The sequence below is a fragment of the Lates calcarifer genome, linkage group LG10 (genome assembly GCF_001640805.2).
Source record: "Lates calcarifer isolate ASB-BC8 linkage group LG10, TLL_Latcal_v3, whole genome shotgun sequence".
NCBI classification, from domain to species: domain Eukaryota; kingdom Metazoa; phylum Chordata; class Actinopteri; family Centropomidae; genus Lates; species Lates calcarifer.
This window is the reverse complement of record NC_066842.1, coordinates 3,165,312-3,309,490: the sequence shown is the minus strand read 5'-3', so window position 1 is coordinate 3,309,490 and position 144,179 is coordinate 3,165,312. Positions and strand designations below refer to the sequence as shown.

Sequence of the window (144,179 nt, the reverse complement as noted above, 5' to 3'; positions counted from 1 at the left end):
AGATCGATGGCCTGTGGCTAGCCTGGAAGTAAGGTTATACAGAGTGCACCGTGCTCACTGATGCAGGGTTTTCAGGGAACTTATGAAGGGAAATATTCAAATCCTACATCCCCTGACTTTTCTTTTTTTCTTACAGAGTGCAGCTTCCTGTGTGGCTAACCAGCCTGTAACCCCCAAGTCATTCCTAATTTAAAAACCACATAATCCCAGCCGTGGATAAAATATTCTGATCTTTCCACAATGGAAAAATATTGTCATTTAAGAGTAAGACATGACGGTAAACTGTATTTAAAGGACATGACCTGTTTTGTTCTCAAAACCAACAAGTATTCTTATGCAGCCAAAGCCTGATTTAGCTCATTTCTCTGAGCCATAGAGCTCAATTACCATTGAACACACACTCGTTTATTTTCAGTTAATCCAACATACACTGTGCTGCTGCAGGAAATACATCAAACAACTGTCACCTTCTGACTGGAGACCTGGTTGACAACAGGCCAAAAAAGAAACTTCTGTATTTCACTTACATAATCCGTAAATTGAGATGTTTTTGTTGGCTCAGATAAACGTAAAAACCTTTGACAAAGCTCTGTCAGGTCCCTGCCCATTCCTCGCACTCTGTAATTAACGTTATCCTGCTTTTCTCATTGGGTGGGGTGAGTTTGCAGGTGAGGAGCGACCTCAGCGACCTTTTTCCTTTCCCCTCCTTCTCATTTGGAAAGAATTTATTTTCGGTTCCTTATTTCCTTTTCATTGCCCCTTTATCCAACGGTCCCGCCCCCTCGATGCCCCCTCCTGGGGCAGTTAAAGTGCAGCTGTCGCTCTCAGCTCTCTATTATCCGGCCCGAGGGGTGAGCAGGGCAGAGGAGGAGTGGAAAAAGAAAAGAGAGGAAAGTATGGGATGATATTTTAGCATTTCTGGGAAGCTGTGGGTGTAGTCCTGGATTACTTGAACAGGTGTTACCCAGTTTCTTTTCTGCCCTGTCCACTGAAATATGTCAGAAAAGGGTCCTACACATGTAAACACGGGCGATCCAGGCATCAGTGTATCACTGTAGCTCCTCCATGAATTCATGAAAATGTTTTGCTGATGAAATGAAACTTTAACAACATCAGAATATCCTTGCACTGTTATTTGGTCAGATGGAAAAGGGATGACCTCGTGTTGCACAAGTGGATGTTACAAAGAAGTCAGAAACCAAAACAAAGAAACACACAATCCTCACTTCCTGCCTTATCAAAACACACTTTCTCTCCAAAGACTGATCCCTCATGGTTTAAAGAGAAATTACATCACACCATGGCAGTGATTTTAAAAAAGTATTTAAGATGTGATGTCTTGCTGTAACCCTCCTTCAAACTCAGAAACTCAGATCTCCTGATCTTATTTTGGCGAGGAAATATGGCTGGAACATACTGAGCATATGGTTTAACAGTGGAGACGTTGGTTATGTCTGCCAAGAAAACCTGCTGGTGACTTAATGAAGTCAACTGTGAAGAAATACATTTGCTAACTCTCCATCCACCTGTTAGATGGACTTCAGGTGGAGTGACTTCAAACAGCAGTTCACTTTCCAGTCTTTTATTTCCCCCCGTTATAAAACAAAGGTGGTGACAGCAGGCTAACGTGGCTGATATTAACTCCACTAACCAGCTACTTTACCTTGACCAGAAGAAAACCACCATGTAAACTGAACTCTGTTCGCCCGTCAGTCTGTCGGCCCGCCCGCCATCCTATCCATCTCACTCCTCAGGATCAATTTGGCCGAGTTGAACGCGGGGTCAAGGCAATCTAACACTCCTCCTGCATTGTAAAACAGGAGAGGAGGGGTCAGGGCCAGGCAGGTGGCGGTCAGTTTTGTGAGGGCTGTCTGCATTCCTGTGTGTGTGTGTGTGTGTGTGTGTTGACAGGAAGCAGAACACTGCCACTGGTGAATATCATCACGACATGCATTATTGTGTTTGGAGTCTGAGTGTGTGTGTGTCCTTGTGAGGACTGGTTTGAGTTAACAGCTGAGAGAGAGAGGACATTTTTTGACACTTTTTCAAAAACTTGTTTGAGGGTTGAATAATAATAATAATCTGATTTTTTCAGGGCCGATAGGGCTAATTCCTCTGTGCCACACAGCACAGTTAACTATTTAAGACAGTAGTTTATTTGAAGTTAATCCCTTACACAATCTCCTGCTACCATAAATACTCACAAGTGCATGAAACCATATATTTCAGGGCTGAATGCCACAGATGATGACGATAAATATATAAAACATATAATACACCAGTCTTATCCTGCGAGATTTAGATTTAAAGTTAGATTAAGTGTTAGAGTTGTGAGTGTGGAGGTAGAGAAAAGCTTCATGTCTCTGCTTTTAACTCCTGTCCATGTGGGTGTTCTGCTCAAATGAATGCAGGTTTAAAGGTGTACTCCCAGTGCGTGCATGCCTGTGTCTCTGTGATTATGTGTCCACGATTTGTGTGCGTCTAAGTGTGTGTGTGTGTGTTTGTAGTCAGTAAATGTTAGTCATTAGTGTTGGTCTCCAGGAACAGAGAAGGAAGGAAGTAATGCCGCAACCGGCCTTCTAGGGTTTCACAGTAATCACCAGTGCAATTATGAGCAAGTATGAACACACACATCTCCACGCATAACAAGCACCGAGCTGGATTATGGTTTATTTCATTGTCTGTTGTCATGACAGTGCCTTTCCTTCTGTGTTTGCAATCTTCCTCCCACAGTGTCAGTGGAGGATATAACTTCCTACAGAACCTACCTGTGTTGGGAGGGAGGGGGTTCACTTTCTCCCAATAAGGAGATTCAATCAGTGGCCATGAACGTTTCAGGCAAACACATGATGTCTCTTTCCTGGTGTAACAGATGGATCAACCCACTTACTTCCCTTTTACTGGATATTTATTATCGTGTCATATGGCTGCTGTGTGCCTGCTATGAAGTCTGACTCAGTATCCTCAGTTTGCTATTAACCAGATGTTTGTTAGATTGGATAGACAGATGGATGGAGTGAGCTCAATTAGCACTGCCTGGCTCCAGCAGAGTTAAAACATGAAGTTATGCTGAAGGAAAATATACTGCACAAGTGTGAGGAAAAGTTTATTAACTAACCAGCACTACTGCCGTGATGTTTTTTAGACTCTTGGGTCTAAAAATGATCATTAGGAATTTTAAGTTGACTTGAAATAAATAAAACTGATTGATTTACATTCATTTAATGATTAACGTTTACTGAATTTCACTAAATTCCAGTACATAAGTAAATGTTTTACAGTACATAAACCCAAGGGATTGGCAGCTTGCACGACCTAAAAATCATTCATAAAAGTTTAACATTTAAAAAAAACAGTTACAGCATCTCTGCTCTGTTAGGAGCAGTTTTATTTCCTTTAATGGTGAACCAAAAAGTAATGTGTGTTGATAAAATTATCCCAGGCCCTGCAGCAGCCTCCTTTCTTTTCCTTCCTGTAGTAATGAAGCAAGCTGATCTCCCTCTCAACTATAAATGCAAACTTAGCTATACTCCAGCTCAGGGACGCAGAAATTCACAACATTCATTTCCCTCAACGTGTTTCTTTGTGGTGTTTTTGAGCATGATATAGCAGCAGTCCGCCTAATCTGCTTAAATCTCTCTTTGCTTGGAGGTTTAACATGTCTGGATTCCGGCTGAAGAAGAGAGCCATCGACACAAAGAGGATATTGATTTCAGGACGTTTCCTCTTCTTACCTTTCACCTAAGTGTCAGTCCGACAGACAGAGGCCCACAGGCTCAGCGTCAGACTTCGCCCCAGTTACAAAGAAAAAAAAAAAAGCGGCAGGTCAGAGGTTGCAGAGTTTCTCCTCTGTTGAAACCTTGGAGCCAGCGTGTCTGGCTGATGCAGATTCAGTGCAGGAATTTCTTAAGTAAATGCAGGTCTGACAGGAGGTAATGCGTGGGTGAAATCTTAGTAAGTGGCTGAATTTCTTTATCTGATGTTGAGTTTGGAGTCACGTATCATATGGTTCCACAAAACATATTGTTCTACAATATGATATGTGCATCCGTCGTCACTGACTGAAATTCTCCATTCAGTATCAGCCAAAGTATTTGCTCTGTGAAGGTGTGTTATTTCCTCATCTAAGAATTCAGACCTCAGCCACATTCTGTAAAACTGCCAGTTCTTCTTCTATACTCCATTGTTTCAGAGACGGTGTGATTCTCGACAAATGTTCAACAGCAAATTTTGATGTCAAGTGAACTGAAGATATCTATGTAGGTATTTAATTTAAGGTCCACTGATGAGGTTTATCCTGTCGTCTTGCTGATGAATGGTGAAAAAAGTCTTTGTTTTACTTTCTCACTTCCATGGTTGTCCCTCTTTCTCATACTGCAGAGAAAAGATGAGGCCAAATCCAAGGAGGAAACGGAGGCAGGAGGACGCGAGTGAGGAGATCATCCTTCCAGCTGCAGTGAATATTAAGTCTGCTCTCTAGTGACTTCTAATGCTTTCATATTCTGTCCCGTGACTTAATTCCACCGTTTAAAAAAGGTCATGTATTTGTGAGGATGAACGCAAAATTTCTGGAGAGACTATAAAGCTACATTTGCTCTGTGAACAAAGTCACTGCTTCCCAAATACAACTGAACAATATTTAAATCAATAAACACATTCCAGAAATCCCCAGCAAAGTCCTCCCCCAAGGCAAAACAATCAGATTATTCAAAAGAAAAGGAAAAATATCCAAGATATGACTCTCCTTCACTTTAGAAACTAGAGGAGAGTTTCACCTCTTCGTGTTCCCAGGTTTTAAAAATCAGAAATGCTGGAATGAAACATTGCTGAACAAGATGAGGCACAAGAAAGTTACTATACTGCCACTGATGATTTGATTTCCTGCAAAGCTTTAACAGTCTGCTGCCGACCTTACATCACCACCTGGCACACTGCCATAACCACTCATGGGCTTAACTGTGTCTTGTGGGTACATACCATTAATTTCTGATTAGTAACACGGCCATCACTACAAAACACAGGATGTGTGGAGTAGAAATGCCACAAAGCACAATATTTACAGAGAGCTAAATAAAGAGACGTTATTCTTCAGCCCACTGCATTAAATGATATTTATCTGACGTTAAGCTGGGAGGGCACACAGTATGAGGGTGGAAGTTTCCTTTAAAGTCTCCTGTGATGATGATGATGAAGAACAACCACCCTGCTGACATGTACTTGATCCAGACACAGAACCTCTGACCAGCTACAGGGAGTCTATTGTGCATCTGACCCTGACCTCTGACCTCCCTCCTTCAGGAATCAATAATCAGACATTATGAAATGAGGCGAGGAGTAAAGCTGAGTGTTGAGGGCCTCTGGGGGAGGTGGAGGGGGGGCACAGCCAGGGAAAACATTACATTAGACACACTAAAATATTTACAAGCCTCTGTCGGCTCCTGAGCCTCCAGCCTTCATCAAGTGCCAGGGCTCTGCCATCCGGTGTGGCTCCTGCTGTTTGTTAATGGACTTCCTCCTGCTACTCTAACAGGAGGATGGCTGCTGTGTTTATGTGCCCAAGGCCTTTTCCAAGAGTGAGTACAGGAGGGGTTGGGAGGAGCACCACATTTAAAGGTGTTCTATTAGGAAAACAGAGTAAATGATTGGCTGTTTGATTCTTTAAATCACAGTTTTTCCTCTGTTCTGTGGACGCTGTGCAGAGTTGTTTACAATAACCGGAAGACAAATGTGCAGTGGAGGAATGAATGGTCTGCAGAAACAGATAAATACATGTAATAAGTATATAAATGGACATTTATTTATACAGTGTGAAGGAACTGTATCGACTAGCTCAATGCCATATAAGGGATTCATATCCTTGCCTTTTTATTTTTAGACATAAACAGAAGGAAGGAAACTCAGGAGCTGTTAAAACTCTCAAGTTTTGCTTTAGGTGTGAAGATCTCAGAAGCAACCAGTGATGTAGTTGTTCTTCTAAACAATTTAAGTTAATGAGAAAGATGCACAGTATGTGTACGTGGTACCTGTCAGATAATCTTATCCTTCTGAAAAACTATTCTCCCACTACACCAAGTCAAGTTGCTGCAGATTTATCCAACATGGTGAAAGAAAAACACCTGGGATCACGCAACAGGTGCAAAGTCCAGTTCAATTATCACTCAAAAATTCATCTCAATCATCTCATTGATGTTGAAGTTACTGATTACAGTTCAGTGTAACTCACCTCAAAATGTTTTGTTCTTGCGAGGGAACTTTGATTTGTTGGTAATGTTTACCACACAATAACCCATTTTAAAAATCCATTGATAAACCTGAACTAAACTTTGGATGGAAAAAATGGATGATGGCACCACTGTGATGAAGCCAGCGTGGCCAAAGATATTAGAGGGAACATCATCCTGTTTCTCATGTATTTTAATGGTCTTACAGAGGAGTAGTCAGCAGCTCAGTATAGAGCAATAAAAACCTGCACATCAGTTATTGGGAATAAGAGCTGACCTATATGCGACTCAAACTCTCTGAAAATGGCAAGCTACTAACAGCTTCCATTCACCTCACTCCTCCCTTCCACAGGCAGCAAGCGAGGGTTCATTCAGACCAAGGACAGGCTCTGTTTGTCTGTGCCCTGGTGTCTTTTTTTCCATTTTAAGCCTCTGCTGGCTAATGGTTGAATATGATGTGTATTTATTTATCTCGCCCACCGTTGGCCTGACAACAGAGACGCAAAATGATTCGAAGAGGACGGACAAAAAGAGAACACAAGAGCGTCTATATTTACCTCCTTTTCTCTGAATGTGGATAATATTATTGAGAAGGGGGGGGGGGTGCAAATAGAAACAAGGTTTGAAGTTCAAGAACAGGTGTGTCACTGGAAATGTGTCATTTCACAAACGAAGAGGTGTTCATGAGCAAGGCACGGATGAAGGCTTTTCCTGACAGCTAAGGCAAAAAAAACAAAGAATTGAAAGTGTTCATAAAAGCAGCCAGAAATTATTATGTGCACATTTTCTCTGTCCACCTGCTGTCTGCCCCGTGGTGTTTTCATTAACAGAACAGTCCGTGCAGACGCTATTTACACTCCATTAACAGGCTGTTACATCAGTCATCAGTCTGTGCCATTCAGGAGTCATCACTGATAAAGTGACAAAACCTGCTTTTTGTTGCTGCCTCTGTTCCTCAGCCAAGCTCCAAGAGTTTTTCTTCACATCCACTGAATGAACACATGGATTATATACAGTGTGTTTTTAGATTAGTTTTGTATCCAAAGTTCATCATCCATGAAAATAATGTTATTGCCAGTTATAGTGTAAATTAAAACATGGATTGATCTTCTTAAACAATGACCACACATAAAGACAGATCATTTGAACGGAGCAGCTTTTGTTGTTTTGCAGTCTCACACACAGACGCCACAGTCTGCACTTGTTAGCCTGCATTAAAAACATGACACTGACGAAGGAAAGACAAATGACAGCTGTCTAAATTATTTACTGTGAGGAATTACCTGTCTCAAGTAAGTTTCATAGTACGTGAACTGTGAATATGCAGAGTAAAAATTGGATCAGGAGGTCGGTCTGTGAGCTGTGCTCGATGTTTACACGACAGTTTGGATAATAATTTTCCTGTTTGCTTTCACTCGCTCTTCGATATAAACTTTTCCAGCCCAAAGTTTGTTTAAAACCTGTACTATCTTATTACTGCTTGTGCTTCGTGCCCCATCTGACATATTTTTAGCTATGCTGACTCATTTCCAAATTTCAGTGATTGCTTTGCTGAGTTACCAATGGAAACAATGGCTGAAACAACCAAAAATAACACCCAGTTGTGATAAACCAGAAAAATACAGTCCAGTTTCTGCAGTATTATGATAGGGGCACATACACGGTAGCATCATGTATGAGTTACATATCATGTCTATTTTGGTATATGTCAACAATCCTGTGAAGTATTCTGTTTACCACCCAATAGTTGGTGAAGTGTGCTGGGTGCTGAAGTGATGAAGTGCTATTTCCTCCCACTGTCTCCCTTATTAGCTCTCTTTCCCCTGTTCTGTCGCTGAAGTGGCACAGTTGTGTCAGCAGTATTACTCATACCTGGGCTGGATACACTGGGCAAGCAGGGCTGGATCTGCCTTAATCACCAACTTCCACTTCCTGTTCCTCGACGTGCCAACAACCTGCCCGTGGGTGGACACTGATGACGGGAAACAACACAGACCAACCAGTGAGAAACAGGAGGGAGTACTTGACTAGGATATTATTATAGTTTCACTAATAAAGGGGTAGAAGACAAGGGAGAAAGGGTGGATGTCTGAAATCACCATGCAAAAAGCTCACACATGCATGAAGGCAGGTTTGCTGTTTTCAAGAGTGGAGCATCTAAAAGGACAAGGAGACAAGAAACTATCCTGCACACTGTCCTTAGCTTTTTTCTTTAAAAAAATAAATAAATAAAAATGATGGTGATGTAATCTGTGGAAAACAACAATATATAGTTATGAGGGTTGTGTGCTGAATTATTTCTTGGCTGTGTGCAGTAATTTCCTTGAGTTCTGTTGTCACTGAGGTTGCCAAGAATCCACCAGGTACTCCAGGGAGTCATTGCTCCCAGCCAAAAAAAAAAAAAAACAGAAAAAAAAGAAGTACTGCTGCTGCTTGTTCCCCGTTTCCAGTCCATGTTTGAAGCCTTGCAAATCGGCCGCTAGCTGTAGCTACATATTTGTCATACAGACAAGAGAATGGTGATCACTTCTCCAGATGCTACTTTTATATTCACTAACTTGTTATCTTAACGTTCAGTCACAAAGGTTCAAATCATGTGTTTAAATAATGAGTGGAAGCACAAGTAAATAAGACTGATTATTCTTCATTTTAGAAAAATACATGCAAGTTTTTTTCTTTCAGTTTTTCCTCCTGATTTAAGATTAATGCCGCTTTCTTGCCTGTTATTTACATACAAAGCCAAAGGGCAATTAGCCTAGCTTAGCATAACAGCTGAAAGCAGGGGAAATGTTTTTCAGAGCAGAAATATAAACATGACTTCTTGACAACAACAGTTTAGTCTGGCAACCAAGCACACCTGTGCAGTGTTTCTGAGTATAGCGCTGGTTGCCTGGCAACCTCACTTTGGCAACAAGACTCCAGGAAGTCACTGCATCCACCTATCTTCATCAAGAAATGTTATAATCACATAACCCTTCGTTAAAACAACAGAAAGGAGTTTTGGATCTAGCTCTGTTTTTTCATCTACTGAAGTTAGCATGCTAACTAGCTAGTCCCGGTCCAACTGGCCCGTCTCATCACTTTCTGATAGCAACTCACTTTAATATCCAGACTGCCCTGAAGAAGCAGTGCTGCTCAGAGGGCATAAACCTCTTCTACTGTGAAAACAACAATGGCTGAAGCTCTTGTTAAGCAGCCATCACCATCACTCAGCTCCCAGCAAGAACCATGTGCAGTGGCAGAGAAAACTTACAGACAGCGCCTTTAATAAAACATTTCTTCCTTCATCCCACAGAAGACTATGCAATCTTTCATCTGGAGCTAAAACTATAAGAACATTCAAATTGGAAAAGAGGACGTATGAAAGTAGAGAACAAAAAAATCTTAAAATCTTATTTGTTGACATATTCATGAGTCACTCTCAGACTGACACCAGACAGGTGTTGGACACAACTGACACTATGCTGAAAGTGTAAACGAGAAATGAAGACCAACAGACAACACTGTGGAAAAAAAAAAAAAAGATAAATCAGCATCAGTTAAGAGCGCCTGATAGCAGGTCTGTCTGTGTGGGCGGGACGTGATGTTTGCTCGCCTTGCTTCTCTGATTTTGTCATTTTTAAAACAGCTTTTAAATGATAATGACTATTTATACTCCTCTTGAGTTGGCTGCGTGGGCTCGATGGAGACAGCGCCGATGATTCACAGCCGTTAGAGATCGCCTTTTGTCAACCACCGCTTCTCTTTCCTGTGGCTCTCTCCCCCTCTCTCTCTCTCGTTATATCTCACTCCCTCCATCTCTTTTCTCCTACATAGCAATAATAGAAAGATCACTGTAGTCACTTCAGGTAGAGGCTGTGTGGGCGGAAGGACACATTGACTCAAGGTTTATGAAAGAGCCAAAGATAGTTTTTGAAGGAAAGGTTTCATAAGTCTCCAGTCTGACTCACGATGAATTTAAAGGAAACAGGTTAAGTTGCAGCGTTGGCGTTTTCATCCAGATAGAAGGTCCTTGGCCCGACCAATCAGATCACTGGGCTTCTTTGAATTCAGCTTTATGCCATAAAGTCTAATTAAGTAAAGTTAATGAAAGATTAAATATTATTTTACAGAAAATTGTATTTATAGTATAGTATTTAAAACCTACTTCTTGGCTAACATGGCTTCTCTATAAACTCCATAAACTACTATGTGTTTATTTTGTTAGACATCTGCAAAAGTGTTACTGCTAAATCAGTACTTTCAGGACGGTAACACTGAAGGCAATCTGTCTTGCTGAAAGTGGCATCGCTAACATTAGTTCAGCTTCTGTATCAGCGTTAATCCAACATAGATCTAACATGGCCTCATCAAATGCCAGACAATCTTTTCAACACAACTACAGCTCCCATGAGGCTTTGACCATGCATCAATAGCTAAGACCAAACAGCCATCGACATCCAGAGACACATCATTGGTCATTGTATGTAAGTATCAGTATGCACTCTTGCCTTAGGTCTGTGTTGGTTTGAGAGATTTGGTGTAATAACACCAAAATAATGAGTTAAAACTTTTTATATGATGGAAAAACAAATTACCTAATAGAAGTCACATTTCTCTGTATAAAAATATACTATGTATGTGTGCGTGAGTATGTGGTTACTGCTTTCCATGTCCTTATTGTTTGATGTGTAGCATAGCTGTATCTACATGCCTGCTGGGCTGTTTCACTCTGAAGATCAACTTGATTATTCGCTAAATGACTGTGGTTGGTCTTCTTGGTCCAAACGTGACAAATGCATTCAACACATCAGGCAATGAGAGCTTGTGTCTTCTGGATTCACAGAACTCGAACCAACAGTTTTCCAATCAAACGCCCGCTCCTCCAACCATCCAGGCTGGTTCTGCCCGGGCGCCTATAATGGTAAAAGCCTATTATAGTATAAACCATGAAAATCGGATGTTTTCCCCATCGCTTTGCCTGTATCTGGGACAGCTCGCAGTGGCACGTGCGGCGCTTGACAGCCAGCTATATCAGCACCCTGCAAATCCATCTGATTCGCACATGGATCACAGTGGGAGATGGGTGACGAGGGGGGCTGCGGGGACTTGAAGGTGGGTGTTAAGAAGACATGCAAACCTATCCACCAACTTATAAAAAGGCAATTCCAGTAATGTGAACGGCTGAACTATTTTTGTCACTGGCAGCAAAAGTCAGTGTTACTGGGTAGCAGTGGGGATCTGAGAAAATTGAGGGCACATCTGCAATGCTGTTAGAAAAAAAGACGACAAACCCAGTAATTTGATATATTTGCCATAACTATTTTTGTCACAAGTGTCACAGCTTGTCAGGAGAAGGTTTCAATTCCACCTATTGTTGACTTTGGCAGCAGCTGCCAAGTCTTCACACCTGGGTTAAATTGGAAAATTTCCACCTCAAGAACCATTTGTAGTTAAATTTGCTTTTGCTTTCTCTTCTCCATGCAGGTCAGTCGACTCCTAACTACTAATACTCGCTGTCATGAGCAACATTAATGTCCACATTCCTGTTGATCATGTTTTCATTATTAAAATAATGAGTAAAGCTGCATTCATTCTATAGACGGGCATGTGTCTTAAGTTGTTTCATCCGACATTTATTCAAGTTGACTTTTCATTATTGGATAAAATTACAATTAAATATTTCATCTTCTCCTCCTCACCATGTGCTACCACTGATTATTTTTACTTCTCCTCAGGATTGGTCTGATCATCCAAAAAAGTGTTTTTATACTGCAAACAAACCCAACAATGGTTCCGGTGCTGCATGTATTTGTACAAAATTTGCAGTCAAAGGCTCCTGTGTTCAGGGGCGCTGTGGTAGGGACAGGGGGGTGTGTGGTTCAGTTTCTGTGGTGGGAAGGACCGGAGAGTCTTTGTGGATAAAAGTCCCAATAACATGTCTCAGAATTACGGCTTTTTTTAATTCAAAAAAAGGAAAGATTAGTGTTAGAATTAAACTTAGATCATGCTAAAAGGTTAAATATTACCCTAAAAATGTCAGACAGTTCCAGAGGAAAGTCTTGGTGTGGTTCACACCAGAAAAAAATAAAATAAAAAACAGCCTCTCTGTGGAAATTGCGTGGGCTGAATGGCTGTGATAGAGAACACTGTATTATACTGTACACACACACACACACACACACACAGGAAGAGCAAAACACTGAGTCCCAAAACAAGGCTCTTCATTCTGACTTTCCCCCCACTCCAGACATTCTTTCCCAGCATTCCAGAGGGCGTGGGTGGGGTCAAAGGTCCCAGCGACACAAGTGATGATTTTAACAGTGGGGAAGTATGTTAATGAAACCCACACACATGTTCGTACTCTCATACTTGTGAGCATCCTCAGTGACGAAAAGCATTCCCTGACTCTAACCCAACCGATACGTAAAACAGGATGGCACAGGATAGAAACGTGGCTGCGATGTCTGCTCATAAATCAAACCTTGTGTGTTCAGTTTCACACATTGAAACAAGTCAATCAAAGTCAGTTTTTACTGAGTTTCAAATCAAAGTTTAAACTTCTTCTCGTTCGTGACACGTCCAGATATTTGAATAAGTGAGCAGTTTACAGACACAGCGCAGGACACAGGAAGGGAGGACATTGGCTGTCAGTGATTGGTGTGTTCGGCTGCAGAGGATATGTCCATGTGGGAGGTTTGGAGTAAAGGAGAGGTGATGATAGCGGAGTGTGACAGCAGTCCTGCCTGAGAGGCCATGATGTAGCAACAGGCTGGACTTGATGACGCTATGAGAGGAAGCGTGCGTCTGTACGAGTGCTGAGACTATAAAGACGACAAATGTGTCTCCTGCTATCTCATGGTTGACCTGTGGACCTCCATCTGGTGTGAAGCGTCATTAAACAGACAGAAAGCTCCAGTGAGCGCACAGATATCTGCTCAGAGAAACATGCTCAACATATACGTGTGATTTCGCCTCATGTCACGTGTGGTTTTAGTAGTTTTAACAGTTTCAGGTGACTAGGAACACAAGACTGGATCTAGTGAAATATTAGCACAGTATGTGGCACGCAGAAGTTCGGTCAAAAAACAGGCCTGCTGTCAGGAATTATTACATATGGGTAAAGTGTTATATACACATTGGTAAGAGGTAAACAAGAGAGGATGGACTGAGGTCTTACATACTGAGTGGGTTGACTGGCAAATGAAGAACAGGTGACGGGCTGTTTGATTGATTAGATCATGAGCAGGAACTATCTGAACTAGTGTCATGTATCATTCAGACATTTGTTCTATCTTTCTAGGTCGTATTTATTTGGCCATATTTCAAGCCTCAGTTTGGTTTTACAGTGGTAAGAATCTGCTTTCAAAACAAGGTGATTTTATTTGACTGAACAGGTGGTTTCACTTGTTTTAAGCCCATTTAGTATCTTATGTACTGTACATCTGATTATGCACCATGATGTTGTACTTGAGAAACATAATGTATTTCTTTTACTGTTCCTGACAGCTATTAGTTTTCCACTGACATTTTAAAGCATCAATACATTTTATTTTCAGTTCAATTTTCTATCGTGAATCGAATGCAAACAAATACAAACCTGCTATGTTTGAATGGTTGTGAGATTGCACTCGTGAAAACGCCATCTCATCTTACAAACATAAAACCAAAAAAAATGACCATGTTTCTTTGAGGCGTTTGTTTCACACACAAACACACCTTTGAACACACAAACAGGATCACTGTCAAGGTTAACTACATTTGGGTGGAGGCCAAAACCCATTATCCTAACCATTCATGAGACGTGTTATGGGCTGATAGGTTTGTTTGTGTGTGTGTGCGTTTGTGTTTGCATGCATGTGTACAAATCCGCAGACAGGAAGTGTTTAGGGGGTTTTTCGTTGTTTTTTTTTTTGTGAGCTGGACCATCTGTTGCTTCCGATGAGGTTTTGGTCACAGCCTGTTCCCTGAGCTGGATTAATAATCTGGTGAGAGAGAGATCGAGAGAGAGAGAGAGAGAGGGAGAGAGTAGGAAAGTGTGATGGTGTAAGCGGTGAGATTGTGAGGATTGGCAGTGGAAATGATAGCATGGCTGGCATGCAAGAGGGAGTGTGTGTGTGTGTATTAGTGTATGAGAGAGTGCTTGCTCCATGTTATGTCTACGCGTTTTGAGAATGAGCTCGTAGGCAGTGTGTGTGTGTAAGTGTGTGTCTGCCTTTGCAATTTTGGAACTTGTAACACGATCTGTGAGGGCAACAGGAAATTACTGGAGTGGATGAGAGGGAAGCAGTGTGACATGAGACAGGTGGGTGGGGGTGGAGTGGGGGGGGTACCGGGGGAGCTGATGGAGGGATGGATGGAGGAGGGAGAGATGAAGGGGGTGGAGGCTGCTGTCAACACGCTGTCGCTTGAGGGTAAGAGGGACAGGAACCGTTAGCAGAGGATTAGCAGGCGCGCCAAGTTTAGCCCCTCAACCTCTTGCCTTTATTTTCATGGCCAAAAAGCCAGTGGGAACTGGGGCAGCGGCGCGCCACACTGAGCCCACAGCCGGATGTCATGTCCATATCCAATCATAAAAAGGATGTGACATTCTCAACACTTCAGGATGTTACTTTGGAATATGTGTAAGAAGAAATATGCGTGAGATTTGATGCTTCGCAGCAGAAAACAGCAGCTGATAGATTGGTTCTGTGCCAGCAACTCAACAATTACTTCTCCAGGTGCTGATTTCTGATTTCAGACTTTCAAAAGTTACTTTTTGGCCCAGGCTTTGTTTTGGAGCAAAACCTCCCCACGCACTGGCAACGTCGCTGCTCCAACTGGAGGATGGCGTTATTAGCAAGCACCTGGAGTCGTGAGCCATTTCTGCTACGAAAACTGAAAAATCTCACTCTCCAGCCAAAATAGCAGTTGGCCTGTTATTACTCCAGCGTTCAGCATGGTGATATCAGGCTCTCATCGGTAACTGGATATTTTATTCTATTCTACGACAACAAAACAAAAATCTGTGTGTAGGTTGAAAAAAGTTTCATGAGTTGCCACAGCTCGGGTCAAAGTTGAATTTACTGTGATGATGTAGTACGGTGTTATCAGCATGAGAATTACTACTCAGAGAGGTAATGCATCACTTATTAATCATGCTTTGCGTGACTTTTCTATCTGTCAGGTCAAGACAGCCCAACAGGACTAACACACGCAGCCATCTGTGACTTCAGTTTTTCCCTATACATCAGCCACACTGTTAGATAGATATATTAATGACATCCAGCTAACTAAGCACACTTCACAGATGTATGAGCTTTCTTACATTTCCTTCAGTTTCCCACTCACAGGTGATCTACCCTCTCCAGCAGCCTGTATCACCTGTTCTCTATTATGAGTCCACACAGATCACCTATGTTGCATCTGTGCTTCCACCTATCGATGCTCAGCTAAATTAATTAATGAATGAATAAAACTCAGCATTAGCATTTACTTTAATGAGACCATAGTTCCAACAAAAAATGATCAAAAGAATCATCCAGCAGAAATGCTGAACCTAGTCCACAACATGGCCGATAACATGTGAAACGTGGTAGATTATCTTATGACCTGAATGATGTATTTCTATTGTTTAACTCACTATAATCACAAAGGAGGATAAAATGACTCATCGTATCACCTGTACTTGCAGCAAAACATCAGACTAGTGCAGACCCTTGTGTCTTTTTAATGCGGTGCTATTTCTAGTCTGAGCGCCTGTTTACTCTCTTCACTACTGTACATTTAACTCCAGGCATATCAGTCATCTGACCACATGTCCGCATGCCGGGCCCCCCCTGACAGCCCTCGCCATGACCCAGCCATACGTGTTTCCAGATCCCTGTATGGCCTGCACTGTCGCAGCAGCCGTGCCGTAGTGATGAAGGTGCTGATGGGGTCTGCCAAGCCCATCTACATGCCTGTCTAAAATTAGCACTGGTAGTTTCCTGTGCCCTTTAATCCTTGGCTTTAAAGCCACGAAAGGCCAAGCCGCAGACAGGAAGAACAGCCATGAGAGCCCCCCCGGGGCGCTCGACGTGCCACACATACCCCCGGCCCTATCTGTCAATCACAGTCCTGCCATGACATCACATCAGCCCATTCTAAGAATAAGAGCTTCCCAGGCTCTGCTATAGTTGGGTTTGGGTTTGATGGACGATATCCGGGTGGCTGTAGAGACCTGTCCCCTCACCCGCTGGCTCACAGGTTTGATCCCCTGCAGAGTCCATATCTGTCACAGTGTCCTTGAGCAAGACATTGAATTTCATGCTACTCTGAGGGCACCAATCCTGTCTGAGCACATGTGCTTTTACCTCTCAAATAGCCCTAAATATACTATGTTGTTCATGTGGGCCCTACAACACTTAGAGGTAAAGTCTTAAGTCTTCTTCTTCAGTTTAGATGGACTGGATATTTTTCACCAAGATCAGTGATAAGTGGGAATGTTATCACTCGTTGCCTGTACAGTATATCTGCATTCATCCTGTGTTTGCTTTGCTGTTACAGTTGGACCGTAGGAGTCGTATTATTATGAAATGATTACCCAGGAAATGGAAAAGTATCACCTGAACTGGAAAGTGGGCAAAGGGGGACAGTGCTGGCACCTACTGAAATGCAGGAGTCTTTTTATAAATCATTTACGTCAGGACATGAGTGTGCAGGTTTAGCCCTTTGTTACAAGGCAAATGATTCACTCGCTTTGTTCAGCTCCATTACAGATTGTATTTCCAGTCTAAACCTAAAAAAAAGTATGAAAGAGATCTGTAGCTTCCTTTACTTAAACTTGCATAACTGCTTATCTCAGCGGCGGGCCCTGCATTTCACACCTGGGTCCTACCTGCATTAATCTTTATACGGTCATTATGATGTCACAGCGATAGAGACCATCAACAATATACAGAAACACAGTATAACAGACGGCTTGAATCACAGACAGGCATGTCATGTAGCCAGAATAAATACCTTTGCTAAAGCAATGCTATAAAAACCCAATTAGCACAATTCAACAGGTCTCCAAACACAAACAAAGCCACAGCTGCGCCACACACATCATCTCCAGCAGAGGCATCAATGTTAACTGATAAAATGACAGAGACGAAAACAATAAAATACAGGTCAAATGCATTTTACTCACCGAAACTGTTGATTATTTGAAGACAAAAAGCTGCTTCCGTCGAGCGGACACTCTCAGTCCTGAAGCGAATCCGAGAAATCCGACTGACTGACGCGACTTTCAGCGTTAGCCTCCGTGACGATAGAAAAGGACTTAATGTTGGAACTGAGACGCACAGATAAACCTCTACAACAGACTCACTGAACTCTTCCTCCTCCTTCAGCCGTTGCGGGTTGAGAAAACAGCTATTAAATCTATGCTAACATGTTTTAGCTTGCGCTAGTAGCTACAGACGCGGTTTGCTAGCTCTGACCGGTACGTACGATCTCTGAGCATCCAATCAAATGTCACGGAAATGTCGACGTCATGGTTGGCCTCGCCAACTCGAAATCTGATTGGTTAAAGGATCCACGCGGCAACCGTTTCATCGCCATTGATTTTAAATGACTGGAGCGCGCACTGTCGATTCTGTAGGGCTCAAGGCAGGTTTCTGTTACCTTGGCAACACGGGGCTGAAATCTGATTGCATATAAGGTCTAACATAAACACATAGTATCGGAAGTAGCAGGGAAAAAGGGAAAAGACTATTGGGAACAATTTCATACATACATTATATTACAATACAAACATATTATTGATAATTATTCAATATAATTGTTATTTTGCTCTGAGACATTTTTGGACAAGGCTTCAACTTCATATAATTTCCTTTCCAGCTATGTAGACTTTTTCATACTGTGTGTATTCTGATATGCATATAAAGTTAAACTATTTTTTAAAAAGTGCTGTGCACTTATATTTTACATTACACAAACTTCACAAGTTGTAGTGTTTATGCTGCCTACACTGGACTTGACAGTTAAAGCAACTTTTAGACACTAATCTCAGTGAAGCTGTTTGTGTTGTCTTACACAGTTAGTTTCCGTTTGAGGGCTTTACTCCATGGCAAGCACATGCATGCTGCACACGTCAAAGGCTTAGCAGACAAAAAGAGCTGAATGTGATTCAGTCTTTGAAAATCCCTTATTATAACCAACTGGCATCCTGTGTCTACTACCTTTGATGCACAGACATCAGTGCTTTGCCTGGTCTTTTCCCCCACACTCCAGAGAATTAACACACTTAAGTCACACATACAGTCTGCTTTTGCTGTAAATCAGCATGTGTGTGAATGTTGGTGCACAGCAGTGCATCTCTGCTGAGCTGTGAAGCGAGTTGTGTGCTTGCGTGAGAACACAACACTCCTCCTCGCTCACCTGCGCCGTGAGGATCATCTTCTCCCGAGCCTCCAGGTCTGAACAGGTACACAGTGTTATGCTCACTATCAAGTAACACTGCATCCAGGTACTTTCTGCTCCCTTTGATGGGCGAGTACAGAGGCTCCACCCTCAGGAAGTGCCCGAAGGTTGTGTTGTGTTGTGTGAACCCAAAGCCCTCGCCACAGAGCAGCACCTGGAAAAACCAGTCGGGCTGTTAGCGTGACTGGAATCACTTTGTACCTGTTGAGTAGCATTTTGCAGCTCGTGAATGATTGTCACAGAGGACAGTGTGTGCACGATGCTTTGTTACACAAGCATCATGTGACAGGACGTGCTGATTCTGAACTGGAAAGTAAAGTGGGAGATGTGTCGAGTGCTGTAGTTAACGAATAGCGAGAGCTTTGTGAAGAGCCTCATGATTCATGGCGGCTGTTCTTTGTTGTCGTGACTTGGCCTGCTGGTTAACACTCAACTATACTGCGGGTGAGGAGACACTTACATAAACGTGTTGCTGTGGACACAGACAATACACCAACAACTGTGTGTTAATGGAAAAACAGGCATGAGAAGCGGAAAGTGTAGACAAAATAGCAATTTATTAATAACTTATCTTTTCTTTACATTCGTAAGAGAGGAGTGTGGAGGGGAGGGCGGGGGGGCGGCAGAGGTCACCAAGATGGCTTCCTCCAGAAAGAGGCCTTCTCTTTGGAGGGGGCAACACAACCCTCCGAAGCTCTGGATTCTTTTTCTCTCATCTTGACAAATAAAAACTGCATTTCACAGAGTTTTCCCTGAAGAAGCGAGGCAAGCAAAGCCTCCTGCTTTGTCCACATGTCAGAGACTTTTAACCCTTGTGCACAGATCAGGATTACTCACATTAACCTTCAGAGATCCAGACAACACCGTTGGCCATTCTGACTACTTCAGTTAGTTTCATATGGTGCCAGATTAAAAAAAAAAAATCCAGTTGCCATTTAAACTATTTAATTTTGGGGTGAATTTGTAAAAAAAAAAAAAAATCTGGGTTGTTGTAGATTTGAGAAAGTTGGTGAATTTCTCTGAAGGCTAATGCACTAAAAACCTTCTGAGCGCAAAAGTAAGGCAAACAACCATGGTGAGTTTGATTTGTGAGAGGGCGGGTGCAAAAACAAGGCCGGTCGGCTGAATTCACACATAAAGCGATTATCAAATATATTACACATGTACACATTTTTCCACAATTCTTGGAAAGCCTACTTGATTTTTGGCATAATAAACTTTAAACATACTGATCAATATGCAGTTTGTTTGCTTACATAAAAGTAGAATATGAAACAAAAAGAATCTTCAGTACCCACTTGTTGCAAAGGGTATATACTAGAGCAAGGCTTTTACTGTATTGTCTTTTATATTAAGATATATACACAATGTATAAATGTTTGAAAAGACTCCACAAATGTAAAATCGAGTCCAGTATATAGTGTGCCATCTAAAGCTGGGGTGCTTCAGCCCCACACAGGCAAGTCTTCACAGAAGACGAAGGAGACAACGCACCCTGAAGTCTTGAGGGAACCAGTGCTAGACCCCAAAACAAACATAAAAAAGATTTTCATTTTCAGATCTGTCCAGTTTGAACAATCATGTATCTTTGGCACACCAGCCTAGGAACTTTGAAGCATTACGTACAGCTGTCCGACAAACCACTTTAAGTTTCCTCAGACACAATGACAAAAGAGATGAAAGACCTCAGGAGTCCAACAGCGATATAGGATTGTAGAAAGTATCTGCACTCTTTAAATGACTCTCTTCCTCTTTTCTGTCTCTGTCTCTTTTACTGTCTCTCCTCATTTAGTCAACAGCAGCTGCATCTTGGCCAGACAGCTTTGGCCCTCCAGTAACCACGCTCAGCAGCTGTCGCCTCAAACCAGCTGTATCAATAACGTCAAGAGCCCAGTCGCACGGCAGACGACGGAAAAAAGAGAAACTTTTTGCAGCTTTTCCAACAGGAGGCCCGCAAAACCTCCCGGCAAGGAGAGGGGTGGTGACAGCGGACCTCACGTGGACTGCAGGGGGTCCAGCTTGAAGACGTTGTGGTTGGTCGGGGTGGTGAAGTAGAGCTGCTGGCTCGGCGCAGCCATGCGGTTGTCGCACGGGCTTTTCAGGCCCAGCGTGCGCTCAAAGTCCAGGAGCTGGCCCATGAAGTTGAAGTTGGGGGAGATGTTGGACTTTTTCATCTTGACGATGTCGTAGGCGTCGTTCATGGACAGGTTGAGTTTCTGCATCAGGTAGGCCACCGTCACAGTCACTGAGCGGCTGATGCCGGCCAGGCAGTGGACCAGGACGCCACATTTCTGCCCTCGAGCTTCATCTGGAGGAAAGAGAAAAAAAGATGGACACGTTATATGATGCAGAGCAACTCATGGTTTTGAAAAAATACCTTACAACTAATCAATTGATCACTAAAAAATACCAGAAAAGCCTCTGTCTGCTTCTGTTAGCCAACAAATCAACATTTAACGCCTTAAAAATACATACACTTCATTTTCTGAACTGCTCAGGAGGCGTTATTTACACCTTCAGACCTGCATGTCATGCTCCTTTTCGCAGAGACAGAACAAAACTTGTGATAAACATCTGTGACATTTAAGTCAAGCTGTGTTGGAAGTTGGAGCGGGTCCAGGGAGGGAGAGCAGCGGAAATTATTATCCTGACCATCTCCCAGGCGTGTCAGTCAACAAACAGGGGCTGCAGCAGTAGCACACATAAACAGAGCCGACATTCTTTAGTTTTTGGCCTAGAGTAGCCGGCTGGGAAATTGACTATTACGGTCTATTAAACCATTCTTCCGCTCGCTAGGGTTACTCCGACAATGGTGCCATTTGGGCGTGTAAACGTAGGAGTCATGAGGGCACCCTGTCAAGGCGAACAGGATGTCAACAGGGCCTGTAAATGGCTCCTTTTGTAATGTGGAGGGAGGAAAAGGGGGGGTAGTGCCATGTCCTAGATTACTTTCAATGCCACTTCCTTCCTGTTGCGCTCGAATTACTGCCCTCCCCTCGTTCACTCTCCCCATTCTCCTGTTTCAACGTCGCCCTTTGTGCTGCAATTACACAAGCCCCGGGACAAGAGATAGGCCAGGATGTCTTCCATTGAAGTCAAATCATTTGTACACAGTGCATTTTAGCCTGTGCGCCATTAGAGGCAGACTTGTATTCCTCTGCCTCAACACAATGGCCTTAATCTGCCCGCTCTGTGTGTCCCTGCCTGATTGACTGATAAGACCACAGCCAGGGACACCTCATCTAATCTCAACTGCACAATAAGAACCTAAGAACTTCCTGGCATTGATAACACATATCAAATTAATGAGACTATGTCCCCAGCTATCTGCTTCTGCTCCTTCACTTTGTCACTAAATAGTGAGGAATTAGGAGTGAATGGTGCTGGAATGATTAGCTGAATAATCAGCTGGTTCCTGCTGCATGCAACGCTTCATCATGAATGAACATAATACGTATTTGCAGCTGTAAAAGTGAATGAGCGTGTTTGCAGCCAGAGACGCTGCGGTGTGTTTTCAGCTCTGCGGGATTACTTACCGATGAAGCTGATGGCCTCGGGGAAGAACTGAGACAGATTCTGGCTCCAGTGATCCGAGATTGGGATCTGCTTGTACTTAAACTCCCCTGCGTTCTCGAAGAGGTTGGGCAGGTTGGGAGTAACGTTGAGGATGTACTTGATGCCGTACTCCTCCAGCACGTCCAGGTTGGTGGAGTCCTTGGCGCAGCCCAGGTAGAGGTGCGGCAGGATCTCCACCGGGAAGGAGGGCTGCGGGTTGGACAGCGGGCTGCCGTCGGAGTCCGTGGCGCTGCTCGGGTCCCGGTCTATGTCGGACTCGATGTCAGAAGAATCGGAGCTGATCCGCAGCCCACCGAGGCCCAGCACCTGGGCGGTGGGGGAGCTGCTGTTGGAGGAGCCGTCCAGGTTGGTTTCGCACAGAGCGGGATACTCAGCCTGGAATTTACTGAAGCCACCTGGAAAATACAACAGAAATCCAATGAATTCCAGGCCGCTACAAACAAATCATCACAACTTGGAACTCAGATTCATTTAGCTGCAAGATTCTTTCTTTCTTTCCTGAAAATACCTGCAGTTTACTCCGACTGCAGGTTTTTCATGGCAACAAAATTCATTCTCATTCAAAGCTTCTGAGCTTCCATGTACAGATCAGATGATTTCACATGAAACCAGCTGAAGCGCCTCCCTGCGTCTCTGCGCAAAAATCTGTCGGTGTGAATGAACAGCAGCGGCCGCGGGGCCCTTAAATGTGAATGAACCGCACTCACCCTCCAGATAATAGGCCTTGTAGCCTTCGTCCTTCATCCTCCTCAGCAGTAAACCCAGCACCGAGCCCCCGTCCACATTCTCGTTCCACTCCCGGCTGTACTCGTCGTACAGCACGATGGTGTCCGTCTTGCAGCGCCGCACGAACCGCTCCCGGTCCTCTCCGTCCGAGAGCAGGGCCCGCACGGGCAGGTTGCCCTTCTTGAGCCGGCGGAGCATGAGGCTCGGTATGGCCACGTTGATGGCCGTCTCGACGTGCGACGACTCGTAGAGCTCCTGGGCCCGGCAGTCCATCACCAGCAGCCCGTCCCTGCGCGTCTCCAGCTGCTCCCGGAGCCAGCCCACCGTCTTGCTGATCGCCATTACCGAGTCGAGCTGGACGACGGGCTTGAGCTTGTCAAGCATTTATAAGCAGGAGTCAAAAAGATGTTTTTGAGAAAGCGGGGAGCTTCCCGGCTGCAGCGGCGAGGAGTGGGGTTTGTTTCTCAGTCCGCTCCGCTGCTTGGAGGGCCCTCGGCAACACGAGCAACCGAGGGCAAAGGTGTGAAAAAGAAAAAAAAGGGTGAAGTCAAAATGCAAAATCAGACGAATAGATTCTCTCTCCGGGTGGCTGTCGGTGTCCCGTGCGCTTTGGAACGAGGCGGATCAATAAAAGCACCAGTCCCCTTCACAGATTTCCCGACTGCCGGTTGCCTACACTGGCGCTCATTCATGCATCTGTTCGGAAAGAGCCCGTGTTATTTATCAATGAGTCACACCGGCCCTGCGACGAGGCTGACGCTTCCTCTGCTCTTATATAAGTCCACGGCTCCGAGCGCAACTGCTCCTCCACCTCTCGCTTCCTTCTCGGGGATTCAGAGTAGAAGTGGGGGTCTATCGGTTTGAACCATGCGGGTTATGTCCGACTACTTGTGCCTGCGGATGCCGCCTGTTCCCCCTCAGTCTGCGGTGTGAATCGACGCTCTGCAGGCTCTGGCTCAAAGCGCTCTCTGCGGCGCCAGGCTGCTGAATGGCTACAAACAGGAGGCGTTTCATTGGATACATTATGTTGGCCGGCCAATCAGAGCGGCTCCAGCGGCGGTCGCCTTGGAAACGGGGGCCGGATAGAACGGCCCGTGTTGATGAATTGTTAATGAGTTTGTCATTCACAAAAACGGAGAGGAATTTCCGCTCCGGATCAAGTGAGTGCAAACAAACAGAAGAACTGCAGGGAGAAGGAAGGAAGAGAGGGAGGGAGGGAGAGGGGGGAGAGGGGTTAGTATCAAATAAGAGTGCTAGGAGTATTAATAACACAAGTACATAATAGTGTGCTTTACTAAAATTTAACTTTCACAAAGTTAAAGTTGAGGCTTCAGTAAAAAACAAAAAAACATATTTTCACACAGACATGAAAATAACAACATTTCTATGTTAGTATATGTGAGTCTTTATATAGAAAGTTAATGACATGACTTTAGGTTTATTTATCTGCAGACACGTTATGATGGAGAGTGTCTCTTCTGTCTGACCTCAGAGGTCAGAGGTCAACCAAACAACAACTGCTGCAAGATCTGTGCCTCACAGAGAGAGAGCTAGAAAAAAAGCTGCATGTCAGTGAGACAATAAACTAACTGTGGTTTACCAGCAGCTCCTGTGTTCTGCTCTGTAAAATGACTGCTTTTGTCAGTGGAGTCTGGTATTGATTTATAGCAACAGGTTAAACAAAAAGCATCTTACTTTGTTGAGCGGTTCCAGGTACACTGCTCCTGCTCACTTACACTTTACAGCTGATAAAGAACTGGTCCTACACCTCAGGTATTTTCCAGGTAGATGCTGTATCCAAACACTCACACAGACTCTGCACAGAGCAAACTTTCAGGTGTTTCTCTGTAGCTTTAGAAATAAACGCAGCGCTGCTCTGTGACATTGTGAGCACACAGCAGCTCTGGAGCTATTTCTGTCTGTGCAGCCTTCACCAGACTGAAGAGGCTCGTTTATGTGGGTGGTGGTGCATCAATATGTCAGCGTCTCTTTCTCACTAACGAGACTCACTGGACTGATCACAGTCACTCTGCTATTCTCAGAATAATAAAGAAAATAACGTTTTCTCTTTAACATTTGCAGTCCAGGCCTCGCTAACTGGAACGTGCTGTTGCTATAATATAACAGGAAAGCACCCGCACATTAACACACTCAGTGGGATTATTTTACATCAATCAGCCGGATCTCCAGCATCACCACGTCCTTCACGCCTTTTTAACAGGGACAGACGCGGAGCTTCGGTCCATACTGGGTCAATCAGAGGCGCTGATTGCCTCCCATCGGCTCGTTAATGGCCTCCACACCCAAAACTAAACGCAAACAAAAGGCGCATTTCCACCGGTTGTGTTTTTATCGCCATCTGCGCCTCGCACTCGCAGTCGACTGTAAACACACACAAAGGCCTGTAATTGGTGACCGGTTGATTTAATATCACTCGTCCAGACTCGGCTGCTCTGATTGACTTCACAGTGTAAGATTAACCAAACACCTTCATCAGATTAGAGGAGATTCCTGTGGAGTTACAGCTGTAACAGCATACATCACCCAACAAACTGTGATTACTAACTCATTCCAGTTCATTAAAGCTCATTATTTTGAAAGCAAAATCTGTGTCAACATATATGTATTTATTTTTAGTTCAGTGCTTGAAATTAAGATGTAAATGTAATAACACTTGAAGTATAATCTTCCAGAAACAAAGCACAAGGTGCTCAAGTTTTATTTTTTACTTTATGTTCTTCTTTGAGAATATAAAATAGAGAGGTTTAGTTAAAGGAAGTGAATTAAAATATACAATTACATGCAAATATCTTCATTTATTTCTTCTCTTAAGGAGTCGTGTGCAGGTTGTGTAAGAAGGCTGTAAACAGACCCTTCACTGACAGTAAAGTTTAATTTCATCTAGTCTTCCTGTAAACAATCTTCATGCATCCTGTCTCAAACCAGCAGCTCTATGAGATAGCATCTGTGTGCAGGAGGAGTTTATCAAACCACCAACAACATCCTCTGAAACACGCTGTGCAGATTCATCATCACAGGCTCTTACTCTTACTTCACTGCAAAGCCCACAATGATCCCTCCAGCTGTTTGGGGACACGAGTAGGTGACTGGTTTAATGTCACTCTGCGCTGGTTGGATGACGGACAAAAAAAGAATCCATCAGGAGGGTTACATTCAAGAAAACTCACAATATCTCTTACCATGTTGCAAGTTAAGTCTTAATCTACAGACCCTTCATTCAGGGTCTGACAGTGCAGCTCCTCCATCAGCCACATCCTCACTATTGATCTCTGTAGTATTATAGGTCAGTTACCCAGAGCAGAGCACGTTAAAATAGATTTTCAGTGTCTGTTAACACTCCTTCACAAACGGACACGTCTGCTGCTCATTGATATGCAGCATCTTCAAACATTAGGGAAGGATTAAGTTACGTGTCCACAACAGATTCAGTTTTCTTTCATTTCCAAGTCGGAAAATATAAGCCAAAGTTTCAGTGGAATGAAACGTGTGGGTGTGTTTTGATCCATGGGGTCAAATGTGTCTAATTTCTTTCAATAAATACACTTAGATTTCTTTCCGTCTCTCTTTTAAACACACACACTGCAGGCAGACGACTCCCTCTTTCAGCCCCTCTTTTCACCCAGTCCGTGCATGTCTGCATGTGTGTGTGTCTCTGCAGTGTGTTAGCATATGAAGTGTGTGGCGGCCCCGGCGTTAACATTGGCCCTTTGGCCCCTGCAGCACGCCCCCGTCCCCAGCCTCCCCCCAGCGTGACAGAAGTCCTTCTGAAAGGAGCCAAGCTGTTTCTATTCACCTTCAAATGAATTCTGCTCTCTTTCACCAGCAAACACCCGCCTCCCCCCACCGCCTCCTCCTCCCTGCTGCTCGCCCTATTCTTCTGCTCCTGCCTCTTTTTTTTTTGCCCTTGGCCCCCTTTCCTGTTTCATCCCTCTTTTCTTTGTCGCTGTCATAAAATCTACAATCAGCCTCTGTACATGCATCAGCACTGAATATACGCTTCACTTATTCTGACCAGATTCGTGGAAATGCTGTATGTCTCTACTTTGTTTGAGGTTCCTGTCCAGACTGAGATCTTTATCCTTCAAGAAAAGACCAGACAGATAATTCAATCACTACTTTTCATATGATAAAATATGCACATACTGGTCAAAATGAGCAATTATGCAGAGAGTTGAGGGTTACAGAAATAAGGATTCTTTAATGTTGATTTTTTCTTTTTCTATATAAATATATACAGATATATAGAGCTCAGTTTTGGGTAGGAAAATCAGGGTAGGTGTCCAAGTTTCCAGTCAGAAACGTCAACTGGAGCACCCACATTTCTGCTTCGGAAAGTGGGACGCACCTCATCAACCCACGCCTCAAAATCCAAGATGGCTGCCCTGTGCATCAATCAGAACTGAAAGTACACGCATGTTGCTACAGTGTTTGTATGCATAAAATACTGCGTGATGCGTTGTTACAAAACTGGTATCGGTAACAATAACAACAACGAGTAATTACAAATGTCTGACTTCTTGTTCTGGAACGCGGTCAACGTGGGAGTAACATCATTCCCAGCTACGACACCTGACTTCTGACGTAAGTGGAAAGCAGCAGAGCTGCGTCATCGGCTGTGCTAACACAACACACGAATGATCACAGACGGGGTCAGGGGTGACAGTGCTTCTATGTGAAAACCTGATTGTGAGAACAGTGACTAATAAGTGTGACTCACTGGTCGGCCTCAGACACCGATGATTTCACAGATTTAGCTGAAAATGAAAAACTTCATCGATTAAACAATTTAATTTTTGCGAATATCAGAACTTGGGATGTAGTGTAACCTGTCAGCAGGTGATGTTAGTTTGGACAAAAATAGGTCAACAGATCATTTGCTAATTTTCCCAAACAATAAATAATCTGCTGACAAGTTAACCATTGTATTCCACCCGTGGAAAACCCCTGATTCTTTTTCTCTCTTCGCTCATTTCCTCCTCCTGAGTGTGTTTCATGTCCAGTTTGTTGTGTTGCTGGTCTTTTCAGTGGAATGAGCTTCAATTACCAGACGACCAAAAGCAGAGAGTTGAAAGGTCAGTGATACTTCTCCTCCGTTACCTCTGGTTAATACCTGATTAACAGATTCCAGTCTGCAGCTGTGGCTTCACTGTACAAATAAATTGGAGGTCTGTTTCAGTTCTTGTGTGTTCTCTGCTCTTTTAAACTACATGGACAGTCAGCTTTAAATGAACAGAAACACCTGTTCACTGAAGGCGACAGTGTCCAACTTGAAGATCACAAAGCGAGGTCAGCGCAGTCTCATTCTCTCTACCTCCATCTTTTCCCATCTGCCCCCCCCCCCGCCCACCCAACCTAACCCTCCGTCCCCACCCGCTCTTCTCATTCAGCAGCTAATCTCGTCCTCCTCCTTGTTTCTTTGCCACCGGCTGCTCGTCTCAGACAGGGAAATCCTTTGTCCCCAAACAAAGACTAACCACATGCACTAATCAGGTCTGGAGCTAGACCTGTCTGCATGTATGTATGTGTGTGTGTGTGTGTGTGTGTGAAGATGTACGCCTATGACACATACTGAGGAAGTGAGTATGGCTTATCATGGAATTTCTTGTGTGAGAACGACGGAGAGACAGACAGAGGCAGACAGTGAGAGAGTGTCTGTTGCAAAATACTAAAGTTAGCACATGATGCAAAGGAAGTCTGTTTGTGTTTGTGCTTGAAAGAGGAACTGGGTATTTAACATGAAGAGTGATGCACACAAATGAAAACCAAAAGCAAACAATAAAAACTGAGAACTCAACAACTGAGAATCTGACTGTGAGGATCTTTTGTGTCACATTCACACCTGTGATCTCTGTCTGTCTGTGCAGGATTAGAGCAAAGTAGAGCCAAAACAATCCAACTGATTCCCTCGACCAAAAAATGCACCACGTTTGTTAAAAAGTCACCATGATGTGGGCAGATAAGAGGTAACAATCACACTTCTGATTACCAGGTTATATCACTATCTACTGTAGATAATGCATCCCTACTCATACCTGCGTAGATCCCCACTGGTACGTTAGCATGGAGGATATTACTGACTGATTTTAGCCAATCAAAGACAGATCATTATCAGCATATATGCTGGTCAACAAGCTGCCAAAGATGTGTTTGAGATAGTCTCCACTGAAGGCCTCAAATATCAACCAATCAGCACTGATGGAAACACAACCCCAGGCAGCTAATTTTCGCCCCTTTTTCCCCCTATATCCACAACAGCTAACATGGAGGTTGCCCCTCGGTCAGTAACATCAGTGAGGGTATAACACTCAGATTTCTCTGGGTCAGTACCCTTTGTTTTCAGTGCAGAAAACAGCGAGTCATCCTTGTGTTTTCAGTGAAGTGTGCAAGTGTGAAAGTGTGCGTCAGCAATCGAGACTTGCACCACTGCAAATGTTGATCTCCAGAGGTGTTCACTGGTGTGTGACACAACACGACGCAAACGTGACGCAAAACGCACCGCAGCGCGAAGGCAAGAGAACGCAGCGTTAGAGCCAAAGAACACCAAGTCAAACCACAGCGAGGCCACGCAGCCGGGAGACAGGGACACGTTAATGATGATGAAGAGGGCTTCTTTCGAAGGCTCAGCTGAAGTTGAGATTAGCAGAGATGACTCAGGTGGAGCTGCCAGGCTCCTGCTCACAGATAACAACCACATGCTTCCTTCTCTTATCGCACTGATTGTATCTTGCGCGGGGGCAGCACACACAGGTGAACAGCACGCGATGACTACGACTACTCACTCTGTACATGCTGTTCTCTTAAAGAAACTCAGTGCTGCAGGATCGCTGGCTGCCTGACACGCTTTGAGGAAGCTGCTTTTAAACAGACTTTTTATACTGATGAACACTGTCACATCCACATCAGTGTGGACACGAGGTGAAAGTTTGAGGAGCAGCTTTTTGTGCACATGGGATGTAAAGAAGAAGTTTTTTCAGCCCAGCAGTGAGATCTTGTCTCTGCGGGTCGGTCAGCTGCCGTCTCCACCACCCATTCACACACTATTCACATTCAAAACAAAGAGCATCACAGTTACACCTACAGCACCTGGGGGGCTGAGGAGCTCACAGAGTGACACACACACACACACACACACACACTGAGACACAGACAAGTAGGTGCACATGCTTCCTGTGTTGCACAAACCTGTCTAGGTCTTACACACTCATGCATGCACACACAATTTTTCCTCTATAGCAGTCTGCTTTATCACCACACACACACACACACACACACACACACACACACACACACACACACACAGATGACTCTACGTTTTGAGTGATAGTGTGTGTTTATCCAAAATCAACTTTCTTCTTTTGACATTAGTTATAATTTTATGAATTGCTTTATCAGAGATGTATAGAAACGGACAAGCACACACACACACACACACACACACACACACACACACTTTGATTTCCAGAGAGTTTCCCTCCAGCTGTTTCGTGACAGCCCCAGACACACACACGGACACACACCCTGGTCTGAGCTCTGTGAAGACAATGGCGGCTCCAGCGTTATCAACAGCTCCATCACTCTGTCTCTGCTCTGCATCGCCTCACTGCTGTCCTGCACTCTCTGCATGTGTGTGTGTGTGTGTGTGTGACAACAGACGTGAGGGGCTGGGGATTGTGTAGAGGGCTTGGTCAGCTTCAATAAAGTATTGCACTCACATGCTGCCTGTGTGTGTGAGAGACCCACAGAGAGGATTTCCCCTTCACTGGGTGTCCACTTCCCTCTGCCTTTGGCCCGTTTCTGTCTGTCACTCTGCATTCACTCGTACAGATGCAAAGCAGACGCTCGTTCTAACTCTGAAGCTTTCTGACATGTTTAGCACTTCGCATGTCATTTACATCTCAGCTCAGATTAGAAACTTGTTTTCTGAAGTTGTCTCGGAGGAAGTGACAGTCGGCCTATCGTATCACTGATCAGTATTTCAGCAGCTTTATACGTTTAGTAGAGGATGTTATTTTGCAATATCTTATCTTTATCTTTTGGAACCTGAACTAGTTGGAAACAAGTCAACAACAGTGGCAGCGCACTTTGACTATTAGCTGATCTTTGTTCCACAGTCAGGAACGACTAAATGGACGTGCTAAGAAACAAAGGAACAGAACCACAGAAAGAATAAACATACTTACAAAGAACAAGCAGTGTAGAATACACTTCTGAGTATTTATTTTTACTGTCAGTTCTAATGTTTATAGAACATCTATCAGACATGAAATTCAAAATTTAATAAAACAAGCATCCAAACAACAATCTGTAACACTATACTGCACATATCCCAGGTTAATTTCATCCCAGAACTTTGGCTGTTGTCCAAACGTAAACAAATTGATCTTATTTTGGTGACACGAGTGTATCTACTGTTGCGGTCAGTGACTTTTATTGTAAAATAGCAAAGGAAAAAAGGTGTTTATCATGTCAATAATGATCTTTCTGTATGTTTGTAACCTTTGAGGAGTGAACCTGACACAACCTTTTCACTCTGTGTTAGTATGTAAATGTTGGGAGGGACCTGACAGTTCACAAAGACAGTGTAAAGTCAAATTAGAAGGCGACATGTCCAAAAAATAAATATTAAAACACATTTTAAAAACCATCCCAGATCAGATTTGCATGTTGTGTTGGGACTTTCTTTTCCACAGCACCCAATAATCACGATTATTAATCTCTGTCTCTTTGCACTGCCACCATCACTTGATGCTTTGCCATGTTTGCCATGAACAGCTGATGGAAAGTTTAGGGTGTTCTGTTGTGGCTTTAAGTGGACAGAAAGTCCTGTTTACCTGTACTTTTGACTTCTGTGGTCTAGTGAAAACAGGAAGCGTCGGGCTGAAGGGCGTCCTTCGAGAGCAGGTCCGCAAACAAACAAACCCGCTGGAAACAGACAAGTACAAGCATGAGGAAAACAGGAAACACAGATGGAGGGTGGCGGAGAGAGTTTCACACTGTTGAGCTGTGAAAGTGTGTGTGTCTTGTACTGTATGTGTGTGGCAGTGGTGGTATTTCTATTCACTTCTATTCGCTCTATTTCAAGAGGAAACAAGAGTGAGAAAGAAAGAGCAGAGACAGAGGAACAGGCAGGAAAAGATCAGGAGTGAGCGACAAGAAGAGAGACTATTGTATGGAATTCAGAAACAATTTGTCCAAAAAAGGTCATCTCTCCTGCATGGATCCACTTTGTTTCTCTTAGCAAAACATCGCTGACATTCCTCGTCAGGCCACTGGGAAGGGAGAGGGCGTGCGTCAATTTCTAAGCAGCGGTACAGACGTATGTAGACGTCAGCCACTGGTCTCAATGTACAAACAAGAGCCATTGGACATGTACACACACTGGCCAGTTCTGGTTTTACTTCACATATAGAGCTCAGCATTATTTATATTAAAGAGGCTTTTATTTTTGAAAGAAGCCTCCCTGTTTTCCATTTAATTCAGACGAGGTACATCTTCCTGCTGACAAATTCAGAATAATTCACATTCCCACAACTTAATTTATCAGTGTAAAATGATCTTACTTGAAATGCAGTCTTTGCTCACAAATGAATTGCTGCTGGTTCCACATGAAAAACCTTCCAGCAGTTTCACAGAGCGTAATGCCTTCCTTTCCTCTGTGGCTTTTAATGTGAAACATGTGCAGGAAGTGTTTGGTCTCATTGAGCGTATATCCCACCAAATTCATTTGTTTCTGCCAGTGGTATTTGGACTTGACTGTTATCTGTAGACCAGCATTTAACTGATAATCTATGTTAAAGGGAGCAGAACTGGAGAAGATTTCACCCTCTACTTACAGCATAGTATCTTGCTTCTGCTAACTTTCATCTAAAACCTTCTCCACCCTGATCAAGACGTGCAGACCAACTGCTGCTGCTGAAACAATAACCACTGGAAATCTGCAGATTCGGATGCGTTACAGCCAGACAACGGGGGTGTGTCCACTCTTAAGTACTCCACGAACACAAAGGGTCATTGTGTCACAGTAATCCAAACAGCAGCATAAACAAGGCAGACGGCTCAACACTCAGCATCATCAGACCTCAGCGACAATGTGATGTAATTGAATTAGTCTCATCCCTTCCTGAAAAACAACCAGGAAAAAATTATACACAAGAGCACGGCAGTTAAGTGGCACGTTGCCCAAATCCCACAGGCACCGAGACATCCTCCCAGTGTTGTTTTGAATTATTGTACATCGTTGTGTTTGAGTGTTTTTATGACTTCCTGTTTGTGTATTAGCAGCAAGCCAAATCAGTAGTTCAACTACACCCTCGTTTGAAATAGTTTTTTGTATGAACTTGCACTTTCTCTTCAAACTTAAGCCTTGTAAGTTCTGGACAGATGAGAGAAACTGCCCACGACAAAACGATATATTAAAGAGTGAGAACCAGCGGAAAAGAAGCTAACGTAGCTGAACATTTACACCGACTACATTTTAAAAGAGCAGTTGTTTAGTAACTAACTATCCTACTGGGACAAATAGGTGTTTGAACTGAGTCAGAGCAAAAGAAAACAAACTGCGTGATAGCAGATGATGAGGTCTGAGCTTGTTGCATTCCGGCGCCTCGTGGCCTCCATATAATATCCCAGTCATCTGTCCTCAAAAAAACAACACGCCAGGAAATGAGTCGAGACGTACAAGTTCAGGCAAGACCTCTCACTCCCCGACAGCTGTTTCACACACACAGGTATCCTCGCATTGGTCTGGAGCTTCCCATGCAAGTAAGACTCAAGTATGGGAAGAATGTGGTAAACACTGGGAAAGGAAGGAGGCTCTGAAGCGGCGTGGGTAATGACCCCCCCAGAGCAGGGGATGATGGGACGGCAAGCAGGATGAGGGCCATTATGTGGTTGTTTGTTGCTGATTTGCTGGTTGTCGTGTGACCTCAAGTTGAGGCAGCCCCTTTAATTAGGTCGCTGCTGGAGTTATTGCTATGTGCATCTGGTTGGGACAAACCCGAGGAGGAAAAACTGCACGAGGACCGAGGGCAGTTTGGAGTGGATGTGTGCATATATGGATTTGGAGTCAGTTCCTCCAGTTGCAACCATGTAGTTTTATGCTGCCCCCAATTGGAATTATTTGCAAATAATATATGTAGACTCACACGGCGATCAGGGATATCCCAGTAGCTCCATTTAAGAGAAATCTCTACGCCATTTTAAACATCAGGGTGCATTCAACTTCAAAATTCAAGAAACGGTTGTCCGAGTTTGGTGTGGAAAGTCTTATCACCCATCATTAGTGTTAGGCCTCTTAAATGCCCTTGTGACTGAGGCAAATCCCTGCAGCCAGGTTCCAAAAGCTGACAGACGTCCTGAAACTACAAGAGTGGTGAAATGCATCGTGTGTAGAATGTGGAAAAAATGGGTCACTGTTTTTAGCTAGTCTGCTAGCCTTAAGCTAATGCCACTGCTGCTCGGTTCAAAGCTTCTCGTCTGACAGATTTATTGTCAGCTTACATGTGTATGTGACAGTGTTGGTTGCTGATTTTGAGTAAATATGAGTCTGGTGTTTCCATCAAGTCTGTTTATCCTGTTGGAGAAACCAGTACTGGAAACATAAAGTACCCGATCCAGGGTGGGAACAGCTAATGGCTCAAAAACACAGATAAAACAGAGGGAAACATGAACCCTGTGAAATACAACTAAAATAACTTCAAAAAATAAGTAAATAAAACAAATCTGCAGCAGTTTACCTTCTGCTCTTAACCTATCTGGAACATACCATCTGCTCAGGTAAGAACAGGGGTGAGCTACACAGATATTCGGCTTGCCTGGAGCAGCCTTTTCACAGTTATGGAGACCTATGACTGGGCTCAGTATTTAAATCAAAGACAGTTTTGACTTCATGAGAATCTCTGGTATGTACATTTGTGCAGTGTATATTTGGCCTACATAGAGTTCCTCTCTCATCTCCTAGCCTTGCGTGCCTTTCACATCTCATGTTCAGCAAACTCCAAGGTCCAACCCTGCGGTTCACCCTCGACACAGCTCTCTGGAGGGGTTTAGGTGCTCCGCAAATGTTAGCAAAAGGGTAGGGGGGTCTGTTCTATACAGCAAAACGAGGACCGACTCTGCTTGACTTGACCCTACTGCCCCCCCAACATCGTGTAGCCATGGACCACCCAGCCTGTCACTCACTCACACACACAGAGTGTATTGTTCAGATGTCTGGAGTCGGTCCAGGAGAACAGGCCTTGTTCCACTCCATCCCCTTTGGAACAATTAGCACAAGGGGTGACCTTTGACCGAGTGAGCAGCGGGGAAGAAATGAGCTTCGAGGAACTGCGGAGAAGACAAAGCCGGGAGTCTTACACACTCCTGAAGATAAACAATAACTAGGCTTTTGAAGAGAGTGGTTCATTTGCTTCAGCTAAGAGGATGTGGTCTCTGTTAAACGGCTCCAACGTTGAGATCAAAGACTCAAAGGTAATCCAACATTTTCAGTCGGAGCCGCTGAGCTTTGGAAAAACCTGCACGAGCACGTGTCTCCATAACCTTTTCTTTAGTGTTTATTAGTTTTGCCATTGTAGTGTTGTTACTTTGTTCGTTGGGAGTTTGTTAACTGCCTTTAACTTTTACTGTTGTAATTTCAGTAAGTTACAAAACAAAACTGCTCTTGTTGATATATTCATTATTTCAAAAATTTTCAGTGCCGTAGAATAAAGTAACACTGCACTTCAAGAGGAAGATTCAGGCTAAATCTTTGGCTGTAAAAGTGTTTCACCTGACGTTTTCCAGCCAGTGTAAACACGGTGGATTTGCTAAAATGGGATTGCTGGGATTATTTTTGCAGCAGGAGGCCTTCTGGCTACAGACACAGTGGTGAGAACTGTCAGTGCCATCCTGGGGGGTCAGTTTGCTGATACTGGTGTAGGTAAAGTGCAGAAACATTTTATTGTTAGACTTTATGTTCAGGTGTGTGTTTCAGTTTGTTTCCAAACACTCTTGCATGCTCAGAATATTCTACATTAATCTAAACTGCACTTAACAAACACAGAACTATGTCAAACTGCAATTAAGTGCACTCAGTTACAGCCTCGAGTCACCTAACCCTGCTTGGTGTCACTGTTATCGCCTGAGACCCACAGTGCACGTTACCCAGTGCAGACATGACGAAGTTTAAATCCACTGACAGCAGGTTTTCTTTCAGCTGTGACAGTGACACACAGCGACAGTGAGCAGACGGCCGCTTTACGCTAAGAGCTGACAGCCGTTAGCCAAATGCCCGAGATGCAGCGATTACCACCGCCACTGCTTTGCAACCTGGGCCACCAGCTGTCACCACACTGAGTCACACCGCACGTGGGAGCACGTACAGCGCAGACACACACACACACACACACACACATGCTCCTTTAAAATAAAACACCCATCACTGTCATGACAGAGATCTAGCTCATGGTGCACTCGAGCATTCCTTCCACTCCATTAACAGTCCTCTTTATAGTAATTCATACGTCATATTCATCAATCCAAGGACACACGTGCAATCCCCTCCCTCCACACATCGCCGTTCCCAAAGCCAAACACCCCTAATCCTTGGCAGGAGTGCACCACGTCTACCCTCTCCCCTGCACTGGTGATATCGGGGATTTGAACCAAGCCAAACTTGGCAGTGCTGGAACACCACGTCTTACCAGCCTCACCTCCTCGCTTCACTCTCCCCTTCCCATATCCCCGTCTGACCTCACTCCCCCGGCATAGCCAGCACTCCCTGGCTCCTTCAATCCCATCAGCCCTGCGTAGGGCCAGCTGCCCACAGGTCTCGTGCGTGGCTGCGGCGTCTTAAAGGATCTTCCAGCCGCTAATGCCACCTAAGCACAAAGCGCTTCAGCCGAGGAAGGCTCAGCGCTGACGGTGCCTCCCTGAAGATCAAACGTCACCGTCCCACGGCCGGCTGCTCGCTGGCTGGCCTTTTGCCCACTCAGCATACTACAGCAAGCTGCCAGGACAGTAGGGGTGGGGGGTTACTGTACCACAGCCAGAGATGACAGTATGGGGTATAGGAGGCTGCCAGGAGAAGAGAAAGCCGAGCAAAACTGGAGGCTGTGACGCTGAGGAGATCAGGAGTCCAGCTGCCTGTGTTTTTACAAACTTATTCCAGCCTTCTGATTTAAGGTCGAAGCAATGAAATGTTAATGGTGTAATTACTGTACCTTAACATCCGTACCTTTTAGAGTGCAGGAACTTGTCAGGGATAACAGGGCAGAGCGAGGAACTGGTGTGTTTGTGTGTGTGCATGAGTGACGTAACTTTCAAGATAACGTTCTGGGCTCGGCTGGGTACTCACAGTGCCTACGGCCCATCCAGACCAGACCGTCGTGTGGTCACAGCTACATGCTTATCATTATTATTTTATCTGTTTGTGTGTTTCATGTGAACAAACAGTTCTGCCACTTGCTTCAAAAGTGCTGAATCTGTAATGTTTATGTGAAAAAAATTTCACTTCCTGCCTTCCTGGCGCCCGATCATGACTTAGCCACAACACAGGCCTCTTTCCCCACTCGCCCCTCCTCCCCCAGCTCTGTTCAGGAAGACCGGCTGTGAGGTCATGAGGTCACAGCCTGTTTAGCAAAGAGGGACAGTCCACGGTGCGACGTGGCGCTGCCGGTGTGACAGGACCGGAGGCTCCTGAGAGAACATGACAAATAGTTCTGAGGTTTGTCATTAGATCAAAGACAAGGAGGAAACTGGGTGTGTACGCTTTGTTCACCGAACCACACACTGACATTTTACCTGGAGACACAACAACAGGCTTTAAGTTTCATGTTTTCGCTTGTATACTGACACTGGATGGAGCGAATCTCAACACATTAATGACAAGTACGCCCACAGAGCTAACGGAGACAAAGCATGTTTCTAGAAAACCAGGAAGAATTTGGAAACATCAGCGAGATGACGAAGGATGGAAGAGCCAGATAAGAAATAAGATAAATGCTAATAAAACCTGTGGATCCCTGTGAAAGTTAAAGGAGCTCTTGGGAATCACAGAGGAAGAGAACTAATCAAATCAATCAATTCACCAGAGAGGGATTCCCCTCCTTTAGTCACGGTATTGATGGCTTTCCAAATGGGTGGAATCCGCTTTGCGGTATCAGTCGCTGATTGATCTCTGGTCCGCTGGGACCTCTTTGATGTAAAGAACAAAGGGTTCCTATTGGGTTACACAGGTCAGGATTGATGATGCGTGAAATCAAGGCCTCAGAGGGGGAAAACAGGGGGAAGACACTCTGCTTCCCATGGGAAGATCGTTACTTCTCCAAAACATGCCTTCATGTAAAAGCTCTTTGGAAAACTGTCCACAAAGTCTGGCGAACCATCAGATGAACAGTGAACTTCAAAGCAGGACTCACGGTTCAGGGTCTTCTGCTACTGGCAAAGCAAGAGCCAAAGTGGACGGGTGCTTTCTTGCATATAAGTCACCTGAAATAAGGAGTTCACATCTTCAGTGAATAAACGTCACATTTATCTCTACAGGAAGCAGATAGGAGCCATTTCTGACAGCTCAGGCTGTCTGATCTGAAGCCCTTGGTCGTTCCTCTCGCTTTCTCTTGTCTGTCATCTCCTTCCTCTCTTCCCTCCCCTCCCTTTCTCCAGTCTGGGGGGAGAGACGCGCTGACAGATGGACCTAGTACATCCGGACACAGGAGCGGGGAGAGTACAGAAAGGAGGGTGGACCTAGAGGGCAGGAAGCCAGGACAGAGAGCAACAACAGCGGTTGCCAGATACAAAGTGTTTCTCCTCGCGGGCAAAGAAGAGATGTCTGATTCCAGGAATGGAGGAATGATTAAGGGGTGGAGGGAGGGGTGGACTGCGAGGGTGGAGGGGGCCTGAGTTCGCCAACACCTGGTGGGGATTAGAGGGAGGAGGAGGATGGGTGGTAGTTGGGGGAACTCTGTTGTGTTCTGGAGGAAAGATGTTTTTGTTCTCTCTCTCTCTCCTGGAGTGTTGCTAGATTAGAGGCTTGGAGTGGAGGATGAGGAAGACGGGCTTCTCCTCAAAACAGCCGCGGTGAAATGTTATTGTTTAAGGGATTTAAATGTAAGTTGTCATTAAAGTACAAGGCAGATATTTTTCTATATTTTCCGTGTCAACAAATCTCATGAAAAGACCAAAAACCAGAGTGTATAAGCCTATACAGATGTTAAATGTTGAATGTAAATGTTAAATTTATGTGTCTAATTTTAGCACAATCAGAGACTCTGACAGGAACTTGATGTGGGGAGAAGGTGAGGTTATTTAGGTGGGAGAAGAGAGCTTTGACTCTGCTGTCCTGACATTCAGCGGAAAGGTCAACAAACCGTCGGGGAGACGGGAAGGAAGCAAGCTGCGGCGGTGACACCAAAGCCTCGCTTATTAAAATTTTTCCCTTGAGCACGAAACTCTGTCATTTTGCATCGAGCTGAAGCAGACAGAAGAGAGATGTAGGTGAGCTGTACAGCTGTGTTTGAGACTCGGCAGCTTTGTTTTTGTGTCAGAAAAAGTGGTATTTTCCTGAAGCAGACCGGGCGTGTTCTTCCATGTGTTGGGGAGGAGCGGCCTAGAGGTGGAGTACCACTGACAATCCAAGATTTGGTGCACCATGCAAGTCCAAGTCGACTTGGTCCAAGCAGGCAGGCTGTGGAGAGCGTGAAACACGTGTTTTGTGCTCTTTTTATCACTTTAATTGGAGGATTCACACCCACATAGACGCCAGAAAACACATCTAATTGCACAGGGAAGCGACAGTGATGTACATCCTGCTAAGTTTAAGCAAACTGACATTAAAGAGGCCAATGTTTTCTCAATCTTCCCAACTATGTCTTTATAACGGTCATTTCTACCTTATATTTCCAGAACCACATCAGTATAATTAAAAAAGGAGGAGGATAATAATAGACGAAGTGAGCAGAGATAGAGAGGAGCGGAGAGAGCAGCAGGGATGGACGGTAGCGAGAGCAGTTTTACAATCCAATCAGTGAAGGTAAAGACGATGGGAGGATAAGAGAGGTGAAAGAAACGAGGGATTAGGGCAAGAGGCTCTGCCATCACGTGCTGGGAAGTGGGCTAAACCAAAGGTGCATTATGGGAGTTGACCCAGAGGAGCAACAGTGCTGAATAGAGGTCTAATGTGGTGCTGCACCATCCATTCAGAATTATCACAAACTGCAGACTGATAATGATGCTGGCCTGAATATTGAGTATACAATATATAATAACACTGTGGAAAAAAGTCATTATTTTGTGTCCAAAGGCCTCAAAGTTGCACTCACTTTATTATTATTTTTTTAAATAACAGAGGTCTGCATGAGGTCCTGTTTGATTTGTCTGATTCACAATAAAAGCACATAAATAACTACACATTATTTAACATTTCAAAATAAAATGTGGTCTAACCTGATGAAAGGTTTAACCTGCTTGTTTAAGTTGTTTTGATCTTAAGTTATTTTTTATCGTTCTAAATAGGATTTGCATCATATTTAGTGTCTCTTTAAAGTAACAAGTAGTGTAGTGCATCTCATTTTCTGCACATGTGCTGCACTTACTGATTAAAGTCATTCGATCCGTCATTATGTGGTAAAAGACAAGGAGACGAACTTGACCCGCTGTGACCGGGATGTGTGATCTCCTGCCATCCTCACCTCTGAAGGGAACCACTCAGCAACAGGCTGTGACAGGAGGCTTAGAGAAAAAACCATTAACCAGGAGACGATCCTCAGAGTCTGGAGCCAAACACATGACTGAACGAACACATGGAGGCCTGCCGAGAGAGAGAGAGAGGGAGAGGGAGAGGGAGAGGAAAGGACGGGAGAAAGCAAAGAGGAGACAGAAGGACAGAGATCATCCGAGTGACACAGTTACTCACATGAAGAGAGAGTGTCACGATTTCAGGATGTGTCAGTCCGTCTGTCAGACACACAGCTGAGGTCTGTCCTTGACTTCCAGCTTAGATTTAGAAGTGTCGGTCCGTTTCAGACTCAAAAAAGAAATCTGCTTTCTACTCCGAGCCTGGCGCAGTGCCTACATGTACCAGCATGCACTGCTGTTCCAGATTATCAATGGCAGGCTGGTGAGCATGTTTACCTGACTGGGTAAGCCTCTTATCACATCTGCCAAATGAAAGACTGTATTCCTGGAATTCTGTGAATCACTAGTTTAGAGCTGCATCTATTGATTGTTTTCATCGTTAGTTTACCTCTATGTTATTTTTAACAGCTCTGGACGTCCAAATCAACATAGACAGTCAACAATGTGATGGGTCTGGATGATCACTGTTGTAGCTCCGAAGAAAGAGAAGAGGAGAAAGGGGGAAAAAAGCAGCTTAATGCTTCATGTAGGCTCCTCTGCCAACCACTGACATCAGGTAAAGGAGCTACAGAAAACACTGGCAGATATTACAGACATGCCATCCCAATGACTAACAGAGAAACATCATTGAAAATAGATAAACTCTCCATTTATGGTAAATATGAATAAAGACTTTGCTGCTTTTAGGTTTACATCAGGTTTTGACACAACGACTCAGTCTGCATCAATCAGGACATTAAAGTATAATAAGTTGTACAGACTCTAAACTAAAGGAGACGGAGAGTGAAGGATTTTGTACATAAAGCAACAGTGATGAGTTTTACATTGAGTGTGTGTGGTGTGTGTGTGTGTGAAGGGTAAATAGGATACGCCAGTCAGAGATGCCACCCACAACCCAGATGGCACTTCCCTGTAAATCTGTGTTCCTTTGAATCCACTGGGGCCAAAACACACACACACACACACACACACACACACACACACACACACACACACACACACACACACACACACACACACACACTCTTTGGGGCAGCAGGTTGATGTTATGAGTTTGAAGTCTGAAGTTGCTCGAGCTGCAGTTCCACTAATGGCCACTAGATGCTACCTCCAAGAAAAGTTGGATTATATTACTGATGATATCTGAAGCAACATGAATGTAAATTTAATGAGAACACACAGGTAAAAATGGGCTGGGCTCTTGATAATTACATGGTCCTCGTCATAAAATAAATACACGCTGACTGAGTCCCACCCACTGCAGGTCGTGGACAGCCCGGCAGGAAGGATGTGTGAGCCACTAGAGTGACCTTTGACCCATATGGCCCTGGACCAATAGCACACCAGGGTGCCAGGAAGTCCACGGCTTCCTTATCTGAAGAACGGAGACGGCCTGTTCCCACGTTTTGTTCCTTCTTCCAGAGAAAAAGGAACCAGATAAAACAACTGAAAACGGAGCCCAGCAGCGTGTATGGGAAGGGAGTTGGAGGGATTTGAGCAAGTCTTTACAGGTAAAATCCAAGTCAGCCCATGTGTCAGGTCTCTGAATGATCCATTGTTTTATTGTTGCAGCATTTTGCAGGTGAAAACTTTTAAATTTAATGTTTTTCCGAGTAAAGTCTCAAGTAAATCAAGCCTCACATGCTCTTCTTAACGACTTAAGTCTGTTTTAAGTACCAGCCTCAAGTCTCAAATTGTTCAATTAAAGCCTCAAACACAGTGAGCAGTTATGCATGTTACTATACCATGATGCTACGTTGGCGTTTTGCATGTTGCTAGTTTTGAAAGTGAAAGCTGAAAACAAAACATTTCATGGTCAGTGGACATGTTATGTAAATATCTTAACCTGAGGTATGTAAGTAGGAAAAGACACACCATGCTTAACACAGTTCATTCGTTTTTCCTGGAAAATGGCCGTAGCAGCTTAAATACTCTGCAGTTGCCTTTTGTAGCTTATTGGACGGTAAGATGGTTCCGAACATTAGCTGGTTATAGGTCATGGAAGTGAAACTATTTAGGGTTTAGTACACAGGAATACAGGATACGGGAAGTTCGAGGAGAAACAAATAACATTTTATTGGCCCACAAAGGAAGGGAAAAGGGTGAACCTGTTATCAGAGGCCTTGTGTATATGCATCCCTCTGTTTCCTGCGAGTGAAAGAAAGGAACAGGAAGGACGAAAGAGTGAGACAGAGCGATAGAGAATCAACTCGGGGATCAAATGACAACAAACAGATCACGCAGGAGCGGAGGTCCCTTTGAACCTTCCCCGTGCGGAAGTCAGCTTTTTTTTCCTGTGCTCGCTCTTTCTTTCCCCTCACTTTTTTTTATTTTTTTATCCACTGCCTGCTCCCCCCCTTTCCACCGGAGATAAGCTTTCAACACACTAAGCTCTGTGAAAACAGGCCACGAGTGTTTCAAGCCGAGACCAGTCTGCAAAGATGTCCCAGCGTGCTTCGTTGTCACGAGTCCACAAAAATACTTCTATTTGTTGTTGGAGCAATAGGGTATACGTACAGCAGAAGTCCTGTATATTTATTATATATTCTAATCAATAATGTGAGATTACAACTATATTTCTCAGGTTCAGCTGATAAACTGATGCAGCTTTTATCTCGCACGTTCAGTACGATGTGCAGTATTCAAAACATTTCCTGCAAAACAATTCATAAACGCAAAGAAGTATAAATATCAGATAACATTAATAAGTAATGTTGATTTGATATTTGAGCGCTAATATCCAATATACAGATTTTATGTTCAGGTCAGTTGTATATTTCTCTGCAGGGATTTCCCGTCTTAGTTGCAATCTTTCCTACAAACTGTCCCGGATGATTTCATTAAGCTACAGTCAATGAAACTGGGCCTCAAATGCTTGACAACATAACACAGTTTCTAGTGTCTCCTGGTGGAAAAACGTGGGTTTAACTTTACCCTGATCAGCAGTAAGAACTTTAACTGCCAATCATGTAAAAAAAAAACAACAGTTTTTTCTTTTTTATTGTTTGTTTTTTATGAGCGAGGGAACAGAAGCAGGTTGTTAAACCCCTCTGGCAAACAGGCGGCGTTTTTCTGGACGAGGAAACGTCAAGCAGAGACATAAAAAGCAAACAGAGGAGCCAGTGGTTGGACAGCATGCAGGTTTCACTGTTTACCTGTCCCCTTCTGCACCTATTTGAACAGGTGTCACTGTGTCTATGTGTGTGAATAGGTGTGCACATTAGATAAACTACAATCAATTACTGTTGAGGCCAGAGTGCGACTCACTGTAACTCAATAGGCGTGGGTGCAGAGTCCTCCTCTCCTGCTGCCTGTCTTCCCTCTCTCCTCCTTTGTCCCCGGTCTCCGTTTATCGCCTCAGCCCCTGACGGGGGGTTAAGAGGGGAATTTCCAAAAAAGATAATCCTCCTGTTTTCCAGAGATAGGCGAGAAGCGGCAGAAAAGAGAGGAGAAGAAGGGGTCTGTCTATTCAGTTGGGAAGCTAGAGATAATGTTTACCTTCTGCCTCGTGCCGGGTATGACTTCACCTCATCATGTGGGGTAAAATGATAGTATACATAGAGAGGTTGCAGCGTATTATTAGCTTCTGAAAGCAGAGAGAAATGCTTTTGTTTGGAAATATTCAGAGCCCTGAATCATCTTCTTTCCAGGGAGAAAAACCCCCAGAGGGGACACGGACACTTTCCACTGAAACCAAGACGAATGAAAATCCTCTAGAATGACCAACTCTTTAAAAGCAAGGCTGACTCATTTGACCTGTTAAACTCCAGGGCAACTTTTAAACAGTTAAAGGGCGGGACCACCCATTCATTTAGTAATTTGGGTGAATAAACGGATAAATCTGGAAGAGATTAAAATGTCCCTGCTCTTTATTCATGAACATATCAGCAGCAAAGACCAGCAGACAACTGATAGCTGATAGAAGATCAATATCAGCTTGACAAATCAATATGTAGCACCAACAGATATCAGGACAAACCTATAAATACAAGCACACACACACACACACACAGTTCAGCAGTAAAGTGTGAGCATGCGTTCGCCCGGTGGCAAGTCAACAACCCCCGGCTGTAAGAGCTCCTTCCTCAATATCAACAGGAAACCCCTCCTCCAGGAAGCTATTAACAGGTTATGGGATCATGTTCACAACACAGTTAAGACACACACACACACACACACACACACACACACACAGATTTACACCACACTTGTGTGTGTGTGTGTGTGTGCACTGTAAAACAAGGCCTGTGTGCACTTAATGAGATCGAATTGGAAGTGAAGGTGGAAATTGGTCGTTAACTGTTTGCGTCTGACTCTCTCTCTCTCTCTCTCCTGCCTTTGTGCACAGAGGGTTTTGTTATTGGGTTTGTTTGTGTTTCCACTCACATAGAGACAGTAACGAGGGTTTGAGGCCTTCAGGGGGCATTTCTGCAGGAATCCTGAATCACAAGAATCAGGTTTAGTGTTACAAGACTAGAACCAAACGTACAGTAATCTTTACGGTGCTCAGTATCCACTTACCTGCTTGTTCAGGAGCTCTCCATCATTCTTGCTTGAGCTCAACAATTCACTCTTGACCTTGGAACTTTTAAACCATATAAATTAGGAGGAGATTCACACTCATAATTAAAGATGTCAAAACATTAAAAGACCTGTTCAATGTGAGGAGTAAGAAGACGTAGAAGAAGAACGTTGTAGAAATGGAAACAGGTGAATGTTTTTTTACTTCACCTATTTATGAATTTTGGCTTTTTAATGTTGCATGAAACCCCAGGTCTTCCACCAGTCCAACAGTTTTCTCTTTGCTCGGGATGGACTGGATTTGGTCCCCTCGATCCGCAGGCCGAACCACTTTATGTAACTGGAAGAGAGGAGAAGATGCAGGAGGAGGAAACCCAGTAAAAACCAGAGAGGAAGCGAAGGATGTGGTGGGGAGAGCAAACAGCAGCCAGTTTTACTGCTTCCTCCCGACCCGGCCGCATCGCTCGCCACATCTCCGCCGCTGGAAAAACATAAACAGCTAAAGTCTCCGAGCTTGAGCCAAAACATCTCACAGTCGCAGCACTGGGACACGTATCATGTGAAACCACCATCAGAATAAAAGTGACAGATGAAAGGTTGAGGATGATAAAATATAAAACTGAGGAAATTGAAAGTTACTAGATACAGTTAAAGAGAGATTATATTATGTCAAGTTAAAATATTTTGTGAGATACCAACTCCTGATATTACATAACTTATCTTTTACTTCTGACTTAATATCTCTTAAGATTTTAAGTATACTTACTGTTATACTATCTTTACAATAATGACAGGCACGATAGTAGAATATATTCTCAGAACTTTGAAGTCCTCCCACTTGTTTGACTTTAAAATTTTTATACATAATTTTCATTTATTAAATAAACAAACGTCCAGTTTGAAGTTTATTATTCCCAATGTTTCACATTGTTTTAGGTTTTCCTGGCAGCACTGGGACCTTTTTTTAAGTGATATGATCTATCAGAATAAAGATCTGTAACAGCAGTGATTTTCAAAAAACTAAAACATTTTCTGAGACCTACGAAAATAAGCTGCGAACTAAAAACGAAGGAGTCAAAAGAGTGAAATGTCCCAGCACTCAAAACCTTTAACGAGTCCAAGTTCAGGTTGGAGATATTTTTAGTTTTGTCTGGACAGAAATACAGACAATACTAATAACATTAGTGCAATATAGCATCATTTATTCATTTAAATTAGATGTATATGAGGAGGTGTGTTTGAGGCGATATGTAGCACAACCTGGTTTTAAAATCGCACACTACAATGAAAAATGTTACTGCAGAAGCAACAAACTGCTAAAATATGTGCTAATACACACACACACACACACACACACACACAGAGGTCATACAGCAGACAAGCACCGTCTGTTTTCATAGCTGCAGCTGTCCGAATTGGATGTAACATCCACGTCAACACACACACACAAAAGGAATGTCTGCTTGGCCATACAGCTGGATATTCTTAAGAGGTGAAGAAAGACATGGAGAGAATATGCACACACACACACACACACACACACACACACACACACACACACTTAACCCACTGACCCCTGAGAGAGACCACCATGGTGGACACTTAGTATCACGACACACACACCCACACACACCCATGTCCAGTCAGTGCTGTTCGGCCTGTGTTTAGAGAGGTGATCAGTCCGTCTCCTCGCTCTCCGTCCTCCACCTCCCTCCTCCTGATGCTCGCACGTCCTTGAGGACTTTGGACTGGTGGAGGAGACACTCCTTCAGCTTGTCCTCAGTCAGGGTGAGACGCTCCTCCAGCACTGAAACGGTCTGTGTGAAGCCAGGATGCGGGGCGGGAGGGTATAATAATTATAGAGCCGTCATAGATTAATTATAGAAGTAGAAAATCAGGAGTTGAAATCAATCCTAACATAAAAGCTAAAGAGAGACAGAAGAGGCTTTTTAACTCTGACATGTCACAGTGTTTTTCCGAGCAGCAACACTTTGGCCTTGATGCAGAGAGTCGCTCAGCTATCACGCTTCTGATTAGAGGACTGTACCACGGCGACACAGCCTGTTGAAATGAAATATTTCTAATGTCTAGATTGTTTGTCAGTTCATTAGGTTTCATTTTATCCCTCCTTTGAAAAATGGGAAGTAGAAAATCCAACAGATATCTTTTATGGAGGGTCATATTTTTCATTTGTGTGCATACATTTTAGACGCTGTTGTGTGAAATGTAAGAACATTCAGATGGAAATCAAATACAGGAATAATAAAAGTTGGACAAACTGGTTTAGCAGGTTAAATCATTAGCCTAGTGACACCTGTTCAAACAGGTGCAGAGGAGGACAGGTAAGCCATAAATCTACCTCTCGTGTCTGTTTGTTTTCTCGTGTAAAAATGCTGCATGTTCAACAGGGGATTAGTGACCTGCTCCCAGTAAAAACAGATCAGATTTCAGTCTGGATCTGATACAGAAGGCATGATCGGTGAAAGTGTCCTGAAGGATTCTCAACTTTCAAATCTGAACTCTTGAAACTGCTTCCCTCGTTTCGTATTCATCTCTCCATTTTTACCCAGCTTAATAACTGACCTGCGTGAGAATATCCAGCTGCTGAACAATGTGGCCCAGGGTAGAGTCCAGACTCGATGGATGACCGGAGAGGACTTCGAGTGGGTGCGTCTCCGCTCTCTCCTCCTCTTCCTCCTCCTCTCTCCTTCCTCTTCCTCCCCTGCTAGCCCCAGCATGGCTCAAACCTGCCCTACCGGCACTTTTGTCTCCCTTCCATCCTTCCACTTTCGAACTGGCGACATGACGCGGCGGCAAACCATTGGAGTGGCGGCTGCTGGCGGCGGCCTGCGTGGGCGTCAAGTGTGTCTGACCGTTTAAGAGCTGGAGATGAAAGCGAGAAAGAAAGAAAAGAAAAGCTGATTGATATCTTTGACATAAGTGCTGGGCTCAGGTCTTGCCGTGGATTTTACCCACACAGCAAATCAAATCACCTTTGTGATAACCCTGACAGCTAATTGAGGACATGCCACTGAAAACAATGGGCTCTCAAAATAAAACCCCATTAAAGGCGTCCAGCCTGCTTCAACAACCTGCTGGAGGAACAGGAAGAAGAAGAAGAAGAAGAAACTTCTTTTTAAAAGTATTCAACAACTGAGGTTAAAGTAAAAGTGCTACATAAACTGAACCCTAAATCTGTTTGAAATGTACAGGAACCAAAGTATTAATTAGACTGACTAATATGTAATAGTGACACATAACACCGGGCAGGGTTAGACAACATCCTTCCTGCCTCATTGTTCTGTCAGAGGAGGCCTTGAGCCTGCTGTAACTTGGCAGACTGAAGGAGGTGGATGACTCACGCTGCTGGATAACTGACTGACTGACTGACTGACTGACTGACTGACTGACTGACTTGCTGGCTAAAAACAAGTTCACAAGGTCGTTTGCACTCCAAGGCAGTGAGAGACACAGCCAGAGAGCAAAACAGAGAAAATGTATTCGTCTTTATTTGACCTTTACATTTACAGAGAGCGTTCTTGACAAAATGATATTCCTTTTCACGAGCGGAAGAAAAACACATGGCGAGAGAGACGGAGAAAAAATAAGAGAACACTGTGTTCTTTTTAACCAGGGACACATTTCCCTTGTTCATCATTTATCCAGACAGAGACGACAGAGCATGACTTCACATTTAAATACTTTCACACGTGCACAACAGTAGCTCTACAGTGGCTGCTGAGAAAGTGCTTTTGTTTTTCTCAACACAACCATCCATACCAACATTTGGAGTTTAGTATTACTGGCAAACTAGCAACTTAAAAGTCTCTAAACATTTCTTAAATTGAATGAAAGTGTTTTGATCTGAACAGTTCTGCTGAAAAGATCCATCTAAGCTCTTCACAAACACTTCCTGTTCATTCACTACAGCTGTTCCCAGATCAGTCTAGACTTTTAATAAACGGCAGCAAGTGAAGCTAAAACAACAGCAGCGGTTTGCGTGAAAGGTGGAGGTGCACGAAGAGGAACAGAAGGGGGAAAATAAATGAGGGATGTGTCGGGAGGACGGAGGAGGAAGGAAGAGAAGAGGGTGAAGAGGAGGAGGGTGTCACACATTCCTCGCCTAATGCATGGAGCAATCGATTCCAGCTCGCTTCCTGAGCACTGTCCTCACTTCAAAGAGAGCGTGGAGGGAGGCAGGAGAGGATGGAGGGATGGAGGGAGGAGTGTGTGTGAAGAAGGGAGGAGGGAGAGTTACTCTTAACTCCCGAGTGGAGGTGAACAAAGCTGTCAGTGTGTGGATGCTGAGTCTCTGATATCTCTGCTCATTTCTCTCTTTATTTTCTTCTCTCTTTATCCTCCTCCTCCTCCTCCTCCTCCTCGGCCACATCTGGCCGACATCTGCTCACCTCATTTACGCTCAGCAGATCCAGACCTCCATCCCTCTGAACCCCCTCCCTCCGCCAGGAAGTTTGGGTGCAATCAAACGTTTAACAGGCAGGGTGCCCCCGCTGGCCTGAGTGTCAATCAGTGCACACACACATCAGCATATGCAGGCTCATTCAAACACATGTTAAACCACGACCTTTGAGCAGAGAACCGGGCGTATACACCACATTCAAAGGAAGAGTAACATCATATTACAGCTAAATATTGAGAATTATGCAACAAATATGTCAAGACAGAAGCCCTGTAAGGACACCTGTGTAAAGGGAGATTAATTATGACCATTTCAAAGCACGCAGAGCCAAAGCATAACATCTACAACAAGAGCATCATAATCATAAAGGTCATTTCTGAGATTAAAATCATCTCGGCTAAGCTCTGTGGTATGTCAGGGGTCACGGCTCGCTGTAGCCACGGTCAGTAGTGGCAGGAATGTGGCGATGGCTCGCTGCCAGCTGGAGTTTTCTGTCCGATGGGAGATGAGTGGGTGGTTAGGCCGGGGTGGCAGCGCACACTGTGATAATAAGGGGCCAGTGGGAGTGACGTGACGGTGTCCCAGTGCTGATAGTGAGGCAACAATGTCCACCGTTGTCTCTATGTGGCACCAGGCGACGTAGCTTTGTCATTATATTGTGTGGGACACAGACGCTCAGCACAGAACGTTTTGTTAAAGGTTATCAGGTCGTACGGGTGACGGTGGAGCGAGGAAGGAAGAAACTGTTGTGTGTAGTAAGCCAAGTAAATGTTTCACAGTGTACGCTACATATAATTCATAATTCTTTGTTTTAAAGTGTTCTGATAATCAGATGTAAGGCAAGAGACGACACCATCTTCTGTCAAGCTGCCTTATTCGTTGCTAATATTGTTGACAGCACGTTACCTGCTCACATGACTGCAGAAGATTTACCTAATATAGTAATGTTATCAGAGGAGCTGCCCGTGTTAACATGTTAACAGCATCTAACAAAGGCATCCTCAAGGGGAAGATCAAAAATAGTCTCCCCTCCATTTCTAAATCAAATCACAGATGTCTGATCAAAAACATGATTACCATGAGCACCAGAATTAGCTGCGCTCTCTCTTTTGGCAGGAAACCTCAGACACTGTGACCCTCACATAAAAAAGCTCTTTGATCTTAATTGAGGGGCCTCTCTGATGTTGCACCGCCCCTCACCTTCCTGCTCTACCTGAAGCCACACACTCATCTTCAAAAGAAGAAAAAACAGCTTGATCTTTGTTGCTTAACATTGAAAATCCTCCTCATGACGCGACATGCAACTTCACTTTTTCCACTCATCAGTGTCATTTAAAATGGCGTGCATCTACACAATGACTTTATGGCACGCTAAACTAAATGTCAAAAATTTAAACTGCAGGGCGAGCGGGTCTCTGTCACACACTGATCAGAGCGTCGTGTCCACTGGAGAGGACACAGATGGGCTCTCAAGCTCTTGTGATGTTTAGTATTCACACTGAGCCGCCTGCCCTCATGATGCCGAGCACCGGCTGCGTTTACATGTTGACCACGGTGCAGCAAATATTAGATCTGCTTCTTAAGACGAGAGCGTGACTGCACAAATTCTATAAAATGACCCTTACGGTGTAATAATGCATGTGACACTTAGACTTTCTCTTCATAATAATAAATAAAATGACCTTTTGCAACAAGAGCTCACAGTCGAGCAAACACTCAGGAGGACTGAAAATCAAAACAGGGATCATCGTGACTGGGATAAATGGGATGAGAAATCAGTCATCAATCAGTCCTCAACATCAAAAACCATCAGGATACTCTAACTAAGGTTACTTTCTCTGGTCTTTACAGAATATATCCAAGCTACACAGACTCACACAGACACACCTCTGTTCAGGAATACACACAAACACACAGTCCAATTAGTAATATTTGTGAGCTCTTTTAGTGCAGGTGGCGTGAGTGCTTCAAACAATCAGCCAATCAAACAGGTCTGCGGGTGGTTCACTTTGTCGCTTGCTGAGGCGCACGCAGGAAACGGACTATTAGCGACTGTCAGGCTCCATCTGTAAGGAGTGTGGTAAACAAACCGCTGCTTTACTTCCTCCTGTGCCCTTTGTCCGGTCATGTCATGGTCATGATCTGAGAGGCTACGAGGGGGATGGGAATGAGCTGAAGTAAGAACGAGAGAGTGAGTGAATCAGTGAACGTACGCTGACCTGAGTGTGAGCACTATTTTTAATCAAAAATCTGGTTTTGGCCACTTTTTTTACCTTTTGACATGATGGATATGATTGATTTTGAACTGAATATAGCACAGCAATTTCATAAAATATAGTCTGACTCCAGCGTGTACCCTCTCCACTCCTTTGTGGTGGTGGGAAGGGAGCGTTTCCTGGTCACAGGATGCCATGTAATGCCGTTAATAAAGCAGGCTCCATGGAGGGAGGAAATCCTTGTTAAAAATCAAAGCGGGCATTAGCTGGCCCTGACCCTCCGCCCTGGTTTCACTTTCCTATTTTCGCAGACCAACGCACAACACACACGCAAGCAAACAGCAATGGTGGCACGTACACACACGTACTGTTTGGCTGCCCTATGTGCCAAATGACGGACACACACACACACACACACACACACAGTTATTCACTCAACAACTAGCACCACTAACACTCACACAGCTGGAGTCACTCTCCAGAATTCTTCCCTTGATTATTAACAGCAGTCAAGGCCCTAGTCTTCTCAGCACACAGTCACGGAGAGGCGACCCGCTTGGACTCGGTGAACTTAAGATCCAGTGAGACAATTAAATATGATGCAGGGTGACTTGTTTTGTTTTATTCTTTATTTCCCAGAGATCTCTGCATCGTTAAAAACAGTCCCAGAGCAGAGGCTGCCTATGAAGACGAACCCAACAGGTTTCCCTCAACCTGTTACACTCGCTACAGCTCCTTCCCCACAGAAGTGACACAACACATCCCCAGGAAGTCAGCTTTTGTAAGCAGGTGTCAATTTGCCAGACAGAAATTACGACAGTGGGCTGCAGTCAGGTTGTGTTTGCAGCAGCAGCAGTCTTTCGGATTTAGACTGAAATCAACCAACCAACTATTTTATCCTTCCTCGCAACACACACCTTAGAAAACACACGTTACAAGTGAAGAAATACAGACTTGAATGTGTGTAACTGACCGACACAGCAGGGTGAGTTATTAGTATGAGGCCAGTCCACTGACGCAGCAGGAGAGCCACTGCAGACGCAGTGTTCAGACAAACAAGTTCAATCCATCTCAGCCTGTCCTGCAGTGAAATGCAACTTTAACTCAGAAGTTGCTGTGTTGGCCAGTGAAATATCTGCAAGCACATGAAAGCTGTATTTGTATTGTTTACTTAATGACTGCTGCAAGAAAAGATGAAATGATTGCTGCCTTGATAACTTTACTGAGATGTAAAAATCTGCGATGTGTTGCTGTTACATGTGTAACACAATATCCTTTTCCCTTCCACCTTTGACCTTTAACCTTTAACAGGAAGTCAGGTGGCAGCTAAAGCTGGCGAGCCGCTGTTTTCTGTCAGTATTGCCAAGACACCACATCAGAGGATTCCTTTTCCATTCATCTCTGTCACACCTAATTGTCATGTACCCAGGTGCAGTGTCCACACCCGCACCGGGGCAAACAAAACGCACACACACACACACACACAGTGAAGGATGTTCACACCCACATTATGAACACACAAACTGACACACCAAAACATACGCACACGGGGGAACAGAGGCAAGTCACGTTACCAGACTTTAGCTGGAAACGCTGATATGATCAAACAGGATCTTTGTCAGAGGTGAGGTGTGGCGATGTTAATGTTTTTTAAAAGGCTGGAGCTGAAAGACGCACAGGAAGCCAAGGGGGGGGTTCATGTGGCTTTGAGGAAGTGGATACATCCTCTTTATTTCTCACCCTCCCTCCTTCTCTCTCCTCTATCTGTCTGTCTCTGACATCCGCACAGAAGCCACCCACACACTCAGACGAAAATATCCCGCGCGGCGGCGGATTGCCATTAAATACAGTGTGTTTTCTGACCGCATCAAACACACATGAATCGGGGCAGTAAACACCCCAACCATGGGCAATAAAAAATTTTTTAAAAACCCAGCACCATCCTGCTTTGGTTCAGTGGCAGCTGAGCCGGATATCTCTACCTCTGGTATACACACACACACGCATGCAAAGAAACTGCTTTAAACAATACGAACATTAAAAACAGAAAAAACACACACTAAACGAGCACATGCTGCATTTTCTCACTCATTTTAAAACAGTTGCGCTCACAACAACACACTGGAGCATGCAAACATGTGAGCCAAAACCAGCAGACACACAATAAGTCCTCCATAAATACAAATCCTGTTGAATGAATGCAGCGCCGCAGCCATTTATTCATAAGAAATGCTCTGAGGCTTTACGCAACAAGGGTCCTTGTTGGCTCTGCTGTTGCACCACAGTGTCAGCATTCATTTGATAATTTATGCATAAATGCCACAGGATGGAAGGTGTGGATTCAATCCTGATGGCAGGCAAGATGTATTCCTGAAAATGTGCGAGTATTGGCAGATGGAGACAGAAAAAGTGAGACAGAGTTTCTCTACATGAACGATGAACGGAAAATTATGTTTAACTCATATTCTAAAAGAAAATAATGTATTCTTAATTAATGGTGAGCAGGTATAATGTTAACCAAGTTCACTGTCTTTGTTTACACCAACACATATCACCATATTCATCACATTCAGGGTGTGTTGTTGCACAATAAACCTGAACAAGAAGTCTAATTACCTGTGTAAAGTAATGCAAACACATTTCTGGCCACTAGAGGAAGTTCTGTGGTTTTGCAGTGGCACATAACGTGTCTTCAAAAGTAATTCTGTGCTGGTGTTTTGCCCAAAATAAACATAATGTATTAGCTGGGGTTAGTGTGAGTCAAAAGCACTCGGTTGTCTGTGGGGATATAAGATACTGTGTCCAGAAAGAGACAGAGACAGAAGCAAAAACTATGTGAGTGAATCAGGAGACAGTCTGAAAGAGAAAGAGGAACAACGCAGTATATTAGTGTGAAGATGAACTCGGCACTCTGACCCACTTCTGCAGGATGAATGAGTGAGCATCTGTCGCCGAATCCCACCAAGAATGAAGATGACTCATCGCCCCGGCTCTGCTTAGCTCACAGAGAAAGAGAGAGAGGTAATAAAGAGACAGAGGTCCAACATCCCACCAATCAATCTTATCGCTCAAACCCAAGAGCGAGATAGTCATAATTTTATCAGAGGAAGTGATGAATGTGTGGGGAATTCTGAAAAATCAGAAAACACAAAACAGTGAAGAAAGCTCGGAATAATGAGACTTCACCTCCTATCTCAACAACACACATCTTATTCATGACTTAACACCTGCCAGTATGAACCAAAACTGCCTGGAGCAGAAAGAGAGCCAGATTTCCCTCAGGAGTTAGTGGAGACCCAAAGCAGAGCTGTGGATACTGGACTGACATTCATCATTCATTCTTTAGACATGACTCTGCATCTGTAAACGCGCTGCTCTTTGCAAACACGATCACTTTATCAGCTTTAAAAAGTCACATTGTTCTGTGAATTGTGTTTAAAGGGGCGAATTTAACCAGGATCAAAACCTTAAGAGGTAATTAAGGACAAAGAACAAAACTAATTAAGAACAAATTAACAAAAACAGCAGCATAGCAGCGAAAAAACTCCTGTACCAAATTTACCACTGATCAACAAAGACCATTCAAAAACAAGTCTTTGCTGGTCAATCATTATTTCAAACAGCCAAGACCTGAGCTCACCAGCTCAAATCTAATTACATTACTTATTATTAAGTTGTAGATGTTTCCAAAGTTGTAAATAATATATTCATGTGAGATATGTGGGTGTTTTCGGTCCTGCAGAACACAGCACTTACATTAACAGGGTCACAGGCTCCCACTCATGCTAAAAATGGAAGCTGTACTGACAATAGAGAGCTTCAGATGAAAGCATGCAGCAAAAAAGGTTGCCCAGTGTTCATCAAATATCGTCGAGCACTTGCAGCGTTGGTGTGGAAACAGGCTTTATTGGCCATGAAGTGGATTGTTTAGGGACCATGAGCCAGAAAGAGCTATCCCACCCTCTCTTCACATCCAGCTCATGGTCTGAAGACGCCTTCAATGAATCCCCTCTCCTTTAAGAGGAATGAGTCACACTGGAGCACAAGTCGTGATCTGGACCAGTGCCAGCTGAAAGGCCCTCATTATCACCAGTTGTCTGGTGTAAAAACAACAGACTAATGTCCATGATGAATGGACTACAAACCCTTGATTAGGTTGATTCAAGACACAATTTAAACAAAAGGTTCCAACAGCGGCAAACGTCCAAATAAGCAGAGTTTTGCAGCACAATATTTAAATCATAAACTCATGGGAGAAACAGGCGCAATGTAAAAATAACAACTGTTACTGTAAGCAGCATAGATTGCAGCTGAAATAAGATGAGAAGTGAGAGAGTGCATGTGCAGGTGGTGTAGTGAATTTCTAATCAGATCTCAGGTGTAAATGCAATTAGGGAAAAAAAGCATCTGCCCATTAACTGGTGTCCCTGTGCCCTGTTCTTAGAGGACGCTCCTCCTGTGTGTATAATAACATCATGTCAAAGATGAGTCATCATGATGGGACACACATCAGGAAGGGAAAGCTATACGGCATCACACTAATAGAGTGGGCATTTCTGGCTAAACTTCAGGTGCATGGATAAGGCAATGCCTCCCTGCTTAAAGGGTCAAAGTCTTAAAGACAAAACATGGGAGAGGATTGTGAGGCTTAACAATGCAGGTTTCAAAATATGCTTGCTTTTTAAATGTTGTATGGGGAGGAACATAAATTAATCAAGACTGCTCTGTGGTCAGAAATACTAAAAGAAATATTAAAAATGCAAGCACACAACTACAAAGTAGGTTTGCAAAATATAGTCTGGCTCATTTTATTCCACTTTATTTTTCACAAGCGATTGAGCAGTTTAGTGTAATCTTGACAATAATTACAGTGTGTTTCTGCGTGAGCATGTGTGCTTGTGTCTGGGTGTATTTCAGCGTTGAGAATCGGTCATCCATGTAACAGTGAGGTTAAGCAGGCAGGCTGTGGCGGAAATAAACAAGCATGTGTGGCAGTGTGGCTGTAATGCATGAGAGCAGGAAGCTATTAACATGGCATTACCAGACCAACAAGGGGCAGGAAATTAAATTTGACTGCCTCTGAGAAGGTTATGTCCCAGCCCTCCCTCGTGCAGGGATAATTGATTATTGTGTGCTTTCCACAGTTCCTGTGCTACTATACATTTTCCACTTGAACACTTCATGTTTCCTTTGAGTATGGGGCAGATTTTAATACAGCTACTGAGGCTAACAGAGGTTAATAAGTACTGAGTGTGCTGCTCACAATTAATAGTGCAAGAGTAGAATAATATAAAATAGAAGTGACCCATGTATTAACACTAAAAATGATGGTGATAACGGCGATAACGGCATCTCAGAAACTTCTTAAAGCCACAGTTACGTGGCTCCTGCAAAGGTCAGTTCTTCCTAAGTGACAGTGAACATTACCTTCCACAAACCTTGTTGATCATTAACGTCAAACGTCACAACTTTCTTTACACCAAGATAAGAGGACAAAGCAAACTCAGCTGGATTATGACAATGACAACAAAAGGGCGCTGAAAGTTTACACCAAACAAGGTGCTGATTTTACGTGAGATTAAATGCACAGAGTCAAGGTTATAACAAGAGAAATGCAACAGATGAGTGGTGGTTTTTGTGGGGAAAAAACAGAGAGACGTTAACTGAACCTTCACTACAAGTTAGTTAAGGCCCAGATAAAGAAAGACAAAGGAGGGAGAGAGACCAAAATAAGCACGCCATTAAACCCGAGTATGGCTGAGGTGGCAGGAACACGTCTTCCTGACTGGGCTGTAATTCACTCTGCAAACACCCACATAGCAAATACACTCAGTTGAAGTGAACATGCACTTTGGAGGCCTTCACCCCACTGGATACGGATACACACACACACATTCACACCTGGGACATCAGTGTACACACTCAGACACATCACACCCATGCAAATACACCCACACACAATTCTAGCCTTTGTCCTGATGTCGTTAATTGTGTTTACCATGTGGTACAGGGCCACTGTTTAATGTGTTGAACGTAAGCCAGGTTTTTTATTTGCATACTTCCCCCCCTCACCTGTTACACTGGGCTGTTGCCTCTACCTTCTGTAAGTCTTTATTTCACAGTCTGGAGTCCTGTTTAGCGTCTGGATGCTTTGCCAGTTTGTTGGTTGTAAATTTAGAGCCAGAGGAAGGGACTAAAGTTAGACCCTGAGGTTTCAGATCCTACAAAGGGGTTCTGTGGTGGGCCCACTGGTCTCTGACACAACACAAAAACTACATCAGATGCTCAACCACATCCATCATTGGCCTTAGTGCGTCAGGGCTTTCCCTTTTCTCTTACAAAGGCTCATTAAGTGAAGTAATGATAAAATATTCTCTTCTCTTTAGCTCTTTACTGTTGGAATACTCTGTATACACATACTTGTTTTTGGTTTTTTTTGTAAGTGATCCCCAGAGAGATCAGAGGTCAGGGTCTGCAGCAGAGCAGTACCCCCCAGAATAATCAGTGCTTTGCTCAAGGACACTTCTGCAGGATGTTTACTGTCATGGCGACTTGAACATGAAACGTGGCCCTCAAGGTTCACTTGTAAGTGGACAGGTTTAATTAATGTTGCACATGTGGATAAGATTTAAGAGTGTCCTTCCTGCCAAAATGTGAACTAACAACGTTACACAGAGCAAAGCAGGAGGCACACACATTCAACAAAACCAGGCGAAGACCAACAGCTCAGGTCGTCAACCCAGACACCGGAGAACATGCTCTTTTTCCCCACTTTCAGTTCCTTTCTTTCTTTGGCTCTTGTGCATCCTATGAGTCAGTCAGCAACTCTGGTTCCTCATGTTACATTGCTCCCTCATTTTTTCACCCTCTCTCTTCTACTATACTTCTTCTTTATACTTCCTCTTTTCTCTCTGTTACGTGCCAAATGGCAGTGGCTCTTAAGGTTATTTAATTCCCAGTGTCTACGGATACGCCCTACAACAACCGTTTGCTAATCATCCACGAATGATGCCTCTGACTAAACAGCGCAGACACAAAAAGGGGAAGGCGATGGTTGTGATCAATGTTTGGTTATTGCCATCGCAACAGAGTGAAACAATATTTAGAAGGTTGCAAAATCTCTGTTGTGATTCACTACGTTACAGTCTAAGTGTTGCCATCTTACGGCACTGCTAACATTTCTATGTGAGAGATGAGTTTTGTGGTGAGTGTCTTGATCTTTCAAAGGCACCACTAACTTTCAGATTCTGCTCATGAAAAAGGAAAACAAAGTCTGAGTATCCCATGAAAGGAAACCAGGATTACTCCAATGCCACACGAGGCATTAGCTTAAAGTAAAAGACAAACACAGAAAATCCCATGTTGTATTAAACCAATCTGAACAGTGTCAGTGTTGATAATTTGCGCCTATAGCTTAAGCATAGCATTCTTTTAAATGAGCTTTGAATGGATTGACATTACACAGCTGAGGTTCCCAAGAAAAGTCTCTTGTTAGGGAGGAAATGAGGCTTTCGCTGAGAAGTTCAGCAACTCATATCCCAACCAGAGGTTTTTCTTTGGTTTCGTTCCCACCAAAGTCTCAAGTGGAGACGAATCCTTTCACAGTGAGGAAGTGAATGAGCGTCATTGTGGCTTTGCATGGGATTAGCCCATTTTAAAGCCCCTTAGTAAGATTTACCCACATTATTCACATTTTAATGGACATTCCCACCCACACATACACATGCTGACTAAAATCAAAATTCGTGGCAATGAAATAAGGCGGCAGGGAGGCTCAATGCAAGAGAGGAAATTTCAAGGTTCACTGACCTCAGTCAAATGTAAGTATAGTGCGATAGAATGAGACTATTGAAATTATTTAAATGGGGAGAACACATATAAGTACTGTACCTGCTGGATGAACAAGTGTGGACATACAAAAAGCAGATACATGGAGTGAACCAGCCAAAACACAGAGGTGAGGTGAGCCATGTGCAGCAGCAGCTCTGCAGGGTAACACTGTTCGCCTTCAACAATAACACTCAGCATCCCAACATACATCTTCCCCATTAAAGCAGCGGTTATCCTCTTTAGTTTAAGAGAACTTGCCACACTCCATGATGAAATAAAGTAACTGAAATCCTTCTGAAACAATGAGCAGCCTGCTCCACTTCACTAAAGCAGAAGCAGCAGTAGATGAGAGTGTAATAGTTAATGTTGCAGTGGCAAGTGAAAGGTATCTTCATCTATCATGGCTGAAAATGACATTGGGCTTGCAAACTGAAATGTCAACAACGATCCACAGGCAACTCTAACACTCTCCAGCCCTGCTCCAAAATGCCAATACTGATAGCAGGTGGCTAAATGAATGACAAGAGAGGCCAGCTGATTGGGCCCCTCAAAGTGGAAGCAGCTAGCAGTGCAGAGCAGGGAGGGAGCACTTGGGCTGAGGTTGCTGGGCTGCTTGATTGGCAGCTGGAGCAGTGGGGGGGTCGGAGGTCGTGCTGTGCCTCTGCCCTTCACAGTACAGGCAGGAGGGAGCAGAGAGAGCTGCCCCAGGCCCTGGCAGCCACAGGTGGGCTTTGTGGTCTGTCATCATGGGTCCTGTAGCACCAAGATACCTCTCAGCCCCCGATCAGAGACACAAACAACATGTCCATGCGTGTCCATATATTTCCATGAGTAGGCCTATAAGTGCCTGTGTGCATCTTGTGCACAGCTGTGCTCCTATTAATATTATCCAGCTTTTGTTTTTGGTGCAAAGGTGAAGACAGTATGAAAAGCACGTGTATATGTTGCACTGTCCTCCGTGACTCGAGGCCCATCCATCCATCCATCCATTATCTATACCACTTATCTGTTAAGGTCCTTTAGAAACAGCTTCTTGGCTTTCACACAGATTCACACTCCATAATGTCTCACAAACACGTTTGGGTGTTTACTGCAACATGCCGCGGAGCTTGTGCGTCCAAAACTTCTAGATCAAATCTGAGCTCAGTTTTTTAAAGTAATTTGAAATTTGACAATTTGATACGAACAAAGAAAACGTTCCTGAAGCACTACCATGTCCTGTGTAGGTAGATTGCAAGAGCAACCCGAGAAATGTAACTTTCAACTTTGCATTCACAATTACAGCGTCTGAAAGTGAATCTGTGATAGTTTGTTCTTGTTTTGAGCCTCATCCTCTTGAACATCTGACTCTGGTAGCAGCACTGTGGGGTCAGATTAGACCCCGGCTGGAAGAGCTAAATTAGGCTGACATCCGCTGCTAAGACCTTACACATCAAACGATGGGATGCATGAGGACCACGATAGATTTTCTGAGAACAGGAGGTGTCACGTAGAAAAAGTGTGTGTTCACGGAAACAGTGCTGTTCTATAAATACACAGCTCACATACACATTTTGGTTTCTGTAAATTGTTTTCAAAGGAGTTATGTTAATATATGTGATGCAAAGGGAACTACATTTGTGAAAAATCAGACACGATGTGACCCACAATCAGTTCCCGCAAAACGAGCTGCAGCTCTGTTCGAATAAAGCTCCTCTTCTGAGATATTTAACAACACTTGATCCTGATTAATTAAAGTCCTGTCTGAAAACGGGTAAGCCTGCATACTATGTGCTTTAAAGGCTGCAGAAAACAAAGAGATTAGCAGTTTAGTGTTGTGTCCAAAGCTGATTTATCCAAATGGCAAAAGCCACGATCGGCCCATTTCTCTGAGCAGAACATTTCCACCACCCAGACCGGGACTCAGGGGAAGACAATACACTGGAAACTCACTCAAAACTTCCAACAACGTGAGCTCTGAGGTGAGCAGAGCTGGAAGTGGGTGGTGGAGGTGGGTGCTGCTGAGGAAGAAGAATCTACGTTTTGAATTTCTGGAGATGTGACGAGATTAGCTGGCAGAGGGGGTGAGTATTTGGTAACCCCCGTGACACTCCTGTGTTCAGCCGCCTCCTCTAACATCAAAGCCAGCTTTATATGTGGGCGTTCAGTCTAAATAGCACAAGGGATGGTTACATCAGATTCTGGGTGTACTGCTAAAAAAAATATCTTGTCCACTTTGTGCTTTCAAGGCCAGAACAAAAGGGTGTCCGGGTTCTCAGGGTTTGCCTGATCTTGCCTTGGCACAAAAAAATGACATTATATGGAAGTCTACATTGTCCTTTGAAGTGTGCAACTAGAATATATAGTAAAAAGTAATTTAACTATTAAAAAGTATATAAATGCCTGTCGTCATTATGAGCGGGGCTGACACTGCAGGACTACGACAGGATCACGTTATTGATTCTGGACTGACCCACTCAACCACACGGATACATGCAAACATCAGAGGGTGTGTGAATCTTCCCTGACTACATGCAGTACATAAATACATTTGCACGAATCACACACATATTACATACACTCATGTGTTTAAGTGTGACCCTAGTTCTGCATCACAAAGGTCAAGTTAAGCCAGGCGGGAAAACTTAACGAAGTGTGAAGATGTAAGAGGATAGTGTGCATCAGAACACTATTTCACACACAAAAGCAAGCATAGAGTAATCTATGATGTATTGTACTCATTTGTTATTTTAGGGAGGGAGAAATACATATTGTAGCTCTGAGGAAGATTTTGCAGGGGAGGGAGAAGACTACAGAGGCAGGAGAGGTCCTACTGGGCAAACTTCAGAGGAAACATTTGAGAGAGAAGGAAAACATTTCAAACAGTGGAGCCCTTCTTGTCATCTTCATTGTACCACCTCCACAAGGGCCAGGGGTTAACGTCAAACAAGCCAAACCTTCAAGCCCACTCTGTCCTGAAGCAGGTGGGTCAACAGACTGCGCAAGTGTTTCCTCCTGGGCTCTTCTAAACTCCGAGGCTATTGTGACAGGAACATAAGAAATGTGGTCTATTATAAAGCAAAGTCCCACTGCTTCAGGCCATAGACTGTATAAGAGAGGGATTGGGAGAGGAGAGGAACAAAGATGAAGACAGGGAACAAAGAACAATGTACAGTCGGAGCAGCAGCAGTCACTTGCTTCAGCTTTCAGGTGGTTCTGTCAGAGTAAATATAAACTGCTAATTTAATTTTAGGCGTAACATGCATTAATTTCTTGCGTATAGCCCCAAATTGTTCCCGAGCCGACCCAAGCTCTCAAAAGTTGCATTCAGACTGAACGTGAAATGAATTTAAGCACACAAATTTGACTACTCGACTGTCTTTGTGTTAGAGTGTGAAGAGAAGAACAAAGATAAAGGGAGAAGGGACAGGTTCATGATTCAGAGTCACACAGCTTCGCCATGTTCGCATGTTCTTCTCATGCTGAATGTTTGCATGGTGCGTACGTCTGTTGTGACTGCACCATCTGTAGAATCTGGGTTTTTTCCCAGTCTGAACGCGTCTTAAGACAACAACTCCTGCCAAAAAAAAAAACAGCAAATGAAAGCCTTTATGCTAATAATTTAACACAGCTGCACTAGGCAGTTTATGAAGTGTAAAAACTTGAATCAGCACACTAAACTAAATGTCAACCAGTTTCTACTCATCACAAACAATCTGCTGAAGCAGTCACCACAGGAACGTACAGCACATATACTGTATAACATGACAATTTTAAGCAACTGGATTCCTGATGCATACTTCAATCGATCCATGCCAAATCCTGGGACATCACTGTGTCACTTGTAGACCAGATTTCTTGTCAATTGCCCTCACATGAGCCATGCCAAACACAACAGCTCCTGTTGTGTGTCACAAGATCGCTGGATGTTTCTTGACTGTCAGTTCAGGCCAGTGCCTTTGAAGTGGTGCAACTGATTCATCAGAGCAGCGAAGGGACTTTCTAAGAATAACTAAGTGTAGAGAGGGAAATAAACGGGTGACTTCCTTTCATTATGCTCACTTAAGTGTTCAAATATAGCTGGTCACAAGGGGACTTGCAGCACAAAGGTGGCATGTGGTCATATTCTCGAAGAGGATAATAGTGGGTCAGAGTGAGGACATTTATGCTGATTTTGTTCCATTTTATACAGTTTATTTCTATATAATGGGCTCTTTTTAATACGTCACGGTTTATTCATAGTGTGATGTTAATGAAGGGAAACTGAAGGAATTAACTGAGTAAATCACAGATCCACCTCAAGAAGCACTGTTATCAAATACTCATCTTCTGCTTTATATTGCCGCCATGAAGATGATGAAAATAATTGCGTAATAGGAAATGTAATTATACTGGCTCAGATAATGCAATGTCAGAAATTATAAGTCTGAATTACTCTACTAGTATTTCTCTGATCGTCCTTACAAAGATTCCTGAATGCTCACTAAATTTTGTTCAGAAGAAATACTGAAAACCGAGTCACCAGAATATTCTCCATTTGTGTGAAATTAGGATAACAACATAAAAAATATCATCTCCTTCCACCATGCTGCAGGAAATGCTGTGTCGTGTGAGATGGACTTTAAAATATTTATGTGCAGAGATTAGATTTTGCTGCATCGCTAGCTTTACACCACAGGTCCATTTCTTAATGAGTCCTGGTTCTTCTTCTTCTAAATTTTGAATCAATATAATTTGCTCTCGCAGCACTTCGCCTTCTATTTAAGATTCAATACCATTCAAATGGGACAAAACAAAAGTGTAATCAACCTACACTGTCTGCAAACTGACAATCTGAGCACCTTTCATCGACGTATCCCATTTCCCCTGCAACATCACAATCACATTCACTCAAGCAATTCTGTAGTAACAAGCAGCCAGCTGTAACACTGGCCATTCACAGGCTGTACTGTTCTTCTGAATGGCAGTTACGTAATGCTGTGCAGCTAGACAGAGAGTTAATACTTAAACAGCTGTGTGTGACCAGGAACAATAAACAAGGATGGTAGAATGGGATGTAGAGGATACTGAGGTGCCACAAAGACGATGCATTTTTTGGGAATATTTTGTCTTTTCTTTGTGTTTTGTTGTATATTTAAAGCCTGCTTTCCCTCCTGTACTTTATTTACTTGGTCGTGTAACTAACAAGCTATCTAAAATGATTTGTATTCAAGAAAGAAATGTGTAGACATATGGACAGCTTAGATGTATGTAGGACAACAGTAGGTTAATCTTTCCATGTAATCTTGACACATATCCAAGCATGAGCATGACTCATATCCGTTTACCCCTGAGAAAGCCAACCTGGCGATTACTGGACACGTAAACAACTCAGAGGAAGAGAGACAGGAAAGGAATAACAGAGAGGATGGGCAGCAGACATCCTGGTTGAAAGTGTCACATTAAATCCAAACTTTGAAGTTCATCCACTGAAAATAACCACGAGAAAGGTGAAGCGTGAATTTATAAAAAGAGAGCGCAAAGACACCTCAGTGTCTCTGAAAATGCACCATAGAGCACTAAATGTAATGAAACCAGCAACACCTTCGCACAAAACTTAAACCTACAATTTCAAAGGCGGCGGTTCTCACAGGAAACTTCCAAAAGAGGCGGGTGTTCATACGAGAGATTGAACTGAGCTGCATTGCCACACAAATGCCTGCTAATCAGCTTTAGCACTTAAGCTAATACCAAAAGGACTGCAAAGCACCTGTGGGAAACTCATTTACCATTCAGAATAACCGCTGCTAACGGCTAATTGTCTCGTTGTAAGCTCCAGGCCGTGCAGCACTGATCCGTCCCCCCCCTCTTCTCAGACTGCGGTAGTGACCTAACCTTTCCCATGTCCCCACACATACCGGGCTCATGGCCACCGCAACACACTTAAGCGTCTTTACTAAGAGCCTTACATCTGAACCTTGACAAACAATTAAACAAAAAACAACAATAATGCAACAAAAAGCTTTAGCAATCTAATCTAACAATATGAAAATCATTTTGCATGGAGATTATAATCACAAGTTTTGGCATAAATACTCCATTTGTTGTCTGAGTCTACATCTGATTAAGTCAAGAAGATCAAAGTGACAGTAAAGTCTACCTTGCATGTATCTGACTGGATAAGACAGCGTGTAGCTTGATGTTTGTGATTTACAATATGAGACGCTGTAATAACATCCAGACCCTGGAAGACCTTTGGAAAAGAAGTTCAGGGGAGTTCTGAAGGTTTCACTCTAACTAGTGTGTTCCTTTTAATAGAACTTTAAAGTCAAATCATCCCACTAAAGACAGCAGTCAGAAAAATGGAAATATATATATGGGGAGGACTTAAGACTGTAGGAAAGGTTGCTTCCTGGCCTGCAGGTCAGAGACCATCATTTAACCAGAAACTAAGTCCCATTAAGGGCGGAAACAGAGCCGTGTCCCATTGTAATGCTGAACACGTGAAATGGAGATGGAAGATAAACACAAAAGAGAAAATGAGGTAAAAAGGTAACTCATGAGCAGATAGAGTAAAGAGATATAAAGAGAGCAGATTAGATTTTGAAAAGAAAGAGGAAGAGAGTGGATACATCAAACAATAAAAGCCCATTAAAGCCATCCATCAGTGAGGCTGTGGTCAGAGGTGGGGGATCCAGTTATCCCTCTCCGGGGAACAGAGAGATGAATGACTTCCTAACAGGTGGACTGTGAGCTTAACAGGAGGGGGGTAGCAGTGAGAGGAGGTGAGCTTTAACCTGGGACAGAGGCAGTGTTGGGTTACAGCTGCACCTCCGGAAACAAACCGTGACCCTGTGGCTTTCTCTGCTCATAGGAAATGGATTTGTTTTCCTCTCTCTTTCTCAGTAATCCTCCCTTCACAGATATACATATGGGTGTGTAGACACAAGTATGAGGATTCACACACACACACTGACGGAGGAGGACAGATGTGCAAATACTTTTAGAGGTAAACAGAGACTAAAATGCTCAAGCACATTATTCTTAGATATAAAATATAGATTTGGGGGGTTAGTATAACTAGCCTCCCTATAGGAGAACTGTTCCACAAACAGCTTGAACACAGATGAAGAGAAAAATGACCCACCCAGCTAAAAATGGCTTTAAAAATCAATTTCTAAATGCACTGAAAGTCCTGTCTTAGCTAACCTTTGCACCAATCACTCAAGGTCTGCAGGTAGATGCGTCTCAATGGGAGAAAAATGAGAAAACACATAAAAAAAAAAAAAAAAAATGTTCGGAAAAATCAATAATTTGTTTCTTTCTGCAAAGCTAGATGAGCTGTACAGAAATAAGCCGGGCCGGCAGCAGAGCCATGAGGCGTCTGATCTTCCTACGCGGTTCATCGGGCCACATCCTCTCTGCCTCCACTCAGGAAGAAAATAGCATCAGCGAGCAACACTGCCAGATATTAAGGTAGCCTGTTATTTCCACACACATGCACACGGTTAAACTGCAGCTGCCCACCACCATTAGACAAGCATAAAAACAGTGAATACAATTATTTGGCTTTAATATGCTAGCCAGTCCACCTTTAAAAACAACCACATTTTCAGCTGCAGATAATCTATAAATGTGCATTAGTCTTGGTACAAGTTTCCAAACAAACATCATTCCTAAATGGAGCACCTACTGGAACTGTCTTTTAGTCTAAAACTGACCTTCTTAATGGCAAATCCAAGAACATGACGCACGATGTTTTCTTTCCTGAAGGGATGGCAGTTAGCAAAAAAAAGGGGACTTTTATTTTAAGGTTTGTTTCAAACAGATGGTTATATTAATGTTGAGTCCACGTCATGGTTATTTCAGGGTTTATAAAGCAGCAAATTAATCTGACAATAAAAACACTTACTGTATTTTTTGTTTGCTGTTTTGTTTAAACAACCTACATACACACAGAAAGGAAAAGGCAAACAGAGGAGAAAGAGTCAAAGATTGAGTCTTTGCATGAGCTGGGAATCATTAAAAAACATGAGATGATCATAAGGGGCATGCAGGGTACCACAAATGCTCTTGGTTGTCTTTTTCTCCCCCTCTTCTTGCCAGGATCTAACAGGCATGATGACGACAACTAAATCAAATCTCGTGTCTGCTCCTCTTTATCTCATCCAAGTTCTATTTTTACCACCCCCCCCTCGTTTCCCCGGGCAGGGATAACGGCAAGCGGGGAAGAAAACACAACATGATTGCCTTTCAGGTGTCCCTGGTACCTGTAATAGACCTATCTAGCTATTTTTAGCCTCCTGCATGGCCCGGATGTCAGCACGTTCTGAGTAAAAGCCCCTGAGGATGCAAGCTGTACCCTTGAGACAGCACATTCAGAGAGGCGAGGGTAGGTCAGATGTAGAAGGATGGCTTTCCATCAGAGAGTCATGATATACAGACTCAAGTAAAGATGAAATTATGTTACAAATAATTTTGTCTATTACTGTATTTTAAAACCAAATCTCTTCACCTGAGTGCGACTGGATGGAAACGGACATTAGAGGTGACCGACCTAAATTTGTTCATTTCACTTTTAAAAACTGCAGCTCAAAAAAAAACACCACAACAGTCCTCCAGTCACACGTATCCAGGTGTCTCACCTTCGTTCTACATATCCATTCAGAACAAAGCAAAAGACTTCAGGGAATCTGGTGTCCTTGAATACTGTAAAATGCTGTTTTGGAGTAGGGCTACAACTGACTTTTTTATTGTTATCAGTAAATTTGTATGCCACCTTTTTCATAAATCATTTATTCTACAAAATGTATAAAACAACATCTTCAAATGATTTATTCTGTCTGTCCAAAATGCAAAGATATTCAATTTACAATTCAATAAAAAAAAATGCTCATATTAGAGGCTGGAACCAGCAAATGTTTGGCTTTTTTCTTCATCTAATGATTTAAACAATAAATAGATTGACAATTAATTAGTTGACAAACTAATCAACGAATCATTTCAGCACTATTTAGAACTTAGTTCTGGTTTGTTTGTGGTTTTCTAGCGATGAATACATAGTACTGTAAATACCAAAGGGGTGGTTTTGCAGCATATTTAACCTACAACACAGAGAGGAAACACTGCTTCTATACACAAACAATCCAATTCTCCTGAGGATCAGAGAAGCCAGAGCCCCGAGTAACCACCTGCTTCCCATAAGTGAGTGTTGCATAAGATTGAGATAAAGAGACAAGAGTTACAAGGGGAGAGAAAGGGGAGAGACAGGAAGGGTGAGAGAGGTGAGAGGAGGGGGGACGGATGGGAATCCGAAGAGAGAATCCTCCTGAATTAGTGATAAGGCTTGCCCTCTTGTATTTTTGATGAGGAAGATCAAGTTTTTGGACACTTGAACGCCAGCGCCAGAAACTGGAGCCGCCGCAGGGAGTCTCACAGCAAAACACGGCATTACAGGACATGTGTGGTGTTTCCGCTTTGACTCTGCTGTCATTGGGGCCGCAGGATGGTCAGGGAGGCGTCACGTAATATTCCAGTTACACAAGGTCCTATCATATACTCACAGCTGAATTAAGGGAATTCAAACTGACTTACTTCCTAACAGTCAGGAAACAGCAGACATGAGCATGAGCAAACGGAGCTGTGTCGAAAATGCACATTTAGCTCTGAGTTGGAAAACCTGTCTAGTTCGACATTCCTCCTCTCACTGTTCCACTTTGGTTCGTGCTGGGAAGGTGATGAAAACTTGGACCTATGTTGCAGAGAGCTCCAACGAGAACTGTGGGGTCAATAAGATCTGACGCAACTTTTGTTGGCCCAACTTTTGCCACAACACAATGCAATATCATCTGGCAACATACTGCACTGGGCAATCAAATACTTGCAAGTGCACACTGCTGGTAGGTTATTTTGGGGGAATATTCTGTCAACCATTTGCCAAAGGACGAAGCGACTGCTGGAGTGATACTTATACCATTATAATTGTCACATCAGGTGTGTTAATGTTCAGTATGCCAGCATGTTTCTCAGGATTAGGTGCATAAGTAAGACTGTGCTTCATACTCAGTGTGCATGAGAATGTTTGCCATGTATTTGTGTGCGGGCATGTGTGTGTGTGTGTGTGTTATGCAGCCTCTGGGAGCCCGTGTCCCGATGGAAAGTGAACCCCCCCTCCCTCCCTGGAGCTGTTACTATCTTTAGCTCGTTTCCGTCGTGTCTTGTCACTCATGTTCTCCTCTACAGCACTTAAATCTGGTATCTAAACCTCCAGGCCATCCAATATCCTGTACTTCCCCTGCACAGGAAGCTGGAGAGGGGTGGCGGCGGGGCCATCCGTGTAAATGTAGACACATACGCGCTGTGCAATTACACAAACTCGCATGGCCACACTTACTCACAGCTGAATAGAGACGTTTAAAATGATGACAGAGCGCGCTAAATTTACTGCACAAACTACAGGATTATACACTCATTCACACACACACACACAGACCTGTGACAGGAGGCTTGTTGGTAGAGGACACCTTGTCTGCTCAAACTGGCGTCACAGCTAACGTCTGCAGGGACACGAGAGATGGTGCAAGTAACCAAATCTAACCTTCTGCTATCTAATCACCTCATAAACACACACATGCACACACACACACATTTTCACTGCTAAAGCTTTGACGACCGTTTCTTTGCAGTATTATTAAAAACATCACTTTAATCTTTAACCTTCACATTTCATGATCTAACCTCGACTTTAAAGTCATAGTAGAAACTTAAATCAAACGTAACCTGCTCTCCTTGGGAGGACTTTTTTAAACTGACCTACGTAGACATTTCAGTCCCTATAAAGACAAGTACACTGTACACACACACACACACACATTATAACTCTGCTGTCTTTCTTGGCCTCATTTCACGCTTGCCATTCCTCATGTGTTTCACAGCTGACTTGATAGTGCAGTGGGTTTTAACACTCTCCGTGTCGTTGCCTTCTCTCAGCTGCCACTCAACCGGCAGACAGCAGACTGTATATTCTGAGACAACCATTCACACAATTCAGGCTACTATTTTTACCTTTTAGTTGTAAAAGACGTGCATAACAAGCTGGGTTTTTTGTAAGGACACATTTTCAACCCCTGTCTGAGAAAACAGCAATACGCAAGGAGGAAGAAACCACAACACGTAGACTCTGCATCTTAAAAACTAATTTAAAATTTATCTGTAAATTAAATAAATACATAAATAACATCAGTTTAATTGGCAGCTGGTGACAGGGGAGCCCTTTGATTAAAACAAACCTCATTTTGCTCCAACACAATGTGGAAACTCCTCAGTGAGCTCTTGAGCTCACGAAATGTAGTTTGTGTCACATTGCTGGCATTAAAAACAAAAAGAAAATCCTCATTTATGCTTGTACACTGTTGTGTTATCCAGAGTGGATTCCAAGGACAGGCCATGAAAGGGTTCAGTGTTTGAACGCACAGATAGCGGGACACTGTGGCTGCTGGCGTGGATGCAATACGTCACTTTACGGCCACTGGTGGTGTCTATCAAAGCTTTGTAATGTCAATGGAGAGTGAGGGCACCACCCTGGGCCTCTCTCTGCTCTACAATGACGTAGTGTTTGCTGATAACGCTCCATTCAGAAGCACTGAGCCCTGCGAGTGCCGCTAGCTCTCCGCAGAGCTTAATGGCTAATGCAGAAAGAGAGGCAGAGCGGGAGGAAAGAGGTCAAAGGACAGCTGATGCCACATCAGTGTCATCATGTCATTACTGACATCACCTCTCTGTCCATACAAACCTCCTGAACACAAGATGAAATAAAAAACATGCTGAATTACACTGTTAAAGTGCACAAATACGACAGTTTGCCAGTGAAACAACATGAGAAAACCCCACAGGCCTCAAGTGTAGTATTTGTTTTTATAGTAACCTCATGCATTGCTGCCCCAGGAGAGAAAGGAGGGAATATTTACTTTTGTTTGCTGTTTACATCATCATTATCATTAGCTGATTTCTTTCAGGAACATAATAGAAATTACAAAAGGCTCTTGGCAAACAAGCCACACCTCACACACAACACACTGTGAATAGACGCCAGTTTAGTGCCACTAAAGTCACAAGAAAAAGTTAAAATAATGTCTAAGTGATAAAAGGAAATAGCCTTAAATTAAGGACACAGAGGTCACCAATGGCAGCAGGAACTCTGAGTGCAGGAACCCCCCCTCCCATCGAGCCACCCACATCCCAACCTCCAGGCTATCTGCATCTCCCGTCCCTTCCCTCTCTCTCCATTTGTCTGTAAGTCTCTCTTACCCCCTTCTCTCTCCATTTCCGCCTACGCTTGGACCCATTAGGGCGATGGAGGGGAAACACAGGCGCGAGGCGGAAGGGAAACACGGACGACCCTGAGGACATCAACGGCGGCGGAAGGAGGAGGAAATGACCAGAAGGGAGGTAGACGTGAGGAAAGGCGGAAAAGAGGATGAAGAGAGAAGAGGAGAGGAAAAGAAAGGAGAGGAGAGTTTCCCTGGGATGGAAATCAGGTGATGAGAGCTGACAGGAGGAGTAGCACTGGGGGCTCCCTGCTTTGAACCGATCTAAACAGGAATGACCCTCGCACACACTGCCAATACCCAGTGACTCATGCACTCACACAAACACACCCCAACAACACACACACATGCATAAATTTGCATTTCCGCTGACTACGTTAACATTCACTCGCTGGCATTATACTTCTCTGTGCTGCGTGAACACGAACACACACAGTGCGCGTTCAGAAACATTCACTTCAACCAATCAGACTGCTTGAACACACACACAGGTCTGCAAAACGTGATGCTGAGATTTGAGAGGCTCTGCAGAGGCACGGAGGAATGGATGTCAGGAGCTGTGTGTGTGTGAGAAATTACATTTGAATACTTCTCACTTAAGCACATTATCTGACGCACTGACGGTGAGTAAGCACGTAAAGGACGAGCATTCATCTCGACATTCGTGGCAGGGATAAACGGATGTATATGTATTAAGTGTGTGTGACACCGGAGTGCAGTGAGTTAGTCAGGGAGTTAAACAGGCAGCCAGAACTCCAGCGAGTCTATTATTAGAGCTGCGGCTGCTGCTCCCTGGTCGGGGGCCCCCGGGGGGCCTGGGCACCGGCACGTGGATTCCTGCTCTCCCTCCCCATCTCTCTCTGATCTCTATTCCTTCCTTCTCATCCCTCTCTCTGATCGCTCAGGGGCCTTTCCATTCAGGCACGCTCAGGCGATTCATACAGAGAGCAAAGGCAAGCTCCTTCAGCAGCACAGAGAGGGAAGGGGAGGAAAAGGAGGAAGAAGCATCTTAATGTGATATATGAAAAGAGTTTTGCAGGCGAGCAGTTTCCATTTCCTGGTCATCTCAGCTTCTAATGTGTCTCCATCTTTGGTGCCAACTACTTCATCCTACAGCGCTTCTGCACTGCATCTCCCTGATCTGATATCAGCTGTTGTTAAAGCGATGTAAGGAACAGTGTGCCGTCGCTCTGTGAGGGACGTTTTGGTTTCTGTGGGTGGCGTTATTTTCTAAATCTGTTCGGCCACAGTGGGTCTCACTGCTCGTGCCAAGTAACTATTTATTCTCCTTTTTAGTAAGAGAGTGCAGGACATGTAATGTGTCACTTCCTGTATGTCAGACTCTGCTAGAGGAGAACTACTGAACACATTTGCATCTGATATTTATAGTCTACATATGTGTATTTACTTGACTGTCCTTTTTATGACTTTCCTACATTCGACAATTTACTGAGAAATGATCCATAATAGTAAACTCATCCATCTGATACTGGAGGTTAAAACTAGTGCCCTCCATTCATCTGCACAGCTCTGTGTTAACATCAAAACATTTCAAGTCATGAATGGCTTTTCTGTAGTCGTGTGTTTACTGGACTCTTGAACCAAAACCACTTATCTGACTTGGCCATCCTCACTCTAAATGACTTCCACTTGGCTTGGTCCATTCATGGCTTTCCTCCCACACAGCAGCCAACGGCAGGGAGGGAGACACTAAGAGAAGTAGGGTACCACACTACAGAAAAATTACTACCGGTCTGAGAGGAGCCATAATTCATACAGATTATGTTTCAGGGATTTAAAGGGATTAGGAGATCATTAAAAGCAAATACGCTTTGTCGTTCGATCTAAGTTTGAAGTCACTTTTTTTAACAATGAAAATCAAATAGAAACGTTCTCCCACATTAGTCTGTCAACTGTGCAGTGAACTCAACAGACCTTTACACAACTGCACTTTGAGTTAAGAGTCTCAGCCCTAAAGGAAAATAACGTGCACCATTTCACTTTGGAGAAAATATATCTCACATTCATCAGACAAACAAACATGGGCACACTCTCATGTGGGCATAAAATATAAATATTACTATGAATAAACAATTCCTTCATTATTCCATTTGAAATAATACACTGATTACAACACTGGTCACCTTGCTCATGCCTGACTAATTGTCCTTTATATCATTTACTGAGGAATTGCTTCATAATTTATTAACAGGATTGTTTCATTATGCATTGTATCAGTGAATGGAGGTTCAACACTTTTTGTGTGAACGATTGCTGGCTCAGTAATGCACATTAAGAGCTACATTACCACTGTTTATGTCTAAATATTTACATTTCAACTCACATTAATAATAAATGGATGGATAAAGCGCAGGAGCAGACCATACATACACATGAGTATGCCTTTTGTCTCCATGAAGCTCCACTCCATGAGCCTCAGACTTCTTCTTATTCCTGTTTACAACAGTAGGGGGCAGTAATTAGCTGTAACTTCTATGGGAAGCTAGAGACCACACTAAGAATCTATAGCCTGTGGTTCTAAGTTGATGTTGTAATAAAAGCATTTTAGAATCTAGGCAAAGGATTCAGAGGATTCAGGAGGAGACATTTTCTTAGATGTGAGGCTAGAAACAAACTTCTTGCCACTGAACTGTTCTAGTAGAAACACAGAACAAATTCTGGCATGATCTAGAACTCTGGTCTTTATTCCACCTTGCAACCTTACATCTAAACCCGTCATCGTCACCTCTGTGAGAGCATGCTGTTCTCCTAACACTCATTAAATCTGTACATTAAGATTAAGACCCAACGACATCAAGCTCATGTTTCTACCTCTTTATCCAGAATCAGCACTCGTGGAGTAAGCGGATAGCCTTAATTCACATCCAGGATTTTTACCTTGCAACATAATGCAAACTTGCCACAAGACCAGGTCACTGCCGTGGCGCCCCAGATGGGCCCTCAGCAACAATAAAAACCTACTGAGAGGGATGTGGCATTACAAGTGCTGGCCAGAAAAAAATACAACTACACAACTTAAAAAGTTGGAGAAAAGGGCCTGTAATGGGAAAGTGTCCTGAGGCGAGAGATAGATTCCCCTGCTGCTCTGACAGAGCTGCTCAATGACCAGCTGTGGTTGTTTCTGCCAATACTGATAAAAACCACAACTCACAGTGTGGACAGTGTTGATTTCTACTGACATCACAGAATCTAAATGGTTTGTTGTCCTCTGAAGCAGGTTTCAGTGCTGCAGTAACTTAAGACTGGTCAGCACTGCCACCTGGTGGTCATGTGATGCCAAAGCAACGGTCATCAGAGTGTAATTTTTAGAGGCACAACTTTTCATTTCAATGAGATTCCCTGATATGATGACCATCAGCTGGATACTGCTCCCCGCAATCAGCTCTTTAAATTACATAATCTATTAACTGCTGTATACCTATAATGAGTTTTCCTATTTCACTGTAAGCATATGGGCAGAGGAGAAATAAAATCAATGGAGCATACTCAAAACTTTTGTAAAAGCCTGTCCAGCCCCTAAGGATTAATGTTATTTACAGGACAGATGCTGACAGGAAACAGTTGTAGGAGTTGATGTAGACTCAACAGTCTATATGTTTCAGTGGCATCTCACTTTTAATGTGCATTTCCAGGAAATCCTAATATGTGTCTGGTTAACTTTTCACTGGGTTATGTTACATTATCTGTAAACTCTGTCTCCAAGTTATTGGTCCTCGTAGCACCTAGTTTTACCCCAAAGACACTGATTTCCTCTACGTAATCAAAAAACTGTGATTGTAACTGATTTATCCAAGTACCATAAATAAGTGATAAATCAGTGATAAGTGTGAGTTGAGATTTGGTTTTCTTTCTGTGGCTGTGTGACTGTCATCTTACCATGGTGCTGTGAACAGCTTGGCCCATCTCTATGACGTGCGGGTCAGATGACAGAGTGTCTGCCACTGCTGGACTGATCTGTGGAGATAAAGAAACATCACAGCTGCTCCTCCGTTAAACCTTCACAACACATCTCTTTGTAATGTAAGTCAAGCTGAACTAACCTGAATAGCTGTGGACTGAGGGCGATGAAGGTGAGGTCCTTTGGGGTGGATGTCAGCCAGGTGCGGTGGAGGATCAGGGGTGGACCTTCCGGCTGTGTTGCTGCAGGACATCCTGGTAGGATTTGGTGTCAAAGTTTGTCCTCCACAACAGCACCTATTGGAACCAAAGGACGAGCACAACATCTATGACACAAGTTACTCACATTTTCTACCACAGAAATCAAAAGGTTAACGTTGAGGTTACAAGATATTGAGAGTATGGAGAGCACAGGGTCGGTACTGAGTCATGAAACACAAACCTGACCATCAGCTCCCCCTGAGGCAAAGAGATCTCCAGGCCTGGAAAAGGCTACTGTGATTACAGCACCCTGAAAAACAATAAAAACAGTAAACAATGTTGGTGAATAACAAAACTCACCATCAAGGAACGATCCGAGGAAACAATGGAGCTGGAAAAATGCTAATAAATATGTCTCTGGTGTCTGTGGGTGAACTGAGCTGTCACCTTGTGTCCATGGAGGGTGTAGATGAGGCGGCCCTCCAGCAGGTCCAGGATCTTAACAGTGCTGTCACTTGAAGCGCTGATCAGGTAGTTGTTGGATGGGTGGAAGGAAAAGCTGTTGATTCCTGCACTGTGGACTGATCCAGAAAGGTACAACAATAAATAAACTCACTCCTTAGATCACAAACTGGAAATACAATTACAGATCTTCTACATTATGGAGATATTTGCATGATTTTCTTAGACAATTCCTTAATTTTCCAAGCTGTACACATATCAATATCATAGCTCTGACATTCTGACATACCCTGATAATGCTGAATCAATTTGTTGGTGCGTAGATCCCAGATTTTCAGTGAACTGTCAGCTCCTGAAGACGCGATACAGGTGCCGCTGGCGTTGAAATCAACAAACGTCGCTGATCTACAATAAAAACACTCAGTGGAGTCAGTGACCTGCAGCTCTACTGTGCAAATAATACACAGCAACGCCATCTATGGGAGAAACAGAGCAATGACTACACTGAATCAGTTAATGTAGCTTTTACATCAGTTTTGTGATCCCTTTTTTAAAATGTTAAAATTTTGTTCACTGTTGCCTTCGTCTTTTTTGTGTGTATTTGTGTGATTCTTCTGTTTGGAAGTGTACATAAAGGAAAAAACATGTTAAGAGACAAACAAAGAAAATTTGACTCATTTATCTAAACAAACAAAATTGTTGGAACAATCCTATAATAAAACTCCAGCAAAATTAAAGCAGAGTAGAATAACAGGACATTCCAGCAGGGTGTTTTTAGGACTTACCCTCCATAGTCAGTGAAACAGTTGATGCATTGTTTGGTGGATGTGTCCCAAAGCCGGACAGAGCGGTCGTCCCCACAGGAAGCTATGAGACGCCCATCTGGAGAAAACCTGGACCGAAAAAAGACAAAAAAAGGCAACAGCTGCACATACTTACACACTGCAGCCACACAACTGACACAGTTTATATGTACTCATCTTCGATGTTTGATAGATTCTGCACATGCACGAAAAGTGAATCGTCACTGTCTACATCAGTACAAATTATTCAAATAAAAGCCATGTTTGTTAAGGAGTCGTTCAGCAGGCAAGACAAAAATTATTTCAAAAAGTGACGAGGAATTAAGGCTATTTTGACCTTGGTTTCTAATATCTGACATAAACACACACTAATGCCGGTGCAGAGAGTCGTGCTGCACAGTACCTGGCACAGCGCACCCAGTTCGTGTGCTGGTTGAGGGAGTAGATGAAGCACTGTCGGTGAACGCTCCACACTTTGACCGACTTGTCGTCAGACGCCGTCACCAGTCTCTGGCCATCGTGGGAGAAAGCAACGCTTCGTATGGTGGCAGTGTGAGCTTTGAACACTGTTGACTCTCCTTTCCTATGACACCAAAAACACAACTAGTTTAAGACCTAGCCTATGTCAGGCTGCACCAAATGCGTGAGTATTTTCCAGTTTATTCACACACCAATCTGTGCACCAGAGTATTTTTTAGATTTTATATTACTGGAAATTTGCTGTACTTAGTGAAGAAAAAAGGCCTAAAGAGGTAAAAGTGAAAGCCTACATGGAAGGTGTCCACAGTCGGACTGTTCTGTCCTTGGAGGACGTTGCCACCAGGTTACCAAATGGGGAGAACTGCACCCCAGTGATGACATCTTCGTGGCCAACGAAGCGGAAGGCCCTTCCCTTGGGAGTGAGATTCCAGATCATCAGGCTCTTATCCACTGACCCCTGTGGCTGGAGAAAGACAAAAGAAAGATGGAATGGGCAGGAATCACAAAATAAAGTCAAATAATTAGCATAGCTTCATTATAATTAGTACAGTAACTACTGGTGCTGTAGGTTATTAAAGCAAATAAAATCAGCTTCCTTCCTGAAATTGGAGTCACAGATCAAACTTCTGCAACATCAATGAGTTCATCAGCAGCCCCACTTTGGCACAAGGTACATAGGTATTTTAGCTTGATATTTTAGTTGGATGTAAAAGTCAGAATGTTCAATGTTCATAAAGCCAGTCTGTGTGTGTCTGCTATGTACAGTGTGATGAACTGTTTCAGGGTATAGCAGTGATGTTAAGCCAATATTAGATTACTTTTAGGAACCAAAATCATGACGTATGATCTGCCAAATAACATCTGAATAACATCTGTAAATTTGTAAACGCTTATAGCAGGAGCAGGTATTACCCAGTTGTTTGCAGTTTGGACTGAAGTCTGCACAGGTGACAGCATCTTTATGGCCCTTGAAATTTCTGTCAAGGGTGGGATCCTCCTACAATGACAATGTTCACAGTCAGCCGGCAAAACTCTGCATTTCCTCCGCCTGTTTTATGATAAAACATTTTTGAGGATGGTGTGGAGGAGGTATCATGATATGTAAACATAAGAAATTTAGCAACATATTTCATGTTTATGAAAGAGCTGAGTAAAGACGGTGTGTTGCTATAAACAGGGGCTGGGCAGATATTCCCCTCTGGGACCCTGCCTACCGGACGAGACCAAGCACAGACAGCGTTAACGAGACAAAAACGTCAAGAACTGAAGCACTTCGTTTAAACAGCTATCAACAAACACGTCTATTATACTGTGACGACCTATCACAGAGTCCTCAGGGTGTTTTTGACAGCTCCAATCACAAATCCTCTTAGCAGAGATGCAGCTAGCAAACTCGCCGACTCAGCTACTAGTACCAGTGATAGTGGACGGTATCAAAGCACACAAGCTTTTCTGACAGTATTAAAACAAACATACATACCATAACAGACGCCATTGTGCGCATTTCCTGTGTTTACAGCGCTAATGTTGTCTGGGGGAAAGTTGCACTGCCTTCCATTACTGTCAAACTGTGCGCCTTGAACAACTGTGTCAGACCTGACCTGTCGAACCCAGATAATGCGGGTTTCTGTTCGGAAATCTTTCACTAATCCTGGCTGACTTTGAATTTTATGACTTCTAAATGAAAACTGACTTTTGTTTTTGCAGAAGCAGCCCAAAAACACACGCTATTTCAGCAGCTAAATGATTAGCCACCTGTAGCTTGGTCTTGTGGCATCGGAGAGAGTGATGCTGCGTTCAGGAAACATTATAAAATCGGGTGATACGAGAATCCGACATGAAAATTCCATACACAACTTGAAAATGTCGCTACGGCGTTGGTTGTACACAGAAACCGTAGAGAAATTGATAAAATATTAGTTTTGTGGTACTTCTATTGAATAAAAGTTCTGCATACGGACCCTAAAGCAGAAGCCAGCAGCCAAATGTGGTGAACATCGGCACAATTCGATTCAAATAAAACAAAATAAGAAAAAAAAGATAAATATCAAGTAATGGCATTTGCTAAGTCAGCGCAATCAACGGTAGAATATGGGAACACCTCCAAGAACGAGAACGAGACAGGATACTTCAGCAGTGTCATTAACTAAAATATTTACGATTATTTCTATATGACTTGAATGCAGCATGTCGTGAAGGTGGAGCGTCCTCCGCTGCTTAGCAACTAGCCAGTCATATCATATGAAACTGCTCTCGAGGGGGAAGCGGTGCAGTATCGTGCTCTCTGATTGGTTCGTGGGTACGCGCTGACGAATCAGCAGCGATATTGTTAAACTTGGAAATAGATGTTTGGTATTTCGGTTTGAAACGATGTCGCTTAATCGGGGCATCGGCAGTGTGGAGGTAACGTTAGTTAAACGGCAGCTTTAGTTATTTTATTTACCCGCTAACTGCCAGTGCTGGCATTGTCGATGATATCATGTACTGTGAATAAAGCGTGGGCCAACAAAACCAAATGTAGCTATCCTTGCTAGCTAGCTAGTTAGCTGTCATCAGTGTTAAGTTACCATATCAACAGTGCACCTGTAAGGATAACGCTAGCGATTTAGATTAGTTGCTCTTTCTAAAAGCTGCGGGCAGGCTACCTTTACTTTTGTTAAATTTTGTCAGCAAACCGTTGATCCTGTTTATACAGCTAACGAAAATCCACCATGTCTTTTTCCTTCCAGTACATGAAAAAAAGAATACCCCAAAACGCAAAGTATCAACATGTCAAAACACGGTTGGATACAGGTACCTTGTCCATGTACAGATGCACTATCCTTATTTTCATTTATGTGTAAGCCAGCGCCATCTCGATCTATTTAGCTAGAAATGATTTTATCCACTACTCTACTCTGTTGCTTATGCTCTGTTTCATTTCGCAGGATGCAGCCTTACGAAGTACATGGAAAGACTGGAGGAGATTAAAAAAAGTGAGTAACTTGTTTGAAGAGCAACCAGAAGTGACAAGGAATAAACTAATGTTTTTGTACCCGGGCTCTGAGCAAAGAATATTTCATTTCCATTGTGTTTTTCATAGTTGGAATAACAAAATAAATATTAGCTTCTAATATCTTCCTAGAGGACACTATATAAGGACTTATTTAGCAGCTTTGGGTCACAGTTTTGACCCAGTAAGTACACAATAGTGGTTCTGTCCACTGGGCTACTACACTGCTGCGTTAGAGTGTTGGACCAGTTACATTAGTTTAGCCCGTTGGCATCTTATGAACAGTTTTCACTCTGTGTAAAGGTGAACAGGTGGATCAAATTGCCAAGGCTGGCAGGATTGTGTAACACTCACACATATGATCCAGTCTGAACAAAATGATTCTTTTTCTTACACTAAAGAGGAGGAGAATTATATGTTGTACACTTGAGGAAAGATTTGCCAACTTGGCACCTAATTTTCCCAACGATCTTTGGGTTTCTCTTTACTGTCTGCCCATGTACTTCAGAGGTAAACCAAAGAAGTTCTAACCCACTGATATTTCTCCGTTAAATAAGTTCTTTGTGGACAGCGGTCATTTGGTGTGGACCTGTCCTTTGATTTCTCAGGGATAAGTGACAATGATTCCTTCTCTCTTCAATGGAGGATTGTACTGCTGTCCACAATTATCCCTCTGTGGGACTGGACGCAGACTGTGGGGACAGGCTGGTCAGGTGCCAGCAAGGGTCTCTGAGTGTGAGCTAGTGAGGTCACACTGTGGATAATACCAGTATCAACGGTGCTGATAAAACCAGGTCTGAGCAGACTGATTTGAGTGAAGGAGTGGCAGCTTTGTGTGGAAGGGAGCATGGGAACAGACTGGGTAGAGCTGAGGTTTAGTGAAGCATTAGAGGAGTGTGAGGAGAAGGAGGACCTGCAAGATCCAGGTGAGTTGTGTGCAGTGCAGATGCATGTGCAGATGCAGCGGTCATTCTCAATGTAAGATTTTAGACTGTCATCAGGCCTTCCTCCTGTAACCTTCCTGAGATTTGTGTGTTGTCTCAGATTACAGATATCGTAAAGATGAAATCTTCAAGCGGTTAAAGGTGACAACATTTGCACAATTGGTAAGAATCAGTGTTTATTTCATTGCAATACCTTAACATCCTGTTAGACTTATGTTGTAGTTAATGGAAAGTCCAGTCCACAGATATGTTTGTGACCTGTATTTTCAATGAATGCAGTGAGAAAACCTGAACTGTTACAGTGCTTAATAATTAAGAGACTACTTGAATAGCTCTGGACAGACATTTACAGACTCCTGGATACTGTTCTCTGCTCTTTTACATTCAATTTGTTAGCATTTTTTCCCACAATTATTGATCTCCAAACTTCTGTTTCTCACCAGATACTTCAGGTAGCCTCTGTGTCGGACCTGAATGAAAGTGAGAATGACAGTGAATTACATGGCCCTGAAGGTAACACACCTGGCAAAGTTATTATGTATTCACTTAACATTATTATCACTCCACATGGCTTAGTAACATTTTATCAGTTTAAGCTGTTTCCCATTCCTGTTCATTGGCAGACGGCCTGTCGGTAGTGTCTGATGCAGACCTGGAGTGTCTGTCTGAACACACCAACGGCTCCACACACGCGTCACCTCTTTCAGATCGGCAGGATGCAGGCGACACCAGGGAAATCTGCTACTCTGCCAGGTCAACACTGCTAAGGTACTGTACAGCTTAGAGTCTTTAACACCTGTACATATACTCTCATACACTCAGTCACACCCAGCAGCCAACAATCACGATCCCTAATCACAGGAGCACCAGTAATCCTACACCCACCACATCTGTGTCTGCACCCAACATACTGTACATCCACTTTTTGTCCCTTAACATCTACACACCCTCCTGTATACCACACAATAACCTCCCTCCCTGTCATTAGCGCCCCCTCCTCTCACCTGCATGTGTAACTCTATCTGCGGCCTCTCCAGGGGCTGCAGATGCAGAGCATTTAGGTCACCTTCACCTTGTGGGGAGGGCAGATGGAGAGAGAAAGTAGGGCAGCACAGGGGTAAACCTATCTGCACAAGGGGAAAGTGGTGTGCTTCTACAGGGTTGTTTGGCCGACTTCCACAAACAGATTTGTTGTAGTGAGTGTTGATCGTGTGGATTCTAGTTTCACATGACCTGGTCTGAATCCAACACCTTTAAACTCTACCATATGAAGTAGCTGCTCATTTTCTATCTCTTTTATACTGACGTTTATTTTGTCTAATCCTTTTCAGAAACAAAGAGCTGTCTATAGTCAAACTCAGACAAACAAATAACACAAGCCTTTAACCTTTGACCCCTCTCAGCGTTATCAGCGGTGTGGGGGAGCTGAACCTCGACAGGAACAGTCAGAGGAGGGAGAACGAGGTGTCCAGCCCCGAGCTGGCTGACAGGCCCTACCCCGACTGCCCCTACCTGCTGCTGGACGTACGGGACCGAGACCAGTACGACCGCTGTCACATTATCAGCGGTAGGTGGAAAGAAAAAGAAGCTCGGGCCAAACAGAGTATTTTTTATCATCCTTGTTGTTGTTGTAATCATTTGTCTTTCTTTACAGCACACAGTTTCCCCATTGCCACACTGTCTCGAACAATGAACCCCTACACCAAAGAAGTGCTGGAATATGTATCCTTCAACACAAACTAGAGACATTTCTCCCTGCAACAAAACAGAGTCAGGTCTGTTTGAAATGCAGTTACATCTGACGATCAGTTTGTCTGAACTTAACCCACACTCTGTGTAGAAAAACGCAGCGGGGAAGATCATCATTGTGTATGATGAGGATGAGAGAATAGCCAGCCAGGCAGCCACCACCATGTGTGAACGAGGATTTGAAAATCTGTTTATGCTGTCTGGAGGTGAGGCGTTATTTTGTGTTACCCTACCACCCTTTGTATCACTGCTGTGTGGTCGTAGCTGTGAGCTGTGCCGTCCTCTCCCAGGTCTCAAGGTAATAGCTCAGAAATTTCCAGAGGGGATGACGACGGGCTCCATTCCGACCTCGTGCCTGTCCTCTCCCACGTCGTCGAAGGGGAAGAAGAGCTCTGTGCAGCAGCAGCAGCAGTTGCAGGCAGCGGAGAGGAGGTGGCGGTTTACGTCAGACGAGCTGGCCAAGATCCAGGAGCAGCTGGAGGAGATACTCATCCCAAGTAACTCCAACAGTAAGCACACTGTCAGTTGAAAATTAAAGCAGTATTTTAGGTCTGTAATTTCCTGATAAAATTATATTTTCTAAGAAGGATTCTCAGAGAAAAACTATGTAATTTGGCACCAAGAAGTTAGAAATGAGAGATACATTTCTGAAACAGTCATTTGAGTTTAGTTCCTTGTATGAATTGTGTGTTTGCTTTTTCAGCTGACACGTCGTGCACAAGGACTCTCCAGGTTACACTAGCAGTTAATTAGATATAATTGCTTGACAAGTGTATCAGCTGTATACACTCAATTTTTTCCTGCGTCAGTGTGAAATCGCTTCCAGAAATCTTCCAAAGCTGAAGTTGCATATCATGTCCTTTCTAGGAAAGTGAAGTGTTTAAAGCAGGACAGTGATAGAGTAGATTAACCCCTCCCTCCTGTATTGTACCGTCACGCAGATTAAAATCATGAATCAAAACCAAAGAGCAGAAACTTCCTCTCTGTCGTTTGCTTGTGTTTTTACTGCAGGTCGCATGTCCAGCCGCATGTCAACCATCAGCTCGCAGTCTAAAGCGTCCAGCGCTCGAAGTCGACAGAGTTCCTCCACAGCCGGGAGGGATAGCGCCAGGGTTCAAAGCAGCAGACCCTGGAAATAACCCCACCCACCCTCGACCACACAGATACACACAATCAAACATACCTCCAACACAAAGTCCATCTATTTCAGGTTACACGCCCCCACCACCACTCCATCGCTGTAAAAGAAACACACCTCTGGTCCTGTCTGCAGAATAATCCTCCACCATACTGCTGTACTGTTCATCAACAGTGACCAAAATAAATTCTAATTCGGACTTAATTCACAAATTCACAAATAAATACCCCACCCTGCATCTTCACTGATGGATGTATATTATTATCCACTGACTACAGTTTCTTCTTTCTTAACATACTGAATAAATTGTGTATATTTAAATGTTTGTCATCTGTGAACCTGAAAACTGATAGATCTCATTGCACTCAAGTTAACATTTCATGTAACACTATTCTTCTTTTTTCACCAGGGTATGAATCTGTACAAATAATCACTTATTTCTATGGATGATTTGTTCAAATTCAGTTTGTTTTTTTCTGAGGTCATGTTTAGCTCATGTTTGTCAGCAAATACGTGGCATTCCTAAAAGACAGGCAGAGTAACTGAATGTTGACGTGACATGAAGGATATGCTGGGAATTTCTGTATTGAATGAGGTACAAATAATGTTACAGAGCTTTGCTGTATTTTTGTAATATGCTTCGTACTGTCATGACGTCTTATTGTGATTCCTTAACAGACGATGCACCAACAGCCTTCGTGTGCAAGCTTTGCATCCACTTACACACTAATGTCCTAATGTTACTGTGACTTTTATTCTTTTTTTTCCTGTGTGTGTGTGTGGGATCAAAGTACTGTATGTTGTGATCACACTGACTGATTCGTTGAGGCCTTCTGCAGTGTCATTCAAGGAAGGAAATGGGCATTTTGTCACGTATGTAACAAAGTTACAGCAGCACTTCACTTCCTATAGATGCATTTTAAAAAGCAGTATTTCTAATTTGTGGCCTTTTGTTTTGTTGGTGTGTTGGTGACTTGCTCCATTGTGCTTGGTTCCCTTCGTACACTCACACAGTCTCCTGTGAAGTGCTTTAATGAAAATATGGACTTATCCATTTTTGTGAATATTGTGTTTTCATCATCGGTCCTAACCGACTCTAACCAGCTGATCACATGGTTTTGTTGGTAAATTAATGTGTATGAATAAAGCATATGATTGTTTACCTTACAGGAGCTGTGACAGTCTGAATACTAAAATGAGAATAACACCTGGAAAACCTACTTTTTAGAGAGAAACTCTTAATTCAGAAAATTTTTAGGAAGGGTGAAAGGATGTTGAAAACCTCTTGGAAACTTTAAGGGTTTCTATGATAACACTTTTCATCATGTAACTTATGGGAGAACTGAACTGGGATAAAACAAGGCAGGAATAAAGTTTAGTTTAATGCAATGTATTCATATATTATTGGTTTAAGATAAATATCACAGACAGATCACAAAGACACAGAAACTGTATTTTGTGCTCGTTTATTCATCTGTTTGTGGCTCTCATAGTATCTAGTTATGAAGCATGACGGTGATATTAGTCATAACAATGACATTTTAAAGGTGACATTTGCCGACAGTGGCCTCTCCACACATTTTTAGTATGGGTTCCTGACGGTGTGATTCATGATGGCCATCAGAGCCAGCCAAGTCTCCTCGGCGGTGGGGATGATCTGATTGGCTGGCAGGACGAATCCATACCGACCTGTGTCCCTCAGCTCAAAGGTGTAGGAGTACTTGATGCCCTGGTTGTAGGTCCAGTCGATGGTGCCACCACTGGCTTGGTCTAAAATTGAAACAGATGTTGTTCAGAGGATTATTCTCCTGGCATAAAGCACATGGTTTTAATGGGGGGGGTCCTCTGCTCTTGGTCTTAATATCTCAGAGAGCCTTTTACAGTTGAAGTCATTTAACTTTAGAATATAAATTCAGGCAGACAGCAATGCAGGCTCTTTAGTCTGAGGACTTTCAAAGAGAATCCAGCATTTAGTTTGGACTGAGCAGATGAACCATTTGTTTAAATATGAGCTTAATTAACAGGCTGTGCACTCGTACTTAAACTCATCTCAGTGATCCTCTATATTATAAGCAGTGATACTGAAACTTACAGATGGTGTTGATGATGCTGCCGTATTTGTATCTAGTACCATACAGGGAAGCCAGGTCAGTGATAGCCTTCTTAGCCAGAGCATGCTGTGGGAAGAGATTATTATGATATCATATGAATATCCATTAACAGTCTCTCATACTGCTTTTGCATATTCTTACTTTTTTCTAGCATCACTGGAAAATCTTTCTAAACAACAGAGAGGAGATTTAATAACTACAACCAGTTTCCCAAGAGGTTTTTTTTTTTTTTTTTACCAGTTCATCTCTGTCCCTGACTGGAGTCCTGGTGTAGCCGTAAGGATACAGGAGCATCTGGGAGTAGGAATGGATGGAGATGAAGGCCTTGAAGTTGCCGTGGGACTTCACAAAGTCCACGATGGACTTGACCTCAGACTCGGAGTGAGCCTTGGGTCCACGGTAGGTCTCTGAGCAGGGGTTGCCGCTGGCACCAGGTCCTGCACAGGACAACAACAGAGTCAGAGACACTGTGAGGAAATGTCACTGCGGTTACTGTGAAGCACTACACCAGACCCAGGACGCTTCGTTTCGTGGCAAGAAAGTCTCAGAGGTCTCTCGAGCTCGTCCTGTTCAAAGCTGCTTTGGTCTGGATTTAGTGACACCTGGTGGCAGCATCAAGAATGACACCTGCATGCTGCACTAAAACACATCATCGTATCAACCATAACTAAACTGTAAAGTTTCCGGAGGTGATTATTCAAGTACAGTCATTTCCTCTAAGCTGTAAAGTACCAAACTAACAGATACATGTTGATGTTAGAGCTTTAAACATAATTAAAGCCGACGTTAGAAGACGTTACCTCCAAAACCAGCATCCCAGTTCCTGTTAGGATCAACTCCATCACATCTAGAGCCAGGGTTGGGCTTCCTGGTCTTGCGCCACATACGGTTCTAGAGACATCAGTGAAGTTAAAACTAATGTTGAATCTATTTGAACATACATCATTAAGACAGTTTTTAGCAACATGACAACTCTCATTGCTACAGTCATGGAAGTTTTGAGACGCAAAAAGATGTCATGAAAGTACGAATGAATATCTCATTGAAAAGCTGAATGTGGCAGGAAATGATTGTAAATTTTAGACACTTACGTTGTTGTGGGTGAAGTGGTAGCCATCAGGGTTGGTCACAATCTCCAGGAAGATGTCCATCTTGTCGAGGATGTTGGTCAGAGCAGGGTCACGACCGTAATCAGTCACAATCTGATGACAGACACGTGAAGGACATGATATTCAATGCAGCAGGTTAATGGTCAGAGACAGAGAAGAAAAATGTAAGAATCGTCCGATCACCTTCTTGGCGAACCAGGTGCCGCTGGCCTGAGTGACCCACTCTCTGGAGTGGATTCCAGTGTCGATCCAGATGGCAGGACGGCTGGTTCCACCAGTGCTGAACTAAGACAGAGGAAAGAAAAGGAACGGTCGACTTAGGGTCATTCGCTTCTTGTATGAGAGCAGGCGTCAGTCTTCTTTTACCAGACTCACACTGTTTGTTTTTACCTTGAGCACATTCAGGGAACGGCCCTCGTAGCTGTGACCAATCACAATCTTGCTGACCAGGTTGGGATTCTCAGCCACCAGCATGTCCTGGAAGCTGTAGATCTAAACCAGAGACAAAGAGACAAAGAGTCATCAGATAAATGTAAATGATGCTTTTACAGGAAAACAGAGTGAATGTTCACACTAACCTCGTCGATGGTGTGGTACCTGGAGAAGTCAAAGCTGTCGGTGCCTCTGGGCTGAGGGACACGAGCAGCAGCCTCCATCTCCTCCCGCTCCTCATCCAGCATCACCTGAGGACCAATGATATCGTTCATATTTAAGCTGGACATCAGAAAAACCAAAAGTCAGACTGAACTTGAGCTGGCTGTGGTGCGTTTAGTGAACTACTACTGCTCCTATTCAGGCCTTGAGTTGAGAAATCAGGTTGTTTGTACCTGCAGGTCTTCGATCATGATGGAGTACTCAATGTCCTGAGTCTCCAGGTAAATTTTGATAGACTGCAGGCTGTGGAAGGGAACTCTGACATCCACAGGAACGGCCACATCAGTCACACCCCTCCAGAAGTCCAGCTGAAAGAAGACACAGACACCATACAACAAACTAAGTCCAATTACGTCAAATTTATTCATTCATTATTCATATATTTTGATTTCATCTTTTTGTTTTTAATTATTGCTAGTGGATGATAGATGACCTCAAACTCGATTATGTCCTCCAGGGCCTTGATAACAGACAGCTGGATCTCATCCCTGGGAATAATGCGGAGAACCTGATGCCTGCAAAATGAGAACCACAAATTTTTACTCAACTCAAGACCAAGAGAGAAGTTAGCACACATGGGCTGCAAGAAGTAAGATTTCCCAAGGCTGTCTTGTTTAGCTCATACAGATGTTGTGTACAGATGTGAGGATTTATAGTGTTGATGTAAGAGCTGATGTTACAGTTGGTGGAGCAAAGCACTTCCCTGGGTTTGAATATCAGTAAAGTAATTATACATGCTAAATGATTACTTATTCAGATGAATTGTGTTAAAATGAACACAACAGGTTTACACACAGTGAGCTCTCTCTTTCTCTCTCAGCTGATGGCACATTTATTTGTCTTTTTAGGTCAAGTTTACCACCTGTGAAAATAACTGACATCAAAGATTAATTGGTTTTAACACCCCTAGTTTTTTTGGTTTTTTTTTAGTTATTCGGGATAAATTCATGGCATGCATCCAAACATTGTTCAAACCAAAAGAACTTTACATTCTATTGTCTAAAGATACCAAATCTGCTGGGACTTACCCATCAAATGTCTCCTTGCCGAGAACGGCCACAAACAGCGCAAAGAATGCGAGCAGCCCCTTCATCATGACCAACAGTGTGGAAGGTCCAAAAACAGGCTTTTATGGCCGAAGGTGCCGGGTCACGTGTCCAAACCACGACCTTGCTTAAGGAGACGGAGGTGTGTCAACAGCCGGTCCCTTTCCCACACCGGCCTGCAGATACCCAATCAAAAAGGTGCACATATTTTTGACATTCTGAGGTTTTGCTCAGTTTATAAAGAAAAGGGAAGGTTGTTTAAGGTCTGCTGGGGCTATGTGTACATATACATTACACATAATATTCATGCATGTACCTTTTAAGACTTGGTAGTGCACTGTCTATAGTCTCTGTAGGATTTCCATTGTGAGATATTACATGTTGGCTCATTTGGCATCTTCAGATTTCCTCAACCCAAAGTCTAAAACCCCAGATTTTCAATTTACAATAATAGAAACTTTTATATGGATTTCCTGTGAATGTAAATGTGACTCTTATCAACAGCATCAGAATCGAAAAGTCCATAAAAGAATTGATGAGTTGGCCTGAGGCACTGATCTGCTCTCAGCTTTTACAGCTGATGATGGAATCTCATTGCTCAACCAAAACATGGCCGTCCGCTGTGTGTTTCAGCTTCCTCTTAGTTTCAGACAGCAGGCAGCCTCAACGAGCTAAATTTAAACCAGCTGCAGGGATCCATGTTCTGTGAACTCTACATGTTAGCGGAGAAACACTTCCAGACATGAGACAACTGGAGATGTCAGGGTGCAAAAATTCACATCTGGTGTTTTAGCTGGGTTTCATTTCAAAATGAGATATCTTTCCCAAAAAATGTGATGCCTGCACCAACAAACAGAAAACCTTCACTGTTAACATTCGCATTTCAGTGGGTATATTCACAGAGCATGTTTGAATATCCAACAATAGACATCAGATAACAGGTTCAGCTATTTTGATCACTAAAATCCAATCATTTCCTCATTCAGACACCTTCATTATGTATCTGTATTGATCACATATTAGAACATATAATCATTTAAAGTCAGTTCACATGTTAGTAAAATAAAGATCCTCGACATTACTCACTAACACCACCTCTCTCCCATGTACATGTCCCAGAATCTGCGAGTTTGCCTTATGCAACACAGCTGATAAGGACATTGCAGAGGAAAAGTAAAGAGACAGAAGGCGACACAGAGCCCGGGATGGAAAACACCTGCTGGAGGGTTTCTGATTCACAGAGACTTACGGTAAAGTCCACATCCATGTTTCCTGCTGAGGCGTCCTTAAGCAAGACACAGCGCTCCTACCTGCTTGGTTTAGGCATCTCTGAAGGCAGCACCTATAAATGACTGAATCACAAGTGTGTCAAAGTTCTATTCAAGTCACTATGAAACAGCATTTTGAGAGTAAAGAACTTCCTGATTTTGAGGTATTCTTCTCCTCTAAAACTTAGTCAGGGGATGGTTGTTGCATGGGAGGGAAAGAATAGATATCAGGGAGTAAAAATAAAGACCTGAGCATTGATCTTGTCTGCATTTTTAATTTCTCCTTGCTTTTTGGGATTAGTAGGACCTGATTAGTACAAAGACTAAACCATGTCTTTGAACAGGAAGTAAACATGGCTGCTAACAGGCTACACTCTTTTTGTCCCTCATTGAAATTATGAATAAGCATCCAGAGAGCTGAAAAACCAAATATGAATGGTAATGTCCTGTTGTCAGATTTGCCGTCTTGTCAAATGTGTATACCATAACAAGTTTCAACCGTTAAATGTAAGTAGGTTTTGTTCCTCTTGTACTTCTGTCTTGATCTCGGCTGTATAAGGTGTTGACAGAGATTCCTGCCATCTTGTTTTTACACTGTTGAGTGCATTGCGGTTTTGTTTGGACTAAAGTGTCAGCTAACAAAGACAACAGGACTAAGTTTAACAAACGCTTCTGCAAAAACGATTGGAGAATACAATGATACATTTGGGAAAGTCTGTAAATGTGTGGGGAAAAAAACCAAACAAGGACATATTATCTGTCAAAGAGATGAGGTCAGAGAGTACAGACTCTGTGGACAAATACTTGGGCTGCCTGGCTACCATACAATGACCAAGGAGTTATTATAATGAGCACAAACACGTTGCCTCAGCATGACGTGGACACACTGGGGCACTGGCTTGGAATGCTTGAAAATGTCCTCGAACTCTCCTCCAAAATAGACTGTAATTGTGCTCCAACATGACTCCCTGCTGAGTTTTGTTGATCTACTGCTTCCCTCTGTACAACAAAAAACACCAGCACTACTTTCTAAAGTTGAAGCAATAGTAGGTGAAGCCCTGACCTCAGGAGATGAGGTGTGAACCCCCACTGATGCCTTCTAAACCTCATCATCTAACTTTCTGCTTTGCTGCAGCATATTTAATGTTTTTAAAGGTTGTTTGAAGCTGTTTGAATAAAAGACCACTGCTGTTTTTCTTCTGTTTTAGGAGGAACAAAATGTGGAGACCACACGATTCTTTACAGCAAACTAAATTAAATGCAGTTCATCAGTGATCAATGAGCCGCTCCCCAACAACAAGGACATAGGTCTTGACGACTAGAGGTCGTCACAGTGAGGAGGTGAAATTTCAGTTTTGACCAAGGGTGCCATCTACAGTCTAGAGCCAACACTGGGTAGCTGCTTTTCCCTGTGTTTTACCTCCATCATATGCAGAGAGATTAGAATAAGAATAGGTTCCTAATTTCTGTTTATGTGTACACTGAAACTGATTTTCATTGGCCAATAAAAATCCCTTCCTGATGCTTTTTCATTCTACGGAAAGTCCTTGTTTTTGTGCAAAGAAGTTGAACTGAAGAAGAACTTTTAAACTGTCTTTTAAAGTAGAATTCCCACTTTGTTTTTGCACAGACAGTACAGCGTTCAGTCGACTAACTCTCACTGATGAAGCTTATGTTGAAAGAAAGCCCTCTTTAATGTCCAGTATAAAGAGAAAGACTGATTACAGAAGGTAAAAACAGTTTGAGTGTTCATGTGAGAGCCTGACTGTTTCCAGTACACTCATACCATTGCAGCCACACCTTAAGAGCTGAGCTGATAAAGTGGGTTTATTTATAGGCATCACACCATTGTTGTTAATTATAGCTGATTTAAAACGCCTTTTGATTCATCCAGTTCATTTTCTATATCTGTGGCTAGGTGACAGTAAAGCCCATCTTGACATGATGATGAAGTTTCTGATACTGCAGAAGAAATGACAACATCTCTGGAAATGGGAGGGAAGCAGCTGTCTGAGAGTTTACAACCACTAAACCACCAAAGGGAAATTTTGTGTTGCAGATGTTCATACCAGAGAGAATAGATCAGACATGTGAGTGAGGCGGTGTTGCTGAAGAACAGCGCGCTCGCTCATCAAACCATGCTTTTTGACATGTAACACCATCTGACCCGTCAGGGTGTGACAGCCTTGTTTCTTTGAAAAGGCCAACAGCAGGTCACACAGGAAGCTGCTAACAACCACAGTTTCCTGTCACTGTGGCAACACTACAACTGTCTGACAGGCGTTTCATTAACCACGCAGTACATCACTAAACTAACCAGCTGTGGTGTGTGGATTGTGTCCATGTTGTGTCCTAGGATTTTCTTCCATATTGAAAATGAACGTTTCTCTGATACAAAGACAGTTACAACCACATTTATTGATGTATTAGTATTTTTTTTAACAACATGTCTTTAAATAATTATCAAATCATGTCGATGAGGACAAGAAAAAGTGAGTTCTTTGGAAGAAAAAACAGCTAATGGAATCAGTAGCTACTACAGCAGGTTCAATCTGTCAGAATACGATCGAATCCTTTGTTACGACAAGAACACGCCCCTGCTGCTCTCTGATTGGTCGTCCTGCGCTAAACGGTCCAAGTTCCTCTATTCCTATTGGCTGAGTTGCAGCTCCATCAAAGCAGAGGCGCTGCTCGAAACATCAATGAAAAGGAAACGGGACCTCCAGAGTGGGAAGCGGTGTGAAGCTGGAGAGGAGGCGTAAACGTTGTCCGGAAGTAAATAAATATTGTTTTCAAAATAAAAGGTAAGAAAACAATGCAACAATTGTGCTGTGTGTGTGTGTGTGTGTGTGTGTGTGTGTGTGTGTGTGTGTGTGTGTGTGTGTGTGTGCGTGCTGGTTATTGTTTTATGGGCAATTCTGATCCCTTAATCATTTTTCAAATTATTCAAAGTCAAGTTCGCTTATTTTCAGTCACAATGACTTGATTATGGATATTTACATGTTTTGTTCATTTAATATTTTATGAAAAACATTTTAAAATAAACATTTGTGGGCAGTTTGTCGTGACATTTTTGGGAATCGTAACATTTTGGACCTTTTATTCAACCACAAATTCTGTCTTTTCTTGTAATAATGCTTTTGTGTAAACCTATTTGTCAATTTTCCATTCACTTATTTAAAAAAAGTTTATTTAATTGTTTATTTTTTGATAATAAATAATTTTGTCTGTTAGTTATAGCGAAGGTTTTATTTTTTAAGCGCTGACCGGAAACCATCACGTTGATGCTGTCGAGCTTGACACCTGAGCGGAGCAGGACCTCCGGAGAGAAAGCGGAGAGTGGACCGGGGTCTTTTAATATTTCTCTGATCCGTTTTCTGTCCGATTTAGTTTTTTGACAGTCGTTTCAGGAGAAACTCTGCTGTTCGCTTCGTCGGGACCAAGAAAAGTTCGCGCTGAACAGACGTCGAAATGGAGATAGAGAAGGAAGTGAAGAAGGTAAGATTTCCCTCCCAGTGTTCTCCCTCGGTGTCTCGGACTGACCGGGGAACGCCCTGAAAAGGTGTGCCGAGCACCGGGCAGGTGAAGTCAGAGGAGAAGTCACAGTAGCACAGACTTTGCTGTTTGCTTCTCGCCTTTCATCTGCAAAGTGTTTCAGAGTCATAATCTCACGTTTTCATTAATAAAATGGGAAATAAATGATATTATTAATAATAAGAGCAAACAACAGCAAAAGCTGGTTGAGAGATTTTAACAAACGTTTGTGTTGTTTTGTTTTAACCGTGATCTTTCTTTGAAAAGTTACTTCCCTTTGAGTGTTACCATCTGAAACTCAACGACAAACTGCGTTTCAAATTCTGACTATACTGTGTTTCCCTGCGTATCAACAAAACTCATAACTTCTATAATCTGTTAGTTATTAATAAGTAAAGAGTATAAGTCTTTGCGGAATTCGGCATAGATATTGTGCACGAAACAGCTCTATATTTTACATTATTGATGATCTAGTTTTAGTGCGACTTGCTCTGTGCCGATAAAAATTCTAATTCTGAGGGCGAAATTCATCGTGACAGTAAAATGCAAACCAGTCGTAAAAGTGAATTAACCCAAGAGTAAATGTTGGTGTTTGAGTTAGACAGCTGCCGAATTGTTGTTTGCTATCCAGTTGTGCTTTTAAGATGGTAAATCATATATTATATTTTTTGCACTTCATCTTTTAATCGAGAGGATATAAAATTAAGGGAGTTGTTAATGGAACCTGGCCATACAAGAGAGGAAGTCAAGTTATCTAGATGCTATGTGTCTTAAAATGTTACGTGTGGCTTTTACTGGATCACATTCACAATACTGAATTTGTCCAGCTGACACATCATCGAGTTCATTTTCATTTTTTGCAGGACACATGTTGCATTCATTGGATTTGTGGATAGCCACAGTATAACTAATGTTTGGAAATTCACTTTCTCTCTGAATATATGAACAGAGGTTGCTTCTAGACCATGTTTATATTGCATCTGGCTGTTTGGCATACTAGCATCCTGCCCTGCTGAGTTTAGCAAATAACAGTGTTGGAATTGTTCTTTATAGGTAACAATGTCTTTATTAGTGCCATTTCCCCTGCAGGAGATGTTTGGTAATCCATGCTGTTAACACGCGTCCATGTCATGGTTCTTGCGTAGACTTGCAGATAGCTGGCAGCAGTGGGAGGGGGCAGTACAGGCTGCTGCAGGGATATGAAGTGGTTCGAGTGATGTGTGCAGCATCAGTCACTCAGTAAGCTGCAACTCTAATGTGTGATCTCCTTGGCTTCAGTCAACTGTGCAAGCAGGTTTAAAACACAGGTGAAAATAGGTCAGTGTCACTAACTGCAGCAGGGTTAACTAGCCATCGCATCTTTTTACAAGGTCTTATTTGGTTCTTGTTTTGTCAGTTGGGCTGTTTGAATGGAGCAGGATCTCCAGCAGATAGCTCTGTGTCTGCCAACGTGAAGGAATTTACTGTAACGGAGCGTGGCTGGTGCCATTTTCCCACCCTGTTTGCAGGTCCATTTGCTAGTCAGTGAGACCTGATGGTGGTAAGATAACAAAGCCGAGTTCATTTAAGCACAGGAAGCTCATTTATATATACACACAGTGAGCTGCTGCTGGAAAGTGGGTCTGAGCAGCTGGATGACCCAGACAGCCCCAGTCTGACATCTGCTTTTAATCCCTGGAGGAGATGCTGTAAGTGTGGCTGCTGAGAGCGCCTCAGTCAGCGAGAGGCTGCTGGAATTACTGTCAAACTGTAACTGCCTCTTTTTCAAGACAAGCAACCTGTGTGTTTAGGTCATATCATGCTCAATTAGTCTCCTACAGTTGTCCAAAAAGACATCTGAGGTAATAAGCTGTGACTATGAGCAGACTGTGTGCAGGCTGGGAAATCAGCATCACTGCCCTTCTGTTAAATTGAAGTTGTTCTCTAGAGGCTCTGACCTCACCGGGTCAAAACAACTGAAAGGGTACTGAAGCTGCTATACGCAAGATTTTATGGAAAAAAATCGTAACTGAGATGAATGAGCTAATGTCTCTGCTTCGTGGTGACAGATCAGATGAGACCTCCAAATGAAATCTCTGACAGGATTATATAAATAAATAGATTTCTTCATCCTCAGGCCTCACTCTCCTCAGAATAAGGAAGTTTTGGTCAGAGGAGTGTGTGTGTTTTACATAATATACAGTATTGTGAAATGAAACCAAACTTGCTTCTGACCACACTGAAGAATACTGTAGTCATATTCTAGCTAACTTTCTAAAAGTTTAAAATGTGGTTTGCAGAAGCAGGATGTCATGGTGTGAGACCAGGTGGCCAGCAGAAATTAAAATGGCTCCGTAGCCAGTGACTCCTTCAGTTCCAGCTGCCTCTGACCGGCCTGCAGCTCAGCCCTGCTGCAACACAATGACTCATGAACATGACTCATCAGGCCTGGACTGTATACTGTGTCTGAACGGCCTCTTTGCAGAGAGTTGTCACCAGAATGAATGACCCTGCAGGCTTAGTCATACAGAGTCACTTATGAACTTCAGCTGCTAGTGCAGAGTGTGTATCTGTGTTCCAGGGAAGGACACACACACACACACACACACCGACGTCAGCCATAAAAGGCCAGTTGTCCTTTCTGTGCCTGAGATAAAAGTTTAGAGTTTAACTGATGCTCTCCTGCAGAGTCTGAGACGCAACCAAATGTGTCTGTCCATAGAATTATTATTATGAGAGTTAAACTTTATCACAGAGTTCCTGATCTAAATAAACTTTGGCTTCTTTAGTTAGTGTTGAAACTCAGGTTTTGTGTTCGCACTAGTATCAGGGGAGAAAAATTCAGCCCTATCTAAGATAATAGTGAGATAAATTGTGAATCACCAGGAGAAACGTTAGAGGAAAAGCAAGAAAAACTGACCTGGATTTAAGAACTGATAAACTCTCATATTTCTAGAGTTCAGCTTCTTCTATAAACACAAAATAAATGAAAGCAAATGTGCTTTTTAACAGCTGCTTTTAGTAACGTAGAGTAAGGCAAGGAATGTTTATTTATAGTAAATGAAATACCACTGCAGTTCGTAATCTAAGTGTAAGTGTTTTGTAAGGTTCAGTGTCAGGGAAGTTAAAATGTTAACCTAGATTCATCCTGAATTTACTGTTTTTCTAGTAAAATAAACTGAGAGGAGCATCTGTTTGCTGCCTGCAAAAGTAAAAGCAGAAAACTGCATGTGCAGCTTCATTGTGATTCACTAATGTGTTTGCCGTTTTAATTACCGCCACAAATCATGTTGTTCGGCTTTGGCTCTTGTGTTGCTCAGTGGACTCCCGGGGGGGAGGAGAGTCTCACGCTGCTCTGGAAGCTGTGATGAAAGCTAAAATATTGGCATCAAGGTTCCATCATTAGTGAGGGTTTTTTGGGTCAGAAACGTCTCTCTGACAACAGAGGCTGGATCCCACGAGCCTTTAAGCATCACCGAATAGTTGACCATATAAGGTCATAAGCAGCGGTAATGGCTTAAGGTGGACTTGAGCGATGTTTGACACTGAAGACAGGGAAAAGCATGCAGTTAAGGAGACAAGAGCAACAGAGTCCCGAGCCAAATCTCCTGAAGAACGGCTGGAATTCTTTTTAATTGAGGCAGCGGGATTTTTTTGTGTTGCTGAAATAGTTCCAAAGGCAAAAAGAAATGATTTTGCGAGGAGGGTCATCACTTTTACTTCTGTATCAGCATAATTTCCCACTCTTATAAGTCTGTGTAGGAACCTCGAGTCCTACAGAATTCCCAGTTTGATTTGTGTCGTCTTCACTGCTCAGTACCACAACAGCTCGTTTCAGCTCCTCCAGGAGCAATTATGTCTTGAAATTAGAAATTAAATTTGCTGTACTCAGTATCAGTGTCATGATCTTCACTTATATCACTTGCAGTCATGTGCTCTGTTTCCAGATGACCCTGGGCCACGAGTTTGGTGCTGGAGCGGCCTGTTTGAAATGCAAGGACAAGTGTGAAGGCTTTGAGCTGCATTTCTGGAGGTTTGTACGCTTTCTCTCCACAGCACGGCTCCATCACAGAAATACATTTGGCACAGGATATCCAGTTTTAAACACTCGACTTCCTGTGTCTAGACATATGGGTAATTTAAGATTAACTCTTGAGCAAAGCGCTGGACCTCAGGCAAAGACACTCAGTGGACGACAGAGGAAAGTATAGGTCTGATTAATGCTTCACAGGAGGCTTCTGGTCTTAATTCAGCAAAATAACTGAGGGCGACCATTCAGCCCACGCCTCTGCATAGATGCTGGTGTGGACGGTGTGAGTTCAGTCCCGACAATTACCCACACTTGGCTGGTTTTCCTGAAGACAGCACCAGGTGCCCTGATGCCCACCACAGCACCGGCACAAAGGCCCACCATGGGTCTGTGGTGGCAGAGTCTTTAAATGTCTGATGTCCAGCCAGGAGTGTTGTGCTGTAATTTAAGCATCTTTCATTACCACCAGAATGAAAGAGAAGAGTGTGAGAATGAGTCTGTATCAGTTCAGTTTGTATGGAATCATCCCTTCAACTTTACTCTTCAGCAGTATCCCACAGGCACTTTGTGCACAGGCAAGTGTTTTTCCTCTGAAAGTCACGCACCGTTTCAAGTGATGGTATCACACAGTTTACATTTCAGTAATACAAATGCTGTCATCAACATTGCTCTTTGTTCCCAGCTATACAAATTAAACAGGGTTTACACAGCTCAGGGTATCATTCACCATCAAGCTTGAAATCTGTGGGCCTGGTCATGCTGAAGCATGCCGAGCAGCCGTAAATTGTGTCATGCAAATATGAAGCAAGTTGTGTTGTGGCATGTGAAAGGAGAAGGTGTTTGACAGAGCTTGAGCTTGTTGTATTGGTTTACTATTGTAGCAGAGTTGCAGTTGTTGTAATAAGACACGTGCGTGTTTTTCTGTCCTTCTCCTCTGCAGAAAAATCTGCCGAAACTGCAAATGTGGCCTCGCAGAGCACGATGTGGCGATGAACTCGGAGGAGAACAAGAAGGTGGGCAAGTTGTTCGAGGACACCAAATACACGGGGCTCATCGCCAAGCTGAAGACTGACGGCCTCCCCAGCTACAGGGGCAACATGATCACCATCTCCCTGCCCACCTCCTCCACTGCTTACATTGTACCGCCGAGTGCTTCTTCCACTGTTGTGCCCCCCTCTGCTGCAGCTGGTTCTGTACAGCCTGCTGGAGCCTCTGCTGGTACAGTACCCAGCAGCGCTCAGGCCCAGGCTCAGGCCCAGGCCCAGGCTCAGGCTCAGGCCTCAGGCCCAGGCCCAGGCCCAGGCCCAGGCCCAGGCCCAGGCCCAGGCTCAGGCTCAGGCCAGCAGCAGGAAGTGTCTCACCAGCCAAAGGCTAACAAAATGCCAGTCGCTGTCACTGCCACATCAGCTAGTGTGGTGCCAGTTCCCAAAGATGTGCCAATGAAGTCCTGTCACCTATGAGTGGGCACCACCAGTAGCCAATAAGTATCTGGTAAGAATTTAAAAAAAGAAATAGTGCTATTATGATTGGAACCAGCTTTTAAAATCTATATCTAATCAATCAACTCTGCTAACTAGTTTGATTCATGAAAGCCTTTGGCCACTAGAGGTCCCAATAACATTCATTTTAGTCCATGTATCTAACTTAAAGTTGTTAAGGTCACTCAGCAGGCATTTTTAAAAACACTGATGATTAAAAGGTGGATGTTTATTAGCAGCAGCTCCCACCGTCTCTCACTCTCCGCCTGGTGTTTAAAGGTCCTGTATCTGTCTTTGTTTAGTCTAGTACTGTATCTGTAGGACCCATGTTTTACATGTCTTATCACCGCAAGACAGGACAGTTTCCCCTTACCTTCTCTCTGATTGGTCCACGACGTCTCTCTCTGTCCTTCATACATCTTTCTTGTAACGGTTTCTTTTCATTTTCCCTTGGACTTCCAGGCAGTGCGATACATCGAGCTGCTCCCGCCAGAGAAACGGCCGGTGGCCGGTACGGAGGGAGCCGCTTACCGTCGGCAGCAGATGGCCCGCCAGCTGCCTGAGCATGACCAGGACCCATCGAAGTGCCATGAGCTGAGTCCTGCCGAGGTCAAGCAAATGGAGCAGTTCGTCCGCAAGTACAAGGACGAGGCCCTCGGGGTCGGAGACGTTCTGCTGCCTGAAGAAATGGCTCTGGTTCAGGCAGGAGGGCAGGGTGGAGCTGGTGGTGTGGGGGCTGGAAGGTGTACCTGGTGCTGGAGGGGCAGGGTTCGGGCCTGGTACGGGTACACCTGGAGCTGGTGTTGGTGCTGGGGCAGGTGGTGGAGGGGCTGGGTTTAGACCAGGAGTTGGAGTTGCAGGTACTGGAGCTGGAGGCTCTGGGCCAGGAGTTGCAGGCCCTGGTGTTGGTCCTATGGGTGGACCTGGAGTGGGTGCTGGCTTTGGACCTGGAGCAGGGGGTAGTGGAGTTGGAGCTGGTGGTTCTGGACCACTTGCAGGGCCTGGGACTGGACCATCTGGTGGCTATGCTCCAGCTGGTGGGGCCATGGGCACCGCTGCCACTGCTGGAGCCATGGGCATCCCTGGAGCTCAGCAAGCTGGACGACCACAACAGAACTTTGTAAGATGTTTCTATTTATCTATTGTCTGTTGGTCTGTCTGTCGTAGGGTAAACTGGTTGAAAATATTATTTTAATATTAAAATTTATAGTAGATTCTATCATCTCAATAAAATTGTGAGTTGATTTGGGGAAAAACAGATTTCTCTGGTGGCTCAAATCCACATTTGGTAATTGTGATTAACTCCTGTCATTACACTAGTTAATCATATAAAGTCAAATTCATGGGTATGTGACACACCATATGTATAACCTGAAGTACAGTAATGACCCCTGACAAAACCAGGACAGGACACTAGGTGGAGCCATGAGACCTGATCTGACTCAGCCTTGGCCTTTCAGGATGATGGATGGTGATTTATTCACATTGGGTCATGAGTCTCCCATTTTTAAAATATCTTATCATCTCCATGTGCAGTTAATTAATTCTTGCTGTGTGGAGTTGTATGATTTATTCCTGTTTATTAGTTTTACTGTGACTCACGTTAAGAGGGGTTTTGCTTTCGAAACAAGAAGCAGTGGTGGTTATGCAAGAGTAGCAGTGAGAGATCACTCAGCATCAACATCAGTTTTTTTCCTGTTTTTTCTTCTATCTTTTGCTCTCTTCTTCTCTCCGGGTTGAAAATTCCTTGTCTTTTTCTTGTTGCTCTGAGCTTTATCCTTTCTCTTAATTCACTTTAGTATCCATGACTTTGCAGTGTCAAGAACACACTCTTCTCTCTTGGCAGGACTGACTAAACAACTTTGTATTTACTTATCTCTGCCTTGACAGCCAAACTGGACCGGCAGTAATTTCATCATAATGAAAAACACCAGGGTCAGGTCACAGCGGCTGTGCCTCCTGTGTTATAAAGGGGAATTCCACCCATTTTTTCAGCAGTAGAATGTGTCACGCTCTATCCATTTAGGGAGTACTGAGATCTAACAGTTCAAATGTTCCCTTACAAAATGGCCTTTTTGTCAGATCAAAGGAGGCCACACTTGACTTTGAAATGAACTCAAAGAGAGGGATATTGCTCTTTGTGTAAACCTACTGAAAAGTTTTGGAAGTGCATAATAATTCTTTGTTATTACTGAAGGAGATGAAAGAAATCTTCTGGGGACAGGATGTAACTGACATTTCCAACACAAGTTTTTATCGTCTAAATGATCAATTGAAAAACAAGTAAGAAAACTGAACTGAACTCCACCACCATACCAACCATCTCCTCTTTTCTTTCCTTTTTCCAAGTCGTGCCATCACTGCCAGCAGCCGATGCGTCTGGGCGAGCCAGCCGTCTACGCTGAGCGCGCCGGCTACGATAAGCTGTGGCACCCAGCGTGCTTCGTGTGTTGTACCTGCAACGAACTACTGGTGGACATGATCTACTTCTGGAAGAAAGGCAAGCTGTATTGCGGACGCCACTATGGAGACAGTGAGAAGCCTCGCTGTGGAGGATGTGACGAGGTGAGTGAGCGTATCAGTAGTTTTTGGAACACACTATTGTGTGATGTGCATACATCAGTGTCTCTGCAGTTTTGAGGCTGGTAACACTGTTTAATCCACAATCTGCTGCATGTCCACCCACAGCTGATCTTCAGTAATGAGTACACTCAGGCTGAGGGCCAGAACTGGCATCTGAAGCACTTCTGCTGTTTCGACTGCGACTGCATCCTCGCCGGAGAGACGTATGTCATGGAGAATGAAAAGCCTGTCTGCAAGCCCTGCTACATGAAGAACTACGCTGTGGTGAGGCTGACCTTCTTCCTCTGGCTCTCTGTTTGTTTAGATAGCTGACATTGTTTCATTTGTTTGTTGGAGGCTGTTATTCAAATCACAGTTAAGATCCAAACTTCTTAGCTTGAGTGGCATGAGTGAGGGTCAAAACCCCAAGTCCAGTTCTGACCTATAAAAAAAGTGTGGAGTCTGCAGCAGAAATACATTATTTTGAACAATAAAAAAGATATTATTCTCTCACTTTGTGTGTGATATCACTTTGGTGGATATTTCAGTCAATATTTTTAAGTTAAACTGTAAAATTTAATCATAAAATTCAAGATAATCAGAAGAAAAATGCATTGATAGTGTAAGCGTCACAGTGCGTGTAATGCTGAGCTGTAACTCATCCTCCTGTTGTGCCTGCGTTGTGTTTAAAAAGTCTGACACAGGGTATCACAGGTCAGCAGTTTACTGTAAAAGCATCTCATGCAGGTTGAACCACAGACCTCCGTGTAAGACTGATGAAAGAGAACGATTGTAAATGAACGCTGGCCACCCAAAACCAAGAATGTGAAGCACCCTGCAGGTGTTTACATGATATATCCCCCATAATCCCCTGCAAAGCCGCTGTTTTTATGTCACGTCATCCTTGCCTTCACTTCTGACTGTGTCATTGTGAACGTTAAGAAGTAGGGATTCCACTGTGCTGCCACAGTTTCTAACAAATAAACACTTGACATTCAGCTCTGAATAATATCTTTGTAACGTGTACATGCTCGTCTCATGTTTGTACAGTTTGGCTGCAGTTTGAATTTGTTTCAGTAATGTGCTGAGAAAAGGCAAAATGACTAAAACCTAAATGGAAAGTTTGAATAACCAAATGAAAGATCTCAAAGTAGAAATATGACTATGTGACTTGACATCATTATATCCTCCTCCATCCCAGAAATGCTCAGCCTGCCAGAATGCGGTGGAGCCCGAGGCCCAGAGGGTTTCCTACGGCGAGCACCACTGGCACGCTGAGCCGGAGTGCTTCAAGTGCTCCGGCTGCTCCAAGTGCCTGATGGGCCAGCGCTTCATGGCCGTGCAGGGCTTCCTCTTCTGCTCCGTGGAGTGCAAGAAGAAAACCATGGCGTAGAGGGCCAAAACAGCCCCCTCCATCTTCTCCACAACCACTTGTGAAACCAGGACGGGATCAGCTAAAACTAGAACCAGCGCAGGGAAAACAAACACTGGTGCAGCTGCGGAAGGTCAGAGATGGACTGTGGTTGTGTTAACAATAAATAGAGTGCCTGGTACCTGTAATGTGGAGATGTGAGTCCATTTGCATTCCTGTGCTCTTCCTCTCTTTATGAAAGACCACAGTATTGATCAATCTGTCTCAACTAGGATGACACCTAAACTACTTCTTCGTTTTTTTCTGCTTTTCTTGCACTGTGTTTTCATACCGATGAGATTTTGTATTGGTCAGAGGTGGCAATTCAATTTTTTGTAATTATTATATATTTTTTTTAAAGGTTAAACCTGTGTCTGATTAGCATTGGCGCTGTTCTGCTCCTAAAGAACCTACTGTTGATTTAATGTGCCACCTTTCACTGCCTCTTTCATGCAACAAACCACTGGTGCTCACCCTCCTCTATGCAGCAATATAAAGAGCAATATGAGTGAGGTTTGGGGTGATTTGCTTCCAGTGCACTGTATTCTACATCAACGTGAAATCAAATAATCATAATAATGGCAAATCTTTATTCTCAGTCCAGTCATTGTGTAGCATATTTCAAGTGCTTTAACTGCACAAATCCAGTTCCTGAAGTTAAGTGAAAGAACTGGAGGTAAATAGCTCCAACTCTGACAGCAGTGTGTTTTGAGTCTCGAGCTGTAGTTGTTGTGTTGGGCAGCACTGTCCTGTGAGGCGTAGCAGTACTTTCATAGTTATCTTAAAGGAACAAAACAATGTGAAAACCTTCCAGTATACACCGCTGTTACACCTGTACAATCTCTAGCAACACAAACAATATGAGGTGGTATATAAACAGGTGTATGACAGGTGTGTTTTATAAAATGCAAGAACATCAGACTACATTAACTTTTATCTAATGAACTGGTAACACTGTAATGTAGTTCAATAGTTCAGTCCATTAGCTTCTGCAGTGTTCTCTAGTCTTTGATCCACATCTATTAAATAAATGGAGAAAATATGTCTTTTCTCTCTGCAATTACTCAGTGTTTTCATCCAGGTCTACTTGTATCACCCACTGGTCCCATGATATACAATATAAACACTGTAAACCACTTTAGTTTTGTTATTTTCGTGCCTTATCCTTTTGATTTCATGCTACTGCACTTTAAATGGTTTTTTTCCCCAAATAAATTGGGTAGTATTTGTAGCTAAATCCCTGAGATATGATGCAGTTGAGTGAGTTTTTTCACCACTGTCCACCCACACAGCTGTTTTCAGATATAGCACAAATACCAGAGATGTACCCGATAAATCAATGATAACCTGGTTTCCTTTAAATGACCCAGTGAACCAGGACACTAGCACAGGCTCACTTAAATGGAATGCAGCAGTGGTTAATGTTATTAATCACACCTGTGCTGTGACATGTCTTCAGTGAGAAGAGTCTCATGTAATTCCCATCATGGCTTCAACCTGAGCAGAGGTCTAATCTAGTATAACTGGAAACACCTGTGTGGATGTGCAGGGCCATTACTGCTAATTCAAATAAAAACAGTGGCATCACAAGTTAAATGCGACATACACACGTCCTGTTTAATAGTCTGCAGACTATGACCAGTGTATAATTCTGTTTTGTACAAGAGCAAGAAATGATTAACCTGCAACGCTCCTGCTAATTAAACATTACAAAGAGAAGCTAAATGTTTTCATCATGTCCTTTTTTTGTCTCTCACAAAGCAGACACCTCCCTGCTTTTTCTGCTCTGCAGGTAAAACCCCTTGTCATCAAAAACTTCAACTTTGGTTAGGAGTAAAGCGCACTGTGACTCCTGCAGCACCCATGTGACCCATGCTCTGACGTATCAGATGCCACACTCTGATGGGAACTCTGTAGCAGGCCGGCCGTGATGGAAAAACCACCTCTGAGGGTTTTGCGTTTTCATTCACTAAGTGGAAAATGTGCACAATTCAAGGAAGCTCCATCTCTGAGGAGCCCCATTGTCTTAAATGGCTGTCGGCCCAAAGCTGTGCTGCTATTTCCGCTCTTTCAACCACAACTCCACCAGACCTAATGTGACCGAATCGCCTGGCCAGCTCCAGGATCACCCAGTTGTAACCCCTCTCCGACATCCCTCCTGTAGCCTTTCTCTCATTTCTTGTTTCGGAAATTCCTTTCTTTTCCTGTTCTAACGTCACAGGAAGTCTGGACATTTTTGCCTTAACACTTGCAACATTTATCTAAGAATGAAAGCTTTTGTTTTCTGAAGATATATATGCTAAGAGCACTTGTTTTTCTTACCTAAGAAAGGAGTTCAGTGCACAGAGGGCAGCGTAGAGTGGGTGAGGTCTTCTTCCTGTCATAGTGTGTGCCTGTTGGAATTTGCATGTGATTTGTTTTATATTTGAATTTGCATTGTGCTGCAGTTTAACACAGGAATTTGCATTGTAATCCATTTCTCACTGGAATTTGCATCATGTTAAAAGTTTAGTGAAATCCTGCCTCAGCTCCATCACATATACCATCCTCCCACGCTTTCTTTTTCTCATGAAGTGGAACTTGTTTTTCTCTCCAGACCTGTTTTTGCTCATGGAGAAATGGAGCTGAGATGTTGAAGTGTTGAGTTGCCTGCGGTTTACCTAACCAACACTAAATGATGATAAATGTTTGTGGTTCTCCTGAGGGAGCTGGATGATATGGAGCAGAGCATTGAGAGGCGTGGATGACAGACGAGCGATGTCCTCTGCTTTCCATATATATCCTCCTGAGTCTTAAGAGTCTCTATTGACTCTGATGTTCGCTCACTCATATCTAGTTTGTAACTCTTTTGAACTCATGCCACTCTGCTGTTCCTGCAGCAAGTTTCACCTCCTCATCTACTGCATGTCAGTACAGTGGCATGGTGACAATTTACCAAGTTCATTGCTTTAAAAAAGTCACACTGCAGTCTCCAGGAATCATATTTGGTCACTGGGAGCAATTCTCTCCAAGTTGTGGATGTGGCCTGATCTTCATAAATTATACCCAGAGCTTGCACTCCGAAAATCCATGTCATAAATCAGAGTCATAAATGCATAAATGTAGAACAGCAGCGTCTACGCAAACTGTATCCAGCGTGTAGGCAGTGAGTCAGAGTCACATGAAGACAGATAAGAGATTAAATCAAGATGAGATTTTGTAAATTATTTGGTATTTGAGTTTTCTATTTCCACAGCCTTCAGATAAAGGACAGTGTGCAGACGCCACAAGAAACTGTTCACAACACAGCACAAGTCTGTTTCATGCAGTGGGTGGCTGTCAAACGTTGTCACAATCACTGAATTATGTTTTTATATATGTTTTTTTGCATTAATACTATGTGTATTCAATGATTCCCAATAGTCTTTTCTCTTTATCTTATAGTTTTCCTCTTTGTTGCACTGCTTCCGATACAATAATTTGTTTATGTTAAAGCTTTTATCCAATCAGATTTCAGCCCCGTGTTGCCAAGGTAACAGAAACCTGCCTTGAGCCCTTCAGAATCGACAGTGCGCGCTCCAGTCATTTAAAATCAATGGCGATTAAACTGTTGCCGCGTGGATCCTTTAACCAATCAGATTTCGGGTTGGCGAGCAGGCCAACCATGACGTCGACATTTCCGTGACATTTGATTGGATGCTCAGAGATCGTACGTACCGGTCAGAGCTAGCAAACCGCGTCTGTAGCTACTAGCGCAAGCTAAAACATGTTAGCATAGATTTAATAGCTGTTTTCTCAACCCGCAACGGCTGAAGGAGGAGGAAGAGTTCAGTGAGTCTGTTGTAGAGGTTTATCTGTGCGTCTCAGTTCCAACATTAAGTCCTTTTCTATCGTCACGGAGGCTAACGCTGAAAGTCGAGTGAGTCAGTCGGATTTCTCGGATTCGCTTCAGGACTGAGAGTGTCCGCTCGACGGAAGCAGCTTTTTGTCTTCAAATAATCAACAGTTTCGGTGAGTAAAATGCATTTGACCTGTATTTTATTGTTTGCGTCTTTGTCATTTTATCAGTTAACATTGATGCCTCTGCTGGAGATGATGTGTGTGGCGCAGCTGTGGCTTTGTTTGTGTTTGGAGACCTGTTGAATTGTGCTAATTGGGTTTTTATAAGCATTGCAGCAAAGGTATTTATTCTGGCTACATGACATGCCTGTCTGTGATTCAAGCCTCTGTTATACTGTGTTTCTGTATATTGTTGATGGTGACATCAAGGTATTAAGATAGCCTATTAAGAGGTAGGGTAGAGGTAGGACTCCAGTGAAGGCCTAGGTGTGAGATGCACGGCCCACTCATGGTTTTATACTTGAATTACAACACAGTAATCATTCATCATCAGCACTTAGCTGAGGCACAGACTTCATCAAAATCCAAAACATCTGTAACTTCCTCGTTTTAATTAGTCGTTATATTGTCTTTTTTTCAGCAGCAACAGGCTGCAGGGTGTGGATGATATGGTATCATATCTGAAGCTTATCACAGCTGTCAACTGTTGGTCTCTGAGTGGAAATTCAGATGATGTGGGTTGAGTTTTTTTTTTTCTTCTTTTGTTTGTTTCTGTGAAAAAGTACCTCAGTGTTTATTCAGTGGAGACAAAACATACCCATTCTACTCTGTTCTCCAGAGTTTCCCAGAACAGATTGGGAATTAAGATTAAAACCTGTGATCCTTTGAATCTTTTGATTACAAACCTTAAGTAGAAATGAAATGAAATAGACAGTAAATGTTGGACTCATATTCATCAGGTGGACTCAAACATGGCTCCAGATTAATATTAACAATGCTCTGTGTCTGCTTGATGTTTACATAAGCTATTGTGTTTGGTAACATGTTAGCCATATCAGCGTATTAAGTGTGTTGCATTGATCCCAGGTGACAAAAAATGACAATTTATGCAGCTTTAAAGAGAAGGGAGTAAAGCTACGGATTTAACCCAGCCTTTTGGGACTGTCTCATCTGCTGTGTGGGAAACTAGTTCAGGATGGTTTCCATAGAAAAGCTGAGGGAAGTGGCTGTGCTCTCTTTTTTTGGAGGTGGGGATGTCAACCAGATGGGCATCTGCAAAACCAAGTCTCCTGTAAAACAGAGAAATACAGTTTGAAATCACTTCAGATAAAGTTGTCCAGATACGTTTTCTAGCATGGTGTCCTCTTTGCCTCATTGGGTGCCAAACTGTAATGGGCTTATTGCTGCCTCCTGAGGCTGGAGGGAGGAAACACTACCCCACCTCCAATGTAGAACAGTGCACAGCCACTTCCCTCAGCTTTTCTGTGGGAACCATCCAGGGCTGTCTCCCGACAAGACTAGGTGTAGACACCTGAAGATCATCTCAACTCACATTCTTGAGTGAATTATTTCTTGCCTCGGCTGCAAAATCAAAACTAGTTATTATATTTAACTGCTGAATATGCAGTTATTATAAGCATCAGAGCACTCTGATAACATTCCTGTAACACTAGAAACATAATGTGAGAGCAGTCCAGGCATGCAGAGGAAAAAGTGGATAGGATTGTTATTTGATCATTATGATAAGAGCAGATCAGAGAAGTTGAAGAAGATATGGAAGGATGCGGGAATGAGAGCATAGAAAAGCAGCAATTCTTAGCTTTTAGAAAGAATGTAGTGCCCTCTGAAATTTACAGAATACTGCACTTACTGCAAATATTCATTATCTCAAAAGAAACATTTATTACCCAAAATGTCAACCATTTCTCAGTTTCCACAAATGGCATGTTAAGGTGATGGCTTCATATTTCTAAGTGAGCAGTGCATCCAGTTCTGGCTCATCAGGCTCCATCATCCTGGGTTAATCACGGATTTACTGTACAATGAATCTTAGACGTTTCCCTGACTGCAGACAAGCAGAAACACCAGCCACTGCAGGCATCTTAACACAGCTGGCATAAACGCCAGCTCTCTAAAACTCTGATAACTCACCACCCACATTCCTCCAGAGCGGGAGGAGACAGGGAGCAGGAGCGATTCATTTTTATGGAATGCCATTATAGAGAAGGTCTGGTATTACAGGCTGTGATCCAGCCAACAGGAGCAATCATGTTCAGTGATACAGTCAGACGAGCTGTATGCATGTGTGGCTCACTCTCGCTCTTCATCTCACTCAATATAACTGTTGTACTTTTCCAGTACCAGAGTGAATGTTTACCAGGCCTCTTTACGGGTTAAAGGGTCAGGTCACCCAAAAACCACTGGAACACTGATGCTGTTCTGGAGGCTTGTGTTGGCCCAATACTTAAAAGAGCAATTTGTAAGTTTCCTCTGCCACTGAACACAGCTTCTTGCTGGGAGCAGGTGGTGGTGGTGATGGCCACTTGCTAAGAGCTTCAGCCATTGTTGCGTTTACAATATAAGAGGTTGGAATACGCCCTCTGAGCAGTGCTACTTCTTCAGGGCACTCTGGACACTACAGCGAGTCGCTATCAAAAAGTGACAAGACAGGCCGTCACAAGAGTTAACACTGGTGTTGCTGTCCTCTGCTGAACTCAAAAGTAAATAGCTGTTGATGCTAACCATGGCTATGTAGCACTAGCAAAAACTTCCAAATAGCTCCTGTAACTAAGACACAACAGAATAACTGCCAATAATTGTCAGGTGAATTCTGTGTCTCACTGAGGAGGCAGCATTCCTTTTTCTTTTATGAATAAGTGCAGCCACAGTCCTTTATTTACATAAGTTATGACTTGAAGCAGGATGTTATTTTGCAGCACTGCATTGTTCAGCTGCCAGAAATGGTTTCGAGAGCTGCTACATAATGATTACTGAACTGCTGCATTAGCTCATTCCCCAGAGGTTTTCAGAGAGGAGTCAGCTCAGGTAACTGTGGAGGACTGTTGAGTCTGGTTCATTTGATGGTTTATTTGAACTTAGCTTGAAAACATATGAGCAGTTAGCAGTCTTTTGGAGTTTTTCATCCTCCTCCTCTCTACTTTCACAATTCTCCAGTTCTCTATCTCCATCCTCCCATCTTCTCTCTTCCCTCTTCTTTACGTCTAACGCTGTCCTCTTGTTTATTACAGTCGCTCTCTCTGATCATCCAACCTCCAAATCCACTTTAGCCTCTTCATCATCTTCCTATTTCCTCTGCATTGTGGTTTATCCTCCTCCATGTTAGAGATGCTCTCCTTAATCTTTATCTGCTATTCTATTCTCCCCTTTGAGATCCTTCATCATCCTCCCCCCTTCACCTTTTTGTCATCCTCCCTCTTCCAGCTTTTTTCCAGAACACTCACAGGAGTACTTTGGTGTGAGTTACACCTTCTAGTTTCACTTTGTTGTTTTTTTACCTCTCAGCACCACTCCCTCCTTTCTGAAATGATTTGTGTAACTTTCCTCTCTGCCTCCCTGACACTGATTCAGGTGCCAGATACCTGTTGATGTGTGGATCATATGGCACCCAGATTTTTACTTTCTTTTTCATGCTGAAATCATCCTGAGCAGAGGCAGCCAGAACATAGTGATCCCAGTTTTGATGTTATGATCTGTCTCTCACTGTGCCTGTTTATCAAGCTGGAGAAACACTGATACTACATAAAAGCAGTGCAAGTAGAGGTGAGGAGACATTTGGAAGAACTGGTTCTAGATTTTCTCCAATTTAAATGAGGAGTTTATGTCAAAGGCAGTTCTATAGTTCTTATGGAACATATTTTGATTGAACACTTTTAATTCCCATGATTTTATGAATACATTGAACTTGAAACCTTGAACTTACTCAAATTGTAAAAGTATGAAATGCAGCACACCTCAGACTGAATAATAATACCTAAACACATATCTCCTCCCATGGAACTTGTACAGAAAAAGCAGCAGAAAATGAGGGTTTATTTGGGCTCCATCACATAAAAAACACTGGGGAGTTTTTGATGTGTCCAGTAGGAGTCACTCTTCTCTACAGACATGTGATTTATAAATTAGGGCTTTAGTGCTGGACTAAATGGGCTTTTAATGTCTGTCGGAAGGCTTTGAGGGTTTGAACACTGCTGCCAGACAATGTGGAAGCACCTGTTGAGTAAAACGTCTGCAAAGAGCTTCATCTTTACAGCTTTGAACATAATCCTGCCTGTTCAGCCAACAAGAATTTTCCTTTAGGGACTGAGGGGGGGGGTTTCACTCTGTGTTTAATTTGAGAATAAGAAAAATATGTTCACACAAATATGGTCTTGCACTTGGCAGCAACATTTAGAACTTACAAATTAAGCACTTTGGATAACTGGCAGCCTCGGCTGTACCCTCAGTTGTTTTCACTTTGTCACACTGATGTCTCACTTCACAACAATGTATTCACTCCACTGAAAACCAGTACTAACGGCATCAGCATAGACACTCAGCCTTTGGAAAAAACTGTTCAGAATTTGTCAACATTCATCAATTAGTCAGCACCCTTGATTGAGGAATCCAAACTGTACTGGTTACCAGGAAGCTGATGTTGCCATAGCAGCTCAAACAGGCCCAGACATCTTGATTGTGTTTACTTGTGGAAGGGCAGATCTGTGGTAAGAGAACACTTAGTAACTAGGGGATCTTATTTTTGATCCGTGCAGCACCTAATGTCAAGTCAAGTCACGTTTATTTGTATATAACCCAATATCAAATACAGTCTTCTCTCGCATGTCTGCACATAATCTGACACACAACTAAAAATATTACTATTACCATAGTGTAAATCAAAAAGCTGCATGGTGTCCAAATCTTTTATTTAGCCTTTGCTGTATGTGTGAATGTGCGAGTAATTCCTCTACTAATACTACACTGTCCTGACCGCTAAGGTTGTGGCTACAGCCAAACTTCTCATTACAAGTTTCCCTTTCCTGCCATTGTCAACCACACTCTTCCTCTTTGATGCTGGAAGCTGGAAAAAGCTACAGCTGAACTCTCACAGAGGTAATCAGCGCTCCACTCAAGGTTACAGCACGAAATGATGACATGATGATGGTGATACACTGAATCTGGATTAGAGGGCACTCAACAAAATGATGATTTAAAAATGTTTAATTGTAGAGAATTATATATCTTTTATATATGCACTTGGGTTTGACTTTCATGTATGCACCCGTTTTGTCAGAGCAAATACTAAATGTCATTGTGGAATATTTAATTTGCTGTTGGATAACAACAGCAGCATTCCGAGAACAAAGGGGTAGTATCCGCTCCTGAATGCATCATTACTTTATGTGCATGACTCATTCCAACCATTTACACATCCTTTTTTCCCCTGAATTTTGTCTCAGTTCAAAGTAGAAGAAAATCTGTGACTTTTGTTTTTTTGCGTCTGTGTGAAATATCTTTGCAGGATCTTTCTTTCTTTCTTTCTTAAGTGTCTATAATTTTATATTTGTTGTGGAACCTAGATACCAGAGCAGTGACTGGAAGACATTTTACTTGTGCTCTGACTTGAGTAATTAAAGCAGCAGAACTTGAGGTCAGAACCTCAACTTTTTCCAACTATGCTCAGCAGACCCATAATGAACAAAGTCACATATGCTGGGTGCATCACAGCTGGACAGTTTAGTTCCTTCTGTTAATGCTTCAAGTATGCCATGTGATTACAATTCTCCCTTCCTGACTGTGTGAGAGAAAAACTATTTATCCCCACAAAATAAATGTCTTTTCTTTTTTTAATTTGATCATCCACCCAGGCCCTGATGTCACTAGAAGTTCATTCACTTCCCATGGAGCTAATGACCATGGAAAAACTTGGTCACAATTTCGGTCAGCAAGCTTGTCAGCTGAGAAAATCTGGCTGTTGCTTGACCATGCTGTGGTCATCAGCCCTCCAACATCCAATCAGATCTCCTGACTATTTATTGTAACAATAAAATTACACAAGTTGGGCTCTGCCTCATGTGATACTGCAATAGAAAACAACATTAAACATTATTTAATATTTGCTGGACACTTGGAGGCAGCGTAGCTCCACAAAATGTGACAAGCCTGCTCCTCTCTCATATTATCACCTTATAAAATTGCATTAAACATTGACAATTATTTAGAGATGTATGTCCACCACACAATGTAAGTGCAAAATTACTCTTAGGTTTGTTTTGATCTCCACCAATCCCTTGTAAAAATATCTGGTATTTTAGCTGCTAAATGTTCCATTAAGGTCACCAGCTTGTTTCTGTTGTCTGCCATTTTGTGTTAGCCAAGTAAAATATTGTGGGTTTATCAGAGTTTGCAGCAGGACAGCATGTTGATGAAAGACTGAGTCATACAGGTGAATATACTGTAACACTAGAACAATGATCTAAAAGAGGTTAAAAGGCTCCATAGCTGCAGGTAGCGGTGTAGCAGCAAGGGGAGGCCAAGCGCTGATGATGAGCTCTGACATTTAACTAAACAGTCTGCATACCCACACAGGTGGTTTGAGCTTTTCTGACTAATTAGACCTCTGCTCACGGCAGACCAGTGTTGGGTATTACACAGAAGTCAAACCAAAAACAATGAAAACGGAGAATGTTTTCATGCCTTTACAGGTGAAATAGGTTTTAATCAAACACAGTGTGCACAGACACACACAGTCCTGAGAAGAGGTCTGATTCACCAAATGAAAGTGAAAGCACCTGTGTGACTCCACACGAAAACATTTATCACTTATCAAGTACTAAACAGTTTACATTATATATCCACTGTTAAAGAAGCAAAAATACATGATGTTTCAGCTCAAATGTAGTTGAATGATCCATTATCGAAGCTGTGTTTCTATTACAAATATACAATTCTTTTGTAGTCATCAGTAAGAATGTTTGTGACTGTGTGTGCATGCATGGATTCATGTGAGTGTGTGTGTTTATTGTAGGTGCATAATTGCATGCCTACACACGTACATGCAAACATACGTGTCTGTATAAAAGCCTGTAGGACTTGTCTGTGTTTTACATCTGATTTTAATGAGGGAATTCCACCGCTGTGTCAGTCAGAGCAGAACTGAGCAGTGGAAAAACTCTTCCACACACACACACACACACACACAGAAGACACTGTTAACTCATGGCATGGAACAGTGCTCTGATGCTGCAGAGGCGTATGTGAGTGTTTGTAAAGGGTGCATGAGAGTTTACGCTGACATACCAATGTCTCTCACTAAACTAACATGGATTAACCTACTGACCCACACGCATGAAATCATGACCTCTTTGACATCATTAAAAAAGACACATCTCTGTTAAAGCCTACCGGTATGTGCTCTCTCTAAATTAAATCTATATCATATCAATATTTGCAAGATTTGCAACTATAAATCCAATATCAACACTTTTTATGTGTTCACTTTCAGTCTAAATCACCTTTTACGTCCAGAGAAATCATCCACTCCAAACACAAATTCTCATAGCACTTCCACCGTCTCTATAGATACATATCATCTACACATGCAGCATGTTTCCACTGAATCCAATCAGTCACTCAGAGTCAGTAGACCTTTAAGAGGAAACTTCTCATTCCAGACTTACACTCCCATACTTCTATTTTACCTAATTCTCTCTACACCCTTATTTATTCCCATTAACCTTTTACACACACACATCCCTCCTTCCACCACTCATGCTCCCACAACTCCTTCCATATATTAAAAAAAATAAATTAATGTCTCCTGTACTTGCTAGATAAGAATTCCTCCCCAGAGTTTTGGCAAGCACCAGGAACAGAGTTTAAGAGCCTGTAAATGTCTGAGGCAGGAATGCGAGGTTGCCTTGTATGGTCATAAAAATTGACTGCTGTTTCTTTTTTTATACTCGTGTCTTTTTTTGCCTGTGAGGATCAAGGCTGGTTTTGATACACTTTCACAGAGGGAGGGTAGAGGCAGGGAGGTAGGAGGTGAAGGTAAAGAGGGGGGAGGCTCTCTGGTCACTCCCATCAGGGCGTAGGGGTAGGGTTGATGGAAGGCAGGATATGGAGGATACATTTATTCTTCTTATCATCTTTATCGTGAAAATGCTAATTTGGTGATTAAATCTAGCTGGAGGATCACATTCCTTTTTCTTGACGGGGTTTGGCAAACCTTTATCTGGTAAATTTCCTCCAAGACACATATTAGATCAACTCTAAATATATAATATTTCACACTTGCAGCTTTGTCCAGAATTTTGGGGGGGTTGCCTAAAACAAAGAGCCAGTCTAAGGAGAATTTTATCTATAAACTGCTCTATAACAGGATGTAACATCAGGCATGAGACAGCAGTCAATGATACATGTATTATTACCTCCATTTGCACCACTGGCATAGAGTTACACTGTATACCTTATTATTCAGTTCCACGGTTCAAGAATGACCCACATACAGCACGTCAGATGCTACTCCCACATCTGGACACACACAGGAAATCTTCCTGGCTGTCAGCTAACACTGGAGGGATAACCTCCAGAATCAGGCCAGATGGCAAAGTGTATGGGCCAGACTTGGGCATGTACTGGGCTAGAAGCTTTCTTTTGCTATCTGAAATATTGTACGGTTAACAATCAAGCTAATTAACTTGCTAACTGGTAGTTTTACAACTGGTATCAAGATAGCTTAGAGAGGTTTTTTGGGCTAGCTTGCATGTTAGCGGTTAGCTACCAAAACAAAGAAACTAGTCAACTTCTTGTCCAACAAGTTGTCCTGTCAGAAAAACCTTGAGAGGATGAAATGATTTCTCTGTGACACTTTTAAGTAAGACCAGGCACTGACTGACTGAATTAGTAGCTTTTAGCATTTAGTGTCTCTCAGCTGACTGAAACAGCTCAGTCATAAACAGGATTAAAAGCAGAAAGACCACAGTTGCATTAGGAACAGGCATGACATTCAGCAGACGGTGGTTGCTGAATTAGAACCAATTAAACAGGCATAAAAATCATCAAGTGTTCATGATAGGACCACATCATTACTACATATATACTAGATTCCACTGTATTATTTTGGGAGAGGGTCACTCATACGTTCTTTGACATTCCCACTTCTTTCAGCCTTGCTCACCTGGCTCTGCTCACCTGTGCATGTTCATTTTGCTTGTATTTGAAAGAACAGGCACCATAACTGTGTCCTGGCAACAGTAGTAAACACCTGCACTTTGATACAGGAGCAAACACATCACAAATGGAGACAGGTAATAAACACATGTGAAAGCAAACCACAGGGATTAGAGGGATGGGTGAGAGTCTATCTATCTCAAACAAACACAGCATTAAAAACAAGGATAAAGACAAATGTAGGCCGACACACTTTCTGTCTTTTCTCTAAGATACACCCTCACATGCCTCATCAACCCTCCCACAGATCAGTGAGTAGCTGCCTCTGGTCCAAGGCCAAGCCTTTTAACCCAGGCTATGTGTGGCCTAGTGTGTGTGTATGTGTGTGTGCACATGTGCATGTGCAGCAGGCCGGATGTTAAGGAGGGTGTGATGTTTACAGATCTGTCCAAGATCATTTCTCCATAACTCTCCTCCTCTTTCTGCTCCTCTCTCCTTAACGCCTCCATGCACCACACACACACTACATGCATAATCTTAAACCTAAAACAACGTGTCAGAAGGTTGAGAATAAAATGTGCCATGAGACACAGTATAAGTAAGAATACACATGTTTATTGGCTTATGTCATCACATCCATATTCCTATGGATTATGGGGAACCTTGCAAACAAGTTTGGTGAAGCTTTTTATGAGGAGGAAATGTTAAGGAGAGAGAGTATTGAGCTATAATGAAGAGAGGAAGCATGTGGAAGCACTGGTGACACTCTCCTTGTTATCATTACTCACAGATACATTCAACCCTCTGATTAAGTCGTCTTCTGTCTGCAGAAAAAACAGAAGACGGACGGATGAAAGATGAACTTTCTCTCACCCTTCCACACACTCTCACAAATTCCACGAGTGAACGAAGGTTTGGTGTCAGCGCTGGCCCGGTTCTCACCTTGTGACCTTTAACCCTTGACCACACCCACTCTCTGAGCCGCTGGTGAGTGCCAAAATCCACACTTCTCTTGTTGGAGTGAGTGAACATTTCCATGCACAACCCATGCGCCACTACCTCCGATGGACAGGCTGCAGGAAACTCTCATACATATACCCTGAGTCAGAGAAAACAAATACACAGTAATTCATCCATTCATCAATGTCTTCTTGGCAGATGAAGAGAAATGTAGACACAGATAAGAAGACATAAATTAAACTCTATCTTACTCAACTCTTGAAGGAGACACTTAGCGCTGTAATTACTTCATATATCCCTGTGGGTCGGCTCGTTTCCTGGCACGTGTACAGGGTCTGAATTAATGTCTGTGTGAGAGATTTGTCTTTCATAATTACATGACTGTTCGCTGAGCGTCTCCTGGATGTAACCACATTAGCCCATCAAAATGATCGACTTGTTTCAACAGTGCTTATCTTCATGACTTCCCACAAACAACAGTGTCTGGCTCTGACTTGTTCTGTTTGTTTTTTAGTGAGCCGGTCTGTATTTGTTGAAACAGTGTGTTCACAGGAAGGTTGTTATTGCACACTTTGACCTTTCCTTTCATTACAAAATATCAGGAAAACAAAGACCTGAAACAAGAAAAATCAACCAGGATTTGTGAACTCTGCCACCTTAATAACCACTGTAGAACTGGATGTCATTGCTAATCTTTTCTTGACAGGAATCCATTTCTGTGTGGCTTTTAAATAAATACATTTTAAATGAGATTTCTGGTTATCAAACCTGCTTTTTGAGCTGACAGGTCTCTGAGGTACATCAAATCTCATCCAGGATGTTTTTAGATATTAGTTATTTCTTATTGGAAGCGAGGTGAGGGCGAGGGAAGTCCCTAACAACTAATTTCTCTGTTGACTGATATAAAAACATACATTTAGACTAGTCGACTATACAAGTACGAAAACAGGATCATAGAGTTTTGAATCTACATTATTTTCAACTTTGTTTTAGTTTGCATATTACAAACATTCACCTCTACCTGAGGAGGACCGATGGTTGAAGTGTTCTTGAATAAAACAACACACAGGAACAATAAAAGTGTAATTTTATAAAATCTCTTCATGTGGAATCAAAGAATGAAAAGTAAAAAACAGAATTTCATTTCATCTTCTCTTTAATGCCTCCATCAATTGTATGACTGCATGTTTCCTGGCACAGAGTTTTGGGCAGAATCCAGGAGCCCTAACTGTTTGTTAGAGCCATGTGATCTGAAAAGTTAGTGATAAGGTTTTGGGCAGAGTATTTAACAAGTAAAAAATAACACTTTATGAAGATAACAGTGCACTTATAGGAGTAAACATCACTGAAAATGTCATTGTCTTAAGCTACAAACGAGAGACAAACAATTCAAAATTAAACAATATAAAGTCAATTTAATTCAGTGTGCAGCAGTTGTTTTCTAACCCCCCATTCTCAGCATGCCTCTCATATTAACCGGATGTCTTGTATATCCATGTGATGAGCTCTGGCTGTCTGTGGATGTGGACCAACCTGCTCTGCATCATCTGTCAGCGCTGTGATGCCAAACAGTGACTTCTACATGCATAGCTTTCATACTCCAGAGATGAACAAAGTGTGTTAAGAGCTCAGTGGGGTGAAAACAGGGTTTGGGAGTCCATAGGGGTGCTGATGTAAGCTGAATTTGACCTTTGACCTCTCTGCCAAAGACGAGAAGAAAGTATATTTTATGTTCAGTACATGACACACAAATAACGCTGATGACGGAGAATGAAAGCTTTGGGCAAATCTCAGAGAAAAGCTGTGCTGATATGTGGATAACTTTGATCTTCCTGACAGTGTCTTGAGAGTTGTTATGTTTCTGATAAAGGTGAGACGTATCAAAAGCTTTCTCTTGGCACTGACTTTCATCCTACCTCTCGTTCTTTGTGAGTTAGGTAATCGTCAGGACACATTCAGGCTTGATGGGCAGAGCTGAGCTTGTCTCCTCTTTTCAGTTTTCTCTGCTGCATAATTTCCTCAAGGCACAGAGAGTACTGTACACACACAACAGCTTTAAGTGTTCATTCTGTAACAGTGCGGTGTATCAGTATATTCAGAGTTTTGTTGTAGCATAAAAGCAGCATCTGCTTAACATTTAAGCAGATGCTGCTTTTTGCATGATATAAGATAAATCTTATGTCTTCAGTTTGTTGTATTTCTGTTGATTATTGAGGAAAATACATATTTTTAAGAACAACTATTGCTACCATACCACTATTTATTATTACAGAGAGGAATTAAAGGGAAATCCTGCTGTTTAAACGACTTGTTTTTGTAGTTTTGCCCATTGTTATGGTTATGATAAAACATTACTAACAAGGTTAGGTGTGGAAGTACAGGGATAATCAAATATGTCTAAAATAATGTTTGAAGGAAGACAACACAAGCAGTCAGACAGGCTTTAATATGTTAGTTTTTGCTATCAATACATCCAGTGTTTCACTACATCCGTTTACTTATCAGTCTAGAAGAAATGTTCAGCATCAAACTTCATTTCTTTACTCACAAAAAGTCGTCCCCAGCAGTGGAAAGCAACACCAATTTTAACTCTTGTTTTACTTCTATTTCTATTATTTTTTCTTCTGATGTTAGCATGCTAACCAGCTTTTTAAGATAATTGGGCTTGAGTGGAAATGTACAGTCTGGGGTTTGAAGTTGATATGAAATAAAAATAAAGGCTAAAGCAACACAAATAAGATCAAAGTCCTAAAAAAACAGAATTTTCCATAATGCGTTTTCACTCATTTATATTTACGTCCTTGATTGCTCAAGCACTTTGCAAAAAAATGTTTCCTCTTCTAAATAGATCTCACTCAACTTGACAAATTGCCTCACATGTTGATCTGGAGCCCAGATCAGCGCTGAGGCGACCCCGGCAGACTCCTGCGCTGACTGGGTCATGTGTTTCCCAACCGGCTGTCCAGACAGACAGACAGACAGCGCTTTGAGGCTCATTATAACCCCCCGGTGTCCCTGAAAACAGGCGTCTATTGAGCCTGCCAACACTCTTTCCACAATGTCATGGGCTAATTCATGTCAAAGTGGGGCTCTCCCTCCATGATTGGACTCAATTAAAGTCGCTGAGGCATGAAAGCACAGCCCCAGGCGCATGGAAATCACACACGTATACCTATAGTAGTGTAATGTGTGCATTACACACCCATACGCACAAACACTGCCAAATGCAGCCATTGTAGCGTTTCCACCTCTTGCAGTGTGCTGGGTGAGTTACTGCTGTGCCTTGGCTCCATCCTCATGAGAAATTGTTTGGAAAAATCTCCTTCTCACATTGGCCTGGCAACTGGTGATTCAGAGATAACCAGCGTTTTGTGCTGGAACGTGCTGAATTAGTTGAACGCAGAGGTCACGTAGGAAAATTCCTCTGTAATCCCTCTAACTTTTTTTTAAATAAAAGGTATTCCCCCAGATGTACACATGCATTCACAACCATCCAAAACATAATCTAAACACACACAGAGTATCATCATTACTGAGGAATTTAAACCCCCACCCCACCACACACAAACACACCCTGCCACTGCTTTGCCCCCCTCCCTCCTCCTCCTGTCTCCAGGTGGTACAGTATTTTCCATGTCCAGGTTCAGGGATGGTCTGGGCAGATTAGGAATGTGCTAACATATCACTGTAAATGGACAGCTGTGATGATGACGAGATGCAGCTGTTGTTTGACAGAGCCGACTAATGAGCACATTGCTCTTGTACTTTTGGTGTAGGATGGATTTTCAGTGAAATAAGATGACGTCTTTTAGTTTTTAAAGTTGTACTTGTCTCTTTGTATGAACAATATTCTGCAGTGACAGTGTTTTGCCCTTAAGTACTGGTTGTGACTTCTTTACAATAATGCTGTGATTGATTAATCTAAATTAAGTATTGATGGTACCATAACTTTCCTCAGGAGTATGATCAATGTAGCCGGCCACGACAGTATTTAATGCCACGCATTTGTTCAAACATTTCAGTCAGAGGTTATTGGTGCAGCTGCAGAGAAAAGAGGAGGAAGTTTGTCTTTCAGAAAAGCCAACAATGAAAAAAGGCTGCTGTCCTCAAAGTTTGGTTTCCCTGTTAGTCTGAACACACCTGAAGACAATCACGCAAACACGCCGCTGACAAAATCTTATTTCAAAGCCCTGAAGATAGCAGAGTAACTGCAAACATGCACACAGTTGTTTTCATTTATTCTGCTTAGCTAGACTCTGCTCAAGTTGAAGATGGACAAAGCTGTACTGGGAAACAAAAGAGGTCATAAAACTTCCACTAAAAATCCATTTTTACAAGTGCAACAAAGCTACAACAGCAGGAGAATGAAGGACATGTTAATCAAGCACAGTCCTGAAGAGAGGCCTCATCAGGGAAGATGAGTGACACCTGTGTGGGTGCTCTAAGTCTGTAGATCCTGATATCATCACCCTCAAAATCACTACACACATTAAAAGTGAAATTAGGTGCAGTGGAGATGCATGCCCTAAAGAAAAGTCCACATTTTTGTATGGAGGGGGAAACATACTGAGTCCTACTGACATTTGAAGAAAAAAAATATTGCATCACAGCTCTCATGGCCATGGAAACAAAAACATTCATGTGGGGAAGTATAAACTTTCATTGTAAACAGCATAATAGGAAGAGTGTCTTTTTTAGAATAGGGGCAAAAACTGTGATATTTTGTGCACATAAATCTAGTGATTATTGCCTCTGTCTGATTCTCTTCAATGCCAAAAATGTACCAAACTAGTCACCACTCTCTGTCTGATGGTCCCTTACCCTGTGTTTTTCCCACGATGTATGCTTGTATATATGTGTGTGTGTGTGTGTGTGTGTGAGAGAGAGGAGAGAGAGATGGGATTGTTGTTAGCTCAACTGTAAAATCTCTACTATTTCTCCCCTAACAGGACACATGAACAGGAGCCTCAGTGTTTCTCTGTGGCTCTTGGAGAATACACTTGGCCCCTCTGGCTGTAATAAATCGTATCTGCTCACAATGTGCAGCACCATGGAGCTGTGGAAGGAATTAACGTTTGTAGCTCTTCCTGCGGTCACTGAGGCCACGTATGTCTCAGTTTGTGGTGCCCAGGCCGCTCAGACTGTGAACAATCTGCGTTAGTGTGTTGCATGCAAAGCTGGTAAAAAGGGCGTTTGCGTCTTTGTTCCTGTTTATGCATCCTGAATGTGTGAATGAATATGTGCCATGTGTGCTTGTGTGTGTAAATGCTTTACACCTATTGTGTGTGCGGGTTTGTGTTTGTGCCACACCCGGCACACCAACCTTTCCAGATGAACCCAGCAGGTTGAAGCTGGTAATCGTGTCTTCCATGATATTATCTCCACTCTATTGTGTCGGCTGTTTACTTTCGCCTGTTGAGGGCATTCCCCTGCATTCCAGCACACGAGGTCTAATGTCAGGTACATTTGCTCATCCAACATTGAAGGTTTATACTGTCTGACAGCTACTCCGCTTCCCCACCAGTTAACCTGAGGGGGGGCCTCCTTGCATGTGTATAATAGTGCCAAAACATATCATAGATGAATGATAAAGATCATTAACAGGATGGATAGTATTTTTGGTAGGAGGCTGGGATTTTTTTTTTGAAGACTAACAGTAAGTAATTCACTTTATCTCCACTGTAGTAATAAAAATGAATCCTCCTGCTGTATAAGACCAACCCAGAAATGCCTTAAATATATTCAAAGTTCTGTGTGGTTGTTTACTTCAAATTGAAAACCTTATTAATTAGTTACAGGAAGAGTTCAGTCATAATTGTGTGTTCCGTATATCCTGATCCTGGAACAGAAAATACACATCTCAGCTTATGGTTTAACTTATGGTAGCAGAAAGGCAATGCTTTTCATTTCCTATACCCTGCACTTACGTAAAAGAAAAAGCAGCAGTGGAAACCTTCAAATTAACTCCAGAAGTTTGATCATTAGCTGTGGAGGAACATTTGGTGAATTAGCAGGTCAACTGGGGACAGTAGGCCACACTTTGATCAGAAGCAGAACAAGATTAACCCAGTAAGTGAATTAATTAGAAACCAAGACTGATCTGGGCCTGAAGCCAGCTACGCCACAAACAAGGGAGTGAGAGAAGACCTAGACCACATGTGTGTACACCCACATCTGAGGATGGCATTTCACAGAGTGCCTCATTACTCAGTGTTTTTAACCTTTGTTTTTCCAGGGAAATTTGCAGCCACTTCCTAATTGTTAAAACAGGTGGATGATAATCACTGCCATGGCCTATGGATACAGCTTACTTCACATTTTGTATCAAGCAAAATGAACCCTTCATGTTGTGTTGGTACAGAAGTCCTGATGGCTTATTTAGAGGCTCAGTTTCTGAATACAGGCTGTGTGTGATACTTTCACAGTATTTATAAAGTACTTGGGCCATGCTTTGCAATCAAAAGGACGTGTAAATCTCATTTAAGGCAATATGGAAGCTTTAAGAAAGGAAACTGGCAACCATCTTCTCTGAGGTTAGTTTCTTGAATCTTTTTCTTGAAAATCAGCAAAATTCTAGTGGATGAACCTGGTGGACTTTTAAGTCATGAAACACCGACCCAAAGGACAGTTTAAGCACTACATCTAAAGAACCCTTTAGAGGAAACCCCACAGTGCTTGCAGAGATTGTTCTGCGATTACTGTGCAGTCACATCAAACCTTTTCTTAGCAATCCATGACACAGCTTCCCCTGTCAGCTCAAAGGAAATAGTACAAAGTGTAGTTTACGCCCTGTGGGACACCCCCCCCCCACTGTGTTTTGACATTTTCCCTCCTGGTTAAGTTGTTGAAGAGAATCCATCGGGGGAGTCCTTGCCAAACCCCTTTACTGTACCTCCCTCCTCTTCATCCCCCCACTGTAATGACAATACACGGAAGCAGCCAGTTGAGGCCTATTTGAGTAACAAGAGAAGACTCTCTGGGGTATCGTTTTCACATGCTAAGTTCCAAAACATGCCGTCATATCCTCGCTGCTACCAGGCGGCACACAATACTCTGAGATGGGACAATGTGAGCCAGAGGATGAGGGTGTGTTCCTGCATGACCGGGCTCGTGGACAGATTTACACACATCCCAAACCCCATTAGCAGAGCAGCGTTCCACTGACAGGCTGAGGAAATCCCTGCTCTGAAGCCATATGTGTCCAAGCACACAAAATATATTCCATCATGCAGCGCACTCACCCATCTGGACTGTACCACGTGGCCGTAGGGGTGTCCTCAGACATGCGGGGATGCTGACGCTCCCATTTGCTAATCGGCTGACTCTATCTGGTCTTTTTTTTCCGATGGGTTTTCCCTTCTTACATGTGGTCCGATTCTATTGTGCGTACGTGTAAATGTGTGTGAGTATGAATGCATATGTTTGTGCATTTCGGGAAGTGTGTGTCAGTGCGCCCTGTGTGTGGGCGGGTGTGTGTATGTGTGTGTGGTGAGAGGCTTTGGAAGGAATTTCGTGGGATGATAGGGTTTCCCTGTCAGGCTTTTGACAAACTCTCCTACATCCCACGGAATTCCCTCATATGCGGCAGACGACGTTGCTAGTCTTTCCCGCCTCGTGCTTTTTTCCTGTTGAGCTCCCAGTATGAAATCACTCTGAATTCTTTCCTCCACTGTCCTTAAGAGGATCTATCTAAATCCTCCTGCCACATCCATTTCAACTTTTACTTCTGTCTGTTCGTTCACATCACAAATTATGGCAAATCCTTAGCTGTGCAAGACAAAAATGTATGTCTTCATTTAAAGTCTGCTTTACTAACATAGAGTTAACATGTTTCGTGTTAAATGTTAGAGGAGATAAACATACATACACAGTACACATAGTCCAACTTCTGTCTAAATGTTGACTGTAGGCCCACACATTAAAATGAAGTGTAGATAGTGACAGAGGCTGTCAACTGTCTCGATAATGATTTCATTTCTTTGTGGCAGTTCTACTAGTAGCCCTAAATTGAGGCGACAGCTAGCCTCATTTATCGAGACCTAAATATTTTTCTTTGCTCATTGTGGTCTGGCATAGCACATTAGCAACAAGGCAAAATAACTGAGCTGTAACCAAAAGCACTTTGCGATTGGATCTGTCTTTAACCAACTGACTGATGACTTAAAAGCTTTGCTGAAATATCAACATGAAATTTTCTTACAACAAACCTCTTGATTCGACAGACTTCTCACTGGGCTTTGCCTCGGTTTTGGTTGTGGTTTTAAAGTTGGAGGGGTTGCTAATTTGTACTTGAGTCCGGGTCTATGACTTGCCTTGTCTGCTTTTTAAGTGCCTTAAGTAGTTCCCAGAGTTTTAGAGTTATGAGCCAGTGAATTCAGTTGAAATTTAAAATTCATTATCGTCATTATGTAAAACACACCTCACAGTTAGATGACCGGTGCAGCTTCCAGCTTCTAATTCTCAGTGGATGTTTTCCAGGATAGAATAAAGTCTGAGCTTGCAGGATTTAGGATTTCCCTGGAAGGCAAACTAATACTTCTATTAACTTTATCATCATTTTTTTAGAGATCCTCTAAAACCTGCTCCAGAGCCCTTGGAAGTCTCTGCACCACAGTTTGCAAACTCCTGCCTTGGTACTTTGGTTTACAACTGTCATACAGTTTTTCCAACAAACATATTTCTCATTTTGGAATCACGCTCTGTTAAAAATACTATTCAGGCCAGTTTAAATCAAGCCTGTAAACTATAAAACAGTGCCGAGCTTGTCATTTACTCTCCCTCTCTCTCTGTGGAACCTGTTTTCACTGTGATGTCGTTTTGGACTGAAACTCGTCCCGTCTGGCCTGAGTCAGCCATGTTGTCCCAGAGCCCAGTACAGTATCCAAACCCACAGAACCAGCAGGGGCCGGGGCGGGCGGGGGGAAGAGCCAGTCATCCCTCAGTTATGTAACCTCCTTACCGCTGCTGTCATGGCAACTTAATGTTGTCATAGCAACCAGTTGCCAACAAGTTACAACTGGAGGAAAAAAGGGGAGACACCGGTGTTGACGGAGAGGCAGCTCGGAGGGGGTATTCGTGGCAGAGCAGGACGTACGTCATCTGCAGAGTATTCTGGCTTACTGCATTGTGGTTTTACAGTGACTGTGTCAGTATGTGTGTACGTGAGCTTGTGTGCAAGTTGCTCAGTGAGTCATTCTGCTCATTTTTGAGGGGACCGGGCAACGTTTTGTTTGTGTGTGAGCATATATTCTTTGTGTATAGGACTGTGGGACTGTCAAACATGCATGCATGTACATAACTCGCCACACATTGTTTGTCCTTGAGTTTTTTCGAGGCCAAGTCTGGACCAAGGCCTTGTGGTTTCCTGCTCGGTGTGGGGAGTGAGGAAGCCCAGTTGGCACCAGAGAGGCGAGAGATGAGAAGCGGGAGCCAAAGGTGGGCGCTGCTGGATGCCTGGCTGAAGGGCACTCCCATTAACCAGTATCCCCTCTGTCCTCGCTGCTCGCAGTAAAGTTAACTCTGTTTTAAACAGCTTCGTTCTCTAAATTAGGTGCAGTTTCTATTTGAACAATGCCGACTCTGGTGTTCAGATACATGATGCTGATTTTCCTTTTACCTTTCCCACTGACCACCGGGACCAAGGCATTGTTTTCGAGTGCTTCCAAAGCAAAGTCTCTACTTCGGGGATCTTGATCTTGGGTTCAGTAGCATTTAGAGAGCTTTCTACAACCAACAATGGCTTCTTGTGAAATATTTATGACTTTCAAATCTGAATTTACTTTCTGCAGTCGTAAAAATATGAGTTGTAGTCTTGTCAGTGCTGTTGCTGTGTGTTGGCTATCAAACACTGCACTTTTTATAGAGAAAACTCTGTCACACTGCCCTTTGTTCGAGAGGATCTGGCGTTAGCGTGTGCACACACACACTGAGAAAACACACAAACTGCATTGGCCGGTCACGCAGAGAGGAAGAAGGGAACTCTGTTATTCAAAGGCAAGACTGAGTCACCAGAACCGAGGAACACCAGAGGGGAAAGACTCGATTCTTCTCTCACCACTGAGGACCACAGGGCCAGGAGAAAGAAAGTTTAGGGAAAGAAAGAAGGAGAGGAGAGACAAATAGACTGTTAATAAAGAGAAACAGAGGGAGAAAGTGGAATAAGAGAGGAAGACAGAGATATGAGAAGCTGGTGAAAGCAGCCGTCATGGTCAGAAAAGTCATCAACCCTTTGCTTTCAAGTATGAAACAAGTCTGTGAGAAAGCTGAGAAAACAAACACCTATTTCTTGATGTTTTTAGTTTCCAGATCTACTACTACTGCTCCGTCTCATTCACCTGGTGCCAATTATGCTAATAATCGCTGAGGTTTTGTATCTGTAAATGTTTTCTCAGTTTGAATAGAGCCGTCAGAAGAGGGTTAGAAGAGTGATAAAGGTGTCGAACAGAGAGACGGAGAGGAACCTGCTCAAATCGTTGCCTTGTTCTCCCTTGTTCTTATTGTTACCCTCTCTCCTGATAACAAAGACATCCTGACACTTTGCCTGCTCACAAAGGCAGGCAATGTATGTATCTCTCTTTTACTCTCTGACTGTGTGTGTGTGTGTGTGTGTGTATTTTTTGTGTGTTTTATTATTGTATCCAAGGCAAAGCAGCCGTCTCTAAGTTTCCATCCTCCTCCTCCTTCTTTGGAGCGGCAATTTCCTGAACTGAGGCCAGGAAACTCTGCGTCGGTCGGTTGAGCTGAGAGGGAGAGAGGATTGGGGGAAGAAGGGGAAGAGGGGAGGGTGAGGGATGGGTGAGGGGTGAGAGAGGCTTTATATAGACACTTCTATGCAGCTACACCTCTGTCTGCTGATGGTAGTAGCTGAGCGCTAACAAGGCATGTTTAAATATTTTTTGTTTAAAAGAGATGAAAAGCAAGGAGGGAGAGAAATAAAGAGACAGCGTGATAAGAGTGGGTGAGAAAGGGTGATGGAGAGATCAAAACGGAGAGATGACAGGGTGAGCAATGAGGCTTAAAAATGACAAAACCGCAGAGACAGATTGACAAGTAATGAAGCACAGACTGTCGAGCTGCACAAAGAAAAACATGGAGGGCCATTAGTGTCCGTCAGCCACCCATGGGTGAATGAGACCACCTGACCCCCTAACACCCACGGTTTTGGAAGGGAGAGGAGGGGCGCTTGCTTTTACCACCAACGCCATTGTACAGCCACATTGTCTATTTGCACTCATGCTGTCTCTGCAGAAACAGACAGCAACAGTTACTCTTCCCTGCTGAAGTCCTCTTCTCCACAGCTGTTGTTCCACAGCCTGACCTCCGACTTGACTTCTCCCACAGGGATCAATTAAGAACTTGCATTACATCTCGTCAGACGTGGCGACCGGGGGGCCTGAAGGGCCGAGATAACGCCTCTAATTTCATGTTCAGCTGCACAAAGAAAACAAATCTCTCACTTCCTGGTTGTTATTAATTAGCCTTAGCTTAGCGTTGCTTATCCTAGATTTTAAGCCTGATGTGCACACAGATACGCTTACATGCACACTCGACTACACACTGCTCCCCCTTCCCATTCTGCTCGTTATCTGCTTTACACCACTTCCTGAGTGGAATGTTGTGGAAGGCTTGTCTCGCTCTGGCATGATGTTGACATCCCTGGCACAGCGAGATGCTGCATGTGTGTGTGTTTGCGTGTTTGAGAATGAGACAGACTGAAAGTGAAGAGGTGAGATTCTTTAAGAGTGAGCTCATCCGAGGCTCAGAGTGCTTTAAACTGAACTACCCTAAACCAACGGTAGCAAATGAACTTCACTGTTTAGAGTGGTGATGCTGATTTGCAGCTGGTACTGAGCTCTGAGTACTCGTCACATACAGACACTTGTGTTATTTTTCAACGTGTAAAGTAGTCTGATTGGAGAGCTGTCTCCTAAAAATTACATTTCTAAACACCTGAACTGCAGCAGCAATTAAGTAATGCATGAAACATAATTATGATCAGTAATTGATGTATTTTGAAAGCTGCAAATATGTTGATACTAAAGATAAATATGGTAAAATATTTAAGGCAGTGAAATTGTTTTCTACCCACAGCCACTCGCAGCATTTGGTTATGGTTAAATTAAAGTTACATCCTGGTCTGGAGTCCAGTGACTTCACACACAACATGTTTATTTATCTTTAACCAAAACCACAATTCCCTAACTTTAACCAAAGCATTTCTGTTGCCTAAACCTCACCACAGACAGGACTGATGGTCATGCAGTTTGTTTGCCTGTTATCAACCCCAACCACCTCCTCCTGCTGTTAACAAATGCATCACTTCACTAAAGATGTTTCTAATTGAAGTATATGAATTTGCTGTCCGTGTACACAAACTCACGCAGCCATAGCCATATACTCAGTATAATTTATTAGTATTTCAAAAGTGCTGTGATTTATATTGTGTGCTTTTTCAGTAGTAGCAGTTTTAATTCATGTAATTATACAAAATATGAATTATCTTTGCCAAATGACTTGTTGAGGGTTTGATGCTTAAGAGGGCAGGAGGGCAGTCTTGTGTTAAAAGAAGCGGGATGCCTTCAATCATAAATGGTTTTGGATGTGATTTCATGTGTTACACAGCTTTCCTTTATTGTCTATCTATTGGGAGCGATTGAGCATAAAAATAACAGGACTGATGGCGACAGGCCCAAAGTATTTTCCAGCAGAGGTTGAAACTGCAGCGTGAGAACCAAACACATTCAAGCAAAGAGGCCTAATGTGTGATGTTATTAGTGGCAGATTACTTTCCCATTAATGTTACATGTCATGTGTGGATACAAAACAAAACAACAGCTCAAAATGTTCAGAAAACACTCCCAGAGGTGGTTATCCTGAAATGCCTAATTTATGGAGGAAAATCATCAATTTACGTGAAAAATACAGTTTGGACAGTTTCCTAAATACACTGAAAGTCTCTGGATGTGAACCAGAGCGTTTCTGTCTCGTCTGCCCAGAACATGACAGATTGTGTTTCTTCTCCCAGCTCCATCTGATCCCACGAGGAGCCCCAGATTTTTTTTCTCTCTCCATTTTGACCCTTTAGGTTAAAAGAGAAATTTAATTTAAGACAAGTGCAGACATTTACTCTAAAAATAGCCGTTACTCAAAATAATCACTCTCTCATACACAATTTGAAGTAGAATGTCAGAGTCCATGTGCAACATGTCTGCTACAGTTAATCTTCATGTGACGAAGACATAAAGAATGTCTTCTATAAAAGGAGCCCAATGTTTTAGTTTGCTGCCATTTTACATCTGCTTGTTCAAATGCAATAATCCTTTTTCAATAATGACTCACCCACTGTTTATAACACTGAGTGGAGAGAATTAGGAGTGTGTTTATGCAGATGTGCAACATAATTTTAAAAAGATTATTTACGTTTTTGGAAAATTTAAATTCTACGTCTCAATAAATGTGAGATAAATATGAGAATCCAGGCCTCAACACACACACACACATAAAACACACAAGATGTCATCATGCACAAACTCTCACGTGTGCAAATTGCAGCACTGTGCTGCTCATGTCAGGACAAATGACTGCATCTAATCAGTTTGACAGTTTCCAGGCGTCAGCAACATTACACAGTGAGGCAGCGCTGCACCGCCGCCGTAAACACTGAGACACAGTCTAAAGATAAACAACATGGACGACATATATGTGGGGAAGCTGTCAGTCAAACTAAAGTCTAATGTTTTAAGTCAGAAGAAACTTGCTCCAGTGAAGATTTACAGCTTGGTTTGATCCATATTCATAAAATCCACAAAGCTCTCTACTCTCTTCAGCTGATGTCTGAGCTGTCCATGGACTCCTCTCTTCATTTGTAAATAATGTTATTATTAATATTAGATCATTTTTCAAAAACATCCTGTTGAGAGATGCTCTGCTGAGAGCACCATTGTTAAAAATGTCAATGGGCTTTTGAATGACATTTTATTACTTTTGGAACAGAGCCCAGTCATTCTGGTTTTACTATAGCATTCTGTCCCACAACCCCAACCAGCAGCACCACAACAGAAGCCTTAACCCTGCAGTTCTTTAACGAAATAAGAAGTAAACAAAATGTCCTCATTATTCACATGTATCCTCACACTCAAGGGATTAAAACTTAAAAGTATAAATTCTCACACACAGAAATACACACACACACACACACAACCTGTTTTCATCTAAAAGATTCTTCTTTGCTCATCTTTCAAACAGATGAGGCTCTGCACCTTTTCTCCACTAGAGGTGCTGTTTATATGACATACAAACCACTGATAGTGATTCTCAGAGGATGAGATGGGAAATCATCTCACACCAGAAACAAGCCTCCCGCCTCAGTACTTTCCCTCCTTGTCCAGCAGATTTATCTGGTAACTACTCATCATATTATACACTTACTGTTCATTTAATAGAGGTTTGAGTGGTCCTCCATGTATGCAGAGTATGATCACATAGTTTCCGTGGTGGACCATGATGATGTCAGTCCAAATCTGTATTGAGCAAGTATATATTTGGACTAGTAATATTTTGTGGGGAGATTTATGTGAGTGAGTGAGTGAGTGAGTATGTGTCTTAGTATAACAGTTCAAAATCAGTGCATCACCAAAACATCATTTAAATCAAGTGATTTCAATGGGCTGTTGCCAATAAGAAGTTTATGTAAATATTTTCTGATGAATTTATTTGAGAAAATCTGATTCAAAAAATGCGAGTGTCATGTTATTAAAATATTCCTTTATCTATTTACTTGTTTATTTCAAAGACTGGCATGAATAATCTACTAAGATGTTATTAAATAAACAATAATAACCATTAATTCTCTAAATTACACAACTGATGGCTGGCTGTCATTATTTTTACCATTTTTATCAAAGTGCTTCTATGAAATATGTTTTTCTCCAGATCTGTAATTATCTACATCTTCAGTTCTTCAGTGTAAATATCAGTCTGCAGTGTGGTTGTGCTTTAGAAAATCCTCTGTGTAAATAACCCCGCCCTGTCTGCCACACCCAAGTTCAGTTTGAGTCGACTCCCTTCCTTTAGTTTTTCATTCTGTTTGTCGGCACTTCTCTGCCAACTTGTCAGCACAGTTCTGCCAAATTGCCCATGTCCTTAGGCAACGATTTTTCCACTTCTAAGACTCAACCACTGTGTCATTCCTCTATTCAAAACCTGTGAAACGTGCCGACACAACAGAGCAGTGCGCTGCAGCTTACAGTGAGGCTTCTGTGGGACAGGCTAAATTTGATTTGAATCCCTCCTGATTTCACCTTTATCCCTTCGTCTCTATTTACCCAGCGTTTCTTTTCCCTACCTGACTATACCAGGAGACTGCCATCATTCCTGACCACTGACTGTGGATTGGACATGAAACTAATTTGACTGTCACACTCGTTATAAATCATTCTGCTATAATGTCAGATTTGATCTTTTTTTGCTGGTAAGACTGAGCTTCCATACTTTCCAGTAGTAGCTGTGTCATAACTGCACCGTTTTGGAGCCAAACTTTTTGCGTCCTCGTGTTTTCCACTTGCCTCCTCCTTATCTCCAGCTTCTGTCTCCAGACGCCTTACACGCCCCAGACAGGCTGCTCCTCTACAGCAGCAGCTCCCTCTCCTCCTTATTTTCCTTCTGCGAGGAGTCAGCAGGTGTGGCCTTTGAACCCTGAGCCGAGCTCATCCTCCCACCAGCTCTGCAGGTCGCATTCCGAAATGGAGGAAGCGTGTGTTCTGATGTCGGTGGCGCTCTCTGCACTTACACTCCCTCTTTTTCCAGGAATGTTCCTCGGCTACATACAGTACGTGTAACAATGAGACCCGAAAGAACGAGGCCCTGCCCTCAAACACAAAGGCTGGATGACAGGGAAGTGGAAAGCTGGCTGTGTGCAAAAGGAGGTTAAACTTTGACTTGGGTTAAGACTGGATGTAACCAGTACATACTGAACATCCAACAAACCTCCTGATGTTTAAAAGCAGCGATGTTGATGATGGTGATTGCATCATGTTACACTACTGTTTTTTATCAAGAAGCACCTTAGTTTCATTATGAAGATGTGGATACATGATACTCCATTAGTCTGCTCCGTTAAAAAGCCACTACATGTTGACCTTTGCTCTCCTCATTTCATGCTTAATCTCAAATAGTCAAATGACTGTCGGAGAGAGTGCAATCCTAAAAGTAAGACGCAAATTTGATGCAGCAGATTCCCTTTCAACATGGCACCACACTGCTCTGATCTGGTCTTCGTCTTGTCGTCTGTTGACAGAGGAGGCAGAACAAACAGCTGCATTTGGTCAGCGGGCTCAACTATGCATGCCAGATGAGCCTGTAATGAGTGAGTGAATTGAGTTTTCCTCCTCCAGAAGTGGAGTGGAGTGCTTGTTTGTGGAACAAGGTGGAAAGAAAATGGGAGGGGGGCGACCCCCTAAAAATATCGTCCAGGAGCTGTTTTGTCAAAACCTGCGTGCATGAGTGGAGGGAGCAGGAAAAGGGAAAGAGAAGGTAACAGAGTGGGCAGTGTCTGGGCTTGGATGGTGTGGCTGAAGAGAGAGAGAGAGAGAGAGCGGGAGAGAGGAACTGAAAGTGAGCGAGTGAGAAATCAGGCATAATTATAGGCTAACTGCAAGTCAGGACGATTTTAGCGAGGGAACTCCACGGACTGGTGTGGGACGAAGGGGGAGGCGGCCTGTGACTCAGAGAAGGGATGTTTGTTTGACTGGCCCTGCGGTTGCTTCCCAACATGGCAACCGCCTGTTCGCAGCATAGCAACCACTCCTTCCACTTCTCCGCCACAGGGAGATTCCTCAGCACAACGTATCATTTGGATTAAATTGAAACCAGATACTCGTCCTTATCATCAGCGTTACTCAGGCAACACACCAGGCTTCCCAGCCCATTCAAATGCACAAAACCTGCAAGATGTAAATACAGATGATAGTAACCAAAGCACAACGTATACAGAACCACTGCACTGTGTGTGTATGTGTGACATCCAGATCTTGTCTGGTGCTTCTACTGGGGATGATATCAACACCTCACATCAAAGGATGGAAACTCAAACATATTTTGTCCTTGAAATCTTTTGATTTTATCTGTTCATTTTTAATATGTTGCTGTCGAACCAAACCTCTCTCAGTGTTTCTCTCACAAACGTCTAAGGCCTTGTGTTTTCCCCACAAACTGTCAAGAGTTTCCAAGGCCTATAGGAACTCCTGCCATGCCATGGAGGTATTGAACGCTCTGTGAGTGTGTGTCCTTGGATCGATGCCACCGAGACAAATTCCTGCACACACACATGGATTGACAGGATAAGTATCAAAGCAAACATCTGAGACTGTATCCACCATCAGAAGAAGCGTGTAGTGCAGAGGCTAAGTGTGTGCAGACAGCTGGAGACAATGCAGCGCTGTATTTGTGAGAGTGGACTGGGCCGCATGCTCTGTCTTGAGGGGGAAACCCTGCCACAAAGTAGCATCATTAAAACCGGAGATTTCCCTCGCCGTGTTAAAAGAAAGCTTTGTGCCGTTTTGAAAGCCGTCCAGCGGTGGCCATTTTGTGTGAAAGCATCATTCACATCCCAGGGTTAGATTTCTGTGGAAAACTACCGGGGAGGCACTGTGTGTGTGTGTGTGTGTGTGTGTTTGTGTGTCAGCGAGCCAATATGTCTATTGGCTCGTGGCTCCTCAGTTCGCCACACCCTCCATATGTGTGTCAGGTGTGGAAGTACCTCAGGAATGAGAATACCTCAGCAAACTGAGAGCAGGGAACTTTACACAGTCAATAAAGAATGTGTTTTTAGAAGTTTATCTGCAGCATTACTGACCCCCCCCCCAGACACCCCCCTCCATCTGATAGCACCAATGTTGGTCACAATGGCAACAGACACACCCTGTAACTCAATACATTTTTTATGTTGAGGATGACGTTATTTGTAAAAGCAGCAAACGATCTTAGGTCGGTGTTACACTTTCTGCATCAGCAAGTACGCAAGGATCAGTGTGACATAATTTCCATCATCAGAGAGTGTAAATGAGGCCCTGTGCTGACAACCTCACACCCACCAATTTGTTGTGTCTACGCAGACTAGGGTCCACAAACCGACTGTGCATGCATCCTCCAAGTGGAGGATAATCAAAGTATATCTCTGTGAGTTTCCTCCAGGTGCTTTGGTTTCATGTAAAACACATGCAGGTCACGCAGGAGGAAATTCTAAATTACCCATAGGTGTGAATCACTTTGTCTGTCAGTGTGGGATGCTCCTGTCCAGAAGGTTTTCCATCTTTCAGCAAAGGCCTCCTCCAATGGGCTTCAGCCTTCCATGACCCTGAACAGTGGCATCAACGGAAGAACAGGCTGATTATGTTGAGTTGTACTGAGAGCAGTTCTGTTCCTCTTTTCTTTGTTGTCCTGTTATGACTGTGACAACCACACGGCATGCACAAATTAGCAGGATGACAACACATTTGTCAAAAAAAACTAAAAATATTCTGATGTGTTTGCTGAATTTGTTAGTTGCACAGCTTCACACATCTTGTTTTTGCCAACTAAAAGCCGAGCCCTTGCATTCCTCTGCCTGATGGAGGGTGATGGAGCATACAGGGCTAAAAAAAGAAAGAAAAAAGCAGACATCTTTAAACAGTTATTCAGAGCTTCCAGTCAGAGCTGCTGTGGTTTGGGAAATGTGGGCTGGTGCAGATGTGTGTGTGTGTGTGTGGACGTCTTTAGGAGGATGTGCTGATTCTCATGGAGCAGCTGGGTGTGTCAAACCCAGCCCGTATTTGTGTCAGGGTTGAAAGCATGAGTAAGGCAATATGGTCAGAAGAAGCAGGAACGTCCTGAGCGATGGAGCTCATATTATCTGTATTCCTGGAAAACCATTGCACATAAACATATAGAGCGTTACTATGTGTTAGAGATTTGTCATTATCTGACATTTGTCATTATCTGATTTGTTGTTACATGAACAGGCACTTCAGAGGCCCCACGTGCCCTAAAGTCACACCCCTAATCCTAAGGCCACGCTCAGACAAGAATATGACGGCATGAAATCATTCGTTTCTATGAAGTCACTGCCCTCAGATCAAAGGATTTTCCACAAAACACAACTTACTTTGGCCAAAATTAGGAGCAAACAGCAAACAGGTTCAGGCTCATACAGGTTAGTGCAACTGGAAGAGAATACAACCCACTGTCATGGCCTTAACTGACTCTTAAACAAATTTATATCAGTTGTTGTGTCTGGAGTCACTGTGAACTTTTACTGTCACTTAAACAAGTGATTAAGTGCTGCGTTCAAGTGTTAAACACTGTCGGTAAAGGAGAAAACACACTTGAATGTGGTCCTGAATGAACCTTCCATGCCAAGTTCAGTTATGTACGACCTACTAAGGCAAGTTTCTGTGCCACACAGGGGCAAACTAGGAGCACAGGAGCTTGTGCAGTTTATCATTTGGCAACTGTGGAGTAAATGACGAGATATGGAACAAGAGTGAAGAAACTTGGCACCTCTAAGTCGGTGGTATTGTGAAAATGAGCAGCTGCAGCACTGAGTGATTTCATAACAGTTTCACCTCTGAGTCAGTTTGTACAAAGGTTTGACTGTGTTGATGTGTTCTGACATTCAGAGGCTTGATGGCTTTTCAATTAGAAAGCAAGTTAGATCAGAGTTGGCAGCATGATGAGATTTGTCACGACTCCAGTTGAGACTTCATCTGCTAATCAGCGTCAGTTCAAGAAGCCTCTCAGTGGTATTCAGACTCAGTGTCTTGTGTCAGATCTGTGTCTCAAACATCCTGTGCTTGTCCTGATGTCCTGCCACCTCCATGCTCACTGCTCCAGTCTGATCCTCTGCTGGATCTCCTCTCACCCACAAACCAGTCCATTTCCCCCCACTCGTCTGCCTGTCCCCTGCACTCTAAGCCCAGATAAGTTGAATTTACTTTGAGGAAAGTGGTTGCCTTGAAAAATAAAAGTAATGTAAGATGAAAACTTAAGTACATCTAACTTAAAAGTTACACTGATTTTTTTTAGTTCAATACACTTAATGCCAAGTTGATTCATCTTATTTTTTAGGTTTTTTTTTTTGCAAGGTCAACTGCTTTGCACAATTATTATTGCACTTAATATCTTTAAGTTAAATGCACTAAATTCCAAGCTGATTTAACTTAAAATAGTTTACAAGGTCAATTGTTTTTGCATAGTTATTGCAGTTAATATGAGTTCAATGCACTTAAGTCCAAGTTGATTTAATTCAAACTCACTTGATCCATTCGTTGAACCATGAACACGCTCACAGTGATGAGCCAGTTACGAGCCAGTGTAACTTTTGGTAAACTGCAACCAGCGTGGCCACAAGTTGTAATTATGGTATAATGGTAAAGTAAATGTTGGGAGACTGTGTAACAGTAGAACGAGAGGAGGAGAGTCAGGAAGTCAGAAAACACTCCACAATACAGCATCACCAGTCTAAATCTAAAGTCTGTCAGACCAGAACAAGTGTGGGCTGTGTTTTATTGATTATAAACTCCAATTCACGATTCATGAAGAGGAAAATTGTCTTTGTTGAGTTTTCCTAAAATGCTTTAAGTATGGTTTGCTGGTATTCTGGATCTTTAATTACCATTAGTGCAGTTTTGAATGCAAGAGGCCTCTGTTGGTGCGCAGGAGAAGTTACATCGCGTTGTTTTTGAAATAGATTTTTTTTAAAAGAAGAAGAAAGAAAGTTCTTGGTTATCTAATCACACCAAATGATCAGTATCTCATGTTTCCTGGAATGAAAGTGGACACTCTAACCTGGAGCTACACTGTTATTGTTTTCATGCCTAAATGCTTTTCTCCAAAACAGAAAAAAAAAAAAAAAAAAAAGCTGCCAATTGTTCAGTTCATCAGCTCTGGCTGACTCACCGTACCAGTGTGGTACTGTGCATGATCCAACAGCTGCTCTGCATACCTTCCAATGCTGTCATCCTGCACGTTCCCTTGATCCACAAAATCACTTACAATGAGGGAGAAAAACATCAGTCTTCCACCTGGTTGCAGCCCAACGCTCATCACTTAGGAGAGTAATTCTTTGTCTGCCATCCGTGAGAGGAAATTACATCCCTTTGGCACAAGGCGTGAAACGTCTATCAGTCCTGGGATGACGGGTTGTTACCGAAAGATTAGAGGGAATGTAACGCAAATGATGTTGTTGCTATTTTCTCCTTGAGATACGTGCTGTATTAGTGACTTTGCAGTTTCGCTACATAGGAGCATAATAACCCATACAATTAAGGACGTGAGCAATCATTCCCCCCCTGGGCTCTTCTTCTAAAGTGTTTCAGCAAAGGAGAAAAAACAGCGGCAGGTGCACGCAGTCCTCCTGCTCGACGCAGGGAAATATTTTCCATTTTTAGAGTAATGAACCCTTCAGGGTGATGACACAAGAGGCAGTTTTATGGGTAATGCTCTGAGCGAAAGGACGGCAAACTGAGAGGTGATCAAAAAGCTATTCATGTGTTTTCCTCGCAACAATAGTTTCCTATGTGATCAAAGCAACAATGCTCACTTTTCTATAGTGCAACTTGGTAGATGGTTGCATTCACAGCTCCACACAATAGTCTGAATGAACTACAATGTATATGGTGTCAGAGTGGATTCCTTTAGAGGCAGTTAACCCTTAATAACCCCATGTGTTGAACTACAGTTTCTACGTTGTGTTAATGCTTTTGACTCGAGCTGTATTCACAGTGACGGATGACAAATTCAGCCAGCTGTCAGTAAACCTCAGGCTGATGTTTTAAGGTGAACTGGAGGCTTGTCTGGGCTGCGTTCAAGTTTGCCAGCAGCTTCGACAAACAGCCCAAACTCTCAGGGAATGAGACCTTGGATCTGAAAACAAACTCTAGAGCCGTCAAAGTGTGAAACTGTCCTAAAGCTCACAATCGCAGGCTCAGGAGAGAGTGCCTGTTCTAGGAACCAATACAACAAAACACACTCGGTGACACATGATCAAGTCCTGAGGTTGATGACTTATCAGCGTGTGGTGCGGTGATGGTTACACTTTGGTTTTTCTCAGGCTACCGACAATGCAGCCATTAACAAACCGCTCTCAGATTTCAGCTAGCTCCCTGCTCACTTTCTGCAGGTTTATCAAAACCTAACACAACAGAAATCTGCTCCTGTCGGCTTTTATGATGCTTGTTTTGCACTTGTCATGGCAGCAGATGGTGCCTGCTCACTTCCTGCAAAACAACAGGAAATGGTGTCACTCAGGCAACTCATGAGTATCAACCCGGATAGATAGGGAAGGTTTTCTGGATTACATTTATGTTTTAGGTCAGAATTTGATCCAAGAAACTAAAGAAGTGGCCAAGAAGGTTCAGTAACAGACACTTGCTTCATGCTCGTCACATCTCTGACTGTAAAAATAAAAATCACAGCAGGATATAAACAGCAGGCAGATTGAGAGCAGAGGGACAGGTGACACTGACGGAGTTTATAGATGGCGTCCAACATTTTGTGAGACAGATCTGGGCTATTTTGGAAAATGGTTTGAGGGGCTTTTCGAGCTTGTTGTGAAATTTTTCCACGGCTCAGAACAAATGTGACAGTCAGTGCCTCAGTATGCCGGGGCCTGTCAGGACATTCCTCCCTCCAAAAAACCGACATCCTCGTTCTCCCCCCTCTCTCATCTCTTCATCCGTCCACCACATCTGAAGGCTGAGGGTGCAGAGACGACAGCGTACTTCTATTTATTACTTATTGAAGCCTCTAAAGATATAGATTTTTAATCTATGTTTTATCTATGTGTATTAGCAAAGAAAAAAACAGTAATAAATGCTGAGGTTTATTCACGATAGGGATCTATATAACATGAACCGAAAGTGAGCGTCTGGGTTTATGGAGCAACTCGGTCACATTTCAACATGAACTCACAGCAGTGTTGCATTACACCTAATGAAAGATTATGCTAATCTGATTCACAGTGTATCTCATATCTCATGTGCTGCATAAATTTGCACTTGAACCAAAAATGAGACTGTCCTCCTGTCAAATGTGAGCCTGTGTCTGTGGCAGCAGGTTATTACCACCCATAGTTCTGTTTTATTGTTACGTAATGTAGTATTTGGAGCAAACAGAGTCCATGTTATAGGAGGATGTTGGAGTGGATCCGTGGGTCACACAGGCGACCGCTGGTTGTAAAACCAATAGCCAACGGAATTTCTTTTATTCATGAGGGAACCACAGTCTCTTCCTGTGAGGAAGCATTTATTTTAACAAGAAACTGTGATCTTTTCCTAAACCTAACAACGCAGTATTGTGCCTAAACCTAAACTCACAACTGTTCTGCAACCTTTGCCACATGTTTAGTGTTGTAACCAGGACAACAGAGGTGCAGTACACCTGGCACAGGTACGCTCTTAAGGCTTGTATCTGAATCCAGGGACAAGGAACCTTTATTGTCATTGAAGTAGTAGGACTTTGTTGACAAAAACAGATCTCTGGTTACAATTAGTGGCTTCTAAAACCAATGCTGGCTCACATCATAGGTTTTTAGATGATACTGTTTTGTTTTTGTGTATTAAAATATGACAAAATATCAGCAAAGTAAATATTTTCCAAGGATACATTGGGATTCTTTCCACCCCTCGAAAATTCCTCTCGTCCCCAAAGATGTTTTCTTGCACGCTGGGTATTTATCTCTGTCATGGAAGCTCAGAGTCTCCGTTCTCAGGTTACCTTGCCGGGGGTGGTGGTGGTGGTGGTGGTGGGGTGATGTTGGGTGTGATCTCACTGCGTCTGGCAGTAAACAGTGATGGTGTGGAGACAGTGACCTCGGTCTTAATGAAGACACTCAGCTAGACGGGTTTATGATTTTAGTTATCGCTTCTTAACTTGCCAGGAAAAACAGGAGTAAGTAGATGGAGGGTGATACTCATATTCCATGCATGTCAGTGGAGATTTAACAGGCCTGTGCATGTTATTCCAGTCTCTTTATGCATGCGTGTACATTTTGTACAAGTGTGCGCTTTAATTTCATTTCACTTATCACAGCTGCGTTGTTTCCTCTGTGTATTTCCCAGTAAGTTAAATTGAATTTAAGTAAGTTTTTAGAGTATACATCTCTGTGGCTGTGACTGACTCATACGTGGCCTTGGTTTGATTTTATGGTCATTTTCTGTTTGTTTTTTTTTTTCTTCTTTACCAGCTGCTCAGTGCCAGAGAGCAATATTCATTATTACTGGAAAGAATTTTGAATGAGTCACTCACAAAGACATGGCAGTAGGATATGCCAGGCTCGTTCACCCCCACCTCCTCTTGCCCAAAAAACAAAAGCATTTTAGGAGCTGGTGTGTTGCGTCTAACCAGAGGAGGAACTGCACCAGACCTTTGCCACTGAAGGTGCAGGACCGTCGGCTTCTCCTGGCTTTTCAAAACACACTCCTCTGTTCATGTATCAGCCCAGAGGAGGCTGCACGAGCCTCTGCCGACAGAAATAAATACACACTGAACACACGTTCTTCAGGCATTCACAAACAGAATCATAGGCAGACTTTACATCAAACAGACAACCTCATACAAACACTGAAGATAAAGATAAATATACTACAGAACACATATACCATGTGTGTGTGCTCCCACGTAAATATAGACATGCACACACACTTGTATTTATACACAGACCCTCGCACAAGCTCTGCCTTCATATGTTTTTATCTGTCTTTGCTGCTCTATAAGACAAACCTGCTCAGCTAAATAAAATCCAAGCTGACATGTTGTATATTCAGTTTTCACAGTGGTGGAAATTTTGGGTTTATGTGATGGTCTGGGTCTCATTTATCACGTTTTTCACACGCAATGTTTCTAGTTTGGCTCCACCCTGAGCCAAATCCATGATTTACTGCAGATACAATTATTATGACGCAAATATTTTATTGATTTAAGCTGATTATCGGCAATAACTCAAACTGGGGAAATTATTTCTATCTTTAACCCGATGAATGAACGCGTCAGATATTAAAAATGCGTCGTAGGTTAGCAGGTTTTATAGATGTAATCTGTTATTTTCTTCTCTCCTGTTTTGTACTGTTCCTCTCTGTTCTGTTTTCTGTTTGTTTTTCACTCCTTTGAAACTATTGTACGATGGAATCTGAGATTAAGTCGCAGCACTTTTAATAAACGTGAGTGTTGAAATTCAAAAACACATTCTGAGACAGAGTGAAAGAAAGAAAGTTTGGGTGTTTCCTTGTAACTCACACACACACATACACACACACACATACACTGTAAGTACATGGATCCATGCTTGCATGCAAACACGTACTCAAGCACACAAGTAAAGGCACACACACACGCACCTTTCCCCTCACTGTCCTCAAGGTGAAGTGTGTTTAAGAGCACAGAGCTGAGGGTCCTTTGGGTGTAACAGGAAATCCCAGTGCACTGCGGGTGTACTGATATCATTGTTCCCCCTGGAAACTCCTGGACAAATACACATTTATTCCTCATGAAGTCAGAGGAAGCGCTCCACGCCATTCCACGTCAGGACGCAGATCCTCCAGGGAACACTGGCCGGGACGTCCTGGAATGTGGCTGTTTGGTGAATTCATTAAATATTAACCTGCAGGACTGAGAGGGCTCGCAGGCCAGAGGAGGGTCAGCCAGTGATGCCTGCAGAGGAGCTGCAGCAACATTCAACACCTGCACACCAATACCAACAAGATGACGTATCTTACACCTGAATTCGTTGATGAGTTTTTGCATGAATTCAGGAGTTTACCATCTACATTTGTTGTTCTTTGTGCCACAGAACAGCAACTGTTGCTTCCCAGCTTCAGCTTCTGCTGGTGAATTAAGTGTTTTTAATTCATATCCTACAGTTTTGAGGCAGAGAATTGTCATATTTTTTCATTTTCATCCTCTATTGTTTCATCTCTCTGAGTGCATCGGGAAATTTTTGGATCGATGATGGGAAATGAAAAGCAAAAGATCCAACAAAACGTTCCAAGATATCCTCCTGGGACCATGAACATGGAACATGAAATTCAGACACAAAGTTCGGACAGTAACCAAACATCTGGCCAGTGTTTGATGAAGTATCTTGCTCTGTTTGCCAGAGTTTTGCACAGACTAACTGACCAGTATCTGCATCCTTATTAGGCTCTGCATGGAAATTATGCCGCACACTCATCATATCATCGGTATCCAAACTGTAACACAGACCAAAGGCGATAACTTCCTCTGCCTGTCTGTCTTTCAAACACTCCCATACTCTCATGTCAACACTGTCCTCCCGCCC

General features: G+C 43.0%; 5 protein-coding genes and 1 long non-coding RNA gene across 9 annotated transcripts; 2 read left to right on the top strand and 4 right to left on the bottom strand.

Annotated features, from left to right (window-relative positions):
• Nucleotides 1–19,170: 19,170 nt before the first annotated feature.
• On the bottom strand, nt 19,171–24,029 carry dusp6 (dual specificity phosphatase 6). Its single transcript, XM_018692588.2, has 3 exons — nt 22,916–24,029; nt 22,169–22,603; nt 19,171–20,940 (listed from the first exon to the last, which is right to left on the bottom strand). The coding sequence occupies exons 1-3, from the start codon at nt 23,316–23,318 to the stop codon at nt 20,627–20,629; spliced, it is 1,152 nt and encodes a 383-aa protein (XP_018548104.1). The 5' UTR covers nt 23,319–24,029; the 3' UTR covers nt 19,171–20,626.
• Nucleotides 24,030–46,427: 22,398 nt separating this feature from the next.
• poc1b (POC1 centriolar protein B) lies at nt 46,428–78,595 on the bottom strand. The gene is given in 12 exon segments (XM_051073281.1): nt 46,428–47,122; nt 47,889–48,188; nt 75,953–76,030; nt 76,117–76,197; nt 76,199–76,270; nt 76,416–76,484; nt 76,622–76,755; nt 76,926–77,041; nt 77,422–77,529; nt 77,843–78,022; nt 78,210–78,449; nt 78,579–78,595. Coding segments are annotated over 12 exon segments (1,536 nt in total). The 3' UTR covers nt 46,428–46,981.
• A 1,584-nt stretch (nt 78,596–80,179) lies between these two features.
• cep41 (centrosomal protein 41) lies at nt 80,180–85,909 on the top strand. 2 transcript variants are annotated; one of them, XM_018692607.1, is made up of 11 exons: nt 80,180–80,322; nt 80,649–80,712; nt 80,847–80,894; nt 81,956–82,017; nt 82,299–82,368; nt 82,479–82,623; nt 83,259–83,422; nt 83,510–83,577; nt 83,696–83,810; nt 83,895–84,113; nt 84,616–85,909. In XM_018692607.1, exons 1-11 carry the CDS (start codon nt 80,290–80,292, stop codon nt 84,741–84,743), a joined length of 1,116 nt encoding a protein of 371 aa, XP_018548123.1. In that variant the 5' UTR covers nt 80,180–80,289; the 3' UTR covers nt 84,744–85,909. The 2 variants fall into 2 exon arrangements, with proteins under 2 accessions (XP_018548123.1, XP_050929122.1); XM_051073165.1 differs by lacking the exons at nt 80,180–80,322; nt 80,649–80,712; nt 80,847–80,894 and adding an exon at nt 81,523–81,837.
• A 283-nt stretch (nt 85,910–86,192) lies between these two features.
• LOC108894026 (carboxypeptidase A1) lies at nt 86,193–89,809 on the bottom strand. Its single transcript, XM_018692576.2, has 11 exons — nt 89,645–89,809; nt 89,050–89,131; nt 88,790–88,924; nt 88,541–88,645; nt 88,353–88,454; nt 88,146–88,247; nt 87,945–88,055; nt 87,654–87,744; nt 87,091–87,290; nt 86,835–86,919; nt 86,193–86,512 (listed from the first exon to the last, which is right to left on the bottom strand). Exons 1-11 carry the CDS (start codon nt 89,710–89,712, stop codon nt 86,325–86,327), a joined length of 1,269 nt encoding a protein of 422 aa, XP_018548092.1. The 5' UTR covers nt 89,713–89,809; the 3' UTR covers nt 86,193–86,324.
• Nucleotides 89,810–94,204: 4,395 nt separating this feature from the next.
• Nucleotides 94,205–105,649, top strand: tes (testis derived transcript (3 LIM domains)). The gene is given in 9 exon segments (XM_018692549.2): nt 94,205–94,428; nt 98,391–98,476; nt 99,414–99,921; nt 99,923–99,964; nt 100,414–100,692; nt 100,694–101,071; nt 102,301–102,516; nt 102,640–102,798; nt 103,715–105,649. Coding segments are annotated over 9 exon segments (1,887 nt in total). The 5' UTR covers nt 94,205–94,401; the 3' UTR covers nt 103,907–105,649.
• An 11,857-nt stretch (nt 105,650–117,506) lies between these two features.
• LOC127142847 (uncharacterized) lies at nt 117,507–118,548 on the bottom strand. Of its 3 annotated transcripts, XR_007813926.1 has the most exons (3): nt 118,123–118,548; nt 117,854–118,010; nt 117,507–117,735 (listed from the first exon to the last, which is right to left on the bottom strand). It is a non-coding gene; the product is annotated as an uncharacterized LOC127142847 (long non-coding RNA). The 3 variants fall into 3 exon arrangements; XR_007813925.1 differs by having other exon boundaries at nt 117,507–118,010; XR_007813927.1 differs by having other exon boundaries at nt 117,507–118,010; nt 118,128–118,548.
• Between the last annotated feature and the right edge of the window lie 25,631 nt (nt 118,549–144,179).

Coding starts and splice junctions, on each gene's coding strand:
- dusp6 (XM_018692588.2), bottom strand. CDS start 23,318: ATGCTTGACAAGCTCAAGCCCGTCGTCCAGCTCGACTCGGTAATGGCG. Junction 22,604..22,915: donor CAAGGCCTATTATCTGGAGG/GTGAGTGCGGTT, acceptor TGTATTTTCCAG/GTGGCTTCAGTAAATTCCAG. Junction 20,941..22,168: donor CGAGGCCATCAGCTTCATCG/GTAAGTAATCCC, acceptor TCTTTCCTCCAG/ATGAAGCTCGAGGGCAGAAA.
- cep41 (XM_018692607.1), top strand. CDS start 80,290: ATGTCGCTTAATCGGGGCATCGGCAGTGTGGAG. Junction 82,018..82,298: donor TGACAACATTTGCACAATTG/GTAAGAATCAGT, acceptor GTTTCTCACCAG/ATACTTCAGGTAGCCTCTGT. Junction 83,811..83,894: donor TCTGTTTATGCTGTCTGGAG/GTGAGGCGTTAT, acceptor GTCCTCTCCCAG/GTCTCAAGGTAATAGCTCAG.
- LOC108894026 (XM_018692576.2), bottom strand. CDS start 89,712: ATGATGAAGGGGCTGCTCGCATTCTTTGCGCTGTTTGTGGCCGTTCTC. Junction 88,056..88,145: donor GCACCTGGTTCGCCAAGAAG/GTGATCGGACGA, acceptor GTCTGTCATCAG/ATTGTGACTGATTACGGTCG. Junction 87,745..87,944: donor ACCACTTCACCCACAACAAC/GTAAGTGTCTAA, acceptor TGATGTCTCTAG/AACCGTATGTGGCGCAAGAC.